The 144,179-nt window shown below is 39.3% G+C and overlaps 1 protein-coding gene, 1 non-coding gene and 2 pseudogenes across 2 annotated transcripts; 3 read left to right on the top strand and 1 right to left on the bottom strand.

Annotated features, from left to right (window-relative positions):
* The first annotated feature begins 37,590 nt into the window (after positions 1-37,590).
* Positions 37,591-72,159, top strand: LOC144375680 (dolichyl pyrophosphate Glc1Man9GlcNAc2 alpha-1,3-glucosyltransferase pseudogene; annotated as a pseudogene).
* Positions 72,160-85,716: 13,557 nt separating this feature from the next.
* Positions 85,717-86,352, top strand: LOC144375843 (guided entry of tail-anchored proteins factor 1 pseudogene; annotated as a pseudogene).
* Positions 86,353-92,766: 6,414 nt separating this feature from the next.
* LOC144375679 (obscurin-like) lies at positions 92,767-106,071 on the bottom strand. The gene is given in 18 exon segments (XM_078041124.1): positions 92,767-92,906; positions 93,710-93,775; positions 94,219-94,330; positions 95,103-95,232; positions 95,483-95,585; positions 95,848-96,015; positions 100,597-100,710; positions 101,171-101,348; positions 101,535-101,693; positions 101,829-101,993; positions 102,084-102,200; positions 102,594-102,750; positions 103,564-103,737; positions 104,124-104,203; positions 104,354-104,554; positions 105,094-105,233; positions 105,402-105,524; positions 106,026-106,071. Coding segments are annotated over 18 exon segments (2,373 nt in total).
* Positions 106,072-116,099: 10,028 nt separating this feature from the next.
* Positions 116,100-116,206, top strand: LOC144376553 (U6 spliceosomal RNA). The gene has a single exon (XR_013437138.1). It is a non-coding gene; the product is annotated as a U6 spliceosomal RNA (small nuclear RNA).
* The last annotated feature ends 27,973 nt before the right edge of the window (positions 116,207-144,179 follow it).

Below are 144,179 nucleotides of genomic sequence, written 5' to 3'. Positions count from 1 at the left end.
AGACTAGGTAAAGAAAGAATCCAGACCAGTATTAAAGAAATATGACCAAACCTAAACCTAACCCTAACCCTAAAGCTAAACCTAACCCTAACCCTAACCCAAAACCTAACCTGTTTGTGTTAGCAAACCGTTGAACCTAGAAGACCCAAACTTATTGAGCCTAGTGGGGCTAGGTAAAGGATGCATGTTTCTCAGTATCAAAGAAATCTAACAAAATCTAATTCAAATCTTAACACTAATGCTAACCCGAACCCTAACCCTAATGCTAAACCTAACCTAAGCCCAACCTTTTTTTGTTAGCAAAATGTTGATCATAGAAGACCCAAACTTGGGGGGCCTAGAGGGGCTAGGTAAAAAATGAATTTTGTGCAGTTAAGAAAATACGACTAAAAGATTTTTGGAGCTATTTCAGTACATGGGTATTCTCCTGCTTGCTCCTAAAGCATTAAAAGTTGCACCTGTTTTTTTCCACTTCAGTTTAGGGGTACTTCAACAAAAAGCAATCCAGAGAGTGCACATTGAGAATTGATAGAATGTGTGAATTTTCAAGAAGCTAGTAGAAACAATGTTTGATTTCCACCTCCATATTCATTCATTTCTATAGGGCAAAATGAAGTGAAACATGAAAATGAAAACTGTTACTGACAGTGAGTCTTTGAACCTAGAAGATCCAAAATTGGGTATCCTAGTAAGAATATGTAAAGGATGCATTCTGCCCAGTATCAAAAAAATCTGATCCCCAAATTTTTGGAGATCTTTTAGTACATGGATATTTTCCTGCATGCCTCTAATGTGCTCTCAGGTAAAGCTGTTTCTGCCTGCTTCTGCTTAGAGGTACTTCAAATAGGAACAAACAAGAGAGTGCACACTGAGAACTGATTGATGTGTGAAGTTTCAAGCAGCTAGCACAAACTGTGTTTTATTTCCAGGGGCATTTACTTTTATGCCTATTGGGCAAAATGAAGTAAAACCTGAAAATTCAAACAGTTTCTATCTGCAAACCATTGAATCTCAAAGATCCAAACTTGGGGAGCCTAGTGGGGTAGGTAAAGGATGAATCCTTTCTCATGTCAAATAAATCTGACCAAAAACTTTTTGGAGCTATTTCAGTACATGGTATTCTCATGCTTGCTCCTAAAGCACTCACAGATAAAGCTGTTTCTTTCTACTTCAGCTTAGGGCTACTTCAACAAGGAACAAAACAGAGTGTGCACTAAGAACTAATTGAATGATTGAACTTCCATATGGAAAAATAAAAAACCCAGAATAGCAAAAGTAACTCTAAGCAGGAAGTGTGAATCAGGCGGCATAGCGATACCAGATTTCAAACCATACTACAGAGCAATAGTAACAAAAACAGCATGGCACTGTTACCAAAACAGGTGGGTGGACCAATGGTACAGAATAGAGGACCCAGAAACTAATCCACAAAGTTACAACTATCTTATATTTGATAAAGGGGCTAAAAGCATGCAATGGAGGAAGGATAGCATCTTCAACAAATGGTGCTGGGAAAACTAGAAATCCATATGCAACAAAATGAAACTGAATCCCCTCCTCTCACCATGCACTAAAGTTAACTCAAAATGGGTCAAGGAGCTTGATATCAAATCAGAGACTCTGCGTCTGATTTGATAGAAGAAAAAGTTGGCTCTGATCTACATATTGTGGGGTCGGGCTGCAAATTCCTTAATAGGACACCCATAGCACAAGAGTTAATAGCAAGAATCAACAAATGGGACTTACTTAAACTAAAAAGTTTTTTCACAGCAAGAGAAACAATAAGAGAGGTAAATAGGGAGCCTACATCATGGGAACAAATTTTTACTCCTCACACTTCAGATAGAGCCCTAATATCCAGAGTATACAAAGAACTCAAAAAATTAGACAATAAGATAACAAATAACCCAATCAACAAATGGGCCAAGGACCTGAGCAGACACTTCTCAGAGGAGGACATACAAGCAATCAATAAGTACATGAAAAAATTCTCATCATCTCTAGCAGCCAGAGAAATGCAAATCAAAACCACCCTAAGATACCATCTCACTCCAGTAAGATTGGCAGCCATTATGAAGTCAAACAACAACAAGTGCTGGAGAGGATGTGGGGAAAAGGGTACACTTGCACATTGCTGGTGGGACTGCAAATTGGTGCAGCCAATTTGGAAAGCAGTATGGAGATTCCTGGGAAAGCTGGGAATGGAACCACCATTTGACCCAGCTATTGCCCTTCTTGGACTAGTCCCTGAAGACCTCAAAAGAGCATACTATAGGGATACTGCTACATCGATGTTCATAGCAGCACAAATCACAAAATCTAGACTGTGGAACCAACCTAGATGCCCTTCAATAGATGAATGGATAAAAAAATGTGGCATTTATACACAATAGAGTATTACTCTGCACTAAAAAATGACAAAATCATGGTATTTGCAGGGAAATGGATGGCATTAGAGCAGATTATGCTAAGTGAAGCTAGCCAATCCCTAAAAAACAAATGCCAAATGTCATCTTTGATATAAGGAGAGCAATTAAGAACAGAATAAGGAGGAAGAGCATGAGAAGAAGATTACCATTAAACAGGGTTGAGAGGGGAAGGGAAAGAAAGAGAGAAGGAAAATTGCATGGTAAAGGAAGGAGACCCTCATTGTTATACAAAATTACATATAAGAGGAAGTGAGGGGAAAGGGGAAAAAATCAAGAGAGAGAAGTGAATTATAGTAGATGGGGTAGAGAGAGAAGATGGGAGGAGAGGGGAGGGGAAGGGAGGGGGGATAGTAGAGGATAGTAAGGGCAGCAAAATACAAGACACTAGTATGGCAGTATGTTAAAAAAGTGGATGTGGAATCAATGTGAATCTGTGATATGTATATGGGGTAAAAATGGGAGTTCATAATCTGCTTGAATCAAATGTATAAAATATGATATGTCAAGAGCTTTGTAATGTTTTGAACAACTAATAATAAAAAAGAATCAAAAAATCAATACTTAATCATGTCTACAAGAGATGTGCTTAAAATCTAAAGATACAGATAGATTGAAAATTAAAAAGTCAGGAAAATAATAATGCAAAAATAAAGAATGAAAAGTTGGAGCTGCTGTATTAATATCTGATAAAATAAACCGCAAAAGTATTACCATCAATAGAAATCCTGAAGAAAGATACACAATAATTAATGCTCCTGCATCCAGTAAATATATAAAGCATAAATCAACAGAATGAAAGGGAGAAACAGTTACAAACCATCGTGGGAGATTTTGATACCTGTCTCTAAATTAAATACATCAAATGGGCAAAAATATTAATAAAGACATAGAAGGTTGGAGCAACAGTATCAACTACCTCAGCCTAACTGACTTTAGAATACAACACTTTATAGAATACAACTACAGAACTCCCATTCCTTTTAAGGGCACTTCATACTTTCATTGAAACAGATCATATCTGGACCATAAAACAATATTTCTTACCAATGCATGGGATGGATTCAAACTCAGAAGCTTCCTCTCATCAAAGGGAATGATCAATAATGTGGAGAGCCCCCAGTGTGGCAGAACATTTTTACTACATGCACATCAGATTGAGCACTAACTTCCAGAATATATAAAGATCTCATAAATCTTAACACCAAAACCAAATAACCCAATCAATAAATGGACTAAGGAACTGAGCAGACAATTCTCAGAAGATATATGTTCATCAACAAATACGTGAAAAGTGTTCAACATCTCTAGCAATTAGAGAAATACAAATCAAAACTACTGTCAGATTTCATCTCACTTCATTCAGAAAGGCAATTATCAAGAAGACAAGCAAAAATGAATGTTGGTGAGGATGTTGGGGAAGACACTCATAGATTGCTGGTGGGACTGCAAATTGATGTAACCATCATGGAAAGCAGTATGGAGATTCCTAAGAAAACTTGGGATGAAACCTACATTTGTCCCAGTTATCCCACTTCTCAGTATATTTCCAATGGACTTAAAATCATCATACTACAGTGCAGCCACATCCATGCTATAAAGTAGCTCAACTCACAATAGTTTTACTATAGAACCAACCTAGGTGTCCTTCAACAGATGAATGGATAAAGAAAATGTGGTCAATATTCACAATGGAATATTTCTCAGTTTTAAAGATCAACAAAGTGATGCATCTGCCAGTAAATTTGTGGAAGTGTAGGATATCATACTAAGCAAAATAGGCCAATTCCAAAAACCCAAGTCTAAATATTTTCTCTGATATATTGACATTAATTCACAATAAGGAGAATGGCTAAGGAAGAATAAAGTTACTTTGGATTAGCAGAGGGGAGGGAAAGGAAGGGAGCCAAGTATGAGGTAAGAAGAAAAGACACTATTACCCTAGGTGCATGTATGACCACATGATGGATGTGATTCTACATCATGTACAACCAGAAAAATGAGAAGCTATACTCCATTTGTGTATGATGTGTCAAAGTGCCTTCTACTGCCATGTATAACTAATTAGAACAAATAAAAGAAAAAAAAAAGAATGGTAGCAGCCAAGGGGTGGAGGAGGAGAAATGGGAGTTATTACTTACATGGTGGCAGAGCTTCTGTTTGGAGTGACAAAACCATTCTGGAAATAGAAAGTTGTACAATATTGTGAGTGTAATTAATGCCTCTGAGTTGTCCACTTAACATAGTTAAAATGGCAAATTTTATGGTACAAGTCTTTTAAAACAATGAACACTTTATTAAACTTTAACATTTTTCTTTTCAGAAAATTAAAAGAGTAGGATGCCATTTCAGTGGTTTTTCTGGAGAACCTCCCTGACAGCCAAGATGTGTGGTGTTAAAGTTGTGAGTGGTTTCACCATATTCAGGAATGGGTGCTGCCAAAGAGAGGAAATAAAAAGTGCATAATTTAGAAGCAAAACATTCTTTCAACTAAGGCCTGAAGACTACTTATGAATTCAATTGACTTAAACAACCCAAATTTTAATACCTGCACAAAACTCTCATAATCACAACCATAACTTTCATAAGCTGTTTTGAAAAAAGTTGTTTTTAATTTTTCTAAATTCTAAAAATCGACAGTTAAACAGCCCATTAATACACTCACACCAGCATCAAATGGACACAATATTTGATAATATACACAACAAACTATCACAAAATTAAACTTTTACTCCTGGCAGATAAAACCCTAAAATGTAGCAGCTGCCTTATTGGTAGTGATCAATGAATAGTGAAATGAAAACTTTCTGTTGGTTATTCAAAAAGAGTCAATATTTCCCCCAAATCGCATCATTTCCAAATTTACCTCTAGTAACTCCCCGGCTGAACCTCTCATGTCCACTTCCATTTCAAGGCATTTATTCAAGAAGTCCAGGAATGCCGGGGAAATTTTTCTGAGTTTGCAAGACCTGGTGGTCCATTGGTGGCGATGAGGTGTAAGGCCTAAAAATAGAACAACATCTGTGACATTCCTTTTTTTTTTTTTTTGGTGTGTGGGGGGGTGGTATACTGAGGGTTGAATCCAGGGTGGCTTTACCAGTGAGCTACATCCCTAACCCTTCTTTTTAATTTTTGAGTTAGGGTCTCACCAAATTCTTGAGGCTGATCTTAAACTTGTGATTCTCCCTCTTTAGCCTCCCCAGTCATTGGGATTATAGGTGTGCAACCATTGGGTATAGCATTTATGACATTTTAAAGGTAGCATAACAATTATAATGTAATTTATCAAGTTTATGGAACTATTTTGTGTGTGGGGGGGTGTTGGAATCAAACCCAGGGCCTTGCGTATGCTAGGAAAGCACTCTACCACTGAACAACATCTCCAGCCCCTCTGAATTCTGCAAAGACAATCACTATAAATACTACAGTGAGTAAAATGAGGTTATCATTATCTTTTCCTGCATGAATTTTGTATCCTCCCTCCTTCCCTTCCTTTATTGTTTCTTCTTCTCCTCCTCCTTCTTCAACTTCCCTTCTTCCCTCCCTTACTCCTTTCTTTGCCCCCTCCCTTTCTTTGTAGGGAGTGGTGCAGGAATTGAACCCAGGAATATGCTAGGCAAATAAATGCTCTACTGCTGAACTATACACCAGCCCTCTTTTCATTTATTTTGAGACAGGGTATCTCTAAGTTGCCCAGGCAGGCTCCGATTTGAGATCCTCCTGCCTGAGAGCCTCTCCAGAAGCTGAGTTACAGGTGTGTGCCCCCAGGCCTGGCAGCTTCATCTTTTCTGGGTTGAAGTGTAAATGCAATACATTTGCTTACAGAAAACAAATCAACAACAACAAAAACCCCACCTGGGGTGCATAAAAGTATAACAAAAGATGGTGAAAATCCTAGGACCCATGTGGACTATCTTGTTAAACCTTCACAAGTTTTCTAAAAGTCACATTTCAAAATAATTTGGATCTCCTGAAACTCTTTTTCTTCAAAAGCTATATGACAGTTTCATCATTCCTAAGAACTGACCATAAAATTATTCTAATGGTTAAACTGAATAGTGCCTTTATATGGGTGTTTTTATAATTTAACTAATACCCTTTAGAAAATCTTTGTATTCTTTAATTTTTGATTATTATCTTTAAGTTTCTAGAAATGAAATTATTTCTAATAATGAATTTTTTAAATAACAATAGAGACTCCCACTGAGGTCTGTGAGATAGGAGGAACACTTTAAGGGATCGCGATGACCTTCTTCAAAACAGATAAAACAAATTGCAAATGCATTTTCCAAATGCATATGGATCTTAAAATTTGGATCCTGAAATGTTCCCATGTTGGCCCCTCACTTTCTTGTTATTAATATCTTGCATTACAGTGCAGTATACTTACTACAATGATATCTATGTATACATATCTATATATAAACACATTTTTTCTTGTTTTTGGCGGTGCTGGGCCTTGAACTCTGGGGACTCGTGCATGCTGGGCAAGCACTCTACCACAAATGAAAAAATACAGATATACTTCTATTAATCTGAAGCTGACACTTTACATTAGAGTTACTCTTTGTATTGGATTATATAATTCTATAGGTTTTGAAAAATTAATAATGTCATGTATCTACAATTATAACATCATATTGAATACATTCCACTGTGCCTGGCCAACAATTCCAATTTTCCCACATTCTCACCAGCACTGATTATTGTCTGACATTAGTTGTAAAGGGGTGTCCTGTGGTTCTGACTTGTATTTCCTTAATTACTAATGGTGTTGGGCCACATATGGTCGTTGAAAAGGAGATGGGAGGATGGTTGAAATTCACCTCAATTGCAAGAATATTTACTTATTCAAAGTCTACTCTGTTTGAAAATGGGCTTGAACACTATCAGTGATACAGCTCTCTCAGAGGAGTAATCTTGCTTTCCTATTTTCTGGACCTTGGGGATCAGAGGCTGAAAGTTCAAAATTGATAACTTGATTTCTATATCCAGGGTACTTAAATGTGAAAAGAAAAGTACCTTCACTGTGTAGAGAGAGGCACATACCTAGGAGACTTCAACTATGTAGAAAGGTGAGACATGCTTCCTTATACCCCAAACAGGAAACCATGCAGCTGACTAACAAACACCTACACTCTGTAGCTAACACTTTCAGCTCTGTAACTCAGAATCAGTGTGACTTGTAGATACATAGTAAGGGCAGAGGTTAGGTTTTATCAAGTTTTGATCCTAAATTCTTGGCCAATGAACAACACAAGGAAGTTCCAACTACACTTTAAGAGAAAGTATTTTTCTTGCAGTGAAGCTGGTGTTACACTGGTCTTACCTTGGCGGGAGCTTCCTTCATGTATGGAGGCTCTCCTTCCATCATCTCAATAGCCATGATCCCTAGAGACCATGTGTTGATTTTAGGGCTATAAGCTTTCCCCATCACCATTTCTGGTGCCATCCAGTAGGGTGTTCCAAGCATGGCAGGGCATATATTCTGCTCAGGGGTGATATGAGCACAAAAACCAAAGTTGGCTACGAAACAAAAACAAAACATCTAGAGTTAACAGCTTCTAGATATGGTTTTGTCAAAGAGTTCACCTCAGATGACATAATTGCATTTGGACATTTTATTTAAAGAATTTAATAATAAAGTAGCCCAGACTTGGATTGGAATATTTTGATGATGTTATATACTGCCACCTTTTGCTTCTTTTTCCTACCAGAGTGCAAATTATTAGGTAGGCTTTTATTCTCAATAATACATTTTATCCTAAAAATCTTAGTAAAACTGAAAGAGGTTTATTTAAGAAATCCTTCCATATTAGTACATTTATCTGCCTCATTTTAAAAACTATAATATATTATGGTGTATTAACATACCAAATTACCATCTCTTTTCTGTTTGATATTGAAGACAGTTTTAGTTTTTCTTTATCATGTTGCATAGAATATCCTTTTACTAATTCTGGTACATATATTTAGTAATTCTATAGAAGTGAATATTGAAAAGAGCAGTTGTTAGGTAAAATAATGTTTACAATAAAAAAGAGTAGTTTATAAAAGCCAGGTACCATTCAAGTACCTTGTAAAAATATCTAATCCTCATGATAACCCTGATATAGATAAGTTTAAAAGATAAGTTTAAAATTTTTGTTCTGGATAATTTTCTTTTTTTTTCTTTTTTGCTGGTGCTTACCTACTGAGCCACATCCCCAGGCTTTTAAAATATTTTATCTTGAGAGAGGGTCTCACTAAATTGCTTTAGGACCTTGCTAAATTGCTGAGGTTGGTTTAAACTTGTGATCCTCCTGCCTCAGCCTCCCAAACCCCTGTAGTACAGATGTGCTCCACTAAACCCACCCCAAGGTATGCTTACTATTTAAATTATTCTAATATACAAATAGGGGAACTAAGGCATATATGTTTTTAGTTAATTCACCCTAAGATCATTCATCTAGTAAGTGGCAGAGTCACCACAAAACATGATCCAAAAAAGTCTAATTACATTTTCATATGTCTCCACCAACAATGTATGCAATTATCTATACCCAACTTGCCCACTAAAATAACTTAAAGATAGAATCTTATATTTTGATGACCTGATTTAGTAACTTTTACAGATGTACTTTAATAGCTCTCTTGAGTCCTCCAGAGGGCAAGGCAGAAACTCAGAGACTATGGACACAGAGGAAAGAAGTTCACTATGTTTTGCATGAATCTGCTGTGTCTCATACAGAAGAACATTAGAAAAGTGGGATGTTTTTCTTGTCATCCCTGAGATCAGGGTCATACAGCTCTCTCCTAATAAGGCTATTGTGAGTAAAACTCAGAGAATGCTGAAGAGTACCATGAGAAAAATTAACAGATGGTGGAAACAAATGCAAATTGATCTCTAAGACAGCATCAACACTAGCTCAGGCCCAGGCACTGCTTCTTAGTCCTTTACATGTTTAACCTCCAAAAAATCCTGATATTGGTACTATTATATTCCTGGGTGAATAAATGAGAAAAGACACACAAAGAGATTAACTTGCCAAAAATTACTGCGCTAGTAGTAGCACCTCTGCTATTTAAACCCAGGTCAGTTCCCAGCTCATAGTCTTTACCACTAGATTCTTTCCCCTTCCATATTTTAATTTTCAAAAATATTAACAGACAAGGGTATATTATAATTAAAAATGGAAGAAAGCATAATAAAAAATAAAGAATGAATGATTTCCCTTCACTTGTTACTCACTAAGTTTGACCGATCCTTCCATCCCCAAAAGTACATTGTCGCTTTTTATGTCACGGTGAGTCACATAATTGGCATGTAAAAACTACAATGCCTGTAAACACTGAACACAAGAAAACACATATCAATGTAACAGTCCTGGAAAGTTCCACTTACTAGCTCACACAGAGTCATTATACCAGTAGATGTGGCCTGAGCACTGTCTGTAGTCTTCAGCCAAAGACCCTGCAATACTTAACATTTATAAAGAAAAACACCCTCTCATATGCAAAGTTCTGAAAACATAATACCTTAATTAGTAAGAAGATACCTTCCCACACTCTGATATCATCTAGAGGCATTATTAAATAATGTCTTACTAAGCCCTTTTTTTCCCAATGATCTTTTTTTTTTTAAGACAAGGCCTTTCTATGTTGCCCAGGCTGACCTCAAACAATCCTCTTGCCTCAGCTGCCTGAGCAGCTAAGACTGCAGACACCTGTCTTGTGCCCAACTCATCTACCACTGATTATTTTCCTTTTCTTTCTTTCTTTTTTTTCTTTTTCAGTGCTATGAATCAAACCCAGTGCACTGTGTATGCTAGGCAAACATGGTACCACTGAGCTACATCCCCAGTCTCTACCATGGATTTTTAAAACTTTGTCTTCGATGGTATCTTATAAAATGAAGGATAAGTCCATATAACTTCTAGGCCTTTTCAGGTTTAAATGCCTAGTAGTACTCAGCACTTGGTAAACAAGCATAAATTCTTTAGAAATTATTTCCTCAGTAGAGAATAAACTTGTGGTTATCTTCACTTGAAAGCTGAGGTACTCAGAAGTCTCATCAATGTGAGCCACTGAGAGAAGCAGGCAAGATGGAGGGTGGTCTGATTCCATTGAGGGGAGTCATCAATATAATTTTCTGTCCTAGTCATTTCTTCTCTGGTAGATTTTAGGTCAAGTTATCTCCACAGCCTGACACCAACTATGAATATGGCTAGAGATAGAGTTCAGTGGTAGAGCCCAGCATGTTTGAAGTCCTAGGTCTGATCCCCAGAGCTGAAACAAAGAAACAAAATAACCACCATAATTAAAAACAAATGAATAAAATAAAGTTATTGTGTCCATTTACAATTAAAAAAATTTAAAATGAGGATAAATTACCCCCTTCCTTAAATACAAGAATAAAATGAGATTAAAAAAATTTCTTTGCCCATGGCTTTTGAATACAAACTGATAAGGTAAATTATTCACTTAGTTGTGTTTATATTCTCATTCCCATCAGAGTAGAACAACAAAGTCTGTACATTATTTGTAACTAGTAAAAATACCATTCAAAATATTGTACTATTATATAAATAAAAAACACATAAATGGTATTTTCATGTTATATTTACAGACATTTAAACAGATTCTTGAAAAGAATAAAGCCATAGGAAAATACTTATACAAAAAGTAGAAATGAACTAATCGCAAATTAAAATTTTGGACACAAAAGAAACCCCAAGTGAATGCAATTAGAACAACTCCTAAAATAGATTTTATATCAACTATGAAAAATTGAGAAAAACAAAGTATAAATAGATAAATTCTTAAGTTTTTATTAGTTTTTTAGTGACCAAATATACTCTGTTAAGGGATATTATATTCACTAAGTTTTACTCCATAGTCCCTCATAAACTTTTATAATTTTGTCATTTATGACAATGATCTTGTGACATCAGAACAAAGTAGTATCAGTTTCAGTGACAATATCACAAGATTCGTCTATAAAACAAGTTATGGAGAGAGAGATGAAACTTATTTTGGGCTTAGACTTAGGCAAGTTGGAAAATTTTACCAGGTTATTCAAAAAGAAATTCATTAAAAAAACATAAAGAAACCACCAGTTTCTTCTCCTTCAGTGAGCTCAATAAAGCCAGAGACTGACTTACTGATATTAAAGGTAAATGTGTGTTGGAATAACTTTCAGTTTGCAGCTAACAGATAGCAGCTATGAGCAGCTCAGAGTGCTTGAAGAATCTACACTTGTTCAGGCCTTATAGGAATGCCTGTTCCTGATAGGAACAGGATGGGATGCTCTGTTCTAGTGAGCCATTAGCAAAACCACATCCTTAACCCTTGTGGTTAGCATTGCCAAGCTTCCAGGCCAGAAAACTGATAGCCAGGAGCTTCAACATGGAACTTCCTGGCTATCAGTTTTCTGGCCTGGAAGCTTGGCAATGCTAACCACAAGGGTTAAGGATGTGGTTTCGCTAATGGCTCACTAGAACTAATTGACTAGAACCACAGCAATTTGGCACCTCAACGTGTCTGCTGGCACCATTGCACCTTGGGACTGGCCATCTCATTGATTTCAGGTAGGATTTTGGGTAGTAGACCCCATTTGGGTTCTGTGTGCTGTCAGCTCCTTGAAGGTGAGCAAGGAACCCCCTCCTTTACCCCTTTTCTTGTCCTTGTCATACCATTGGTACCCCAAATTGAGGCACACACCATCATAGGTTTGGCATCACCTCATGACCCCTCCTTTCCCCTGGTTCACCTGGCGAATTCACATGAGGGACTGGTCTTCCCAGAATTTTGAATCTTGGTTTTCTCTGTTAAAGGGAACTCTGATCTGGAGACATCGTGTGGGCATATGGCCTTGATCTAACAAGTCAAGGAAGTCCCCCACTAAACACCAGACATTGGACCCTAAACACACTCTTATTTGTCCTACTTAGGGAATTCCATATCTGATCCATTGCCCCTGAATGTGCGCTGGGCCCCTGCTTTGGGCATCTTCCTACTTATTAGTGCTTGGCTTATTGTGATTTTGTTTATCCTTGAGAAACTTCAGGAAGCCTCTGATGGGTCCACCAATCAATCATGGGCACTTCCCCCCATTCAATGTGTCCCACAATTAGCTGCACTGAAAGCACTGCTTTCTCAGCATGGACTCAAAGTGAAACCTAAAGACATTGATCAATTCTGGCAGGAAGCTGTCCTTTTAGTGTCCTGGATTGGCCCTGAAAACATATGGGATCCAAAATTTGGATGAGAGTCTTATACTCTGCAAGAAAAAAGGAGGTCCATGAGGGACACATTCCCCATGCCTCTTTCATCCCTATCCTTCTTGCCATTATTGCCAGCCTTCATGCCTCTTCCACAGAAGAGGTCATCAAAAAGCATAATGAATCTTTGGAGGACAAAGCAATGACTCTTCAGGCCTCTGCCTCAAGTGTCACTGATTCAGATGAGGACAATAATTTGAATGAGGATGAGCCTGATGCTTTACAGCATCCTGCAGCTTCCTCTGCTCCCTTGTCTGACTCCCCTCCTCCTAAATATCCATGGGCAGACTTATACCCTTATGCTGAGGAGGCACACCCTGTAAGACCCTCGGCTCCTTATCACCCCTCTACTGAGGAGGCACCACCTGTAAGGCCCTTTCCTCCTTGTCAACCCCCATGTTCTCCTCATAACCCTTTCCTCGCCTTTCCAGTGAATTTTGCTTCTGATGCAGAAAGTAGACCCTGGGTGCCTACTCCCTTACTAGATCTGGCATTATTGATGAAGGCTTCTCAGGGGTCTGAACTTGGCTTTTCTTACTTTGAAGAGATATTAAGACAATGGTCAGGCCAATTACAAACCTCCTATGATTGGAAGGACCTTCTCAAGGAATGCTTAACTCGTCCACAATTTTTCCAATGGAAAGCTCCCTTTGAGGAGGAAGCAGAGCAAATGGCAAGGAAAAATCTCTCCTATGGCATTGACACCACTTTATATATTTTACTGGGTCATGGTGCCTATGTGGGCCTGCAGGAACAATCAAAAATTGGCAATATCATTTACTTTGTCCAAGTTAGAGACATTGCCATGAAATATCTTAAAAATTTAACACCTCCAAAATATTATGAACTCTTCAGAAACCTAATCCAAAGTCCCAAGGAATGGTTCCCTGACTTTTTGTCTTGAGTTACTGAGGCATTTGGGAAGTGTTTCCAGCCTGGCCCCATCTAAGACTCGATGGTGAAACAATTGGCATGAGAGGGTGCCAATGCTGAAACTAGGGCTGCAATTGCCCCAGGATGCAGCAAATCCCTCTCTAAATGGATCATTGCTACAAAGGAGCTAGCTCCCTCTTCAGGACCCATCTAGGCATTGACAGCTGCCATTCACACACTAGCAGCTAACAAAAATAATGGGCCTTCATGGAAAAGATCTCATCTCATTTGCTTTGGCTGCAATCAATCAGGTCACACAAGAAGATTCTGTCCCAGGAATGATAGCCCCCCACATCCCAAGACTCTTTGTCCTAGATGTAAGAAGGGTTATCACTGGGCAAGAGATTGCAGAGCCAAGCCTTTAAACTCCCATTGGGGCAACACTCAGCCCACCAGTAAGAGGGAAGAAACGTCCTCAAATCCATAGGATACTGCCCATTTTTGACACCAAGCCCAGAATGACTCTTATGCTTGATGATGTCCCTGTTAAGGGCATAGTGGACACAGGGGCTGATGCTTCTATAATAGATTCCAACTCAGCATCCAAGATGACAAAGTGGAAGTACTGGGTCCCTAAATTCAGGGTGTTGGTGGCTTAGAAACCACAAGAAGTGTTGTCTCCCCTATTATCTGGCAGCACACCAATGGAGAGAAATGTTCCTTTTATCCTTTAATTGCAGAAGTCCCTAACACCTTATGGGGAAGGGACATTTTGGAGGAGATGGATGCTGTCATAACTACTGATGATAAAGTTCTTTATGATGAAATTATGATATATGAAAAAAATAGGACTGTCGGGGAGGCCAGTGCCCCCCCAAATTCTAAGGGCCACTGTTCTGCTGACTACTAAGCCAGAGCCCATCCCCCTGTAATGGGACACCACAGATCACATCTGGGTGGAACAGTGGCCTATCTTAGGACCCAAATTAACAATTCTTAAATATCTAGTTCAGGAGCATATGGGCGTATTGAACCCTCCACCAGCCCTCACAATATGCCTATTTTCATAATCCCCAAGAAAAATGAGAAAAATAGGTTACTTCAAGATTTATGGCCAATAAATTAACATATGAAAAATATAGGTTCATTTTAATCGGGCATTCTTCATCCAGTCAGCATCCCAAACAATTATTTTATTGTTGCCATAGACCTCAAGGACTGCTTCTCTTCCTTCGCTATAGCACATCAGGACAGACCCCTTTTTGCATTTACAGTATGGGAACCTAACACCAGGATACCTGCTCAGAGATATCATTGGACAGTCCTCCCACAGGGATAAAAAATAGCTCACCAATATGTCAGCTCTTTGTTTCTCATGTGACCAGTCCCCTCACACAGCATTGCCCGGTCATACATTATATGGATGACATTTTACTTGATCATGCAGATTCTGATAAATTGCAAGTCTGCCTTAAGAAATTGATGTCTAACTTTGACACTTTGGGCCTTTACATAGCCACTGATAAAGTGCAACATTCTATCCCATATGGGATACAGAATTGCAGCAGAATACAACCTCTTAGACCTACTCTGATATTAGACCTCAATACTCACTTAATGAGTTGCAACAGTTATGTGGCTCAAGTTAATTAGCTCAAGCCTTTTCTTTGCCTCCAGATGCACTAATGCCTCTGTTGGGCTGGCTTTAAAAAGGGAAGGATCCTTCCTCCATGATAAAGCTCACTCCTCGAGCAGAGACAACTGTTCAAATGATCAATGACAGTTTCTCAAGGTTAGAGACCCATAGATATGACAAAGTCAAAAACTCTGTTAGGAATAATACTAATGACTTCTGAAGCACTGCTCAGCATTATATGACAAGCCCAGGGACATCTATGTTGGGTGCATCTGGCCTGGAGTGAATGTCATAAAATCACAGGTAGGCTATAAAGCATAATTCTTGTAGGGCTCAAAGTGAGATATTACTATAACAAGATTTTTCACACAGAGCCAGACCATTAACACACAGAGAGATCTCAATACTCCTAAAGAATAATACTCTTTACTGTCTGACTTCCCTGGACAGATTGACATTCACCACCCCCCTGATAAGTTGCTCCAAACTCTGAAAACACTAGAGATTACAACTCCTAAGCATGCATTCCCTGCATCCCAGCCCATACCTTTAGCACCATGTGTATTACCAACACAAACAAACACACTTTTGGTGTTATCCTGAAAATTCCCAATAAACAGGACATCTCCCACATGGAGTGCCACCTAGGCTCAGTACAACTGGGAGAACTTAGGGCAACAATACAGGCACTCCTTATGAGTGCAGACACTGCCATTGATATTTTTTCAGACAGTAAGTATTCTGTCCAGGTGGCAAAACAACTCCCTGTGCAATTTTTAGACCCACAAGTAAGCCTATTGATCAAGCTCTCCAGACTCTTATGGATCTTACAGAAAACAGGAAACATCCATGATTCATCTCACATGTGAGATCCCATACTGGGTTGCCTGGATTCATTGCTACAGGCAACTCTCAGGTGGACAAACTCATTTATGATGGGTCTAATGACACTGTTTCTCCTGCTGTCCTGTGTCATTGGACTTGCTTGAGTAATCCCACATCCTCCACACTAAGTTTCATATGTCTGCGAATAATTTGAAAGCCTTGTTTCCTGATCTTACTATGACACAATGCAAGCATCTAGTCCAGGCTTGCAAAAATTGCACCCCTCTGGTGCCGCTTGGACCACTACAACCACAGGGAGTAAACCCTTGAGGCCTCTCCCCTAATAAACTTTGGCAAATGGATGTCACTCACATCCATTCCTTTGGTAATCTCAAGTATGTCCACAGACACTTACTCCAAATGTACACATGCTATGGCACAGTCAGGAGAGAAAGCTTCAAATGCCATAAAGGCAATGAAAGGAGCAATGTTAATGCTTGGAGTGCCTGGGTCTCTAAAAACAGACAATGGACCAGCCTATACTCCACAGGAGTTCCAAAATTTCCTGGTGTCCTGGAAGATTACGCACACAACAGGCATTCCTCATAACCCACAATGGCAAGGTATAGTAGAAAGGACTAACCAGACACTTAAGGAAACACAACAGAAACAAAAGAATGCTCGTACATTCCTAGATCCTCACCTTGCATTGATGTATGCTCTCTTTGCCCTCAATTTTCTTACCTTTGACTCAAATGGGATAAGTCCTGCATACAAGCACTGGGGCTCCTTTCCCTCCCTGACTCCAGTCCCCCGGTATGGTGGAAAGATCCACTCACCGATGCATGGAAAGTGCCACACCCTTTGATTACCCAGGGTAGAGGCTTCACCTGTGTTTTTCCAGAGGATGCCTCTCACCCCATTTGGGTACCAGCAAAAAATGTCAGACCAGCCACTGACAGCCAGGCCTTGGAAACCAAGCCAAAAGGAGAAGAAGAGCTCATCAAGACCTCCCCACCAGAGGGCTCACAAGATAACCTGGGGTGATATCAAAGCCCTATCAGATTAATCTCAGATCATATCACCTCCCAGAGACCAGAGCCCTGGTACTCTCCTCTTGCTTATGTGTGAATTATAACCTACAACTCACAGGTAAGTGCACAACAAGTAAGCATGGAGGAAGAAAGGCCTCTGCCTAATGGCCTGATAACTCAAGGCCCTATGCTGGCCTGTCCAAGCAAAATGGACACACTTCAAAATATGTCCCATGAGGGAAAAAATTGCTTTGCAGATAGCTATCACTCATGAATGGCTGTCTGCTGTGCAGTTCTCCTCTAGTGGAGAGCCTCTATCACCATCTAGTGGCAAAAACCCTTCGGTGAGCAAAATACTCATGCCACTGCAAGTGAAAAACCATGAGAGCAACCCACACTCAATTAATCATAATAAGGATGTTGTACAAACTTCTCTCTCGAATCTTGCCGCAGTCTGGCTGGGCACAATTCAGGAGCCACTTGTCAAAAGAAACTAACTTTATTTTTAGAACTACAAATGCCAAACAAAACAGCTCCTCAGGAAAAAAACTCTCAGAGCCCAACTGCCACCACTGGCTTCCACAAGCCTCTCACCCCCACACCAGCCTCTCAACCTCCCACAATCCTCCTGCTCTTGAGGCCAATTGGCTGGGTTGCGTGGGCAGAGCCAAAGAAGTCCCCCAATGAGCAGCTCCGTGGAGGAGCCAATCAGCTAGATGTTGCTGGGGCCGCTGTGAGCCAATCATCAGCTGGCAGTCTGAAGGGCAGGGAAACAGCCCAATGAACATCACCACAGAGGAGCCAATCAGCTAGATGTTGCTGGGGCCACTGTGAGCCAATCATCAGCTGGCAGTCTGAAGGGCAGGGAAACAGCCCAATGAACATCACCGCAGAGGAGCCAATCAGCTAGATGTTGCTGGGGCCGCTGTGAGCCAATCATCAGCCAGCAGCTGGAAGTTTGCTGGCAGCTGAAAGTTTGCTGGGGCCCCTTTGGCTGTGGCTCTTAACAGAATCTTGCAGAATGCATCCCAAGGACAAAACTCAGGAGGACAACGGGAGCCCCCCAGATAAACATCATCATAAGGCTTGCAGTCCTCACAGCTACAACTGCAACTGTTGCTCTCATCACTCTCTTGCACCCGATCAGAAGGACCACATCCAACTGATTGGAAACAACTTATGCTGTTACTTGGACTTTAATCGGACTTTCCCCTTCTTTTGCATCAATGCAGAAAAGGACTCCCTTTATGCTACTGCACATCGCTCTGTCATTCAGCCTGAAAGTACATGCCTGGTGGGTAGGGGCTCTACCTCCCAGGATTCTTTTACCTATTTGTTTTGATGATACTGTATTACCTTTCTTGTTTGCTACTGATGTTTTCTCATGATGCCCTGTTACATCTGACCAATAGCAAGGCTTGGAATATGTCACTTGGAATATGTCACTCTCACTTGATCATTCATAGGCCTTTACTATATTAAGGAATGTGTCTAGGGCACAGAGGTTATGTCAGTCTACAATTTACTTTCATAATGATATTCTTTGGGAGCCAGGAATAGGAGGCATTATAGATTTTTGGCTACTCTCCTTAGAAGGAGAAGCAAAACTCTCTGTCAGTGGTCTGCCTGATGGCATGACCCCTCGTGCTAAAGACTTATGTTATTGACCTCAACCCTTTCTCCAGAGATGTCCATGGAGAAAATTTAAAGATATCAATGAAGGTATACCTCTAAGAGCTATATCTTGGAGAAACTGCCTCTCCCTTTCCATACCCTATTTCATTTCTGATGAGCTTATTAGTTGGTCAGACCTTATACAAAAGGTTGACAGAGAATGGAATTTTCAACAGAAACAAATACATTAATATTTAAATATCATACAGATTGGATAAAAAATGCTGAGAATAAAAAAGAACAACAGCCGGGAGATTTTCTTCAATTAGGCAGACAATTGTTATGTGATGCCTACAAATGTATAGATATCAGTCTTATTGTCACCATGGATGCCATTTGGTTTAATGGCTCTTTTGAAAAACCCCCAGCTAAATGTGCTGCTAAAGTCCATGTATGTGTTAAGCCACCCTTCTTCTTTGTAACTTCCACTCAAAATCACAAAATGGTCATCTTAATTGTGATGATTCCCAATGTTAGTTAACCAATAGCTGGAATTCCTCTGTTAAGACAGCAGTGCTAATTAAAACCCCTTGTTATGGTTTCCAACAGAGGATGACTCCTCCATTCAAGAGATTCACTTTACAAAAAATATTTCCCTTCCCAGAGTTAGGCAATATTTTGGGATTACTGCTGCCATTTTAGCTGCCTCCCTCACTGTGGTTGCAGCAGCTACTGCCACTGGTGTAGATTTGATCCAATTCACAGCAAAGCTGCAACCATTATTTAGGCAGTGCAGCACTCCACTAAAGCCCTGACAATCCAGAAGTGACTAAACCTGCAATTGCAAGGAGATATCTTAATGTTACAACAACAGATTAAACTTATTGATGAAAAAATGATATGCTTCAATTGAATGTTAGAGTACCGTGCAGTCCTCAATTTCTGTATGTTTGTCAAACCCCTGTCTCAGTAAAAAAAATGTAACAGAAGCTCAGCTTGAACTGGCAAATAGACTTAAGGGACCTTGGGATATGACTTTTAGAAATTTCACTATGATGCTGCATGCTCAGATTCTCAGCCTAAATGACACCAGAGCAGAACTAATTTTTAACCCTTCAATCTTACAGCATCTGTGGGATAAATTGTCAGCTGTAATTGACCCTGCTAATTGGATCCTCACTGGTATTGGCATAGTTTTTCTTGTTTTAGTATATGTTCTTTTAAGATGCTTCCAAAAAAGGATCAACAAAGTAGAAACAAAATAAGCTATTTAGTTTATGCATGTAAGAAAGTCAAAAGGAAAATAATGATTCCCCCACATCTGTATGGATGGTGGCTATGGACAGGATCTAAGTAGTACCATCTAAGGTCCAGTTTTCTATGAGGGATCATGCCCTGAGTCTTAGCACTGCTCTCTTCTTAATATATCTGGGTCTCTCAGCTCTGTCACAATATTACTGTTTGTCTGTCTATGGCCTTTCTACTTCCTCCCTGAATGCAGCCTCACTAGCCCAGTGCTGTGAGCTGGCCCTCCACGGAGAAGATACCTGAGTTTCTCGATCCTAAGGTAAATGCTTGCATGGAGGCCATGGGGGCATTATCTATCAAGGAGACAGAGAGCCCACTCAGGGGCAATGTCTTGCACATTCCACATCACCCTGTTTGGTCCAGGAGGATGCCTGGTTAGTCAAAGACAGGTAAGATTCCTCAAGGGAATAACAACCTAAGACAGGCACAGTCACAGAGGGGCCATCAGGAGAAAACTTGGGGGCCAACAGAGGTGAGGCACAGAACCTCACTGCCCCACCAGTGCAAATGCCTAATTCTTTATACCTTCTGAGAGAGGTCTCCTACCCCCATGGATGCTCCCCATGTCTAGCTCAGATTGGGACCCAGATGACCTAATCAACAGTGACTGCCTGATCAGCACAACAGGAAACAACTGCAGCTACAGGAAAGGGTCATGTCTGGATGTTTCTCCTTTTCTCTTTCTTGGTTCTTACCTTTTTCTATGCTTTTCCTTTTTTCCTTTCTTCTCTCATCATGGGTCTCCTTTGGCAACAAATTTAATAAAAAGGGAGGAAATGTTGGGATAACTTTCAGTCACAGCTAGCAGCTATTAGTAGCTCAGAAGTGCTTGAAATATCCACATTTATTCAGGCCTGACAGGAGGGTCTGCAGGATGGGTGAAACCACATACTCAGCACTTTTGGTTAGCATTGGAAAACTACCAGGCCAGAAAAAAAGAGTCAGGGACTTCAGAGCATGAAATCCCTGAATCAGTAAGGGCCAAAGACCCTTCCAGATTGCTTTCCACCATAACAGCATTATTTAGCGTTTCCTCACAGTGCAATTACATTAAGCATAAATGATTGGCTTATGGATGTTGTCTTGCTTATGTATGATTGACAGGCATGCCCCACTCAAACCCTATAACAGTTGTGTGCATTCCAAAAATAAACTGAGCTACTGGACAATGACCTGAGATGGGTCTACAGCCAGTTTTCTCACCAACTCCTGGAGTCTGTGTGTTTATTCCACATCTCTACCCTCACAACAAGGTAGCCGAGTGACCATCAACCACGAAGGGAAGTAAGAACACATACATTACAGTTAGCTTTAGTGTCATTTCTAGGCTTATATTTGGTCGGATTTTGTTGATACTGTCAAGATTCATCCTTTCTTAGCCCCACTAGGCTTCCCATGTTTGGGTTTTCTAGGTTCAACAGTTTGCAAACAGAAACCTGTTAGGTTTTGGGTTATGGTTAGGATTTTGGTTAGTTGTAGAGTTAGGGTTAGTGTTAGGTTTTGTTGGATTCCTTTAATACCCGTCTGGAATCTTCCTTTATCTAGTTCCTTGACTCCCCATGTTTGTGTTTTCTAAGTTTAATGGTTGGCTGTTGGGAACAGTTTGAATTTTCATGTTTCATTTTATTTTACCCTACTGGGATGAATGGAAATGAAGGTGGAAATCAAACAGTGTTTGTGCTGACTGCTTGAAACTTCAATCATTCAATCAAAATTTAGTGTCCACTCTCTGGTTTGTTCCTTGTTGAAGTAGCCCTAAGCTAAAGTAGAAAGAAACAGTTTTATCTGAGAGTGTTTTTAGGATCAAGAAAAAGAATACACATGTATTAAAATATCTCTAAATGTTTTTATCATTTTTCTTTGATACTGAAAAAAATTTATATTTTACCTAGCCCCACTATGCTCCCCAATTTTGGGTCTTCTAGGTTCAATGGTTTGTGAGCAGGAACATTTTGAATTTTCAGGTTTCACTTCATTTTGCCCAATAGGGATAAACGGAAAGGCAGCTGGAAATCAAGCACAGTTTGTGCTACCTTCTTGAAACTTCACACGATCAATCAGTTCTCAGTGTGCACTATGTGGTTTCCTCCAAGTTGAAATAGCCCTAAGCAGAAGCAGGCAGGAACAGCTTTACCTGCGAGCAGGTTCAAAGCAAGCAGGAGAATACACATATACTGAAAGAGCTTCAAACGATTGGGGGTTGGATTTCTTTGATACTGGGCAGAATTCATTCTTATCCCAGCTTTAGTAGGCTCCACAATTTGGTTCACTGTCAGGAACCTTTTGAATTTTCATGTTTCACTTCATTTTGCCTTATAGAAATTAATGAAAATGCAGGTGGAAATCAAACAGTTTTTGTGTTAGCTGCTTGAAACGTCACTCACTCAATCAGTTTTCAGTGCACACGATCTGGATTATTCCTTGTTGAAGTAGCCCTAAGCTGAAGTGGAAACAACACCCTTCATCTGGCAGCGATTTAGGAGCAAGCGATTTAGGAGAACACACAAGTACTGAAATAGCTCCAAAAATTGTTTAGTCAGATTTTCTAATACTGGATAGGATTCAACCTTTAACTAGTTCCAGTAGGATCCCCAGTTTGGGTCTTCTAGGTTCAATGGTTCACTAGCAGGAACAGGTTAGGTTTTGGTTAGGGTTAGGGTTAGGTTTTTGGTTAGAGTTCTGGGTAAATTTAGGATTAGGGTTATAGTTGCATTTGGTCAAATTTTTTTGATACTGGGAAACCTTCATCCTTTACCTAACCTTACTAAGCTCCATAAGTTTGAGTCTTCTAGGTTTAACGGTTGGCTAACAGAAACAGGTTTAGTTTAGGTTTATGGTTAGGGTTTGTTGGAGCTTTAGGGTTAGGGTTAGGGTTATGTTCTGTCAGATGTCTTTAATACTGGTTAAGATTTTTTCTTTACCTGGCCTAACTTAGCTCACCATGTTTTGGTTTTGTAGGTTTCAAGGTTTGCTGTTAGGAACAGTTTGAATTTTCATGCTTCACTTTATTTTGCCTTTCTGAGATGAATGGAAATGGAGATGGAAATCAAACAGCGTTTTTGCTGGCTACTTCAAACTTCACTCATTCAATTGTTTATTTACACTTTCTGGTTTGTTCCTTGTTGAAGTAGCCTGGAGCTGAAGTAGAAAAAATAGCAGCTTTATCTGTGATTGCTTTAGGAGCAAGCATGAGAATACAGAGGTACTGAAATACTCCATAATTTTTGGTTGAATTTCTTTGATACTGGAGAGGATTCATCTTTTTCATAGCTCCATTAGGCTCCTTAAGTTTGGTTCTTCTAGGTTTAATGGTTTGCAGGTAGTAGTAGTTTGAATTTTCAGGTTTCACTTCTTTTTTCCCTGAGGGATGAATGGAAAGGCAGCTGACAATCAAACACAGTTAGTGCCAGCAGCTTGAAAGTTCACACACTCAATCAGTTTTCAGTGTTCACTCTGTGGTTTGTTTTTACTTGAAGTAGCCCTAACCAGAAACAGGCAGGAACAGCTTTACCTGTGAGCAGGTTAGAAGCATGCAGGAGAATACACGTGTACTGAAAGAGGTCCAAAACTTTGGGGGTCAGAATTCTTTGATACTAGACAGGATTCATCCTTTACCTATATTTAGTAGGCTCCACAATTTGGGGACTAATTTCAAGAGTTTGCTGTCAGGAGCATTTTGCATTTTCATGTTTCACTTCATTTTGCCCTATGGAAATGAATGAAAATAGAGATGGAAATCAAACAGTGTTTCTGCTAGCTCCTTGAACCTTCACTCACTCAATCCATCCTCAGTGTGCAATCTCTGGATTGTTTCTTTTTTTTTTTTTTTATTTTATTTTTTTTATTGATTGTTCAAAACATTACAGAGCTCAAGACATATCATCTTTCATACATTCGACTCAATTGAGATTTGAACTCCCCAAATACATAATACAGACTCACTTCTGTTACATACTCACGTTTTTACATAATGGCATATTAGTGACTGTTGTATTCTGCTACCTCTGGATTGTTTCTTGTTGAAGTGGCCCTAAGATGAAGTGGAAAGAAACAGCTTCATCTGTCAGTAGTTTAGGAGCAAGCATGAGAATACATATGTACTGAAATACCCGCAAATATTCTTTAGTTGAATTTTCTTAATACTGGATAGTCCACCCTTTAACTGGTCCAAGTTGGATTTTCAGTTTCTCTATTCTAGGTTCTATGATTCGCTAGCAGAAACAGGTTAGGTTAAAGTTAGGGCTGTGTTTAGGGTTAAGGTTAACATTAGTGTTATGTTTAAATTTATATTTGGTCAAATTTCATTGATACTGGGAAAGATTCATCATTTTCCTACTCCCACTAGACTCACCATGTTTGGATCTTCTAGGTTCAACAGTTAGAAAACAGAAACCAGTTAGGTTTAGGGTTAGGATTAGGGTTAGGATTAAGATTAGCTGTAGGGTTAGGGCTAGTGTTAGGTTTTGTTGGATTTCTTTAATAGTCATCTGGAATCTTCCTTTACCTAGTGTTCATGAGCTCCCTGTATTTGTGTTTCTATGTTTAATGGATTAATATCAGGAACAGTTTTAATTTCCATGTTTCTCTTTATTTTGAACTACTGGGATGAATGGAAATGGAGGTGAAAATCAAACAGTGTTTGTGCTGACTGCTTGAAACTTCAATCATTCAATCAGATTTTAATGCCCACTCTCTGGTTTGTTCCTTGTTGAAGTAGACCTTAGCTGAAGAACAAAGAAACACCTTCATGTGTGAGCACTTTAAGATCAAGCACAAGAATACCCAGGTACTGAAATAGCTTAAAAATGTTTTTGTACAGACTTCTTTGATACTGAACAGAATTTATCCTTTCTCTAGTCCCACTTTGCTCCCCAAGTTTGGGTATTCTAGGTTCAATGTTTTGCGGGCAGGAACATTTTGAATTTTCAGGTTTCACTTCATTTTGCCCAATAGGGGTGAATGGAAAAGCTGCTTGAAACTTCACACACTCAATTAATTTTCAATGTCATCTATGTGGTCTCCTCCAAGTTTAAGTAGCCCTAAGCAGAAGCAGGCAAAACAACTTTACCAGCAAGCAGATTAAAAGCATGCAGGAGAATACACATGTACTGAAAGAGCTCCAAAAATTTTGGGGTCAGATTCCTTTGATACTGGGCAGGATTCAATCTTTACCTAGATTTAGTAGGCTCCACAACTTGGGGAATTCTAAGTTCAATGGATCACTGTCAGGAACATTTTGAATTTTCGTTTCACTTCATTTTTCCCTATAGAAAGGAATGAAAATGGAGGTGAAAATCAAATAGTGTTTGTGCTAGCTGCTTGAAACTTCATTCACTCAATCAGTTCTCAGTGCACACTCTCTGGATTGTTCCTTGTTGAAGCACCCTTTGCTGAAATGGAAGGAAGCAGCTTCGTCTCTGAATACTTTAGGAGCAAGTAGAAGAATACCCATGTACTGAAATAGCTTCAAAAAAGTTTTAGATGGGTTTTCTTGTTTTTTTGTTTGTTTATTTATTTATTTATTTATTTATTTATTTTATTATTAGTTGTTCAAAACATTACAAAGCTCTTGACATATCATATTTCATACATTTGATTCAAGCAGATTATGAATTCCCATTTTTACCCCATATACATATCACAGATTCACATTGATTCCACATCCACTTTTTTACATACTGCCATACTAGTGTCTGTTGTATTCTGCTGCCCTTACTATCCTCTATTATCCCCCCTCTCCTCCCCTCCCCTCTTCTCCAATCTTCTCTCTCTACCCCATCTACTGTAATTCATTCCTCTCTCTTGATTTTTCCCCTTTCCCCTCACTTCCTCTTATATGTAATTTTGTATAACAATGAGAGTCTCCTTCCTTTACCGTGCAATTTTCCTTCTCTCTCTCTTTCCCTCCCCCTCTCAACCCTGTTTAATGGTAATCTTCTTCTCATGCTCTTCCTCCCTATTCTGTTCTTAGTTGCTCTCCTTATATCAAAGATGACATTTGACATTTGTTTTTTTAGGGATTGGCTAGCTTCACTTAGCATAATCTGCTCTAGTGCCATCCATTTCCCTGCAAATTCCATGATTTTGTCATTTTTTAGTGAAGAGTAATACTCCATTGTGTATAAATGCCACATTTTAAAAAATCCATTCATCTATTGAAGGACATCTAGGTTGGTTCCACAGTCTAGATATTGTGATTTGTGCTGCTATGAACATTGATGTAGCAGTATCCCTATAGTATGCTCTTTTAAGGTCTTCAGGGAATAGTCTGAGAAGGGCAATAGCTGGGTCAAATGGTGGTTTCATTCCCAGCTTTCCCAGGAATCTCCATACTGCTTTCCAAATTGGCGGCACCAACTTGCAGTCCCACCAGCAATGTGCAAGTGTACCCTTTTCCCCACATCCTCTCCAGCACTTGTTGTTGTTTGACTTCATAATGGCTGCCAATCTTACTGGAGTGAGATGGTATCTTAGGGCAGTTTTGATTTGCATTTCTCTGATTGCTAGAGATGGTGAGCATTTTTTCAAGTACTTGTTGATTGATTGTATGTCCTCCTCTGAGAAGTGTCTATTCAGGTCCTTGGCCCATTTATTGATTGGGTTATTTGTTTTCTTAGTGTTTAATTTTTTGAGTTCTTTGTATACTCTGGATAGGGATCTATATGAAGTGTGAGGAGTAAAAAAAACAAATGCCAAATGTCTTCTTTGATATAAGGAGGGTAACTAAGAACAGAGCAGGGAGGAAGAGCAAGAGGAAAAGATTAACATTAAACAAGGATGAGAGGTGGGAGGGAAAGGGAGAGAGAAGGGAAATTGCATGGAAATGGAAGGAGACCCTCACTGTTATACAAAATTACATATAAGAGAATGTGAGGGGAGAGGGAAAAAAACAAGGGAAATAATTGAATTGCAACAGATGGGGTAGAGAGAGAAGATGGGAGGAGAGGGGACAGGGGATAGTGGAGGATAGGAAAGGTAGCAGAGTGCAGCAGTCACTAGTATGGCATTATGTGAAAGTGTGGATATGTAACGGATGTGAATCTGTAGTCTGTATACGGGGTAAAAATAGGAGTTCATAACCAACTTGAATAAAATGTATGAAATATGATATGTCAAGAGCTTTGTAGACTTTCAGATCTCATTAGCTGGGGAGTTGGGGGGCATACACTATTGCTCCCCTGGGCATCCTACCTCAGTGCCAACATGCAGAGTAGACTCAACACTAAGACACTGTTAATGCCAAAACGCAGAGAGTAACCTCAGCTTAGCCACCACTGAGTGTGCAGGAGATATCAGCTGGGTCAAAAGACAGCAGTGACCAGATAGCTGTCAGGTCAATGGGGAGCTGGGATTCTTTTTCATAGTTTTAACTAATTTGTGCTTAGCCATACATTTTAATGCAATTAATAGAAAAATCCCAAAGACAATTATTCAGAGAACTAGAAAAAACAACCATGAAATTTATGTGGAAAAATAAGAGACCCAGAATAGCCAAAGCAATCCTTAGCAAGAAGAGTGAACTAAAACACATCATAATAGTATATCTTAAACTATACTCCAGAGCTACAGTAGCAAAAATGGCATTATATCAGCACCAAAACAGACATGGAGAACAATGAATGGTACAGAATAGAAGACACACAGACAAACTCACAAAAGCACAGTTATCTCATACTAGACAAAGGTGCCAAAAACATACATGAAAGAAAAAAAAGCCTATTCAACATATGGTACAGGGAAAATTGTAAAGCCACATGAACCAAAAAGAAAGTAAACCCCTCTCTCTCACTCTGCACAAAATACAACTCAAAATGGATCAAAAATTAGGCACTAGAACAGAGACCCTGCACCTAATAGAAGAAAATGTAGGCCCAAATCTTCACTATGCCAGCCTAAGATCTGACTTCCTTAATAAGGAAGTACATTCCAAGAAGTAAGATCCAGAATCAATAAACAAACTAAAAAGCATCTTCTCAGCAAAGGAAACAATCAATCATGTGAAGAGAGCCAACAGATTTGAAGAATATATTCACCACATGCACCTCAGATAGAGCATTAATCTCCAGGATATATACAGAACTCAAAAAACTTAACACCAAAAAATCAGATAACCAAATCAATAAATGGGCTAAGGAACTCAACATACAATTCGCGGAAGAAGCAATACAGATTATCAACAAATACATGAAAAAATTTTCAATTTTTAGCCATTAGAGGAAAACAAATCAAAACTACTCCCAGATTTCATCTCACCCCAGTTACAAACAGATTATTGAGAATACAATTATCAAGTAACAATTAATGTTCCTGAGGATGTGGGGAGAAAAGTGCATGCACACATTGCTTGTGGGGATGAAAATTGGTGCAACCATTATGAAAAGCAGTCTGGAGATTCCTCAGAAAATGTGGAATGGAACCAACATTGGACACAGCTATCCCTCTCCTCAGTTTATACTCAAAGGACTTAAAATCAGCATATTACAATGACACAGCCACATTATGTTTACAACACTCAACTCATAACAGCTAAACTATGGAGCTAACCTAAGTTCCTTTCAACAGATAAATGAATAAAGAAAATATGGTGTGTACACAGATATATATGATGGAATACAACTCAGTCTTAAAGAAGAATGAAATTATGACATTTTATGGCAAATGGATGGAGCTGGATAACATCATGATAAGTGACAAGCCAATCTAAAGAAACAAAAGGTTGAAAGTTTTTCCTGATATGCTTATGCTAATCACAGTAAGGGTGGTGGGGAGTATAGGAAAGAATAGAGTTACTTTAGATTGCATAGAGTATTGAAGAGAGGGGGAAGGGGTATAGTGGGTAGAATGGATAGTAGAATGAATCAGACATTATCATATAATATACATATATAAGTACATGACTGGTGTGCTCCTACATCATGTACAACCAGAAGCAAGGGAAATTATAGAACATTTATGTATAGTATGTCAAAGTGCATTCTATTGTCATGTAGAATTAGAACAAAATTTTTAAACATAGATTAAAAAAATATACCAACTTGTGGAAAAAATATGACTATGATATCTGCCAATAAATGTATCAACCTAGAGACAATCACGCTAACTGAAGCAAAGCCAGTTTCAAAAAACAAAGGTCAAATGTTTTCTGTGATATGTAGAAACTAACCCACAACAGGAACTAACCCACAACAGTAATGGGATCAGAAGTGCAGTAGATTAGACAATGGAGAATGGAGGGAAAGGAGGGGGGGATAAGCAAAGGAAAGATTCTGGTGCAGCTTTCCCATGTATATAAGTGAAAACAACATAGTGAATCCCACCACCATGTACATCCTAAGAATGCAACTCTAAACAGATAAGTTATAATTATACAAACATGAACTATCAGAATGAATTATATGGGGCAAGGTTGTGGCTCAGTGGTAGACCACTTGCCTAGCATGTATGAGGCACTGGGTTCAATTCTCAGCACCACATGTAAATAAAATAAATGAACGGTCCATTAACAACTACAAAATAACATTAAAAACAGATTTTATAACTAAAAATAACCAATAAATGAAAATTAATAAAATGAAACATCTCCTAGTTTCCTTTAAACATTTTGATAGCACTGAAATCAACTTAAAATGAATGGAAAGAAAAAGGGCTTTTAAGAGTGGGCTTACTCTCTTACACTTTTCTTCCAAATGATGACACAACTATTGGGGCAGAGTTTTCCCACTTCTGGCCTTCAGGACTATGGGAAATAATTTTCTGTATCAATTCTATATCAATCCCAGAATTTTCACTAATAGAAATTAAAATTAACCAATTGAATTAGTCAGATGCTAATTATCTGACATACCTTTGAAATTGGAGTTCAAAGATGAAAATCCACAGCTTCTGCTGGCAGGTAGGGTCTGCGCAGCGAGGCCAGGCCTCTGCAGCAGAGAGGAGTCCTAGCTTCTCATGACAGGCCATTCTGTCCAGCATTGCAGCAGACTGCAGCAGATCATGAACCATGGACCATTTTTTCTTCTTTCCATAGTCTCTTTGAAGTCTGGAACTCTGGTGCAAATCAGCACAGGAATCCTGATGGTGAAGGCAGCTTCTGCCCCTAAGAACAGGCTCTAAGGGGTATTTATAGCACATGGTCCACTGCTATTGGTCCAAACTTATGCTAATTAGGATTTGAAAGAAGGACCAATGCTATTGGTCCAAAGTTGTGCTAATTGGGTTTGAAAAATGTGAAGGCCATTGGTCAGTCTTTTTTAAAATTTTTAAAAATTTTTTAGTAGATTCATTCATAAAAGTAGCCCCAAATTCCCACACTGAGAATGAATGAATGGACTGGGAAGCAGCTCAATGGCAATGTGGCAAAGCTCTTCCCTTGCATTCCCAAAGCTGTGGGTTTGATCCACGTTCCAAAAAGAAAAAGGAAAAGAAAAAATAATTGACAGATAAATGAATGCCAGCAAAAAAGAAAATATCAAACTTTATCACTATATAAATCCTTATTCAAAAGCATACTTCTCTGTGTTCTGCAGGATCTCTGTCAGGTGACCCCTTAACCTTCACCTCTTCAAAACAATTTTTCCCAAAAGTTGAGAGTTATGGACCATGTCTTAATCATCTCTCTTCCGCAGATGTGCCAGAGGTGACGTGGATTGTGGGAGATAATCTGGCTGAGGATCAAGGTCTAATCTGGGGCCATCTTGGGAAGCATTGCTGGTAATATCACATATTTTGTTAAAATTCAAATACATGAATGAACAAATGATGTAGAACCAAAAGCTTTTATGATTAAAGATCAAGAAGTAAATAAGGTTGGTGTTGTGACTCAGTGATAAAGTGCTTGCCTCGCACGTGTGAGGTGCTGGCTTTGATTCTCAGTACCTCATGCAAATAAATGAATAAAATAAAGGTCCAGAGACACTTGCTTGAGCTCAGGCTGGTCACAGATTCGCCCCATAGACACGCCTGGACACTGAACCCAGAGTAGCCTGGTTTCATCCTGCCACCAGCAGAATGCTCATGCCCAGCCCAAGACCACTTCCACTCACTGGCAGATACTCGCCAGAGCTCATGTATAGTCCAATCTGCCCCGCTGACCTGCATGGGAGGCCAGACATAGAATAGGACCACATCTATCCCTCAACCTGGAGACCTACATGGGGCTTAGGTCTGGCCCAGGACCACCTCTGCACATCAGCAGACACCCGCTGGAGCTCAGGCTCTGACCAGATCAGCGTCACCAACCTGCATGGGAGCCCAGGAAACAGTAGGTCCTGGTCCATCCCTCCACTGGCTGACCCTCTCCAGAGCTGAGACTCAGGCCAGGACCAGCAGACCACTGCAGGAGCTGAGATCCAGTCCAGAGCCAACCCGAGGACCTGTGCAGGAGCGGGGGCCCAGGGTAGCCGGAGTCCATCCAGTAAACGTGAGACTGGACCCCAAGCTCAGGTTCTGCCTGGAACAGTCTCTGCCCTCTAGCAGCTCTCTCCGCAGCTCAGATTTGGACCAGGACATACTGCTCCCCTACAGATACTCCCTGGTGGCCAATCCCGGCTCAGATCAGCCTTGACGATCTGAGTGGGAGCTGGAGCCCAAGGTAGGCCCAGGTCCTTCCCTTCACCCGCAGACCCCTGGCCAAATCTCAGGATCTGACCAGATAAGCCTTGCAGATGTGCACAGGAGCCCGGGCACATGGTAGCCCTGGGAACATATGGCCACCACCAAACCTCCACCGGAGTTCAGGCGCACCCCAGGACCAACTCAGCCACAGGCAAGACACCCTCCAGAGCTCAGTCCGTGGCCTAGGTCCACCTTGATGATCTGCATGGGAGCCCCAACAAGTATAGGCCTGTTCCATTCCTCCACCAGCCCACCCATGCTGGAGCTCAGGCTTGGCCCAGGACCACCTTCGCCCATGGGCAGACCCCTGCCTGAGCTCATACACAGCCCAGATCAGCCTCCCTGACATGCGCTGTCTCCTGGGCAAGGGAAGGCCAGGTTCCATCCTGCCACCTGCAGAACCCGGCCAGAGCTCTGCCCAGATCCAACTCCACAACCTGGTAGGAGACAGAGCCCAAGCCCAGGGTAGCACAAGTCCATCCAGTCACCTTGAAACTGGCACCCCAGCTCAGGCTCTGACCTGAACTGATTCCTCCTGCCCTCTCTCAGACAATGGTCCATGATCAGCCCCAGCCCAGATCAGTCTAGATAACAGCCTGGCCCATGGTAGTTAGCCCTGGGACCAACTGCCACAAGCAGGCCTGGAGCAGAACTCAGGCCAGATACAGAATTGCCTTGGCCCACAGATAGGCCCCTGCTGGAGCTCATAGGCAATCCAGATGTGCCTTGCTGACCTGCCTGGGAGCCCAGGCAAGGGGAGGCCCGGTTCCATCCTGCCACCCAAAGAACCCCGCCAGAGCTCCAGCTCTGCCCAGATGCAACTCCACAACCTGGCAGGAAACAAAGCCCAAGCCCAGGGTAGCCCAAGGCTATCCAGTTACCTTGAGACTGGCACCAGAGCTCAGGCTCCACCCAGGACTAACTCTGCCCACTGTCAGACAGTCCCTGAAGTTCAGCTCCAGCCCAGATCAGCTTTGCAGACTGGTGCAGGAGCCGGGCCCATAGTAGGCCTGGGACCAATGCCACAAGCAGGCCCAGAGCAGAGCTCAGGCCAGATACAGGACCTCCTCTGCCCATAGGCAGAACCCTGCCGGAGTTCATATATGGCCCAGAGCCACCTCGCTGACTTGTGGGGGAGCCCTGGCAATGGGAGGCCCTTTTCTATCCCGCCACCTCAGAACCCCACCAGAGTTTTAGCTCTGTCCAGATCCAACTCGACGACCTGCACTGTCCGATCACCACTGGAGCTTAGACTTGGCTCAATACCACCTCACCTATAGGCAAATCCCTGACAGACCTCAGGCCCAGACCAGGACTGCCTTGCTCACTCACAGACATCTGCTAGAGCTCAGGCTCAGATCAGATCATCCTACTACATCTGCAGGAATCCAGATCCTAGGTAGAACCAAGTTCATCCCACCACCTCCAGATTGCTGTGGGATCTTAAGCTTGGTTCAGGACCACCTGTCTAACTTGCATGGGAACCCTGTCAAGGGTAGGATTGGTTCCATCCCGCCACCTAACTCCTCCACTGGAGCTCAAGCTCTCTGCCCAGAAGCCAGGCCCCAGGGAAAGCTCTGATGTTCCTGCCACCACCTGATGTCCTTAGGTCCGTAAGCTCTGCCCAGGACTGCCTCCACTCATAGGCAGACATCCTTGGGAACTCAGGATTGCCCCAGATCTGAGATGATGTCCTGCAGTGGAAGCCTGGGCACAGGATAGCCACAGATCCATTCTGCCACCGACAGACACCTGCTGGAACTCAGGGTTGGCCCATATCCAGCTTGCAAACCTGCAATACAGCCCACGCTCAGCATAGACCTGGGTCCATCCCTCTAGCTGCTGAACACCAACCCGAGCCCAGGAGCCTGGCACCAGGGAAGGCCTAGGATCTATCCACCACCACAACCTGACACACCATAAATCCTGTGGCTTGGCCAAGGACTGCCTCTGCTCATAAGTATATATCCTTGGGAGCTCAGGATCATCCCAGATATCCCAGGAAAACATGAGGGGGCAGCCCAGGCAGAGGGTAGTCAAAGATCCATCCGGCCACAGGCAGACCCCATATAGGAGCTCCAACTCAGCCCAGGACTTGCCAACCTTCAATAGTGCTGGGGCCCAGTAGAGGCCAGGCTTCCTCCTGCAACCTCGCAACCCAACCTGAGTTCAGGTTCCACCCAGGACCACTTCTGTCCAGGGACAGACACACGTTGGAGCCTTGGAAAACTTTGGACTTGGATTGCAAGTTGAGATGAAGAACCAAAATTCTCAAGCTGGCTAAGGGCTCTCTGAAAGAGGCAAAACTATTGCCAGTTGCTGGAAAACAGTATTTGGGGGATGTTCCTGTGCCTGTCTGCACAGCTCACCAGAGCTTAATCACATACCCAGCTCCTACAAGTCAATTAGGAGAAACAAATAGCCAATAAAAATGGGAAAACACAATATCGGCTGTTTATAAAAGAAGACATACCAAAATTTGAGATGCCTTTCTACTTCACAGTATAGTAACCCAAAGGAAACAGAAAGCACATGTGTGTTTTTGTCTATAAATTACAAAGAATGAAAAGATTAAGTAAAATCTAATGTTGACAGTGATGGAAAATGGAATTGTCAAGCTCTGATAAATGCAATACAAAATTGTCATAACTCTCCTGCACAGAAGTTTCAGAAAATAGGCCAAAATTTAGTGCATGCCTAGCTTAAGCCCCAAAATTTCAATTGAAATAAGTTATTTATTGTTATTGTGGCAATTTTTAAAATTTTACCCTGAAGGTGTCCATTGGAATCATTTCACATATATTTTCACAAATTTTTGTTGTTATTGTTGTTGTTTAAGAAGGGAGGGTATAGTTGGACACAATGCCTTTATTTTATTTATTTATTTTTATGTGGTGCTGAGGATCAAACCCAGGGCCTCTCCCATACTACTGGAGCACTCTACCACTGAGCTACAACCCTAGCCCCTCTAGTGTTTTATTTCTTAAAAAACACTTTTACATATCTGTATACATATTCCTAATAATTATATCTCAGAGACGTTTTTTGAAAAGTTACCACAGGGGCTGGGACTGTAGCTCAGCCACAGTACACTTGCCTGGCAAGTCCAAGGCTCTTTATTCCATTCTCAGCACCATTTATAAATAAATAAAAAGAGCTATCAATAACTAAGAAAAATATTAAAAAAGAATGTAGATGGTGCTTTCAAAAATAAAAGATAAAACAGCTGCAGTTGTACATGTTTATGACATGAGACAATTAACAAATAAATTTTTTAAAAGAAGTATGGTTCTATGGCACCAAAGAGAATCACATTATTATGCAGCCCTCATCATCATTTTCCATCCCCATGACTTTTCTACTCATCCATTAAACCTGTCCTCATTAAATACTATCTTGCCACTTTTTCCTGTTGCTAATCCCAGTAACTACTCTACTACTACCTGTCTGTAAGAAATTGATAATTTCATAGATTTATTTGAACACCAGAAAAGTACAAGAGCAATATGTGTTGCTGTACACATGTAAACATGCACACATACTCCTCCATATAAATAGAAAACATGCATTAGTAACTAAGTTTACTTTCTTGCTTCCCACATTCATGTTTAGAAATCCTCCTATATTGTGTAAACCTTCATTTGTTTTGGTCCTGGCCTTTGATGATTTACACATTTAATGCATCAGAGCCTCTGGAGTTGATTTTGATGTCAGTAATGAGATAGGTATTGGATTTCAAGTTCTTCCCTACATTATTAGGTATCTTCAAAATGGTCCCAGTACTTTGACTGAATAATTGGTCTTTCTCCAAATAATGGAAATGTGACCTTTGTGACCTTATAGAGTGTTTCATCTTTACAAATTTTTCCTGATCTCTGTTTGAAGTTCTGTACTCTGTTCCCAGTTCCCACACTTCCCATAGTACAATTCTCTATGTGAAGATACTGCTGCTGCTAAATCCAGGACTTATTTTTTTTCCAAAATGATCCTTTTGTGTTGGGCATGATGGCCTATGCCTGTAATTCCAGTGGCTTGGGGGATTGAGGCAGGAGGATTGCAAGTTGCAAGGCAGCCTCAGGAACTGTGAGGCACTAAGAAACTCATTGAGACCCTGTCCTCAAATAAAATACAAAACAGGGCAGGGGATATAGCTCAGTGGTTGAGTGCCTCTGACTTTCAATCTCTGGTACCAAATAAAATATTTAAATACACACACAAATGCACACACGTGTGTGCGCACATACACACACACACACATCTAACACGTATACTTCTGGGACTTAATACTTCAAAATGACTTTAGACCTTTGTTTCTCTCATGATACTTCTGAAAGTAAGATTTTATATAGATTGAAAAGAGGAAAATAAATAGCTGGTCAACACTGGCCACTCTCTGAAGTAATAGACTTTATTTATTAATGTGATTCTTTATTTTCTTAGTTCTATTTATGTGGAACCCAAAGACATAGGAGAACAACATATGAGTGCTGCATATAGCTATTTAATTGGATTTCAATGGGATCTTCCTATCTGGGTTCAACCACATTATTTCTTTTTATTTTATTTGGGACTGAACCCTGGGGAGGTGAACCATTGAGCCCCATCTCCAGCCCATTTTTTGTGTTTTATTTAGAGTCAGGGCCTCACTGAATTCCTTGTGGCCTTGCTAAGTCGCTGATGCCAGCTTTGAATTCCTAATGCTTCTGTATCAGCCTCCATGTGATAGGACACCAAACTCAACCATTTTCTTCTTAACCCACAAGACACATTAATTTGTGCATCCACACGCTCCTGTCATCTTTGTCTTCTTTCCAGACTCAACTGGTGGAGCGAGCTTTTCCTAAATGTCCTGCCTTTTCTTAAACTCTTAAGGTCCCTAAACTGTCCTCCTGTTCATAAGGCTGTTTTCCTGGAGGACTGAGCCTGAGCCAACCTGGGGGCTTCTGTATACAATTACAGCTAGTCATGATATAGTTTTCTGAGTATGGTCATGATCTTCTGATTCTCTGTCATAACCCCAAGCTGAAATCTCGAGTTGGGTTGTGCTGGTTGCACAAACCTTGCCATTTTTTCTGTGCTAAGGAATCCTCCAGGATATAAAAGAGGAAAACTGGTGAGGGGCCAAGCAATTTGCCAATTGCACCACAGTGCAGATGACTTCCAGCGCCATGATGAGAACTGTGTGACTGCCACAATTCTGGGCTCTGGGGACGCTGAGCATTATGATCCCTACCCTCATGGAATCTAGATGACACCCTTGGAGAGGAAATGGAAGGGACTAGAGCCCTAATGCCGCAAGGGGGCTGACATAGCCCTGCAGGCTCCCAAGGCAAGTTGTGGAATAAGTCGTTTCCAGTGGCCCCTGTGATCCCTCCTTGGTTTTTGGGTTTTCTATGGAGCAAGAAGGAAAATCCCTGGAAAATTTCACATTACAGGTTGAGATGGTCTGTCTTCTTTTTTTCCATTGTATTGAACATTAGTTTGTTCTGGCCACATGTTGACCAAAGTCCTAATTGCTGATCTACTTTTGAAACTTTTTCATTTGCTTTAATTAGTTATACAGGACAGTAGAATGCTTTGATGCACTTTGAGAGCTCCTATATGAATTGGGTTTGTATTTAAAAGGCCCCTTGGGCTGTTGGTTAAGGAGCAGACTGAGGAGGCCTAGTGAGGCCTGGAGAGGGACAGGAGGATGTTCCCACATGATGCTGGAGGTGGGATGGAGCCAAGCCTATATTGGACTCAAGCTCTGCCCAGGAGCCTGGCCCCAGGGAAGGTCCAGTTTCTAGCAGCTAACTCCTAACAAACTCGGATCCTTCTGTTCACCTAAAGACTGGCTCTGCTCACCAGCAAACATTCGTGGGAGCTCAGGAATGGCCCAGATTTCCCACTACAACATGAGGCCACAGCCCAGAAAAGGGTAGTCCCAGGTCCATTCAGGATCGCTTCTGCCCACAGGCGAACACCTTGTAAAGCTCAGGCTCATGCCTGATTCGCCGATGCCAGTTGCACAGGAGCTTGGGCAAGGAGAAACACACTTCATTCGCACCTCCAGACGACCCCTGAGGAGGTCAGGTCCAGGCTTGATCCTCCCCAATGAACTGCACCGCCAGCCTTGGCAGAGGGTAGTCACAGGTCCATCCTGCCTCAGGCTAATGCCTGCAGGAGCTCAGACTCAAGCCAGGAATGACTATGCCCACTGTCAGATGCCCTCCAGGGCTCAGGCTCCACTCAGCACTGACTCAGCCTACTGGAAGACACCTGCCAGAGTTCAGCCCAAGCCCAGTTCAGCCTCACTGACAGGTGTGGGAGCGAGTCCCAAGGTAGGCCTGGCTCCTTCCCGCTACAAGTTGACCCCCACCAGAGCTTCCATTCTTTTGTTTCCACTTGAAAGACTGCCTGTAGCAATTCCAAAAAGAAAGTCTAGTGGTAATTAACTCACTCAGCTTTTATTCTTTTGCCAAAAAGTTGTTATTTTTTCTTAATTTTTAAAGGAAATTATTGCTGGTGCTCTCTTCTCAGTTGTTAAATTGTTTTTAGTTTGTGTGTGTACATCCTTTTTCTTTGGAAAATTAATACATCATATCTGACCTAAAGTTTTCTTCCAAAAAATCTGCTGATGTTTTTCTGAAAGCTCCATCTTAGGAGATAAATCACTCTTCACTTCTTGTATTCAAAATTTTTAATTTTCATTTTATGTACTTATTTATTTATTTTCTAGTTGCTGATAGACTTTATTTATTTATTTATATATGGTGCTGAGAATTGAACAGACTTTTATTTATTTATTCATATGAGGTGATGGGAATCAAACCCAGTGCCTCACACTTGCCAGGCAAGTGTGCTTCTGCTGAGCCACAGCCCCAACCCATCAAAAATCTTTATTTTTAAATTTTGATTGTTACAAATTTCCTCACTTTGGGTCCTTTTTGGATTCATCTTAATTATTTTTCTTTGAGTTTCTTGAATTTGGGTATCCATTTTCTTTCTCAGAATTGAAAAAAAATGTCTTTTATTTTTTCAAATGAGTTATACTCACTCTTTCTCTTCTTTAGAGATACTTGCAAAACACATATTTGTCCTTGTGATGTTGTCTCATGAGTCCCTTACAGTTTCTTTACATTTAAAATTTTATATTTTTAATTTTCTTTTTGTTTCAATCAATAATTTAAAAAAATATTTTATTTCAATTGTTATTTTATTTGAATACTGTCATGTTGGCATTTTTACACTTTACATGCATTTTCCTGATTTTGTGTCTTTTTTTAATATTTATTTTTTAGTTGTAGTTGGACACAGTATCTTTATTTTATTTTTTTAATGTGATGCTGAGGATTGAACCCAGGACTTTGTGTGTGCTAGGTGAGTGCTCTACCAATGAGCCAGAATCCCAGCCCTTTTGTGTAGTTTTCTGCTGTTTCCTCATAACACATGTAGGTATTTTTACAAGGACTATTTTTCATTTCATGAAATTATTCATAGACCTTCAAAGTCTTAGGATTGGTCTTTGTAGAGTTATCTCATTTATTTGATTTATTTGTGTTTCTGTGTTTCTTCATGTGTCTTGTTATTTCTGTTATAATTTTTTGTTTTGTTTTTGCGTTGAAGAAACAGCTACTTCTTCCAGACTTTGTGAATCAGTTTTGTATGGGGGACAAGTTTCACAAATTAGCCAGAAATTTTGGAAGCCCCTTGGATCTTTTATGGGAGTGGTTCTTTTCTGGACTTGAAAAATGTTTTCTAAATTAGGTTTGCTGGTTTCTTTAAGAAAGTCTTGTACTCTCTTCCTCCCCCTGGTGTCTCATTGCTGTATGGTAGAGTCTGATGCTTAGACAATCCTTTTGAGCTCTCTCTGGTTCTCAGCCCAACTCAGGTATTGAAAGTAAGAAATTTCCTCATATGAGCCTTGAGACAAGTGAGACAAATCATTTCCTCAGACATCTGTGTCTCCCTAAACAACACCTACAATATTGGAAGCATATCCACCCTTCCTCCTAAGAACGTAGTCAAGAATTATGTTTCTCTTGCTGGGTTGGGCATGGGGTTGATAGCAAGTGAATGGAAATGGCCTTTTTTTGCCTCTTTAAATAAAACTGTGTATTCCTGGAATACTCCAATTTCATAACTGGCTTATGCAATGTTCTTATGGGATCATTGGACCATAATCTTTGTGTGTCAATATTTGTGAGGAAGTGAGGTCTGGGGCTTTATATTCTGAAAAATTTCAGACATCACTCAAGGAAAACATTTTTATTTAATAAAAAGTTGATACTAGGCTATTCATATTATAATGTGACTTTCATTCAAGTATACTTTCTTAAATGTGAGCTACATTGTAGCATAACATTCATTTTACAGGAAAGCTTCAATATACTTTGGCCACTTTTATCTTATGACCATTGAGTAACTACAAATAATAACATTTATGATATTTGTGGTTTTGTTTACATATCCTAAACCTTTTGGGTTTTCAAGTTGCAATATTCTTGTAAAATATGTATTATTTAAATTATTTTTCAATGCTGAATTGCTGAATGTATCCAAATAAAGTCATATGCATTCTCCAAATTTATAATTCAATTTTCTCAAAAAAGTTTAGTCAAATAGTATTTTTTGTGAGCCCTGAAATAAGGGAATCTGATGAGCACACTTAAGATTTTTATATTTTAAGGTGTTAGATTATAAACCAAATCTGAAATCAAAAAGAGTTTTCCATTTAATTTTTAATATTTGATATTTTTCTCTCATTGTTTTATTGAAAATATTTTGCATTCCTTTAATTTGTTCCTCAGAGCCCCTATACATCCTAGATTTTACCTTTTAATTCTATCCCATATTTCATGAAATTCAGCTCCTATTCTCATCTTTTCTCCATGATCAAGTTTCTTTGCCAAGATTATGTATATTACCTTTATTATGTCAATATCTATTTTTCAAATGATGTAGTCTGTTGGTAATGCTTTCCATTAAATTTTTAATTTGGTTTATTGATTCTTCAATTTCAAGAGTTTCCAAATTGTCCTTCTTCAAAATCTATATCTCCTTCTTGACATGATCTTTCACTTCTAATATTTTCTCTCTGATTCCAATCTTTACCTCATTTTTTACCTCTTATGTCTTCTTATCTTTGAACTTTCTAAATTTATTCCTTGACATTTCCTATACTGCAGTATCAGTAGAGTCTATTGTTGAATCATTCTGTTTTGGATGTTTTCTTCTCTTGTTTTTTTTATATTGTTTATGTATCAACCCATCTATTCAAATGGATCTGAAACAGTGGGGTTTCTACTCTACCAGCTTTTAGTTATCCTGTAATTTTCCAGTGCCTCAGAGATTAAGGGAAGTCAAATAACTGCAAAAACCTATGTATATAACATATAGGATTAAATTAAGTACTTAGTTCCTAACCAGTGGTAAGAGAAGTTAAAAATAGAGATAATTAAGAGTAAAGAAGAGTATATTAGGGAGACAAAGATTTGCAATTTCGGGGGAAGAACATGGCTGCCAGCGAAGAGGCAGCACATACAATGCCTCCGTGGTAAGGGGATCAGAGAGACTCATTAATACACCCACATGCGTCCTGCTGGGAAACTTCAAGCAAATTTCTTCTGAAAGGAGACCTTCCTGGAACTAGTAAGTTTAATAGGAGGTGTCAGATTGTCACAAAATACTGAATCTCGGCAACCCAGAGCAGGGGCACAGTCCCGCCGGGGCCACCGAAAGGTCGCTGCCTACACATTGCAGTGAGCATAGGAGCGGACACTAACCGCCTGGACCCCCGCGGGCGGGCTCTGTGAACCCAAGCCGACCGCTGCCCACACGCTGCAGCGTTCGTGGGTACGGTCGCTGCCTGCCTGGGTCCCCGCGAGCTGGCTCTGTAAATCGCAGCTGGCCGCAGGCCACACGCTGCATTGTTCTTGGGAATGATTGCTGCCTGCCTGGACCCCCGCGGGCGGGCCCTGTGAACCCAAGCCGACCGCCGCCCACACGCTGCAGCGAGTTTAGGAGCAGGAGCGGCCTGCCTGGGTCCCCCTGCAAGCTGGCTCTGTGAATCGCAGCTGGCCGCAGGCCACATGCTGTAGTGAGTTTAGGAGCAGGAGCTGCCTGCCTGGGCCCCCGCAGCCCGGCTTTGTGAACCGCCCACACGTAGCAGCGAACTTGGGAGCCGTTGCTGGCTGTCTGCCTGCCCCCCCCCCCCCCGGCTGGCTTGGTGAACCTCAGCCGGCCGCTGCTCACACGGTGCAGTGAACTTGGGAGCCAGCGCTGCCTGCTTGGCTGCTTGGGCCCCCGCAGACCAGCTCTGTGAACCGCCGCTGGCTACCGCCAAGCGGCCGCTGCCTACGCCCTTGCAGTGAGTGGGGGAGCAGGCGCTGCCTGCCCGGCCCTGAGGGCCCGACTCTGTGAACCTCCTCTGGCGGTTTGAAGCTGCAGACGACCACCCTCCACCTGCCAACCCAGTGCTGCAAACGACCCCTGACCAGCTCTGCAAAAGGCCCCGCCCACACAGCGAACAGCAGGAATGGAGACCCGCCCAATCCGGGAGGAAGTACCGCTGCACAGTGATTGACTCCCGCCTACTGAGAGGAGAAACTTGGCCCGGTGGGCATAGCTCCACCCACTGGAAGAGCAGTTAATCGAATTCTAGGACTGCATTTATAAAATTTTTTTTTGCTGTCTTTTTAAATGTTTTTTAATCCATCTTATTTTATTTTATTCTATTTTTTAAATCTCATTTTCCATTTCTACTATTATTATTTTTCTTTAAATCCCTTTTAATCTTCTATTTTTTTCTATCCTTCTTTTCTCCTGTCTTTACATTTCTTTTCAATTTTCTTATTCCCCCTTCATTGAATTCAACCTGCTTACTCTTATTCTCTTTAGGGACTTCTACCCATCCCTTCTAATGCCTTTCCTCCCAAGCTTCAAATATATTTATAGGAGTAAACAGTAACTCAGCAGTCAAACAGAACAAGAAACAATATGAACAGCATGAAAAAGCAAGGAAGAAAAGGAGTGCAAACAATGCAGGGCAGCCTAAATATTCAGGAGGATATAGAATCACCAGAAAAATGGTCATATAAAGAACTCATGGAACACCTGAGACAGATGGAACGGAACCTTAAAGAGGATACAAGACAGCAAATTCAAGCAGCGAAAGAACACATTGAGAATGTATTACACAAACAGATAAAGGAAGAAGTTAAGCATCTTTATCAGGAGATAGAGACTATAAAAAAGAATCAAACCATAATCTTAGAAATGAAGGAAACTATAAACCAAATTAAAAACTCAAATGAGAGTATCATTAATAGAGTGGAGCAAGTAGAAGCTAGAACGTCAGATAATGAAGACAAAATATATCATCTGGAAAAGAGTCTAGCCATCTCAGATAGGCTGGTTAAAAATCATGAGAGAAGCATACAAGAGATATGTGATAATATAAAAAAACCAAATTTAAGAGTCATTGGGATAGAGGAAGGGATAGAGATTCAAACAAGGGGAATGAGTAATCTACTAGATGAAATAATTACAGAAAACTTTCCAGAAATAAAAAAGGAAACAGATATACAAATTGTAGATGCATACAGGACACCGAACATACAAAATCACAGTAGACCAACGCCAAGACACATTGTTATGAAGATATCCAATATACAGAACAAAGAGAAAATATTAAAAGCTACAAGAGAAAAGAGAAAGATTACATTCAGGGGTAAACCAATAAGGTTAACAACAGACTTCTCAACTCAGACGCTGAAAGCGAGAAGATCCTGGAACAACGTATTTCAAACACTGAAACACAATGGATGCCAACCAAGAATTCTGTACCCAGCAAAATTAAGCTTCAGATACGACAACGAAATAAAAATCTTTCATGATAAACAAAAACTAAAAGAATTTGCAGCCAGAAAACCAGTGTTGCAAAGCATCTTGAGCAAAACACTTCACGAGGAAGAAACGGAAAACAATAACCAAAGCCAACAGTGGGAAGTACCTCAGTAAAGACAGACGGAGGGGGAAAAACTAATCATGGTGAAACAAACGCAATTAAAAAAAAAACGAGATAAATAATCAAATATGGCTTGAAGTACAAACCATATATCAATAGTAACTCTAAACATTAATGGTTTAAACACTCCAATAAAGCGACATAGGCTGGTAACATGGATCAAAAAAACAAATCCAACAATATGCTGCCTCCAGGAGACTCACCTGACTGGAAAAGACATACACAGGCTGAAGGTGAAAGGTTGGGAAAAAATATACCACGCACACGCTCCTCGCAAGCAAGCAGGGGTGGCCATCCTCATATCGAATAAAATCGACTTCAAGACTAAGTTAATCCAAAGGGATAAGGAAGAACATTATATATTGTTAAAAGGAACCATTAAACAACAAGACATAAAAATTATCAATATTTATGCACCAAATAATGGCGCTTCGAAGTTTATAAAACAAATTCTCCTCAAGTTCAAGAATCAAATAGACCACAACACAATAATTATGGGTGACTTCAACACACCTCTCTCACCATTGGACAGATCCTCCAAGCAAAAGTTGAATAAAGAAACTATAGACCTCAATACCACAATCAATAACCTAGACTTAACTGACATATATAGAATATACCAACCATCATCGAATGGATATACTTTTTTCTCAGCAGCACATGGATCCTTCTCAAAAATAGACCATGTATTATGCCATAGGGCAACCCTCAATAAATATAAAGGGGTGGAGATTATACCATGCATTTTATCTGATCATAAAGGATTGAAACTGGAAATTAATGATAAAAGAAGGAAGGGAAAATCCAATATCACATGGAAAATGAACAATATGTTACTGAATGATCAAAGGGTTACAGAAGACATAAAGGAGAAAATCAAAAAACTCTTAGAGATAAATGAAAATGCAGACACAACCTATCGGAATCTATGGGACACAATGAAAGCAGTTTTAAGAGGGAAATTCATCACCTGGAGGTCATTCCTCAAAAAAAGGAAAAACCAACAAATAAATGAGCTCACACTTCATCTCAAAGCCCTAGAAAAGGAAGAGCAAAACAATAGCAAATGCAGCAGAAAGCAAGAAATAATTAAAATCAGAGCGGGAATCAATGAAATTGAAACAAAAGAAACTATTGAAAAAATTAACAAAACTAAAAGTTGGTTCTTTGAAAAAATAAACAAGATTGACAAACCTTTAGCCATGCTAACGAAGAGAAGAAGAGAGAGAACCCAAATTACTAACATAAGGGATGAAAAAGGCAATATCACAATAGACGCCACAGAAATACAGAAGACAATTAGAAACTATTTTGAAAACCTATATTCCAATAAGATAGAAGATAGTGAAGACATCAATAAATTTCTTAAGACATATGATTTGCCCAGACTGAGTCAGGAGGACACACACGATTTGAACAGACCAATATCAATGGATGAAATTGAAGAAGTAATCAAAAGACTACCAACCAAGAAAAGCCCAGGACCGGATGGGTATACAGCGGAGTTTTACAAAACCTTTAAAGAAGAATTAATACCAATACTTTTCAAGTTATTCCAGGAAATAGAAAAAGAGGGAGTCCTTCCAAATTCATTCTATGAGGCCAACATCACATTGATTCCAAAACCAGACAAAGACACATCAAAGAAAGAAAACTACAGACCAATATCTCTGATGAACCTAGATGCAAAAATCCTCAATAAAATTCTGGCGAATCGGATACAAAGACACATCAAAAAAATTGTGCACCATGATCAAGTAGGATTCATCCCTGGGATGCAGGGATGGTTTAATATACGGAAATCAATAAATGTTATTCACCATATCAATAGACTTAAAGATAAGAACCATATGATCATCTCAATAGACGCAGAAAAAGCATTCGACAAAGTACAGCATCCCTTTATGTTCAAAACATTAGAAAAACTAGGGATAACAGGAACTTACCTTGATATTGTAAAAGCTATTTACGCTAATCCCCAGGCTAGCATTATTCTGAATGGAGAAAAATTGAAGGCATTCCCCTTCAAATCAGGAACAAGACAGGGATGCCCTCTATCACCACTTCTATTCAATATAGTTCTCGAAACACTGGCCAGAGCAATTAGACAAACGAAAGAAATTAAAGGCATAAAAATTGGAAAGGAAGAACGTAAATTATCACTATTTGCAGATGACATGATTCTATACCTAGAAGACCCAAAAGGGTCTACAAAAAACCGACTAGAACTAATAAATGAATTCAGCAAAGTGGCAGGATATAAAATCAACACGCAGAAATCAAAGTCATTTCTGTATATCAGCAACAAAACCTCTGAAATGGAAATAAGGAAAACCACTCCATTCACAATATCCTCAAAAAAATAAAATACTTGGGAATCAACCTAACAAAAGAGGTGAAAGATTTATACAATGAAAACTACAGATCCCTAAAAAGAGAAGTAGAAGAAGATCTTAGAAGATGGAAAGATATACCCTGTTCATGGATAGGCAGAACTAACATCATCAAAATAACGATATTACCAAAAGTCCTCTATAGGTTTAATGCAATGCCAATCAAAATTCCAATGGCATTGCTTGTAGAAATAGATAAAGCAATCATGAAATTCATATGGAAAAATAAAAGACCCAGAATAGCAAAAGCAATTCTAAGCAGGAAGTGTGAATCAGGTGGTATAGCAATACCAGATTTCAAACTATACTACAGAGCAATAGTAACAAAAACAGCATGGTACTGGTACCAAAACAGGCGGGTGGACCAATGGTACAGAATAGAGGATACAGAGACTAATCCACAAAGTTACAACTATCTTATATTCGATAAAGGGGCTAAAAGCATGCAATGGAGGAAGGATAGCATTTTCAACAAATGGTGTTGGGAAAACTGGAAATCCATATGCAACAAAATGAAACTGAATCCCCTCCTCTCACCATGCACAAAAATTAGCTCAAAATGGATCAAGGACCTTGATATCAAATCAGAGACTCTGCGTATGATAGAAGAAAAAGTTGGCTACGATCTACATATTGTGGGATCAGGCTCCAAATTCCTTAACAGGACACCCATAGCACAAAAGTTAATAGCAAGAATCAACAAATGGGACTTACTTAAACTAAAAAGTTTTTTCACAGCAAGAGAAACAATAAGAGAAGTAAATCGGGAGCCTACATCATGGGAACAAATTTTTACCCCTCACACTTCAGATAGAGCCTTAATATCCAGAGTTTACAAAGAACTCAAAAAATTAGACAATAAGACAACAAATAACCCAATCAACAAATGGGCCAAGGACCTGAACAGACACTTCTCAGAGGAGGACATACAATCAATCAACAAATACATGAAAAAATGCTCACCATCTCTAGCAGTCAGAGAAATGCAAATCAAAACTACCCTAAGATACCACCTCACTCCAGTAAGATTGGCAGCCATTATGAAGTCAAATAATAACAAGTGCTGGAGAGGGTGTGGGGAAAAGGGTACTCTTATACATTGCTGGTGGGACTGCAAATTGGTTTGGCCAATTTGGAAAGCAGTATGGAGATTCCTGGGAAAGCTAGGAATGGAACCACCATTTGACCCAGTTATTGCCCTTCTTGGTCTATTCCCTGAAGACCTTAAAAGAGCGTACTACAGGGATACTGCCACATCGATGTTCACAGCAGCACAATTCACAATAGCTAGACTGTGGAACCAACCCAGATGCCCTTCAATGGATGAATGGATTAAAAAAATGTGGCATTTATACACTATGGAGTATTACGCAGCACTAAAAAATGACAAAATCATGGAATTTGCAGGGAAATGGATGGCATTAGAGCAGATTATGCTCAGTGAAGCTAGCCAATCCCTAAAAAACAAACACCAAATGTCTTCTTTGATATAATGAGAGCAACTAAGAATAGAGTAGGGAGGAAGAGCAGGAAGAAAAGATTGACATTAAACAGAGGCACGAGATGGGAGGGAAAGAGAGAGAAAAGGGGAATTGCATGGAAATGGAAAGAGACCCTCATTGTTATAAAAAACTACATAAAAGAGGTTGTGAGGGGAATTGGAAGAAAAATAAGGAGAGAAATGAATTACAGTAGATGGGATAGAAAGAGAAGATGGGGGGAGGGGGATAGTAGAGGATAGGAAAGGTAGCAAAATACATCAGTCACTAGTATGGCATTATGTAAAAATGTGAATGTGTAACCTATGTGATTCTGCAATCTGTATTTGGGGTAAAAATGGGAGTTCATAACTCACTTGAAACTATTGTTCGAAGTATGATATGTCAAGAGCTTTGTAATGTTGTGAACAACCAATAAAAAAAAATAAATAAATTCTCGGGACCAGAAAAAAAAAAAATAAAAAACAGACAAAAGAAGAAGAAGAAGATTAACTCCTGAAGCTTACAAAGCCTTATAAGAGGTTAATAATCAGCTTGCTGATTTGCATCTTAGCCAATGGGATCCTGACAAGGACATTATTACTATAGTTTATACACCTCACCTATTCCAACTGGTCTTCTTTTTCCAGGAATAAAATAGCCATTTAGAATCAGTGCATCTTTCTGCTGCTTTTTCTTTCAAAATTACCCCCAAATTAGTATGTTTTGTCTAATAGTATTCCAACTACACACTAGGACTCTTCAATTATTTGGTCTAAAACCTGATACATTTGTCTTGCCATTAATTAAACAGGAAGTAAACCTCCATTTGAAAAATAATATCCTGTTTCAACATTCAATTATGACTTTTTCATTGGTTAATCAATTTGATAATTAAGATTTATTTGATAAAACAGTTTATTTTTTAAAGATCATTTGTGATAAACAAATTCCTGGAGCTGACCTTATCAGTACTGATGCCAGTTATTCTGGTGGCCTATTAATTCTTATTTATAATCTTACCAGGGATGAATACAAAACCTGAACTTACAAGGAGATACCTGCCTCACCCCAGTTATTAGAGTTACAGGCAACCACTTGGGTCATTGAAGCTAAGTCACTATATATACATCTTTACTGATAGTGTTTATTGTGCCTAACTTATAGCCAGGTTTCCTTGTTTCTATATTAAAGGGAAAGTAAAATCAGCTTTGGATATACTTTCTTTCTTCTCAAAGAGTGCTCCAAAAATATACTAACTCACTGTTCATCACTCATATCAGAGCTCTTATGTTAAACCCAGAATGCAAAGCATAGCCCACTGATGCTAATTCTAAACCAAATTAAAACAAGCTTATATTGAATTCATAAGAGAGCTGATCAGTGAATTGCCTCACCCAAGAGTAGAGCCAGAGGACAGTGCCTGGTCTAAGCACAGGGAAGTTTTTCTAGCATAAAAAGTTACAAAGATAGATGTCTAGGCAGCTTACAGCTGACAGGATCCTGGGAAGCATAATGCAAAGGCAGATAGCAGGTTAACAATCCACATATCTTAACATCTCAAGGTAGGGAGTAAACTCAGAATCCACCATCAGAATTAATGAGGAGCAGCTGAGATTTTTAGGAAGGGTTGTTGTCTGGTGAGGGAGAGCCAGGCATAAGTAAGTTCAAAGCTTGGGCAGGAGTTCCAAGCAAGTTTAAAACACCAAAGTGTGATCAGGCCAAATAGAAATATTAGTATTTTACATTAAAACAGAAATGAACTTTTCATGACCTTGTGACAGATGGCTCCCAGTCTTAAGATAGATTTAGGCTGGATTCATCACATACTGTTTTACCTGGATTTATCTCAAAGTTTAATAATTTAACAGAACAAGCCATGGGAAGTGAATATGGCACTGATTGGGAATCTGCAAGAGTTACATGCTCAATTCCATCATTCAGTCCACTCCCTTAAACAGTTTTTTTCTACACTCAGTATCGTAGAAACTAAACAGATAGTGAAAACTTGTAAAAATTATGCTTCTTTTTTTTTTGGGGGGGTGTCTTACAACCTCAAGGAGTCATTTCATGGGGTTTAAAGGCATTGTCTTTATGGAAGATTGTTGTCATACACATACCCTTGCTTGGTAAATTAAACTACTTATATGTCATAATTGACACATCTTCTGGACTACTTACAGCTACTCCTGTGGTTGGGTAAAAAACTAATCATGTCATTCAACATATGCTCAAATGCATTGTGACAAAATGTTTTCCACATAATGTAACAGCACACAATGGTTCAGCTTATACTTTCAAAATGTTTGCTGTATTCTGTGCTCAATAGAACATTAAATATTTTCCAAGAATTCCATTTAACCCCCAAGCACAAGTCATTTTTGAGACAGCCCATCAAAATTTTATGGCTCAAAACACAAAAATTAGAGCTAGAATCCCTTGCTAACTGATGCAATTCCTCATATGTTAACCAATATGGCTTTATTTACCTTATGTTCTTTGAAATTTGAGGATGTTAACCATAACCCAATACAGAGATACTAGGAGCCATTAACAAGTCCCTCAAGTTACCATAAGTGGTCTGGAAATATCCTCAAAAACAATGACAACCACCAGCCCCTTTATTAACCCTAGTGAAAGCTTTTGCTTGTGTTTTTCCAGAATATGTAGACCAATATGGATCCCAGCAAGACTTGTGCAACACTTGATGGCTGATTCCCCAGATGCAGAAACTGATTCTTAAGATGAGAAAGCATCATCAATGACAATAAACCACAATATCCAAAAACCTGTGGTGATGTCAAAGTGTTGGTCAAACAATCTGAACAGATGGGATAAATTCACATCAAAATGTCTCCCAGCCTTCTATATTCTTAATTTATTCTTTAACTACTTTAATCATCAATAGTACACAGACTATTTCTTTGTGGACCTTCATGGCTCATGCTCCTTTCCTTACAGGTGTAGAAAGGGATGGACCATTTCCTAAAATTTATAGCAATAATTCTCAACTGTTTGCAGATATTGATTATCCAATGTTTCTCCAAAGTGCCCTAGAACTTTTCCATTCCCTTGCCAGACAGAGCTCTTTTTCTTGTTGTTTTGTTTGTTTAAATTGATTTAAAATAAAAGATGACAGCAGAATGCATAAAAATTTTTATTACACATATATACCACAATTTTTTCATAACTCTGTTCTTATATAAAGTATGATGAAAACCAATTTGTGTCTCCATACATGTATTTTGGATAATGATGTCTATCACATTCCATCCTCCTTGCTAATTCCCTGTCTCCTCCCCTTCCCTCCCACCCCTCTGTCATATTTAGAATTCATTTGTTCCTCCCATGCTCCCCCTCCCTACCCCATTATGAGTCAGCCTCCTTATATCAGAGACAACATTAACCATTTGGTTTTATGGGGGATTGGCTAACTTCACTTAGCATTATCTTCTTCAATGCCATCCATATGCCTGCCAATGCCATGATTTTATTGACTTTTATTGCTAAGTAAAATTCCATTGTGTATATATACCATGTTTTTTTATCCATTCATCCACTGAAGGGTGTCTAGGTTGGCTCCACACTTTAGCTATTGTGAATTGTGCTGCTATAAACATCGATGTGGCCGTGTCTCTGAAGTATGCTCTTTTTGAGTCCTTTGGGTATAGACCGAGGATAGGGAGAGGTGGATTACATGGTGGTTTCATTCCCAACTTCTCAAGAAATCTCCATACTATTTGCCATATGGGCTGCACCAATTTGTAGTCCTACCAGGAAAGGATGAGTACCTTTCCCCTCCACATCCTCATCAACACTTATTGTTGTTTGTCTTCATAATACTTGCCATGTGACTAAAGTGAGATAATATCTTAGAGTACATTTGATTTGCATTGCTCAAATTGCTAGAGATGATGAGCATTTTTTAAATATATTTGTTGATTGATTGTGTATCCTCTTCTTATATGTACCTGTTCCAGTTTTTAGTCCATGTGTTGATTGGGTTATTTTTTTTTTTTTGGTGCTTAGCATTTTTATTTCTTTATATGCCCAAGAGATTAGTGCTCTATCTGATGTGTGAGGGGTAAAAATGTGTAGGCTTTCTGTTCACTTCACAGATCATTTCTTTTGCTGAGAAGAAAGTTTTTAGTTTGATTCCATCCCATTTATTGATTCTTGGTTTAACTTCTTGGGGTATAAGAAAGTTGTGTCCTAATCCCACATGAAGAAGATCAGAACCAACTTTTTCTCTTATTAGACACAGAGTATCTGGTTTAATTCTTGGGTCCTTGTTCAATTTTGAGTTAAGTTTGGTGCATGGTTAGAGATAGCACTTTATTTTTATTTACTTTTTGCTCATAACAACATAATAAAGCAAATAAGCACTGCTTTTGAGATTCAAAAAAAAAATCAAAAAAAAGCTACATGCTGCCATCTTGGTTCTCCTGAAACAAAATAAACTACAAGAAGAACAAATCAACACTGGCCTGGTGGTCCCAGGCTCACAGCAATCCCATTCCACCCTACCCTGGTGGGGCAGACACCCACCAGAGCCTAGCCTCAGGTGCAGGACAACCCCTTCTGACCAGCAGAGTACTGTGGGAGCCAAATTTCAGCCCAGACCACCACAGTCACCTGACTGCCAAGAGAAGTCAAGCCCAGTGGCCCAGATTCACCTGTCATGTTTCTCATGATAAAAACACCAAGGGTAACTCCAGGTCAACCAGGCTGCATGAAATAACCACAAAAGAGACAGAAATACCTTTTTTTGGGGGGGGGGTCCTGTGATGCCTCCTCTGACCTTAAGTGTCTGCAGAGAGAAAGAGTACGTGCATACTGAACCTTTTTGTTGAGGAGAAGCCATTCAAATGAGGCAAGGGATCTGGTTTCAGGGATTGAGTCTATTTTTCTGAAACCTGCTGTCAGCAGGTTGGCTGACATATAAGAAGGCCATACTCAAAACCAGAGCAAGAGAAACGGAAACACAAAAGGCATTTCCATGGAACATTCTATCCCAAACAGAGCAAAGGGGTAATATCACAAAAGAACAAGTGAGCATAGCTCAATCCATGGGGTGGCATGCCTACTTCTGAAGATGCATCCTCAACCTCCAGGACTGGGGCAATGTCCAGGTCACTTCATAATGTAGTGATGGTGAGAGCCTCTCTGCTCCAGGGAGGAGAATGTGAAACATTCAGACTGGCTGCCCACATTTACCCATGCCAACTTATGCAGGACCCAGATTCAGTATGCAGAAGCATTCATTGAGGGACACCAGTAGAGTCTGGAACCTCAACATCGAGTCAAGGTACAGATAATCTGCACAGGTTCAACAAGAATATAGGTAAAAATGTAATATCTCAGATCTACACTGCAATAAAGGAAGACACAAACACAACTTGAAAAACTGATGGAGGAAAGTGCCCAAAACAAGCAAGGACACTATAATAACAGAACCCATGGAAAATGAAGTTGATGAAATGTCAGAGAGGAAGTTCAAAATGTTATAATTAAAATGATCTGTGAATTTGTAAATTACCTAAAGGAGCAAATACAGGCAGAAATTGATCACTTCAACAATAAGAGAGAAAATACAGGTTGCACAAAATTACTTTAAGAGAGAGATAGAGACCCTAGAAAAAAACAGAAATCCTTGAAATGAAGGATACAATAAATCAAATAAAAATTTCAACAGAAAGCATAACCAATAGACTATATCACTTAGAAGAAAGAATGTCAGATAATGAAGACAAAGTATACAATCTAGAGAATAAATTTGATCACACAGTGAGGATAGTTAGACATCATGAACAGAACATCCAAGAATAATGGGACAGCATCAAAAGACCAAATTTAAGAGTTATTGGTATAGAGGAAGCACAGAGTTTCAAATCAAAGAAATGAACAATCTTTTCAATGAGATAATATCAGATAATTTTTCAAGCATGAAGAATGAATTGGAAAACCAAATATGAGAGGATTCCAGGATACCAAATATACAAAATTACAACCTATCTACACCAAGGCACATTATAATAAAAATGCCCAGCATACCAAATAAAAATATAATTTTTAAAGTCACAAAAGAGAGAAATCAGATCACATATAGGGAGAGACCAATTCATATCTCAGCAGATTTTTCAACCCAAGCCCTCAAAACCAGGAGACTGTGAATCAACGTATACCAAGCTCTGAAAGAAAATGAATGCCAATGAAGAATCCTGTATCCAGCAAAACTAAGCTTTACATTTGATGATGAGATAAAAACCTTCCATGATAAACAAAAGTTAAAAGAATTTACAGTTAGAAAGCCTGAACTATGGAACATCCTCAGCAAAATGTTCCAAGATAAGGAAATAAAAACAATGATGAAAATCAGAGGATAAACCAAGCCACATTAAATATCATAAATTAAAAAAAATGACTGGGAACACAAATCATGTCTCAATAATAATCCTGAATGCTAATGGCCTAAACTCACGAATCAAAAGACATAGACTAGCAGATTGGATTAAGAAAAAGAAGACTAACAATCTGCTGCCTCCAAGAGACTCATCTCATAGAAAAATATATCCACAGACTGAAGGTGAAGAGTGGGCAGAAATTGTACCACTCACATGGACTGTGGAAGTAAGCAGAAGTTTCCATCTTTATATCAAATAAAGTAGACTTCAAACTAAGTCAATCAAAAAGGATAAAGAAGGGCACTACCTTATACTCAAGGGAACCATACACCAACAAGACTTAACAATTTTAAATATATATATCCCTCAAACAATGAAGCCTCTACATTCATCAAACAAACTCTTCTCAAGTTCAAGAGTCAAATAAACCACAACACAATAATTTTGGGTGATTTTGACACACCTCTTTCTTCACTATACAGACTTTCCAAACAGAATCTGAGCAAAGAAATGATAGAACTTAATAATATAATAAATAATTTGACTTAATTGATACATATAGAATAATTTATCCTTCAATGAAAGAATATTCTTTCTTCTAAGCAGCACATGGATCCTTCTCTAAAATAGACCATATACTATGCCACAAAAAACCCTTAGCAAATATAAAAAGTAGAGATACTACCCTGCATTATATCAAATCATAATGGAATGGAATTAGAAATCAATGATAAAATAAAAAATACATTCCAACACCTGGAGACAAAATAATATTCTAATGAATAGACAATGGGTTGCCAAAGACATCAAAGAGAAAATTTAAAAAAATTTAGAGGTAAATGAGAACACAGACAAAATATATCTAAATTTCTGGGGCACTATGAAAGCAATTCTAAGAGGAAAGCTCATTGCATGGAGTTTATTCCTTAAAAGAAAAAAAAGTCAACAATTAAATGAGTTAACATTACATCTCAAAGCCCTAGAAAACAAGAGCAAATCAACACCAGAAGCAGCAGAAGGCAGAAAATAATTAAAATCAAAGCAGAAATCAATGAAATTGAAAAAAAGAAATAACTGAAAAAATTAACAAAACTAAAAGTTGGTTCTTCAAAAAAATAAATAAGATCAACAGACCTTTAGCCATGCTAATGAAGAGAAGAAGAGAGAGAACTCAAATTACTAACATACGGGATGAAAAAGGCAATATCACAACAGATGCTACAGAAATACAGAAGACATTTAGAAATTATTTTGAAACCTATATTCCAATAAAATAGAACATAGTGAAGACATCGACAAATTTCTTAAGTCATATGATTTGCCCAGACTGAGTCAGGAGGATACACACAATTTGAACAAACCAATATCAATGGATGAAATTGAAGAAGCAATCAAAAGACTACCAACCAAGAAAAGCCCAGGACCGGATGGGTATACAGTGGAGTTTTACAAAACCTTTAAAGAAGAATTAATACCAATACTTTTCAAGTTATGTCAGGAAATAGAAAAAGAGGGAGCTCTTCCAAATTCATTCTATGAGGCCAACATCACATTGATTCTGAAACCAGACAAAGACACCTCAAAGAAAGAAAACTACAGACCAATATCTCTAATGATCTAGGTAGATGCAAAAATCCTCAATAAAATTCTGGTGAATCGAATACAGAAACACATCAAAAAAATTGTGCACCATGATCAAGTAGGATTCATCCCTGGGATGCAAGGATGGTTCAATATATGGAAATCAATAAATGTTATTCACCACATCAATAGACTTAAAGGTAAGAACCATATGATCATCTCGATAGATGCAGAAAAAGCATTCGACAAAGTACAGCATCCCTTTATGTTGAAATCATTAAAAAAACTAGGGATAACAGGAACTTACCTTGACATTGTAAAAGCTATCTATGTTAAGCCTCAGGCTAGCATCATTCTCAATGGAGAAAAGTTGAAGGCATTCCTTCTAAAATCTGGAACAAGACAGGGATGCCCTCTATCACCACTTCTATTCAATATAGTTCTCAAAACACTGGCCAGAGCAATTAGACAGATGAAAGAAATTAAGGCATAAAAATAGGAAAAGAAGAACTTAAATTATCACTATTTGCGGAAAGCATGATTCTATACCTAGAAGACCCTAAAGGGTCTACAAAGAAACTATTAGAACTAATAAATGAATTCAGCAAAGTGGCAGGATATAAAATCAACACGCATAAATCAAAGACATTTCTGTATATCAGTGACAAAACTTCTGAAACGGAAATGAGGAAAAACACTCCATTCACAATATCCTCAAAAAAAAAACTTGGGAATCAACCTAACAAAAGAGGTGAAAGATTTATACAATGAAAACTACAGAACCCTAAAGAGAGAAGTAGAAGAAGATCTTAGAAGATGGAAAAATATACCCTGTTCATGGATAGGCAGAACTAACATTATCAAAATGGCGATATTACCAAAAGTTCTCTATAGGTTTAATGCAATGCCAATCAAAATCCCAACAGAATTTCTTGAAGAAATAGATGAAGCAATCATGAAATTCATATGGAAAAATAAAAGACCCAGAATAGTAAAAGCAATTCTAAGCAGGAAGTGTGAATCAGGCGGTATAGTGGTACCAGACTTCAAACTATATTACAGAGCAATAGTGACAAAAACAGCATGGTACTGGTACCAAAACAGGCAGGTGGACCAATGGTACAGAATAGAGGACACAGAGACTAACCCACAAGGTTACAACTATCTTATATTTGATAAAGGGGCTAAAAGCATGCAATGGAAGAAGGATAGCATCTTCAACAAATTGTGTTTGGAAAACTGGAAATCCATATGCAACAAAATGAAACTGAATCCCCTCCTCTCGCCATGCACAAAAGTTAATTCAAAATGGATCAAGAAGCTTGATATCAAATCAGAGACTCTGCACCTGAGAGAAGAAAAAGTTGGCTCCGATCTACATATTTTGGGCTCGGGCTCCAAATTCCTTAATAGGACACCCATAGCACAAGAGTTAATAACAAGAATCAACAAATGGGACTTAATTAAACTAAAAAGTTTTTTCTCAGAAAGAGAAACAATAAGAGAGGTAAATCGGGAGCCTACATCATGGGAACAAATTTTTACTCCTCACACTTAAGATAGAGCCCTAATATCCAGAGCATACAGAGAACTCAAAAAATTAGACAATAAGATAACAAATAACCCAATCAACAAATGGGCCAAGGACCTGAACAGACACTTCTCAGAGGAGGATATACAATCAATCAACAAGTACATGAAAAAATGCTCACCATCTCTAGCAATCAGAGAAATGCAAATCAAAACCACCCTAAGATACCATCTCACTCCAGTAAGATTGGCAGCCATTATGAAGTCAAACAATAACAAGTGCTGGCGAGGATGTGGGGAAAAGGGTACACTTGTACATTGCTGGTGGAACTGCAAATTGGTGCGGCCAATTTGGAAAACAGTATGGAGATTCCTGGGAAAGCTGGGAATGGAACCACCATTTGACCCAGCTATTGCCCTTCTCGGACTATTCCCTGAAGACCTTCAAAGAGCATACTACAGGGATACTGCCACATCGATGTTCATAGCGGCACAATTCACAATAGCTAGACTGTGCAACCAACACAGATGCCCTTCAATAGATGAATGGTTAAAAAAATGTGGCATTTATACACAATGGAGTATTATGCAGCACTAAAAAATGACAAAATCATGGAATTTGCAGGGAATTGGATGGCACTAGAGCAGATTATGCTTAGTGAAGCTAGCCAATCCCTAAAAAACAAATACCAAATGTCTTCTTTGATATAATGAGAGCAACTATGAACAGAGCAGGGAGGAAGAGCAGGAAGAAAAGATTAACATTAAACAGAGTCATGAGATAGGAGGGAAAGGGAGAGAAAAGGGAAATTGCATGGAAATGAAGGGAGACCCTCATTGCTATACAAAATTACATATAGGAGGTTGTGAGGGGAATGGGAAAATAAACAAGGAGAGAAATGAATTACAGTAGGTGGGGTTGAGAGAAGATGTGAGGGAAGGGGAGGGGGGATAGTAGGGGATAGGAAAGGTAGCAGAATACAACAGTTACTAATAGGGCATTATGTAAAATTGTGTATGTGTAATGACGTCATTCTGCAATGTGCATTTGGGGTAAAAATTGGGAGTTCATAACCCCCTTCAATCTAATGTATGAAATATGATATGTCAAGAGCTTTGTAATGTTGTGAACAACCAATAAAAAAATAAATAAAAATAAATAAATAAATAAAGCATAAAAAAATGAAGAAAAGGAGACACACCCTGGATGACAAAAATCCTGCTAAGAGAAACCTTCCCTCTCAGTACCTCACAGTCCCATCTTTCTGTCCTTATAAAAACCCTTTGTGTCCCTGAGATCCCCAAGAGGGCACTATGAAGATGACAGCCCCACAATCCCCCAGTGTGCTGGACCTTCAGTAAACCTGATTTCTTTCCCACTAATTCACATCTTTTGACTACTGGTTTTCCAGTGATGAGGTGCCTGGACTTGGGTCTGGTAACACCTGAAGTCTGCAAGTCTTCTCTATCACTGATGATGTCTCCAAATTTTTTTTTAAACTGCCTGTTACATCATGTCTAAAGGCTCTTGTTTCAACAAAGTATTCTATTTTCAGAGTAACCCTTTTTATACAGATAGTGGTTTGTGAAGAAACACTGATAATGGAGGGCTTACACCTGTAGCAACTCTGCAGGGTGCTAGTAATCAAAAGGTACAGTAGGGCATGGTATTTACTTCCATAAGTTTTCAACAAGCTTACAAAGTGCTCACACGTTTTGTAAAGAGTGTAAAGAATCATGAGCCCACATAACTCTTGATGCACCACCTCCAGGGTGCAGAAGCAGACCATCTTTATCTTCTTGAAATAACAGATCATTATATCAACTAATCTGGAACCTCACACTTCAAAATGAACTCCCAACATTCTTTCAACTCTTAGGAGGAAACTATCTGCCAGCTGTTGTACAAAGGTCAGGTGCCTCCAGGACACAAGCTTTGTTTTCACCATGTGATCTAAATGAATGATCTTGGCCAATTCACATAGTAGTACTTTAACTATCTCCTAAGCTCTTATGTTTTTTATCTAGAAGGCACTGCATGTGCCTAAACTATTATTGAAGTACCCCCTGATTGAGCTCTATTAAATTTAGTGATCATTTAGAAAGTTAATCAGTGGAGAAATTCACAGAAGGGCCCTGTCTAGTTATAAATCTGTTACTCTGAAGTACAATAAAATTATTCCTAGGTATAAGGTACAGGAGAGAAGACCCTTTTTACTTACTTTTCCATATGCCTGTTGTCTAAGGATTTTGCTTCTCTTATCTGTTCCTGTGTACTTTTATGCATTTTCTCCTTTAATCTTTTCTTCTGAAGTAAAAAAATACAAGGGGAAATAAATCAGGCAAAACAAATGGCAGTTTGTATTAATACATTTACATATATGTATCAATTGAAATGAGAATACAGGTTTACTTCTCACTGAGTATTTTGAGCTTCTTTCACTGATTGTTCAAACACCCTTCAGCAACATCTGTCAATTTTTGAATGAATCAATTTGTTGTTTTATATGATCATTAGCAGAGCTTCTCCCCCTACTTTATCCACCCACATTTCTGTGTTTAGAAAATCTGTGATAAATGCTAAACAATATTTTAAATCATCAACATCTAACACTGGCAAAGAGGACATAATGTTAAACCATCATATTATCTTGACTGATGGGTTTTAATAAGAATGTCTTATTATATCTATTCAAACAAACTGAATTTATTAGATTGTTGGGCCTGTTACTGCAGATTGCCTCAGGGAAAACACAAATAACAGAGGAGAACTAGGTTTCTATCTGTACTCTATGACTTACTGACACTGGGATTTGGTTAAAGGGCCTACATTTTGTGAACCTACATTCATGATTTTAAATAGGATTATCACTGCCTTTATCTCTTGAATGTATTATGGCTCTTTAAATGAGCATGACACACATGTAAGTTATATTTTGGTTTCCATATTTCACTTATCATTGAATTGCTTCAAGAGTTAAATGAGTTTCCCATCTAGAAATCTTCTTCACAGAAAAGAAAACAATCAAGCATGTGAAGAGAACTTACAATGGGAGAAAAATTGTTGCACCTGCACATCAGGTTTAGCGTTCATCTCCAGGATATATAAAGAAATCATAAAACTTTACACAGTACAAACAAGTATTCCAATCACCAAATGGGCAAAGGAAATGAACAGGCACATCATAAAAGAAATGCAAATGGCCAACAAATATATGAAATAAATGTTCAACATCACTAAAAATTAGAGAAATGCAAATTAAACTGCACAGTCATTCCATCTCACTCCAGTTGGAATGGCAATTATCAAGAGTACAAGTAATAGAACATGTTGACAAGGATGTGAGAAAAGTTGATTGAATTAGACAAAGGGGAATAAAAGGAAGGTGGAGAAATGGGAATAGAAAAGACAGAATGAATCAAACATAACTTTCCTATGTTCATCTATGAATATACACACAGTGAAACCGCATATCATATACAGCCATAAGAATAGGATCTTTATTAGAATAAGTTATATGCTATATTCTATGTATATATAGTATTTTAGAATTCACTCTTCTGTCATTTACATATCTAAAAATAGTGAAGAAAATTAATTTAAAAATTTCATACTCTAAACCTGTATAGGATGTTCAATGAAATTCTAGTAATCTAAATTTAGAAGAGTAATATTGTAACTTTATAGATACATGATGAGTAAATTTGAGCAATTTGATTTTATGCATCAATTCCTGCTCTAAGATTCTCAAAGAGGCATCTACTAAAAAGATTTGGAGTCTTTTGTAGTACTCTAGGACCATTTCTTGGAAGCAGTATCATGTCTACTAACCACATGGTATATTAACTAGCAGTTGCAGAATTTTATGATATTTAACAGTTTTGTGAATTATTTTCAGACAGTTTCAGCATTTGCCTGTGAACATGAGAATGACAATTGGGGAATTTAAAGCAAAGCAAAAGTTTCAGCCACCCAGATCATCACAGCATGTGCAAAGCCCACTAAGCTCACAGGTAGTAACAGGACTATTCAGAGGATACCATCACTTGGTTCAGTTTAACTTTGTTTACGAGTTGATGCATCACTGCCCAGGATCCATTACAAACATAGTTCCCAGGTCAGTCAGCTTGTTCAATTCTAGGACTTCCAGCATGCCCTGTGAAGAGCTCTGTGGATCTACCCCCAACCCCCAGCAAAATCACAGGAAATTGCTAAACAGAGCAACAGCAGTAACAGCCAGTCATGTTCATTCATTGGGAATGGTTCCAGGATGTATGAAGATGTAAAAGGCAGTGTAACACTCAGTTTCTTCTTTTTACTATTAACTGAGCTAGAAAGCAGTAGAATGAAATTACAAATAAAACATACTCTTCTTCCTATACTATATGGAAATGTAACATATTTGCTAATTAGAATGCAAAGAAGTTGGGTGGCAGTGAAGCTGTAGTGGGTTAATGTGACTCCAGGTGATAAATCAGGAAAAAAAGAAAGAAAAATTCAAATCAAGAGAACAATGGATAATAAATAAGGTTAAGATGACTAAATTCATAAATACCTTTTACCTCTCAGTTTTTTCAAAAGGCAAAACACCAGGGAAAAATAGAAGACTCGGGTAAATTCAGATATTACACAGGAGATGTTACTATCTCCCTTAGAAAAACAAAATTATATTTAGAGAAAAGTAATATGAACAGTGATTTTGTCATTGTATTAGGTAATTCACATGAAATGGGCCAGTATCTGGAAACACAGACTAGACACAAGATAGAAAATAATGTGAAGAGACCTATCACAAGTGCAGAGGGTTTCATCAGCAATAATTATCGGCTGCACACCAAGAAGTCTCATGTCCCTGTTATAGTACACTGGAGAATGCTACCAAACACTGGGGGATGTAATATTAGTTCTTCCCCAGTGCTCTAAAACATGAATAGTAGATGCAGTTCTCATCTCATTTTGAGTCAATAGTGCAGTGATACCAAAATTGTACAAAATTATTCACAAAAAGTAATAACAAGGGACTGGGGCTGTGGCTCAGTGGTAGAGTGCTCACTTAGCACGTGCGAGGCCCTGGGTTCGATTCTCAGCACCACATAAAAATAAATAAATAAAATAAAGGTTAAAAAATAATAACAAAACTACTTATTCTGGGCTGGGGATGTAACTTAGTGGTCTAGTGGTTTTGCCTATAGCCTATGAGTTTATGTGTTTCATCCCCAGAATGCAAACAAACAAACAAACAATAAATAAAAGCCATAAGAATTATTTTTTAAACAAAAATATTTATTTTTTTTAATTTTAGTTCACTTGGCTTTGTTGTTTCTGGGCCTTTGGTGAACCAGTGTCATGGTGGGAGTACATGCTTGAGCTGAGCTTCTCACATCAGGGTGACTGGGAAGCAGAGAGAAAGCACAGAGACAGAAGATACTCTTCATGGTTATACCCTCAGTGACGTGCCTCCCCAACTACCCCACCTGTTAAGGTTTTACTACTTCCAGCAGCCCATGTGTCATTGCTAGAAACACCGAGGTGCCGCAAGAATTCAGGCATGTAGATGGGCATGGCAGACTCTACTTCTGCCAGAAGGGTGTGCCACCAAACCTGGCTGGCAAGTGCTGGGCGGGCAGTCCACCTGCTTTTATCCTTGACACAGTGTCTGAAAGGCCAAGGTCCATCGTCGGTTATTAAAATGCACACACACAGATAGCAGTGACAAAGATGAAGCACTTTACTGCAAGCTGGTTCTAGCTTATATAAAAAGTGAGAGTCAGTTATCTTAAACCAGGAAGCTCCCGGGGCCAATCATAGTAAAGGTCAGATCATCACCTACGGTGCATGCACATCTATCCTGCATAAGATTCATGGGGGGCACGAGCTGTCCACGATCACAGAAGATGGGAGGACCAATTAGAAAATTTTCAAAACAACTTGTTATCCGCCCACTGGCAACTTGCCTGCCGCCATGTTGCATTAGGGGCTCTATCTTATATAAAAGGCCCAGGGAGTTCTAGCCGCCCACTGGTAATTTGCCCATCACCATGTTTGAAAGGCCTGGGGAGTTCTCAGGGAGACTCCCAACAGTGTCCCCCCATTGCCCTGATAGGAGGAGGTCTGGGTTATACTCTGTCAGTTGGCTAATTTTAAAATTGGGGTGGGCAAAGGGAAAGGCTAAAGTTAAAATGGGTACAATTGGATCTTACCAATTAAGGCTTAGTACTAAGTTCTGAAAGTGGACCACCAAACTTTCTGTTTCTCACATTATGAATCTACATATGGATTTTTTGATGAGGCAGAACCCTCACGATCCTATCACCTCCCAAAGACCTCACCTCTGAATGCCCTCAACATATGAATTTTGGGGGGACATTTCACATCGAGCCATAGCTTAGCATGTATAACTTCCATTTATACACCATTGGCCAACCAAGGCAAATCGAAGATTATAAATGATCTTTGAGTTTCACTGTGAGGGGATCTGTAATTCTTTGTCATAGAAAATCACCACAGTTAATACTGTGTTAAGAATCGCGCCCCACCCCCACGAGCCCCCCTCTCTCTGGAAGCTTATTCTAAGCCCAAATATGATTGTATTTGGAGATTGTGAGAAACACACTCACCTGTCCAAACCCAAAGAATGGATTGAGAGACAAAGGTGTGGAGAAAGCAAGACTTTAATGATGATCTTGCAGTATCTGGTGTCTGAGGGAGCAGGCACACCCAGAGAAGTTGCAATCAGCATTTTATCCCTTAGTACACAAGCCCCTGCATCCCTACTGTGGGGTATGCCATCACCTAGGTTTTACTGTCTCCTATTGGGTTTTTTAAAGAAATGCATCTTTAATTGTCCCCCACCTCCCTTTGTTCTCTTGTAGCTGGAAAGCCTTCTTGAGGTGAGTGCATCTTGCAGTTTACCTCTCTGTTGGTTCAGCAGGCCCTTTCCCCTCACCTCCTATCTGTAAAGGGACTGTGAATTTTCCACACTCTAATGTTATCTGCCTGTAACTTTCCATTCTGTTCTCTCCTGCTGCTTTTCTTACCTCCTGTATTTATATTCAAGGCTAAATACTGTATTTTGAAAATGGAACACCAGACTTTCCATTTCTCACGGAGATGTCATTTGGGAGATAGTTATGGTAAAAGTCCTCAAAGTGGGCTATAGGATTGATGGTGTTGAAAGGAGATGGGATTCTCTCTCTTCTTCCAGAAAAGGATATGTGTAAACCAGGAGGAGACCACACCAGGAACTGAATCAGCTGGCTGCTGGACCTGGGTTCCCAGCCTGTAGAACTGCCAGAACCAAGTTCCACTGGAGCGTCTCAGTCTGTGGTATTTGTCTTGGTATCCCCAGCCGCTGGAGCAGGGAGGGACACAAAGATTGCCTATCATACATTGTCTGTGTTTGCTTACTTTCTCATAGCAACTTTGAATCAACTTGTTTGCATCTACAAGTGTGTAGTTTGTATGAGATAATCACAGTGACTGGCTTAGGGAACACTGATATCCCTATGCACAATTTTACTGTTTATGAATGTCTTTTTATTTGCTTTTTTTTCATCTTCCATTTTTATTCTCCTCTCATCCACTTGCCTACCTTTTGTTGTCTTGCTGGAAGATTTTTCTTTTTGATGTTTTCATTATTTTATGGATGTTTGTACATATGTAAAGATTTTAATATGTGGTATTTATAGTCTTCTACTTTATTGAATATTCCTATTTTGAGTTACTTTTCAGAAGGAGATTCTTTTACAATCTTCACTTTTGTTTTTCCCTTTTTGTTTGTATTAATGCCTGTCAAGTAGCACTCAGTGCTGTGATGATGGAGAATGCTTCTCCTCCCTGAACCACTTGAACTGTCATGCTGCCTTGGGTCTAAGACACATGTGTTCACATTCAGATCATGCCATCATATTGAAGGTGCTCATTACAAGTGGGATATTATTTTAAAATACACTTCCTCAGAGTCTATAATGGGTGACATTTGGTTTTCCACAGTGCTATGTGTATGATGAAATACATTCATTTATTTCTTAATATTGAACTTGGCTTTCATGAAGAAATACATTTTAAATGTTCTTCTGCACTTCTCATATCTTTATCTTCCCATCAAATTCTTCTTTCAACTTCTAGGTTTTCTTCAAGCCATTTCATCCACTTAGATGGCTTCAGCAGTCCCTGTGGTCTTGCTGCTTCCTGAATCTTTAATTTACCTTTGACCTCTCTTCTGAGTTGTGAACCATGCATCCACTTACCAGGTGGGCATCCCTACACATCTGATCACAGGGACTTCGAACACAGCATGTCTGAGGTCGGACTGCCCATCATGGCCATTGTTGTATTTTCCAGCCTACATCTACACTGCTGCTTATGCAGATAGCTTGGAAGTAAATGCCTGTTTTTGCAGTAGGCATTTACTTTCAAGCTAAAATTAGTACTGTGTTCTATTTCTTCTTTTTCCTTTCTTTTTTTCTTTTTCTAGGATGAGTTCTCTATGCTGCATTCTTAATGCTCTGTTCCCTGGTGTAGGTGGTCATGTGTCACCAGTTTCTTCTCTGACTCTCCTATTAAGTTTTTCCATTCTCTTTAGGGGAAGACTTCCAAAATGCAGATCTGTTTAATCTAGAATGGAAATACAAGACTGCCTGTGAGAGTATTTTAATTAAAAAATTTTAGATGTTGATGGACCTTTATTTTATTCATTTGTTTATCTGCGGTGCTGAGAATCGAACCCAGTGACTCACACATGCTAAGCAAGCATTCTACCATTGAGCCACAACCCCAACCCTCCATCCCCCACTGTGAGAGTACTTTATAATCTATCAATAGTTTCTAAGAAGAGTGGGCACATGATTTTTTAACTGTTGGAATTAGGCAAAGCATTTATATTCACATCACTAGGTTGTTAGTCCCCGACACACTTGCTGCCTTTACCACATGTACAGCCTAGGCAGCCTCACCTAGACTGACACCACTGTAGTTCCATTAGCCTGGCGTGGGTTCTTTGTAATTTCACAGTCTGATTCCAGGGCCAGGACACATTCATCTAAGTGAAATACATGCTGGGAACATGGATCAATCTGTTTTCCCCCTTCTTCCCCACCCTATCTTACTACAAATATGTGGCTTAGTTTATTTAACATAGTATTTCAAGTATGTGTTCATATTGAAGTCTTCACACTAGATTTATCTCTTTTTAGGAACAGAACTTTTTCACCCTGTTTCTGCTGTGAACAAGGACACTTCTAAATCTATAAAGTAAATTCTATAATAGTGATGTAGGGTTACCAAATTAGTACAAAGACAAGATATTTTTATTGGTATTTTCCTCTCCCATAATACAAATCAAGCTGTATCTTATAAAAGACATATGTAAGACACACATTCATACAAGAGTGAACTCTGTATTTCTGTTCTGATCCAGGGTGGAGGGCTTGGGTTGAGGAGACATGTTCCATTACAGGGGATGCTGTCCTTCAAGTATGTGTCTGTGGAGTTCACTTGGGAGGAGTGGCAGGACCTGGATGAGGCTCAGAGGACCTTCTACAGGGATGTGATACTGGAGACCTACAGCAGCCTGGTGTCCTTGGGTGAGTGAAAAGCCCCAGTGATCTTATTAGAAGCTATTTCATTGTCAGTATTTAGAGGAATCATTTTTAAATTTTAATACTACTATTATTTTTATTTATCTATCTATTTATTTATTTATTTTGAGTACCAGGAATTGAACTCAGGGGTACTTGACCACTGAGCCACATCCCCAGTGCCCCCCACCGTTTCAGCCCCCCAAACTTCCTTTTTATTAAATTTTATTCAAAGACAGGGTCTTTGCACATATTTATGGGGCAGAGTGTGGCATTTCAGTACATGTATATAGTGAATTACACAAATTATCAGTAATAGGCAGGTTTGTATTGGGAACATTTAAAAGCTAATAGATATTTTGAAATATTTAAAAAGCTGCTCTGCTCTTTTAATTATGCTTCTCTGCTGCAAAATATTAAAACAATTCTCCTATGCAGGTGCACCACCACATACATTACCATCTCTTCTCCACTCTCCCTCCCACACAGCCTTTCCATGCTCCACTAACCACCATTCTCTGTATCTTTGAGATAAACTTTAGCTTCCACTAATAAATGAGAATATGCAGTATTTGTTTTTCTGTGCCTGACTTATTTTACTTTACATAAATGTCCTCCAGTTCCATTCATGTTGCTGCAAATGCATATTTTAAAAACTAAATAACAGTCCCGTGTGCATACATACCACATTTTCTTTGCCCATTCATCTAAGATGGACATCAGAGTTGATAACCTATCATGGATTTTTGTAAGCAGTGCCACAGTAAATGTGCAAGTGCAGGTTCCTCTTCAAAACAAGGAATGAGTTTTCCCTGAATACATATACACCATACTGCTATAAATATGGTCATTCTGTTTCTAGGTTTTAGGGACATGCAGACTGTTTCCCATAGTGGCTGCACCAGTTTTCACTTTTAGAACCAGTGTGGAAGTTTTCCTCTCAGTGCCTCCTGGCCAGCTTTTTTGTTCTGTGTCTTAATAATGAGCACCTAAAAGTGGTGTCATGATGGCTTGTTTAGATTCTGATCTTTTACCTGATAATTATGGTGTTGAACATTTATTCCTGTGCTCATGGTTATTTGTGTGTCCTCTTGAGAATGCCTGTTCAGGTTACTTGTCTGGTTTTTAACTATATAATTTTTTTTTTGCCATTGAATTGAATTCCTTATTTTTTCCAGAAGTTAATCCCTTTTCAGATAGTTTGCAAATATTTTCTCCGATTCTGTAGGTTAAATTTTTACTCTAGATAGTACAACTTCCACTCTGGATAGTTCTTAATATTAAATGTATTCCTGCATTAAATACACATGAGAACTTTCACTGTAGATACTACTGAACTTGGCTTTTGTGCATGAATACATTTTAAAAGTTCTTCTGCAGTTCTCTTGAGAAATGTCTGAGATTCTTATATTTTCCAGAAGGCAATCCCTTGTCATTTTGCAAATATTTTCTTTACAGTTTTTAGTTTGTAAACTCCATTTGTTAATTTTTGCTTTTGTTGTTTTTTTGCAAGATCAATGTCTGTGTTTCACTGGTATTTTCCTCTAGTAGTTTAATCATTTCAGGTCTTAGGTATTAAGTGTTTGATCCACTTTGTTGATTTCTCTGTCTGGTGAGAACGGGGTCTAACATTGCATATGGATGATCAGTTTCCCACAATTATTGATGAGCTTACTTTCTAAACATATATTCTTGCTACTTTGCTGAAAATCAGTTGGAGATTATATATATATATAATATCTTATATCTTAATAATGGTTTAATATTGGTTTCTGTTATGTTCCGTTGGTCTGGAGTCTGTTTATGCCAGTACCATGCTGTGGTTTAATATTTTTAGTTGTAGATGGACACAATATCTTTATTTTCTTTCTTTATTTTTTTGTGGTGAAGAGTGAACCCAGTGCTTCACACCTGCTATAAATACTCTTATCTATCACTGAGCTACAACCCCAACCTACCATGCTGTTTTGATTATTATCCCTTTGTAGTTTGTTTTGAAGACAGATATTAGAATGATTCCAGCTTTGTTGTTTTTGCTTAAGTGTGTTTTGACTATTTGAGGTCTTTTGTGCTTCCATATGATGTTTAAGACTATTTTTCTAGCTATGTGAAGAAAAGTTATATGAGGATTACATTGAATATGTCAATTGCTTTGGGTATTAAGGGTTTTTAGCAATATTAATTCTTCCAATACATGAAAATAGGATGTATTTCTTTTGTGTGTCCTCCTTAATTTATTTTCATCAGTGTTTTGAAGTTTTTGCTGTAGAGATCATTCACTTCTTTCATTAAATTTGTTCCAAGGTAGTTTTTTAAAATTAACTATCGTCATTGAGATTTCTTTCATGTTTTCTTTCTCAACAATTCTGTTTTTGATGTATAATAAGGCTACTGATATTTGTTTGTTGATTTTGTACTTTCCAACTGAGGATACGACTGCATTAATTTATCAGTTCCTGCATTCATTTATCAGTTCTAATAGTTTTTTTTTATTTTGGAGGAATTTTTGTATACAAATCTCTGTTTTTTTCTGTATACAAATTCATGGTGTTTGCTAATAATTATTTAACCTCCTCCTTTCCTACTTTCTTTATTTCTTTCTTTCTTTTCTGCCCTTTCTTTCTCTCTTCTGTTTGAGTCAATGTGTTCAGTCCCGTTTGAAGAGCAATGGAAGCCAACACCTTGCCTTATTCCAGATCCTGCCAGAAATAATCTGAGACTTTCCCTGTTCAGTATAATGTGGGTTAGAATTTAATATGCAGCTTGTGTGTTCAGGAACATTACTTTTAACTCTAGCTTTTCAAGGGTTTTTATAATAGAACTGTATTGAATTTTATCAAATAACTTTTCTGGGTCTGTTGAAATACATGAGTTTTTTTGATGCTGAGGACTGAACCCAGGGGCACATAACCACACTGCTGCACTCCCAGCCCCCTTTTTAGGGTCTTGCTGAGTTGTTTAGGGCCTCACTAAATTGCTGAGGATGGCTTTGAACTCAAGACCCTCCTGCCTCTGCCTTACAAGTTGCTGAGATTATAGGCGTGTGCCACCATGCCCAGCAAGATATGATTTTTAATCATTCTGTTTATGCAATGAAATTACATGTATCAACTTTCATATATTGAACCATGTTCCATTCCTGTGGTTCACATGGGGTCATGATTTTTAAACCTTGAGCTGTGCTGATGGATTGGATTTGCTAGTGTTTTACTGAGAATTTTAAATCTATGGACATCAGGCTATTAGTGTTCTTGTGCAGGTTTTGATATTAGGGCAAAGCTGGTCTCATAGGATACATTTGGAAGATTTTTCCTTTATTTCAATATTTCCAAATAATTTGAGAAGAATTGGCAGTTGTTCTGTAAACTTTTGATAAAATTTAGGAGTGAAGCCATTCGGCCCTGGGCTTTAGTTTGTTGGAAGTTTATTCCTGATGTGCTCTCCTTGGATACTTCTGTTCTGTTAAGGTTTCTAGATCCTTATGGTTCAATTTTGGTTGTTATGTGTGTCTAGAAATTCATTCATTTCTGGATTTTCCAATTATGAGTGTGTGGTTTTTCAAGATATTCCCTAGGGATCTGCAGATTAGTTGAAACATCTGTTTTTTTTTTCATTATTGCTTTGATTTATTTGGATCTTTTTTCCTGGTTAGTATAATTATCAGGTACTTTGGAATGATTTGATCTCACTTTTCCCAAACAATCTACACAGAAAAGATTTTCCTTAATGCACATGAGGCTTGAGTTCTCCTCATAATACCCTAGAGGCCTGGCAGGGGCACTGAGAATGGGTCCTTATGGTCATTTAGTTTGATTTTGCTTAAAGAATCTCCTACAATTCCACAAGCTTCAGACCCCACCAAACCTGGATCTCTCCTCACTTGACACTATGGGCTTAGCAGTCATATGAACTTTTATTAAAGAAAATGCTATTGTTTTCTGTAAGTATGCAAACACATCGTAGTCTTCATATTTATGGGAAATGTGTTAACATACTATGAATACAGATCTGTTTACTAGTTTGTCAAAAGTTGTTTTTAAAAAACTCCAAGTTCAAATGCCCATAAAGACACTGATCACTGTTTCCAAGGCTATTTCCCCATGCCTACATCAATGCATGGTTTCCTATTCACAGGGAGCCTTCCTATACACACTAGGTTGATACAGATCAGACTCTCTATAGGCAAACAACAAGCATGTTACTGAGGAAAGAAGAGGCTGACTCAGTTAAAATATCAGCAAAAGTTTAGTCCCTGTTATTCAAGCCTTTATAGACTATATTGACCCTCTTAGCACTCATAGCGTTACTTGAGATTCAACATGTTCCTTTAGCAATAAAGAGTGTGGACAGCATTTATCAAATAAGGACAAACAATCCATGTCCACTAAATGACTTGACTATTGAGAGAAAACTCTTGGAGAGTTTGACAAAGACACTATTAAATAAATTTATTAATAAATGCTCAAGACGTTATATTCCTAGAAATGGGAAACTGTTAAGAGCCTCCATTCTGCATGTCTGTGATTTATACAAAGTACTTAGGTTTGATTGTGTTCTCAGGTAAGAATAACTTATACATGGAAAGTGCGCGGTGGTGCAGCAATGGTGGCGATCGGAACCCTAACAGGTAGTGGCAATTGATTTTCTGCTTTGGTGATCCGGGTGACTCTCCTCAAATGCCTTGTTATTTCCACCTACCATTCTACAGATTTTGAAGTACACCACAACTGGCTTGCTATCACTCACAGTTTGCCAATATCACATTGGTATTATGAGGCAACTTCAGAGTGGACCTTGGCTGATCCCGCTTTTTTGTGTGGTTTGAATATGTCCCGTCACTTTTTGCCAAATATTTTGATCAAGTGATGCATAGTGTTCATAATATGAACTACTGCAGTTTAAGAAAGAACCTTATTTTTCCAGAGATTTTCTGTCATCTTTACAGATGCACTCTTTGTGTATGCTGTCTATGAGATAGAATTATATCACTACATCCAGCTATCTTGATTAATTAAGTTGCCTAGCCTGACCTCAGAGTTGCAGTTCTCCTGCCTCAGCCACTGGTATTACAGATATTCATTTCCAGTACAATGGATTCCTATTTTGATTAATGTTGCTCTCCATTGCACGGTTATTTCAGAAAAGGCATGTGGAAGGAGCATTTTTCTTTGCCGTTCTCCTACATTTGAAGCACATCTACTTCTATGTAGCACCAGTTTACAGTATATACCTGCTACGCTCTTACTGTTTTGCTGCAAATAAACCAGATGGGGCTGTCTGATGGAACAGTTTTAGCTTTGTCTGTGTTATTTTGCTGGGCCTCATTGTTTTCCTAGTTTCTGCTCTTTCACTCGGTCCTTTCCTAGCCTTAAACCAGCTGCCTCAAGTCTTTTTCCAACTCTTTCCTTTCTAGAGGGGCCTCTGCCATGCATACTGGGCTTCAAACTTCTGGGACTTATACAATGCTTTGGACAAAGTTCTGTCTGTCATTGGTTTGGAATTGAAACTTCTTGATCCCAACAAGATCCCTAAGGCCTCAATGGCAAGTAGCCATACTCCTCGAAATTCTCCCAATGATCCTTTTGTCTGTTGAAAAAGCAGGAGATGCTTCAATTTTTCTGATTCTGACCACAACAGGACATTATTCCCTCTTCCTTCTGCTCTTCACTGCCCCAGAACTTCCCATTAAAATCTTACTCATGTTACTATTCTCCATCTATAGTATTTCTTCACTGAAGATTCTATTCAGAAAAGAAAAACCTCTTTTTAATTGGATGGAAATTTTCTACCTCCTTGGCTTGGGGATTCTGGAAGTCTGCTGTGAATTTGTATTCCCTTTTACCTCCTGGAAGCTGAAGTGCTCCTTTTTTCCCTTTGTTATTGACTTCAGCGTATTGTGCAGTGGGCGTCACACATGCTTGATTCATACTGTATGTTTCAGTGTTGACTGGTCCTCCAATCTGCAAGACAAAGTAGCAATGAATAGAGGAACTGCTTGAAAGTAGGCAAAGCAATTATTTCATGGGAAATTAATCAGAACTTGAAGAAAGTTGCTTGTGGCATGAGCCATTCATTTTAGAAGATCTGTTTAGAGAATCATTCTTCCATCATTGGCCTTGTCCAGCCTAGCAACCTGATTGTTACCATGGTAAGAAGCTACTGCTCTCCATAAACAGTGAAATTCATCTGAAAAAAAAAATCTCATCTTCCTCTGTTAAAATTGTCTGAGATCATTCAGACTGCTATGTTTTTCTGAAAGCTAACAGAGTCTGATTAACCGCATAATTATTTGTAGACTATGTCAACCATTGTCAGGATATAAAGGATAATTAGACTCCTCTACTGAAGGAAACATAAATAAAATGGCATTTTTTATTTCTGCAAAAAAAAAGAATATCTTATACACTACAGTTGTCTTGCCCTTAGGTGACATTGTGCATATTTATACTTGAAACTGGTAATACTGTGCAGGAACTTGTAGGATTAATACACTATAACAAAGATAATAAAAAGTAATGCTTTCCACAAGGCTTCAATGAAGAAAGTATACAAAACTTCAAATCAAGGTATCAATATGGAGATTCCTCAGGTCAAGCATATTACTTGAACATCATGGGTTTGCTTCTCATGTAGGCCAACAAAATAGATTGGTCTGCACCCCCAGTCATGGTCAGGGACATTTCCATGAGTGATTTTTTGAACTTAATGGAGAGGAGGGAAGACATCAATGGAAGTGGATGAAAACAAACATTATCTCTCTTAGAAGAGTGATTCAAAGTGTACGTCCTACCTATACTGATCCAGAATTTCTTTTCTTGGAATATGAAGGGAATTTTTGACTGGGGAAGAAAGCGAAAGGAAGCTTCTGGAGAAAAATTATAAGTGTGGAGATTCCAAGTCAGCCCTACCTACTGAATTGACTCCATGGATCTGTAAGTGTGGCCACTCCTCAGATATCACCATCAAGGAATAAAATGTACTTCAATATGTACTTCAATCCTCCTTAGAGTAGTAGGGGCCAAAGAAGCTGTCAGGTAGAGTGTGTGCTTTACCTAATGGAGAAAATGATGCAGGTGTTAAATTCTAACTGTGTAGTTGCTACATGGGAGAAGAGTGAACCCCATATATCAGAGTGACAATCCATGAGACAGATTTAAAGAACTGGACAAACAATCAAAACATGGACATTTTATTATTCTCCCTCTTCTTCCTCCAAATACCCAGAAATTAATAAATGGCAGATTCACAGGGAAAATGATGAAACATTTTTTCTTCCTCCAGTTGTATCTCCCAGTAGGAAGTGAAGGAAATGACAACTGCTTATACAGAAAACAGAACTCTAACTCAGAATCTGTGTTCAAAATTCCCCTAGAGTTCCCTTCAAGAGAACAGTTCCACATAAAACACTCTCATTTGACTAAAAGAGTTTTAGAAGGCAGCCCACGCAGTTGCTCATATTTTTTAAACAATAGATCCTGTGTCATAGACTATAGTTGCAGTCCACACAATTTGGTTTATCCTCAGGGACAGAGAGAATACATAGAGAAAGAAAAGATAAAGAAAGGGAAAGGAGTGAAGGGGAAGGGAGGAGGAAAAAGTAAACACAAGCCAATGGTACAGGCTATCTAGAAACATTTTACCCTCTCTGCAAAATTCATCTGACTCAAAAATCTCCTGCTGATTAAAAAGATCATGTAAAAATGTGCATGATCTCTGAGAGTGCAACTTCCAACAAGTCCTGTTCTGGAAGAGCTGCTCTCATGACCAAACCTCATGCAAGCTGACACATAGAGAAGAATGGTTTCCTCCTGAGAACCAGCTATAAATGGAAGAAAAATGGCATTCAGTCTGTGTGGGAAGAAGACCTATGCATTTTTTTAGATATGTATGTGCATCTCATTACATTCATGTTGGTTCGCAAGAACATTTCAGTTTAGTCATAAAGTCTACAGGAAACTACTATTTAAGTTTTAAAAGCACTTCTTATGAAAATAAAGGTTAACCAGCAAAAGCATTGAGCATCACTGAGGTCCATGGTTTTGTATTGGAACCTGATTTTCCACCCTGCTGGCAATATCCTCATTAAAATTTCTCAAACACAGGAGGCTGAGGCAGGAGAACTGCAAGTTTGAGGTCAACCTCAGCAAACTAGCAAGGCACTAATCAATTTAGGGAGACCCCATCTCAAAAAAACAAAAAAAAGGCGGGGGATGTAGCTCAATGGTAAAGTGCCCTGGGATTTAATCCTCAGTAAAGCAAAATTAATTAATTAATTAATTAATTAATTAAATTTCTCAGAGGATAGCACAGACATGAGAATAGCTCTTAATGACTTGGTAATAACAGATTTCAAATACAAGTTTTAAGTGTCTTACTTGTGTACACATACACACAAACACACACACACAATAATTCCCAAATCCTCAGAAAACAAAGAAATATTAGCTTATCTATCTTACCTAATAAGATTAATAACATTTATTCTTCATTATTTCTTTTTTTATAGTTGTAGATGGACAGAATGCCTTTATTTTATTTGTTTAGTATTATGTGGTTCTGAGGATCATACCCACTGCCTCATGCATGCTAGGCAAGCACTTTGCTGTTGAGCTAAAGCCCCAGTCCTATTCTCTATTATTTCTACTTCCACAATTTGTACCATCAGAATGGGAGCCCTAAGGAATTATCAAATGTATTTTTTCTAGTCTCTGTGAAACTTTGAAGCCACAAGCCATTTAAATATAATCCTGACATTTGAAGAACCATCAATAGCCATCTCTTCCCTATGGAGATTGACCTTATTATCTAAAATGTTCATGGCAATGTCAATTTATTTTTTAACATTAATTTGAGTACTAAATACAACAAATTAAAAAAGAGGTGATACATGAAAAAGCTAGCACTGAAATTTACAGTCATCTAGAAAGCCACAGAAAGCTGAGCGTAGAAACACATTCACTGCAGGCAAGTGTACTGCCCCTCCCCACAGAGCACCTGTGCATGTGACTCTTTAGCAAGAATGCTCAGTGTCAGAGGGGGCATCCCCTTGGGTTCCAGGGAATGCAATACCAATGGAAAACAAAGAATAAAACTGTTAACAACATCAATATTAAGCAATTAAAACTAAGGAAACGGGAAAGGCAGCCAAGCCGTCTGCTCCTCTCATGGCAAAGTTTTCTGAAGCCACATTTCCTCCAGGTAATAGTGACATCCAGTGACTTACTTTTTAATTGTACTTCAGTGACTGTGTGTGGAATTATCCAGTAATTCATTTCTACAAGCAAATTAATTAGTCTAGTTATTTTTAAATCTCTTAGCAAAATAACAATGTTTTCTTGCAGGACTTAATGATTAGGTGTTATGTAAATGTTATATTTTAATTAATTTGTGGAGGTGGTTACATAAAACTAAGTTAAAATTGTGTCTGAAATGCAGGTCAATATTTGCATGTTCATTTGTTTCAGGGACTCACACTATGGTCTTAAATGAGTGAGATGAAATCATTAAGCCATTTTGCACAGAGGGATGAATGATAGAAGAGTAACTTTGCAATGCCTTTCCCTTCAGGCTAAACTTTCCCATGATGACAAAACTTAATCTGAATACATGGCAGCAAAGTGACTTTCTTGAAAATCACATTAATTTGTCCTCCTGCCCACAATGTGCTTTCTTTCTTTTTTTTTTTTTTGAGGGGGGAATGGTACTAGGGATTGAACTTAGGGACACTCAACCATTGAGCCATATCCCCAGCCCTATTTTGTATTTTACTTAGAGACAGTGTCTCACTGAGTTGCTAAGTGCTTCACTGTTGCTAAGGCTGGCTTTGAATTCATGATCCTCCTGACAGCCTCCTGAGCCCCTAGGATTACAGGAGTGCACCACCACACCCAGCCACAACTAATTAAAAAAACTTAATGAGGAATGAAGAGAGTGAAAGACATGAGGAATGTTTTAAAAATTCCTCAAGAAAAGAAAAGGCCTGTGATCCAGATTTTTAAACCTTTTTTTTAAAATTGTCAGATTAAAATGCCTTGAGGTCTGCTGAAAGCATTTGGCTAGCATATCATAGAGTTAATGCAGAGCAGAGCAATCAACATGACTACCCTGAACCCACAAAAATCAGACACAGAACAAATCACAAAATATAAGCATTTGAACATTTAAAACAACCTGAATGACAAACCATTTTTCAACTAAGCAAAAGCCCTCTAGGGAGAGGAGCTGGTAGTCTCCCAGAAAATGCCAGAAAAATCCAGATTTATTCTTGTACCTGATGCTGTGCCTGCCAGTGCAGTGCCAGAGTTCTCTGGTCCACTCTACTCTGCAGAGTAGCAACTGCAAGGATCTCCACTATGCAGGACAGAGCCAGTTCAACCTCTATTACTTTTTCTTACATAGTTCCTATGAAACACATTTGTAATGAAATGGCATAAGTTGCAAGTTCCTGTTATGTGCACTCACCTCATCACACCTGTCAATATTCTAGCGCTAATCTGAGGTTTCACTAGAACTTGCACTTACTCAAGAATATACAAAACAGCAGCCTACATTTAGATTCACAAAAGTCAAAACATGCTTCTTATACTTTAGATGCAACAAGAGGAAAAAAAATTTTAGTGGTGGGATTTGGAGATACTTTTAAAGCTGCATTTTCAGAAACAGACCACTGATTACATTTGTCAATATTTATTAACAATAACAACACAATTTCTAAGTTTTCAATATAAGTTTAAAATATCTGCTGTACTTACAAGTACTCCCCACCACTACTGTGCTGCAGGTCTGCAATTTCAAAAGAGTGAGCATCCTGAGCAACGTTCCAGGAACAGGGTTCACGTCCACATTATCTGAGGTTCCTCCATCCCACATCCAATATCTCACTCGATGCAGAGGACTCTTGGCACACATTCTCCCCGCCTTTTCTCTCCTCTCTTATGTGGGGGCGAAGGTGGAACTTGCAGACACATCCACTCATCTGCCATTTTGCACTCCTTGCCCCACACAACTGCAGAGCCCCACATCCAGGCTGCTATGGTGGTAATACAGGGAAGTGCAGGCAGGGACAGTAAAACCTGGCTGGCTGCTAGCAATGCTAGGGAGGGAGAGGTACACACCCATTTTTCTGGCTAGTTTATCCTATGTTTCCCACTCTCAAGAGAATAACATTTCCATATATTTCAGTCTAAAGAAGCCAAGTATGATGAGTGATGCTTGCTCATTAACTGGAAATAACTGACATATATAGAATACTTCATCCAACAATAGCACAATTGACATTCTTCTCAAGCTCACATAGAACTCCAACCAAGATGGATCGAATGCTAGGATATAAAACACAACTGAACAAATTAAAAGAATAATGATTACACAAAACACATGCTTGGACAACAACAGAGTAAAGTAGAAAACTATATCAGAATAATATACCAAAATTCCCAAAATATTGAAGATCAAACCATAGACTTCAAAATAACACATAAGCCAAAGTCTCAAGAGAAATTAGAAAGCATTTTGAAAATTAAAACTTTTGGTCAAAATTTGAGGGATGTAGAGAAAACAGTACTTAGAAGTAAGAGTTTAGCACTGGAAAAATATAACACTAATAATTTAAGCATCCACCTTAAGAAAATAGAGAAAGAGCCTAAATAAAGCAGGGGAAAAAAAGAAACAAAAATTAGAACAAGAATCAATGAAAATTTTAAAAAGAAAGCAATATCAAAAGGTCAACAAAATTAAAAGTTCATTTTTTGAAAAGACCAATAAAATTGATAAAATCCAAGCCAAGGTAACTGAAAGAGAAGGGAAAACAGCAAACAGAGAAGAAAAAAAAGGTAGAGGAGAAGGAAAGATAAGAGGAGAGGAAACAGACATAAAATATTTTAAAACTACTAATGTCAGAAATAAAAGAAGTTCATCACCACTGATGTCATGGACATTTAAAAGTTATCAAAAATATTATGAAAATTATGTATGCTTATGAATTTTAAAATGCACTGATTCCTTGAAAGACAGAAAATACCAAAACGCAGTGTCTTCATATATTCATGAAGCTATGTGACAGAAAAACACAAACCGGGTGGATTGATGTTATTTTGAATTGACCAGAAACTTATTTCTCATCTTACTGGAGGATGAGTGGGTTCAAAATCAATGCAAGCCATCAGCAGTTTCAGTGTCTGATGAGGATCCACTTCCTGCAATATGGATGAATGTGTTCTCACATGGCAGAAGGGGTGAGGATCCCTGTGGCTTCTCTTATCAATGCATTAACCGCACTCATGAGGTTCCACCCTCAGAAATTAACTGCCTTTCAAAGTCCCTACCTCCTAATATCATCACATAAGAGACAATGTTTCAACTAATATATCTTAAAGGGATACTAACTCAGTCTACAGCATTCACAAAAGCAGAAATAGATAATGTTAAGTAGGTTTGGTTTATATCTAAAAAAAGAGTGAATAATCAACAGCCTTCCAATGAAAAAAACACCAGGTGCAGATAATTTCACTGTTAAATTATACCCAAAATTTAAGGAAGGAATGATGACAATGACTTATAATCTCTTCCAGAAAATGGAAGAACATAGAACATTTCCCAAATTATTCCATGGGGCTAAATACCAAAACAAGATAAAGGCAAAATTAGAAAAAATACATGCTGACCAATATCTTTCAGGAACATAAGATTTTTTTTAAATCCTCAAAAAAAGTATTGGCAAACAGATTCTAGGAATACATAATAACAATTCTACACCAAGACCAAGTGATATTGACTCCAGGTGTGCAAGACTAGCTTAACATTCAAAATATAGTTAAAGTAATTAACTCATCAATCAGACTAAAGAAGAAAAATCATTTGATCACATAAAAAGGTCCAGAAAATGCATCTGACAGACTTCAATGGTCATTCATGACTAAACTTTCAGGAAACTAGGAATACAATGGAAATTCCTCAATTTGATTTAAAAATCTATCAAAAAAAAATAAGAAAGCCAACAGCAATGTAACACATAATGTGAACAGCTGAATGATTGCTCCTAAGATCAGGAGGATGGCATGAATACTCAATTTTACTGTTCCTGGATTCTTAGCTAATGCAGTAAAACAACAAAAATAAAAAAATAAAATGTATACAAATTTGAAATAAAGAAATTAAATGCTTTTATTCACAGATGACTTGATTTTTTATGTAGAAAATCTCAAAGATTCAACCAGAAAAACTTCTATAATTAAGAAATGGTTATACTATGTTCCATGATATAAAGTTACTATACAAAGTCAACTACTTTCCTATATACCTTCAATGAACAATGGGAATTTGAAATTAAAAACACAATACTACTTGCATTAGTATCAAGAAAATAAATACTTTGATATAATCTGGTAAAATATGGTCAGAGTCTATATGAGTAAAATTTAAAAATTCAATTGAAAAAAATCAAAGAAGATTTAAACAAATGAAAAGATGTTTCATGATCATAGATGAGAAAAAGCAATGTTGTCAAGAGGTCATTTCTCTTCAAAATGATCTATACATTTAATACAATTCAGTGAAGACACCAAAAAATTTATTTTGTGGAAGTTAACAAACTTATTCTAAAGTTCTTATAGAAAGGCTTAAGACCCATATAGTCAACAATATTGGAGAAGAAGAAAAAACTTATATGACTTGCAAAATGATTCATGGAACAAAACAGAGAATCCAGAAATGAAAGCACATAAACACAGTTAACTGTTCTTTTACAAAAAAGCAAAGGCAATTCAATACAGGAAAGATAATTTCTCCACACCAAGTAAAATCTTTGTATATTTTATGTTGAATATAGAGGAAGAGGAAAAGGAGAGATGAAAAAGCAGCAGCAGTGGAAAAAAAAGAATAAGAAAAAATTAATCAAGATATGATCTGTGCTATTCAGTTTTTCATTGCTGATACTAAAGTACCTGACACAAATTGGAAGAGGAAAGATTAATTTTAGCTCACAGTTTCAGAGGTTGAAGTCCTTGGCTGGATGGTTCCATTTCTTGGGCCTGAGGTGATGCAGAATATTATGGTGGAAGCATTTAGTGGGAAAAAAAAGCTTTTCAGTTCAGGGCAGCCAGGGAGCAGAGAAAGAGAGGCAAAGAAACAGGCAACGGAGAAGATAATCTCCAGGTTAGTTCACAAGTGACCTACTAGCTCCAACTAGGTCCTGCTTCCCAGAAGTCTATTCAGCTATCAATAAATTAATCCTTTGATGAGGCTAGAGAACTTAGGATCCAATAATTTCCTTAAATCCCCATCTGTGCAACTTGATGCACTGGGGACCATGCTTTCAGCACATGAGCCCTTTGAGATCCAAAACCATAACACTAGATCCAAACCATAACACTAAAACAATCCTTACTCCTTTCAATAAATATTTATTCAACCTGCATCTTAGATGTAATTTTTATTAACATTATTAACATTATTTTAAATTGGGATCTCATAATTATAAATATTTATGGGGTAACATGATTTTTTATGTATGTATACAATATGGAATTATTAAGAGGTCAAGCTTATTAACATATCTATCTAGTCATTCAATGATCTGATATTTTTCTGGTAAAACATGTTAAACTTTTAGTTATTTTGAAATATATAATAAGGTTCTCATTAAATTTTTCTGCATATGTTATCAAGTTTTCCTCAAAACCACTTGTTAAAAGGCTGTCTTTTCTCCAATGTATGTTTCTGATATCTTGTCAAGGATCAGATGACTGTACATGTAGGGATTTATCTCTGTGTCTTCTATGGTATTCCACTGAGGACATGTCTGTTTTGATGCCAGTGTCTTGTAACAATCATTTTACTCTCTACTTCCATGAGTTAAACTTCAAAACCCAAATTTTAATATAAGACATTTATAAAATAACATCACAAAGTGTCTAGGTGACCTTGAATTTGACAGTGGATATTAAAATTCAATAGCAAAAATATAATCCATGAAAAAATACTAGTAAATTGTAAGTTTGATAAAATTAAAACCTTTAAGAACCTGGAAGGCTGAGGTGGTAGGAATATATGAGTCTAGTAGTTTAAGACAAGCCTGGGCAATATAGTGAGATACCATCACAAATAATGCATGAACCAATCAATCAATCAATCAATAACTAATACTCTGGAAAAAATGTTGAAAGAATAAAGAAACAAATCATAGACTGGGAAAATATATTTACACAACAAATATCTTCTTAAAACCTGCACCCAAAGTATAAAAGTAACTCCAAAAATACAATAATAATGAAAAAACACAATTAGTAAATAGATTTTAAAAAAACCTGAAAACCCATTTTACCAAAGGAAATCTACACATGGAACAAAAGCTTATTGAAAACTATATAATACTATGTGTCATTAGGGATTTTCCACATGACACTACTATGCCACAATTGAAATGGCTATTTTTTTTTGAAAAATGACAATATCAAATACAAGTGAGAATATGAAGTAAAAGGAACTTTCATGGGTGTTGGTCAGAATGAAAAGTGGTACATTCACTTTGGAAGACCACTCTGAAGTTTCTTGCAAAGACATAGTTTTACTTTACAATCCAGCAATTTCATGCCTAAGTATTTGTCTTAAAGAGTCAAAAATTTATGTTCAACAAAAGCCTGCACATGAATATTTATGGAAGATTTGTTGATAATCACAAAATGGGAAGCAACCCAGATGTCTTTGTCCTGGTTAATAGATGAACACACAGTACTTCATGCATTCAACAGAATATTACTCAGCAATAAAAATAAATGAGGTATGAATCCATAAAAAGACATGGAGGTATTATAAATGTATACTAGTAAATAAAAGATGGTAGTCTAAAAATGCTATATACTAGAAAGTTTAAACTATACAACATTTTGGAAAAGGTAAATTTATACAGAGAGTTAGAAAACTCAATAGTTACCAGGAATTTAGGAGGAAAGAGGGGAAGGATAAATAGGTGAATCGTAGGGGATTTTAGGGTGGTGAATGCATTCTATCATTATGCATTCTATTAGAAGCCGCAAAACTGTGTAACTCAGAGTGAAACAATGTAAGTTATGGAATAGAGCTAATAATGTAGTGCCAATTTGGGGTCATTAATTGCAGCAAACGTGTCCCACTAATGCAAGATGAAAATCAGAGGGGAAAGTATGTGATGTAATAGAGAGGTAGGTATGGTGTGGATACATGTTACTGCATGTATTATCTGACAATTAGTTTGTATTGATAAAATTTCCACCTTAACAGCAGAAAATAAAAACAAACAAGAAATTAATGAAGTCAGAGAAAAAAGAACCATCAGCACAGAAATCAATTAAGTAAAACACTTCTAAAATCTATAAAAACAAAAGCTGTCTCTAGAACAAATAAAATAACCTTGATAAATCTTTAGAAGAATGACAAGTAAATTTAATAATAGACACAAATTACCAATATTAGGAATATGAGACATTATATCACTAAATATTCTATGGATATTAAATGAAAAGTCAACTTGTCCTGTTGGCACATTCTTGTAATCCCCATGGCTCAGGAGTTTAAGACAGAAGTATTGCAAGTTTGAGGCCAGCCTCAACAACTTAATAAAACCCTAAGCAACTTAGTGAGACCCTGTTTCAAAATAAAAAAAAAATGAAAAGAGATAGGGATGTGGGTTCACTGGTTAAGCACTTCTGGGTTCAATACCAAGTGTAAAGGAACACCTGTGGAGGAATACCTGTAAGGAGGTGCACAAAGAACAGACACAGACACACAAGTACAAGCAAACAGGAGGAGTGGAGAGGAGCAAAAGAAGTGATGATGAAGAAGTACAGAAGTGAAATGACCATTCTTCCCTGCCTGGGAGTTTATAACTCAAAGAATATATACTTCCTGTTACTATGACTATATTCTAATTAGTATTTCTTTAACCCAAGTGCTAGCTAACTGAGATAAGATCCCCTTAATACAAACACAGAGTAATTTCTCTCCAAGGACATTGTTAAGGAGACCAGATAGTGACTGCTTAGTTGTCTAATTACCTCACAGGGAGGAGGCTGGGTATGCCAATTGTGGGAATCAGGGCACCAGTTAACACCCCTGGGAATTTGCTCACCAGGCGAAATGCTTCCATGTCTATTTCCATGGACAGAATATCTACAAACAAGCACTCAACCACATTCCCCTCAAAAAAAGAATCAGAAAATATTATGAATTACTTTATGCCAATAAATTTGACAACTATTATAAAATGAATAAATTCTTACAAAGTTCAAAATAAACCAAAATTTACTCAAGAACAAATAGATTTGGTCAATTGTCTTGTATCTATAAAAGAAATAGAAATTTTAGTTAAAAACCCTTGTACCAATAGCAATCCAATCTCAAGTGGCAATAATATTGAATTCCAATTACAAAAGGAAGAAGTAATAAAATTTTACACAAAACTATAAAGAAAGATGAAGTGCTTTTCAACTCACTTAATGGGTCCAGTATTATTTTCATGAAAAAAGAAATCAGGAATGAGCATTGCAAGAGAATATTATTTCAAACTAAGATCATTAATTCCCTAATGATTCCCCCCAACACTCCCACCCCAACCCCCCACACAGTGATCTTGGATGCAAAAATTCTAAACAAAACTTGGCAAAGAAAATTCAACAATATACAAAATAGGTTAATATATCATACCAAAGTTTTTCATAGAGATGCAAAGTTGATTTAACATTCCAAAATTGATCAATGCAATTCCATATCAATGATATAAAATGACACATATATGTCATATGCATATACATATACACATATATATTTGTAAAATCAATAAGTGTAGAAAAGTATTTCCTAGCAACCCAATATCAACTTCTGTTTAAAATTTTAGCAAACTAAGAATAGAAAGTAAGTGCCTCAATCTGACACAGGGAATCTATTAAAAACTTATCAGAAACACAATACTTAATGACAATAGACTGAATACTTAAACAAATCCTCAGAAACAAATGGGGTTTTGTACATATCATTTCTTTCCGTTTGCTACTAAAGAGTCTGTCGATGTACTCAGTTAAGGGGGGAAAAACACTATAAATCATACTAATGAAAAATTAAAAAAGAAATTAACTTTATTTGCAGAAAACATGAACATTTATAGTAAAAATCACTGAATCTTTTAAAAATGTCTGGAAGTAATAATAAAATTGCAGGATTCAAGATCAACATACAAATAAAAATCAATTGTATATATGGTAGAAGTGAATGCTCATAAATAGAGATTAAAAAAAAGATACCATTTTGTTGTGGGTCTATAGCTCAGAAAAAACTCTCAACTGAATTTTTTCCAAATTGGAGAGTCTTTATTTAGCTAGCTGGCGACTGCTCCCTGATGGACCCAAATTGTTTCTGCCAGGAACAGTACGGGGTGCAAGTTCTATGGGGTTTATGAGGGGAAAAACAACATCCTCAAAAATGTAGATGCAAGCAAGGAGGACACAGAAGCTAAAGTTAACCATCAGCCACCCAATGCATATAACCACATCCTTGTTCCAAACACATGCAGTACAAAAATAAACAACTTTTACAAGAAATAAGTTATATAACTAGGGTTACATTTTGGAACTTCCAAATGAAGTCACTTAGGCAAGGTTTTGTTTTGTTTTTAAGTTGTCAATGGACTTTATTTATATGGGGTGCTGAGAATTGAACCCAGTGTCTTACAAATGCTAGGTAAGCGCTGTACCACTTAGCCACAACTCCAGCCAAAGGCTAAATTCTTTTAAGTACAGTCAGGATAACTTAACATTATTTATCCTATTATCTAATCTTGTCTTATCTATTAATATCTTCCATTTTATAGGATGCTTATTGGGCTGATCCATAATCTAAGTTGGGCTATAACAATTAAAGAAAGCATCAAAAATGTAATGTGTGTGGGAATAAATTTTACAAACCTCAATCAAGGAAGCAGGGCTAGTGGGACTCAGTGCGCAGTTGCGGGTGCGCCTAGTGATGAGGTCCCCTTGGAGCTTCTGTTAGAGGTGCCTGGGCTGCAGGGAGTATCTGGGAAGAATGGAAGAACTTAACCAAGTCCCACAGCTGGACGTGGCTGCTGGTCCTCTGCTTCCTGTTTGGATGCAATGTCCTACTGATCCTCCTTCTGACCTTGTCCTCCTTCATGTCCAGAGTGCTGCAGAATGATGCAGAGCCAGAGCCACCATGATGAGGGCAGAGATCCAGGATATGAAGCAATTGTTCTCCATGGTCAACAAGATGGATGAGTTTGCCAGATATGCCAGGCTGGAATGGAAGATCAACAAGATGGTGGACCAGCTCAAGACTTATATGAAAGCACAGACTGCTCAACTAGCCAAGATAAAATGATTTTTAAGTGTTGCTTTCTGTACATTGCAAGCTACCTTGATGATGTCACTCATTTGGAAATATTATTCTGCCCCTGTGACTGTTGTGCTGAGGAAATGGATAACACCACTAGACCTCCTGGTAGCCTTCCCTGCTAGAACAGCAGGTGGTGTTGGAATTATTAGTTGGATTTTAGTCTGTAACAAGTTGTGGTGACCCCTTGTACTTTACCCTTTCAGTCGAAAAGAAAGATGAATTCCACTGTGGGATTTTGTTGTTGTTGTTAAACTGGGGGTTGAACTCAAAGGTTCTTTACCACCTAACCCCAGCCACAGTCCTTTTTATTTTTAATTTTGAGACAGGTTCTTGGTAAGTTGCCCAGCCTGACCTCAAGCTTACCATCCTCATACCTCTTCCTCTTGAGTTTTTGAGTTACACTTGTGCCCCACCGCACCTATCCTTCTAAAATGATTCTCTTATTAGGTTAAAAGTCTGATTGCTGCTTAAAAATACAAAACAAAAAAACCCAAAGTACATAGGGTAGTTTTGTATTGAATATGTTCTTGGGCTTTATGTGAGATTCTTGTAAGAATCCCAGTATTCTACAGTATTCTACAGTAACACCAGATTTGAAACAGGATGGAGGCCTATATGCCTTACTCCTGATTTGCTCTATTGGCACATTGTGGTCCTGTTGCCAACTGGAAAGTCAAAATTTTCTAAAAACTTGAATACTTTAAAAAATATTTTAAGTTATATATTTTTTAGTTGTAGATGGTGCTGAGGATAGAACCCAGTGCCTCACTCATGCTAGGCAAGTGCTCTACCACTGAGATACAACTGCAGCCCAAACTTAAATACTTTTATATCTATTTTAGAAAGTTTTATTACAACTACTAGAACTTGAACATTTGGTTTATTGTCTCATGTAGTAAAATTGAAAGAATAACACTAATTGACATTGTATGTTCTTTGTGTCTAAAGTCATTAGTTGGATGAACATTTCTATAGTGTATATCATCTACTTATTTGCAACTGTTAGTTTTCATTACAGTGTTTTATAAATGTACTGAAGAGACCATAATGCATTGTTTTGTGATTGAATTGTTTTGTATTGAAAACATTTCAAATTAAGCATGTTTTATAAAAATTTAATATTCATAATATTTAAATATATAAATTTAAATATATAATATTTAAATAATAAAATATATAATATTTTTATAAATTTTATAAACCTTAATATTTCTGCTGTATAGATTGGAATGAATTTGAAAAACAAAATAGGGAATCTGATTAAGTTAATTTGAATTGATACTTATTTGACTTCTAACATGTAATCACATGACTCAACATTTTACTCTTCATTGTGTCAGAACACGTGTCTATGTTTTCATTCATATTTTCACTTTTACAATCTTATGAATACTTATATTTCCTGATATACATATTCAGTCTTTACCCCTAATCCTAACACAAACAAGGATTATATTAACCCTTATCTCACCTCTATATCTAAACCAAATTTTACTTAAATCCATATACCAAAATATGATTTTTTTTAAAACCAGAATTGAACTCACTCGTACTTGAGGACAGAGCCACATCTCCAGACCTAGTTTGTATTTTATTTAGAGACAGGATTGTTCAGCACCTTGCTGCTGCTGGGGCTGTCTTGAAACTCAAAATCCTCCCATTTCAGCCTTCAGAGTGGCTGGAATTATAGGTGTTCACCACTGTGATTGGCAAGAATATAAATTTTAAAGTGTATTCTGATTTCTATTTTCAATTATCAATGTTAAATTTGCATTTGTATTATGCTACATCTTTTATGGGATATCTATCCTTGCATTCCCATCATTACAAAATGTGTAATTACATGGCTCACTTTTTAATTCTTCCTTGTATTACTACATGTATGTTTTTGTACATAATTTCATAGGTGTATTGTTAGAAATATTCATATTTCCACAAACTCTTGCTAATTATAACCCTAACTCAAACCAAAATTTTATGTAAACACTTAACTTATCTCAATTACTAAACCAAATTTTATTAAAAGCATGTAAACTATGATAAAATTTTATGTGTATTTTAACTTATATGTTCAATTATCAATATTAAATTTGCATATACACTGGTATATATTGTTTATAGGATATATTCTTCATCCCCATGTTTACCAAATTTGTAATCACATGACATACATTTTACTCATGCCTGTGTCACAACATGTGTGTTTATATATGTTATGAAACATAATTTCATAGTATATTCTTATGAATATTGATATTTCCCAATTCAAATATTCATTCTTTCACTAAAACCTTAGCACAATCCAAAATTTTATATTGATCCTTATATTACTTCTATAAGAAAGAAAAATTTTACTTCAACCTTTACACACCAATAAGAATTTTATAAATTTACATACATATCACTATATCATTTATAGGGTATCTATTTCTAACTCCATATTTACAAAATGTCTCATCACATTATTTAAAAAACACTCTCCCTTGTGTCAGGACATGTATCTTTTATGCTTTTTTACATATTTTTACATGTCCGTCATGTGAATACAGATATTTTCCAGCATATGTGTCCATTCTATACCCTAATCATAACTCAAACCAAAATTTATATTGCCTTTACATTATCTCTATATCTAAGTCAAATTTGACTTGAATCAAAATACACCAATATAAATTTTAAATTGTATTTTGACTTCCATTTTTAATTATCAAATTTAAATCTGCATATATATTAATATATATCATTATAGTATATATACTCCAATCAACCTATATACAGGAAGTGTAGTCATATGACTGATATTTTACACTTCTCTGTGTCACAACATGTATATTTATATATGTTTTGTACATATTTTCATGTACATTCTTAGGACTATTTATATTTCCACATATACATGCTAATTTTTTAATCCTAACATTCATTCAAAACCAAAATTTCATACTAAACCTAATCTTACCTCTACATATTAACCAATTTTTATATAAATCCATGTACACCTATATCAATATTAAAGGGTATTTTTACTTGTAACTCAATTTTCAATATCTAATATACATATTTTATAACAATAAATCCTTTATAATATACATTTCATTTCCCATATTTATAAAATATGTAAACACATGACTCACATTTTATTATTCCCTTTGTCAGAACATGTATGTATCTGTTTTCATACAGAATTTCACATGTACTTTCTAATGAATATTCATATATCCTCATATATATGTTAATTCTTTAACCCTAACTTAAACAAACATTTTACATAAAAACTTACCTTACCTCAGTACTTAAACCAAATTTTATTTAAAATCTTGTATACCAATATGAAATTTTATGTGTATTTCACCTATGTAATCATAATATGTATCAATATTAAATTTGCATTTATATTACTACCCATATTTTATGAGATATATTCTTGCATCGCCATATTTACAGAACTTTTAGTCACTTGACTAACATTTGACTCTTTTCTGTGTCACAACCTGCATGCTTATATATGTTATCATACATATCACAACACATACATTTTTATGAATATTGATATTTCCTGATACACATTATCATACCCTAACCCAAAACAAATTTAAATATTAAGTCCTACCTTACCTCAATACCTAAATCATGTTTTATTTAAAAATATATAAATCAATATGAATTTTTATGGTCTCTTGATTTACATAAACATTACAATGTACCATTTATGGGTTATATGCTTTTGTCCCCATATGTAAATAATATTTAATCACCTGACTCAAATTATACTTTTTCCTGTCTTAAAACATGTATGTTTATACACGCTTTAATGCATATTTCCACACATATAAATGCTTAAAATATTGAGATTTTCCAATTATTGTTCTTTAACCCTAAGCCAAATCCAAAGAAAATTAAATATTGAGCTTACCTTTATATCTAAGGAGAATTTTACATGAATTCATGTACCCCAATTATGAATTTAAAGTTTATTTTTGAATTTATTTCAATTTTGAATGTAAGATATTAATATATATATATATATATTTTCACATCCCATATGTACAAAATATATGATCCCATGACTCAAAATGTACTCTCCTCTGTGTTAGAAGAGATGTAATATCTTCACATATATTATTTTGAATATTTATATTTCCCATGGTACATATGCATTCTTTAATGCAAGCAGAATCCTAAGTAGAATGAAATATTAATCCTTACCTTACCTTTATAACTAAACCAAATTTCTCTTAAATCCATGTACAATGATATAAATTTTAAAGCTTATTTTAGCTTGTATTTTCAATTATCAGTGTTAAATTTGCCTATACATTACATTAAACCATTTATAGAATATATGTTTGCATCCCCATATTTACAAAATATGTAATCCCATGACTCAAATTTTCCTGTTCCCTTTTTTGGAATATGTATATCTATACATATTTTCAGTCATACAGTCTTATGTATATTCATGTATCCCCATATATATTTTAAAAATTTTAATCATTACTCTAACTCAATTCAAAATTTTATATAAGCCCTTAACTATCCTCAATACCTTAACCAAATGTTACTTAAAATCATGTAATATATTATGAATTTTTATGTGTATCAGGACATATATTCAAATACATGAAATTTGTCTATATATGTATATATTTATATCATAAAATGTATATATATGGGCAACCACATATTTACAAAATTTGTAACCACCTGAATCATAATTTATGTTTTTCTATGTCAGAATATGTACAATGATGTGTTTATATATATATATTTTCACACATAAATTCTTATGATCATGCATATTTTCTGACGCACATATTCACTTTTAATCCTAACCCTAGCAGAAACTAAATTATAATATTATACTTTGTATTACCTCTATATCTAAACCAAATTTTACTTAACTGTATGTACACAAAACAGGCTTTAAAGTATATTTTGTCTTCTGTTTCAATGATCATTTTTAAATATGCATATATATTACTATGTATCATTCATAGTTTATGTCTTTTCAACCCCATATTTAAAAAATGTATAATATCACGACACACAATTTACTCTCCTCTGTGTCAGAACCTGTTTGATTATGAGTTTTTGTACACATTTCCGTACATACAATCTCATAAATATTGATATTTTCTTGTATACATATTCATTCTTATCCCCAACTGTAACCCTAAATAAAATATTATTTTAATCCTTACCTCTAAAACTAATCCAAATTTTACATATCTCTATGTAACCCAATATGAATTTTCACATGCATTTTGACTCCAATTTTCAATTATAAATGTTAAATTTGCATATATATTTCACTATATCCTTTACAGGATATACACTTGCCTCCCCATCTTTACAAAACATGTAATTACATGACTCACATTTTACTCTTCACTGTGTCAGAACACGTGTCTGTATGTTTTCATTCATATTTTAAAAGTCTTATGAATACTTATACTTCCTGATATACAGATTCAGTCTTTACCTCTAAACCTAACACAAACCAGAATCATATAAACCCTTAATTTACCTCATATCTAAGCCAAATTTTACTTAAATCCATGTACAAAAATATGATTTTTTTAAAAACCAGGATTTGAACTCATGGGCACTTGAACACAGAGCTACGTGAAGACACCTGCTTCTCCACCATCTTCCTGAAACATATGTGCATGCGTGCATATGTGCATGCATACGTGGGTGCGTATGTGCGCGCGTACGCACTACGCACGCATTCACAGATGCACTGCGAGCTACTTCTGTGCAGTGGGTTTCCTGAGGCCTAGAAGTTTCAGGCAGATGGTGGAAAAGCATGTGTCTTCATGTAGCTAGCTGAGGACCCACCTTTCGAAGGCTGCCTGGCCTGCTCTGCTCCTGGCCAAGAAGCTTTGTCGCCCTCTGGGATGAAGTCCCTTCCGGCTTTCCACTTTGCGGTTCCTGGTGAGGATGTGAGGCTTCCCACAAAGGCAGCCTGGCGCTCACCACTGTGCTCCTGTTGGACATTGTGGATCCCAGTGGAGAGCCTCAGGTAGGGAGGGCACCAGTGTTTCCAGCAGTTTGAGGGGTGCGGCACTGGCTGGAGCAGCGTCATGGGACCAGAGCTGGGTAAGTAATGCATGGGGAAGAGGCAAAGTGTGTCTCTCTCCCTGTAAGGAGGTTCATGGATGCGCCGACCCTGCTGAGTCCTGTTTGGGATAGGAAGCTTGCTGGATAGTTCTTAGGGAACCAGGAGCAGGGTGGGGTAGAAGGTGGGAGGGATAGGAGGTGGATGAGGTAGGAGCTCCGTGGGGTAGGAGCTGGGTGGGATAGTGCAGGGGAGGGGATGCCCTGTGTTGTCCCTAAGAGGCAGTGACTGAAGGGGGTGACCATGCTGAGGCTTGTGGGGGAAGGGTCCTGGCTGGAGATCTTAAGGGACCTGAGCTGGGTGGGGTAGTGTCTGGGGAGGAGGCGCATTGTGCCTGTTGCCACTAGGCATTACTTGGTAACATTCCTGGGCAAAGCCCCACCCTCAACACACAGGCAAGTACATGAAGCACACAAGCTTGGGCAGGCATATTGCAAACTGTTTCTGTGCTCTGAGTTTCCAGGTATCCAGAAGTGGCTAGTAGACATGGAGAAGCATGTTCCTCAAGTACCTGAGATCCTTCCTGCTGAACCTGGGAGCAGAGCCTAGGTAGGGAGACCTCCAGTGTCCTCTGCAATGTGTGGCATATGGCCCTTGCTGGAGAGGTGTTGGGGGACCAGACTGGATGGGGTAGGTGCTAGGTGTGGTGGTAGTGTGTGAGGAAGGGGCAGGCTGTTTCTGTAAAGTGGTGCCTGGAGAGGAAGCTCATGCTGAGGCCTTTGGGGGCACCGCCCTGGCTGAAGAGGCTTCAGGGGAACGGAGCTGGGTGAGGTAGTTGGTGGGGAGGGGGCACACTGTGTTTGTACCTGTGAGGAGATGCCTGGAGGGGGCGCTCTTGCTGAGGCCTGTGAGAACAAGGCCCTCACTGGAGAGGTGTTAGGGTACCAGGAACTGGATGGGGTAGTACATGGGGAGGGTACTTGCTGTGCCTGTCGCTGCAATGCAATGCCTACAGTGGGTGCTTGTGCTGAGGCCTGTAGCGGTGCAGTACTGGCTGGAGAGTTATTGGGAGACCAGAGCTGAATGGGGTGGAGCTTGGTGGGGTAGGAACTTTTGTGGGGAGAGGTGCACTGTGCCTGTTCTTGCTAGGGGGTAGCTGGAGGGGACAGTCTTCCTGAGGCTTGTAGGGGCACAACCCTGGCTGGAGAGGTCTTAGGGGACCAGAGCTGGGTGAGGTAGTACCTTGGGAGGGCTGAACTGTTTCTATAACTGTGAGGTAGGCCCTGGGAACATCCCTGCACATAGCCCCGCCCTCGACACACATGTGCATGCAGTTTGCACACATTCACTGATTCATGTAGGGACTTATCCCAAACTGCATCTGCACAGTGGATTTCTGGGCAGCCTAAAAGTGTACTGCAGATTGTGGAAAATCTGGGGCCTTCAAATCACAGAGATCCTTTCTACTGATGGCTGCCTGGGCTGCTCCAGTCTTGCCCCTAGACTATGTGCTAAGCACTAGTGCTAAGGCCTGTTGAGGTGGGGAAGTGGGGCATAGGAGTTAGTGTGCTGTTCCTGGGTGCTCTTGGCAGGAGCTGAGTGGGTGTGGCAGAGGTTGCAGGGCAGTGGGGCAGAGGCACTTGGGTGCTGTTCCTGGGTGCTCCTGAAGGCAGCTGAGTTTGTGTGGTGGAGGTTTTAGGGCCGGTACCTGGCTTCAGTATTGGGACCTTGTTGGGGGAGTAAGTGTGAAGAGAAACTTTGGTTGGGGGCTGGCCTGAATGGGAGAATGTTAAAGGGAGAAAGCGGAACACCTGGTTTAAATGGGAGTACACATGTACTGTGTGACCACTGCCAGGCAGGCTGCCCTGGGTCAGAGGTGACTCCGTGGGTTTCCCTGCAGGCCAAGGGCAGGGCTCACACTTCCCCACCACAGAGCAGCCTCTCCAGCGCTCACTCCGGCTTCCTGGCCACCTCCACCTGTCCCACAGGTGCTGAGACCAGGTGGCCTGCAGCCTCTGGGCTCCACCCCACAGCCTTCTCTTCTAGCCAGGTCATCTGCCCAAGATGCCTGCCCAGCTACCCCCACAGGAAGTGCACCCGCTCTGAGACATGGTAGGTCTGCTGCCCCCAGTCCTGGCTGGCTGTGCAGCTGTGACACAAGGCTCAAGCCTGAGGACCCACCTAGGCAGCATGGGCAACAGGCTCGGTGGCACCTACCTTCTACGGCAGCCACAGTCTGCTCCCTGTGGCGCTGCTCCCGGGCCGGCAGCACAGGGCTCTGCATGTACAGCTCCCCACCACCACGAGTAGAGCCAAGCCGGTTCACCAGCTGCAGTATGGACAGAAACCACTCAGGACCCCTATCCTCAAGGGACCTAGCTTTCTCTCATCCACTCTGGTGGTCTTTAGTTTGAGGTCCCCACTGAGACTGTGTCCCCCAAAGGGGACAGGGCTCCCAGCCAGGGCCTCGCCCAGACATCTTATGCTGTACAGATGGCTGCTGGCCGTGTGTGGCTCTGAGCCCCTGAAGTGCAGAGCTGGCTGGGTCTCCCTGCCTCCTGGAACTTGCATGTGGGGCCCACATGCAGGAGGCTGGCCTCTAGACAAGAGCCAGAGACTGGAGCCTGGGGCTCTCGGGGGCCCTGCAGCGGGCACATACCTGCTCAATGTCACTGTGTGCCAGGACAGGCCCTGAAGACCAGAGGCTCAGACTGGCCTTGCCTTCAGGAGCCCCAGCTTTGGGCCTCTGGACAGTGAACACGGACAGGGCAGCTCTTCCCTCTGTAGGGTGCCACCTATGTGACACCAGGAAAAGGTGGAAACTAACACTACTTTTTACATAAATGGATGAAAGTTGAGGTCAGCACTGGGTTCCCTAGAAAGGCAAAAACCAAAGGGTTCTTTGAGAGGGTGGGAACAATGGCAGGTGGCAGGGCTCAGCCTCGTGTGGAAGAGGAGCAAGGCAAGACACAGTGTGGTGGGTTGGAGATGATGGGTGACAGTGGCCTGGTGTCCCCGGGACTGTGCCAAGGGCCTAGGCCCTTTCCTTGTCAAGCCCCAGTGGACAGCTCGCCATGAAGCTCCTTGCCCACCCATCTTACCTCCCATTCATAGTGTCCCAGGTCATCCTTGCCAGCTGCTCTGACCACAAGCACCAGCAGGCCGTGGAGGGGCTCACTCAGCATCTGGTACTTGTTGCCCGCGGTCAGCAGGGCCCCATCTTTGTACCACCTAGAACCTGTCCGAAGAGTCCATGAGGCAGGGTGTGACTTTCCCTGTGCTGCAGACCCGCTGCCCTGGCCCAGATGCTACAGTCCTTGGTGAACCCACCCTCTGGATGCCCACATCCAGCTTGGTCATGCTATCTTGTGGCAGAGGCCCCATGCCCAGTGGATCTCAGCCCCACAATGCCCACTCTTCAGTGATCAGACAGTCACTGTGCCCAGCCCCTTCCCTGGTGCCCCACCATGTGCTGGCCCACCTGATCTGAGGGTGTGGGGTGCCTTCGATGGTGCAGGTGAGCTGGGCATCCTCTCCCTCCACAAAGGGTGAGGCCTGGACCTTGTTCACATACCGTGGCGGGACTGCAGGGTGGAGAGAGACAAAGAGCCACTCTGATGGAGCTGGGGGTGTCCGAGCCCCCACATTCTTCCTGAGCCCTAAGTGAGCCCATGACCACATAGGGCTTCCACCCTCACATGCCTGCCTGCCTGCCCTTCCCTCCCACCCATACCCAGTCCCTCATCACAGCGAGCAGAGGGATGGAGGGCCCTTCCACCCATCCACCAGAGCCACATGGTAGGCTTGGTCAGGGTGTCTCCCTGCCCCACGCGCCTCCAGGCTCACCTTGAACCAGGATCTTTCCCAGGGTGTTGGCACTGCCAGCGGCGCTGGTCGCAAAGCACATGTACTGGCCAGAGTCGACCCCAGTCAGGTTGTCCAGGATGAGGGTGCAGGAACCATCTGGGTCTTTGATGAGGATGTGGTGAGGGTCCACTTCCACTGGCTTCCCATCTAGAAAGGAGTGAGGGCTGTTGTCAGGCAGGGACCTTGTAAGCCTGCCCCAGTGGATGAGAGGCTGGGGCTGGCCTGCACCTCTCTGGGTCTGTCTCTGTTTCTCTCTCTTTCTCTCTGGTGTGGCCCAGACCTCTGTCTCTGTGTCTCTATGTCCACCTTGGACATTAGCTAGAGGCAGGGCCAGGTGGAGAGGCCTGAACCTGACAGAAGACATCCACATGGACAGCTAAGTCCATGGTCGCCCCATCGCCCCAGTGTGACTCCCTGCGGACCTCCCATGTGCTGATCACGCCCAGCTCCGTGGCTATGGGCCCATCCTCACTCAATCCCACCAAGCCTACAGCTACATAATCCACTGCCAAACACCCCTTCCCTCCCACCCACACCTGGTCCCTCATCACAGCATGCAGAGGGATGGAGGGCCCTTCTACCCATCCAACCTGCAGGGGGCTTCGAGAAGGAACTCAGATTTCCATGGCTCTGCTAGACACAGGCACCAGGCCACCCAGTTGTGAACTGGGACCTCTGGGTGCCATGGCGATAATGTCTACATCTGAACTCTGGCCTGAAACTGCATGTGACTCTGAGTTCACACATGGTGGACTCTTAGCACCAGCCTTCTGCTCAGGGGGAGCCAGGCATCCTGCTGGTCTTCCTGAGGCCACTAGTGCAATGTGCCCTTGTTGACCCAGGGGCTGCTGCAAGTGGCATGGCCATTTGGTTTGACAGTTCACCAGCTAAGCTGGGACAGCTCCACGCAAAGACCTGGCAGTAGAGTGTGGATGCCACATGCCAACTTCCCAGCCTTTGCATGGCTGGCAGAGGAAGTGCCAGGCCTTGCTATAACACAGAGGCAGCCAAGGTAATGAGAAGATGAATCGCAACTTGATGTCCTTGTATGGCCAGCAGAAATGGCCAAAGGGAGCTGGCCGCTAGTGTGATCACCACCAGCTCTATCCACTTGCTGCCCCCGTGGCCCCAGGTGGCAGGCACATACATAGGTCGTGCAAGCCCAGCAGCTCCGGATGGGTGGCTCCGAATGGGGTGCCCTGGGAGCACTCCCCTCCTGAGAGGTGGGGCCCAGCAGAAGTGAATTCAGTCACTGAGGGCACTGACTGGAAGGGATAGGTGCTGGTCTCCAGAGGTCAGCAAGCTGCTATAAAACCAGCCTGTTCCTGAGCCCCTCTCTTTCTGTCACTGCAACTGCTCCTTCCCCCTGACAAGACTCCCAAGAAGTCATGAGGCCACCAAGGGAAACCCCACCAGATGGCACCATGCCCTTTGGACTTTCAATCTGAAAACAATCTCTTCATTTTATAAGTAACCCAGACTCAGGTGTCTTGTTGGCACATCAGTAAATGGACCAAGACATGTCGCACGTCCCTGAGACGGACCGTTTGGCGGCTAGAGCCCTTGATGAGTGAAGCATCCCCTGGGTCTGGGACTTATCCCCTGCCAGACATGGCTGTCAGATACCACTTTTGAAAATCAGCTCTCAGCATGCAGTGGGGCTTTGGAGGAAACCAGATGCCCAACCCAGTGAGGCCTTGTGATCTTCCACTCAGGGTTAGGCCAATTGGACTCCCTGAGGAACAAGAGATAAGGGCTGCCCAGCCGCATTCATCAAAAGGAAGAGAGCTTCCTGAATGAGTGGATGTCCCCCAAGGGCAGGGTGGGCTCTGCTCTCCACTCCACTCCCTGATGCAAGGCAGCTGACTCCATGAGAATCTGGATCCAAGGGTCTCCACTCATGGGCTTGGGTTCGCATGGTCTAGCTAAACTGAAGCCCACTGACACGGCAGCTCACTAGCCTCATCACCCAGGAAAGGGAAGCTGAACTCATTCATTGTTTTGGGGGCTGGCCAGAGCTCTGGGCACTCCTGGGCCCTCTCTGCCTGGCCGCCCTTCCTCGCTAGCTTCCTGGGGTCCCTCCCATCTCTCTGGCTTGCTGCCCCTTCACTTATGTTCCTCACCTCTCTGACTCTGTGAATCCCAGATCCCAAGCCTTGAAGCCTGAACCTCATCTCTTCATGCTCATTCCACATTCAAACTGACCACAGTCTCTCTCTCTCTCTCTCTCTCTGGCACCAGGGATTGAACCCAAGGGCCTTAATCACATCCCCAGCCCTTTCTACATTTTATTTAGAGACAGGGTCTTACTAAGTTGCTTAGGGCCTTGCTAGGTTTCTGAGGCTGCTTTGAACTTGCATCTTCCTGTCTCAGTCTCCTGAGCTGCTGGGATTGTTTTGAGGGCTGTGCACTAGACCTGACCCATAGTTTCAGACACACTGTATGCCAAGGACCTGCCTGCCATCTCTCACCTCCAGCCATCTCTCCTAAGCTCTAGATTTATTCTCAAGCTATCTCCTCCATAACCACCTGGAGCCCAATGGGCACCTGGATTCTTCAGAACCTCACAAATATGGGTTTCTTTCCTCCCTGCCCAGCTCAGAATGTAGCAGCCTGCCTCCCTGTGGGTCTGCCCCACCTCTGTGAATAGGACCAGTGGCCTCTGCTGTCCACAACCTCTGTGCTGCTCCCTGGATGCCATCTCTCTTCCACACACCCCATGCAACCCATCAGCAAATCTGGCTGGCTCCGCCTTCAAAATGCATCCAGGATGCAACTATGGCCACCACCAACATGATGCCATGTCCCTAAGCAGGCCCTTGGCACTACAGCCAAGGTGACAGATGACAGATCTGAACCATGCCCCCTGCTGCTCACAAGACCATGGGGTTTCCATGTAGTCAATGCTCCATGCTGCCCAAAGGAATCATGTTGATCCCTGGCACCAGCAAGGTGCCTCGGGACCCGAGAACAGTCTGCCAGGGAAGAGCCTCGGATTTTCTGGAACCTTGGGCCACAACAGATGGGCTAGCCTAGGGGTTTGTGGCTCAGAGCCAGACTGGACACTCTATTTTACAATAGCACTCATGGAGGAGGCTCTGGCCCATGCTAGCCTCTACACCAACTAGGAGATTCCTGGTGGGTGACCCGGGCCACGCTGGCATCTATGCCGATGAGGAGATTCTTAGTAGGTGACCTGGACCACACCAGCATCTATGCCAACAATGAGATTCCTGGGGGGATTCTCAGGCCATTCTGTGTCTATGCCATTGAGGAGATTTCTAGTAGGTGACCCAGGCCATGCCAGTGTCTATGCCAACGACGAGATTCCTAGTAGGTGACCCAGGCCATGCTGTGTCTATAACAATGAACAGATTCCTGGAGGATGCTCCAGGCCACGAAGGCTTCTATGCCAATAATGAGATTCCTGGTGGGTGACCCGGGCAATGCTGGCATCTCTACCAATAATGAGATTCCTGATGGATGCTCTAGGCCAAGCTAGCATCTACGCCAACAAGATTCCTAGTAGGTGACCCAGCCCATGCTGGCATCTATGCCAATGACAAAATTCCTGTGGGTGATCTGGGCCATGCTGGTGTCTACACCTTTGACGAGATTCCCAGTGGATGACTAGGGCCACGCTGGTGTCTATGGCAATAACGAGATTCCTGGGCCACACTGGCATCTACACCAATGAGGAGATTTCTGATGGATGACCCAGGCCACACTGGCGTCTACACTAACAATGAACTTCCTAGTGAAGCTCCATGCTGTATTCTATGCTAACATGAGATTCATAGTGGGCTTCAGGCCATTAATCTTGACTTCAGGAGGACTAGAGCCTGAGGTTAGCCACATGAGCGGTCAGCCATGCAGGTCTGACAGAGTTCCAGTGACAAATGCTGACGTCAAGTCTCATTAAGCCTCCTGGTTGGCATAGGTCTGTTTGTGTTCTCAGGTGTCACTGGGAGGAGAAAGTGCTCTTCCTCACTGCACTAGGAGCGGGAGGCTAGCAGCTCATAAGTGGTGACACTGGACCCTCCCAAAGTGTTCTTCTTTTTTCTCAGGGGCTGCAGTCTTGTCTTTATGCTGAAGTAAACCCTAACCCTGAGCATAATAGCTCTGAACTCCAAGACCTTCTGGTGAATCACTGAACCTGAAGGCAACCTTGGGGACCAGTGAACTGGATGTCAGAAGTGAGAATGGTCTCGGGACCCCAAGCCTATGGTGGTGCAAGAAGTGAGGATGGTCTCGGGACCCCAAGCCTGTGGCAATGTCAAGTGAGAGGGGCCTAGGAGACACCTGACCTCCCTTGACCTTGGCAGCTCCCATCCCTGAGCCACGTAAGGCCTGTGCTCCGTGACCCTGAAGGTACAGTGTGATCAGCACCCTTCCTGGCCCATTAAGCTCACAGGCCTCTTCTGCACCCAGGTGCCTGCCTGTGGCCCCCTCTGTGGTCCTGGTGCTCTCTCGGCTGCCCTCAGGCATGTCTGTCTCGGCCCTGTGCTGACTCCTCACCCTGCTCATTCCCCAGGGTGGCCATGGCACCACCTGACTTACCTGTTCACTGTCCATCCCCAGGAAGTTTGCCCTTGAACAGGCCTGGACTGTCTCTTGTTCCCCATGCCCAGCCCACTGACCAGACCCCATGCTGTCCTCAGCCCCCGTGCAGCCCACCCCTGGTGGGGGGTTCCTGTGAAGGGTCAGTCTGTAGGCCCTGGCAGGTACCTTTGTACCAGCTGACAGTAGGCTTGGGTGTGCCGGTCACGCGGCATGCCAGCTTTACAGTTTCCCCCAGCTCAGCCGTGCACTCAGCCAGTTCCTCTTCAAATTCCGGAGGACCTGAGGACACATGTGGGGGTCTGAGGACTCTGAGGGTGGGATGTCAGGCCTATGTCCCCTGGGTGCACCCTGGCAAATTGCCCCCAACAACAGCAGTGGCCCCACATCCAAGGGCCTGGTTATGACTAAGCTGGGTGTGGCTGCACAAGGCAAGGACAGACCAGGGAGCAAGACCATCACACCCAAACATGACCTGGTCAGATACCCCAAGTCTGGAGCTATGCTATGTCCCCACTACATCCCTTTGTGTCCCCCATTTGGGTCAGGGTCAGCTCAACACCTGCTCTGGGGCTTCCTGGGAGGCCAAAGCCACCGGTCCCTCAGCTAGATCTGACAAGGGGAGAACCAAGGCAGAGGTGCAGAAAGCAACCCATGCCAACGTGCCTGGCCTGGGTGCAGCCCGCTGAGCATCTAAGTGATGTTCAGGTCTCCACCCCAGCACAGCACCAGGGACACTCACGCCACACAGGCAGGGCCAGGTGCTGCTGGATGCTGCTGATCTCCTTCACCAAGGAGTGCTTGATGATGACTGTGCGCGCCTGCAGCAGGTACTTGCGCATAGAGTCCTCCCGCTAATGCCACAGCTCGAAGGCACGGTCGTCCCCTTCCACCTGGTCGTTCAGGTCGATGCTGCTTAGCTGTTGAGGGGTGCAACATTAGTGGGAGGACAGAGCTAAGCATCCCCAGACAGACAGGGTTCAGTAGAGCCATGCCCAGGTCACCCCAGAACAATGGCGAGTTCTGCTCCAGTGGCCACCCTGGAGCCCAGGAACAGGGAAACCTCCACTGGCCTGCATGACACCCCAGCCCCTGGCACCACAGACCTTCATCATATTCCGGAACACATAGCTGAAGGTATTGATGCACGAGTCTCGTCGGGGCTTGCAGATCACCAGGTGGTTCCGAAACAGGAAGACATGGCGATTGTGGCCCTTCCAAGGCATGCAGGCCCCTGGTGCGCCCTCCCACACAATGAAGTGGCCCTGGGGTGTGAGTAGATGTGGTTGGACTGTGGTTGCCTGGCCCCATCCCTGGGTGCAGACCCCAGGGTCATCTATGAGCCCAGCACCCACAAAAGCCACACCCCACCACATGGCAGCAGACGCAAGTCCCCCCACCTGGCGGATGGGCTCCCCCAGGGCCTCCAGGGTGCCAGGGTAGTTCTCCATGAGGGACCCGAGCAGCTTGTTCTCAGCACGCTGGGGCAGCGCTGACACGACTGCGTAGGCCTGCTCCAGAAGGGCGCAGTTCTGCCGGTTCCGGGCCTTGTTGCGGATCAGCTCCTGAGGCGGACCAAGGGTCAGGACCCAGACCGCTTCAGCCCCAAGGCCTGGCCTGGACATTCAGGGCTGGGGCAGGGCAGGGCTTCCCACCTTGAGCAGAGCCTGGTACTTCTGCACCCGCTCCACTGGCTGCTCCAGGTAGTGCTGCAGTGGGGGTGGGGGTGGCTGTGAGGGGTCCCCAGCGGACAGCATCTTCTCAGCGCATTTCTGTAGGCACCACAGGGCGGGTTTCGGGCAAGAAAGCACAGCCCCAGTTAGGGCATCCTGACAGTAGAGGACATCCCAGGGGCACTCTCATACCTGGCCCTGAACCTGGACAATGGCTGTGTTACCATCTAGCCAGAGGCAGATGGTAACACAGAACTTGGGCAGTGAGGTGGCCAGCCCAGGAGCAGAGAGCTACAAGGCTCAAGGGGCCCTGGGGACTGTGGGGGAAGAGATCAGGGAATATGAACTAAGGCCATGAGCACAGGACAAGGGCTAAGCCTCAGGGGACTTTCAGGTCAGTGAGTTTTCTGGTGGGAGTCAAGGCCAGCACTAGGCCTGGGAGCAGCCAGGGAGGGGCCTGGTGGCCAACGCCATGGAGCCAGGCACGGGCACCTTGTAGAACTCCTGGACAGGCGTGCTGACAACCACGGACTCTGCCTGCACACGGCCCACCAGGAACTCTAGGTACTTCTCAAAGGCTTCCTGGTTCTTGATGAAGCACATGGCCACATCGTCATCTGGGTCACAGCACTGTAGGTCCTGCAGGAAGCTGCCACAGAGAGGGACAGGGTCAGGGACAGGTTCAGGCACAGCTCACAGCCCAGTCCTGGGACCTCTCCTTGAGAGGCTATGGTTCTTGCCCAGGAGTGGGTTCTGGGCCTGTGAGATTGAGTATACTAAGCTGAGTGTGCAGACACGTGGGCACGTACAGAAGTGCATGAGTATGTACACTTGCTCACGAGTGTGCAGATGTGTAGTATGTGAGCATGTATATGTGGGTACATGCATGTACATGTGCACGTGTGTGCATGCATGTGACTGTGCATATGTGGCATGTGTGTATAATATGTGTGCATGTGTTTGCCTGAATGTGTCTGTGGATGTGCACATGGCACACAAATGCACTCAAATGCTTGTGTGAGTGTGCAAGAGTGCATGTGCATGGAGATCAGCATGCATGTGAGTGCACATATCTATGTGTATCCAGCATGTATGCACATTTTTGTACAGGATTCACATATGTATCTGTGCACACATGTACACTATGTGCACACGCATATCAAGCACATGTGCATGCACATTTGAGGCTGGGTGTGGGAGCATATGTGGTGTGCACATGGGACTTCCTGTGTGCCCGTGTACATTCATGTGCATGCACATGGGCCTGTGTGAGTGCTCATGGGTGGCAGGTAGTCTGCAGCCTTCAACCCATATGGCGAGCGTCTGTCACTGGGGCATCACACAAGTGGGATGTGCCCATAGGTAAATCGAGTTCCTACCATAGCTGCTGAGTGTCTCCCTCCACGAGGCCTGACCCACAGCTGTGCGTGCACCTCACATGCATGTGTGTGGCCTTGCCTACCTGCTGTGGAAGCGACTGATGTCCTGCACATTGCAAAAAATGACTGCCTTCTGGCTGGCCATGGCTGCTGGTGCTCGGGGAGCATGGTCCAGTTGCTGTATGTAGTGGCTTTGGAGGAACTGAAGCTCACCCACGAAGGTCTTCTCTGAGCTCAGCAGCTCCTGGATGACAGAGCTGGTGGAAGAGTGGCATCAGGAGGTGCCCAGCAGCTGCCCTGCTCCCACTGTCCCTAGTCTTCACATGGGGACTAGGGACACATGGAGAGCTTGCTCCCTTTCACTACAGTTAAACGGGGTTCCTGTGATCAGGAGCCTGTCACCCAGCTTCAGAAAGTGGGTAGGTGGTGGAGCAAGGGCACCACCTCTTCCCCAGGAATCCCTCCCGCATGAGGCTCTGGGAGGGCACAGCTGCAGAAACCAGGGGCAGGACCGTGAGCTAAGGAGGCTCACACAGCTTCAGCAAGCACAGGTCCCCCATGAAGAAGCAGGGCAGAACGCCAGCTGGCCCTTGAGGCCCAGCAGCCAGCTGTGGCTCCACCCTCAACCCTCCCCAACACATACCTCAGCCTGGTCTTGTACTCATCCTCGGACAAGGCCTCGGGGAATTCGGGAGCCTCACTGGGGCCCCACTCAGGAGACAGCTGTTGAGAAACAGGAGTTTGTCCCAGGGCACCAGTTTGTTCCACCTCCTCTGTGGCCACCGGGCTCCTGTCCCTTACTTCTAGGGTTCTCTGGCGAAGGGCCAGGATCCCAGGGCCTTGGCACCCTCCCCCAGCTCCGGACTACCATACCTTGAGCCTCTTGTTCAGGTAGGCTGGTGACACCCAGCCTTGCCTGGAGGGGCTGGACTTGGTGGGCTTGGTGCGCACAAGCCAGCACAGCGGGTGGGCTGAGTCCAAGACCTCCACATACTGGCCTTTCCGCAGTGTGATGGCATCCTGCTTGGCCCCCAGGGGTAGGTAGTCAGCCGTGGCCATGTAGATATCAAAGATCTAATAAAGAAAAATGGGCCTAAGTCCTGGGGCCAGGGGGGTGAGGCCTGCCAAGGCCCCCCATGGCCCCCCACCTCTGAGGAGGGAGAGGTTCTCCTAACCCCCTAAAACCCCCAAGAGCACAGAGGGGAGGGTGCTGAGTCCAGGGGCCGAGGAGGTACCCAGTCCAGGGCCATAGGGCAGGAGCCCCCAGGGTCACTCTGCACAGATGGCAGTGAGAGGGCTGGCTCCTGCCCACCTGGATGGGCGCCTAGACTGTAGTTGCTCACAGTGCCTTGCTGCCCACTGCCCCCTGCAACCCAAGGGGCTCTGGAGGCAAAGGTGCACTCTCCACAGATGGCAGTGAGAGTGACATCAGAGGTAGTGCTCTGCAGGAACCCACGTGCAGAGACCCTGCCCTCTGCTCCAACCTCTGGTGTCCCTTGGTGTCTCTGGGGGTGATGCCCCTCCCTTGGTAGCACCAGGCCCTTGCAGCCCCCCATTGTCTCTTCAGCAGGTCAGGCCCCAAGCCCTGTTCCCAAGGGTCCGAGCCCACCCACCTCTCCTTGGGAGTCCCCATCCTCTGACTCCGAGGATGACTCCTGGACGCTGGAGGAGGGCCGCGACCGGCCATGCCGGGGGGAGGCGGACGGAGTCTTGGACTCCTCATTACTGTCACCTCCAGGCACCTGCAGCTTGGCTGGGCAAACACAAGGATTGTGATGTCCCAGGAAGGCTGTCCCCCTACTGCCTACCACCCAGCCAGTCTCCAGGGCTCCCAGGCACAGAGTCCTAGCTAGGCCCTATGCGAGAACACAGGGTCCCAGCCTCCCCTGGGGACCCTGGATGCCCATCCTGGCCCCCTCACCCTGTGTGATCTTGGCCGACACCATCTCAGTGATCTGGGAGGTGAGTTTCTGCAGAAATTCCTCTGCGCCCACCTCAGCGAGGGACAGGTGGCCATGGGCCTCCTCAGCCACCAGGGCCTCCCCTGGGGGAACAAACACAACACTGTGGGGTCATGCTTCCCCCAAAAGTTCACTGCAATTCTCCTAGGGGCTGATGGTAAGCAGGAGACCAGGCCCTGGCAGGGAGACCATGAGGTGATGCCAGCAGGAAGAGACCAGTGAGGTCAGCAGGATGCAGAGCCTGTGACCAGGGATGAGTATGAAGGGAGCGGGTCTGGACAGAAGAGGCAGCAAGTGGCCAGAGAATGGCAAGCACAGCTAAGGGGCAGCAGGTGGCAGGCAGGGCTGCAGGCAGATGATGAGGGAGCTGAGGACAGGGCTGGACAGGGTCCAACCTGGCATCAGGCTTGAGGCGGGGTTGGGGCTGTGGGGGCCGGGGTGACTTTGTGGCTCTTCTTAACATAGCCACTGGGCATGGGCCCCATGACCACAGAGGTCAGAAACAGCTCTGACTCCAACCAGTGCTGGGAGCTGGCCATGAGAGGCCGCCCTTTGGACCTCCCCTGCACCCAACCCGGGCATACCTTTCCTCTGCCCATCAAGGCCGATGAGACCAGCAGACTCTGACATCTGTGCTGAGATGGCTTGGGTGGTCCAGAGGGGAGGAGAGGTGCCCTGCAAGCCTAGCTTGGACCCCCCACTCTGTTCCCCATAGAGGGGGGCCTAGGGGCCAGGACACCACAATCAGGGGCTCCACACCAGACGGGGCCCATAAAAACTTCATTTTATAGTGTGGAGAAGCTGCACGGGGAAGGGGGTGGCCACCCACAGGGCTACACCACCCTAGCCCACTGGTAAGTTGCACGGACACACGCACTCAAGGACGCACGCACGCAAGGACGCATGCACGCAAGGACGCACAGACGCACGCACGCACGCACGCACGGATGCACGCAGGCACGCACTGCGAACTACTTCTGTGCAGTGGGTTTCCTGAGGCCTAGAAGTTTCAGGCAGATGGTGGAGAAGCACGTGTCTTCACGGAGCTGAGGACTTACCTTCCGAAGGCTGCCTGGCCTGCTCTGCTCCTGGCCAAGAAGCTTTGTCGCCCTCTGGGATGAAGTCCCTTCCGGCTTTCAACTCTGCAGTTCCTGGTGAGGATGTGAGGCTTCCCACAAAGGCAGCCTTGTGCTCAACACTGTGCTCCTGTTGGACATTGTGGATCCCAGTGGAGAGCCTCAGGTAGGGAGGGCACCAGTGTTTCCAGCAGTTTGAGGGGTGCGGCACTGGCTGGAGCAGCGTCATGGGACCAGAGCTGGGTAAGTAATGCATGGGGAAGAGGCAAAGTGTGTCTCTCTCCCTGTAAGGAGGTTCATGGATGCGCCGACCCTGCTGAGTCCTGTTTGGGATAGGAAGCTTGCTGGATAGTTCTTAGGGAACCAGGAGCAGGGTGGGGTAGGAGGTGGGTGAGGTAGGAGGTGGGTGAGGTAGGAGGTGGGTGAGGTAGGAGCTCCTGGGGTAGGAGCTGGGTGGGATAGTTCAGGGGAGGGGATGCCCTGTGCTGTCCCTAAGAGGCAGTGACTGAAGGGGGTGACCATGCTGAGGCTTGTGGGGGAAGGGTCCTGGCTGGAGATCTTAAGGGACCTGAGCTGGGTGGGGTAGTGTCTGGGGAGGAGGCGCACTGTGCCTGTTGCCACTAGGCATTACTTGGTAACATTCCTGGGCAAAGCCCCATCCTCAACACACAGGTGAGTGCATGAAGCACACAAGCTTGGGCGGGCATATTGCAAACTGTTTCTGTGTTCTGAGTTTCCAGGCATCCAGAAGTGGCCAGTAGACAGTGGAGAAGCATGTTCCTCAAGTACCTGAGATCCTTCCTGCTGAACCTGGGAGCAGAGTCTAGGTAGGGTCCATACTTTCTTCTATAATAACTGAATTAACTACATTCCAACCATCACACTCTTCAAAAATGGTTTCTGTGTCTTGCCTACCACATTTATCCCAATATTTCCCTAATATTATGGCTTTCCAAGTATGAAAATATCTACCTAGCCAAACCGTTATCTCACTGTCCTAAATACTGTCATGTAAATAAAAAGTTTTTACAACTGTTTCTCAAACACACAATGACAGTTTCTGTCTGGAACTTTACTAGACTTTTATGCAACAATATCTTTGACTTTCTCAATAATTTACATAGTTTATTCCAGTATACTTAATTTTAAGTGTTTATTGTGTTATTATAAAATTGATTTGTCATTTTTACTTTACCATATTTGTTAATAGTACCTCAATTTTACCTTTGTATCCCAAGGGATTGAATCTAGGGCCTTGTGCATTTGAGGAAAGCACCCTAGCAACTGAGCTATATCCCCAGCCACAGACTATATTATAAAAATGGAGAATTTCATAGATACCATTGAATTTATGTATTGAGATGCAAGAATAAATAAAATGGCCACATGAGTCATGAATAAAGAATAATTTGAGATTATTCAAAAATAATATCAATAATGATGATATAAATTAAGATTTACTAATAATTAAAATGTCTATTTTTCTAGCACTTAAGACAAATAATCAACCTAGTCAGCAAGAAAATGAGCACATGCATTATTATCTAGGCAGTATATATATCCATGTAAGGTCTAAAAATATTTGGCTTTTATTTGATGCTAAAGTTAAGAAAAGTCACACATCACTATTGCTGCATTATTTAAATAAAATCTTTTTGTTAATCTTTTCTTTTTTGCTGGCATTGTAAGGATTTCTAGTAGACATAATGTATTAATTTATTGAGGTATTCTGCTTAACAGACTCCTCAAGATTTACATTTAATATGTAAAAATATTTTGACATGCATAATCTATTTTTATTTCATCAACACTTTTTCTTAAGTTATGTATTTATGAACCACATAAACAAAAATATTCTACAAAGGTGATAACAAAATGAAGAGAAGTAAAACAATTCCATTAAACATATAATAATAATCTATGTTCACCATTGAGCATCAAATTTTTAAATTATCATATCTTGGAATTTTTCCCTTTGTTTCCTAACACAAATTATATTATTCAATACATCTTATACAAAAACCCTTTATTTCGTATTAATAATGTTTTCCAGCTAAAGCAGAATTTTCTGAATATTTCTGTCTGTGTGTGTGTGTATGTTTGTGTGCATAAACGTGTATGACTGTGTGTGTGTGTGTGTGTGTGTGTGTGTGTGTGTGTGTGTATAGAGAGAGAGACAGGGGAGAGAGAAGGACAGAAAGACTTTATGTTACGTAAATATATTTGTATTTGTATGGAAACTCTGGTATAATTTTTCTATAAAATTTGAACTTAAGAATGAAGTATCTGATATAAATAGTTTATAAGCAGAAAAATGAAATATCTAATAACAAACAGAAAAATGAAAATTGAAAAAGTATTATCTGTTGGTACATTCTTTATTTTGTAATTGATCTTTTAATATTAGATATTGATCAGATAATATCAGTACACAGTGAGACTAATTATTTGGGAAGATCATCAATATTAAATGCATTTGAGAATTCCAAAATAGCAGCTATGTTTCCATTTTCTTTTTCTTTTATTAGTTTTATCTTAGTTTTTTTTCACTCTTTGCAGAGTATAAACTATCACCACCTCCTTTTCTCATATACTATAGCTACCTAAATAAATTGTTTAGAAAATTTATAATGTATTCTCCAGAATGTTACATGATCTTTAAAGTTTGAGACAAATGTTTTCAACTCTTTGTATGTTTTTTCCATTGTTGCAATTTTTAAAATTTTTATTAGAATACATGTAATGGGAGGTAATATCTCTATATTTCAATGTTGAAAATTTTAAAGGTCTTAATCACAGTACTTGTTGTAATACAGAGTTATATACATACCAGAGAATAACATTAATTTGAAAATATAGGACATAATGACAATTAAACAGGAGGATTGCAAGTTCAGGGGCAACCTCGGCAACTCTGTGAGATCCTTTCTCAAAAATGGTTTCATCTGCTTCACTGAAATAAAATGTTGGGGATCTTGCTCAGTGGTAGTGCATCCCTGGGTTCAATCTCCAGTGTTAGAAAATAAATGAATAAAAATAAATGAAAAAAAGAACCAATTAGTTGATAACAATTTCATGAAATGAATGTGTATTTTATAAGATAACACATTAAAGGTTGTTTTTTTATTTAGGTAGAACAAACAAAAAGATAAGGTTATTTCGTCCTAATCATCATATTTATGACTATGGGATTGATTTTGATAATTTTAAATTATTGAAAAATTGGTATATTACTTTAGTTATTTATATTTCTTTTTGTTAATAACTAGTTGCCAGCTAGTTATATCTAGTGTATAATGGGCATGATTTGGCCACCATTCTTTGATGATATAAAACATTTAATCATAAATATGGCTTAAGAATCCTAATCTGGAGGCTTACTGAAGCTGGGGTGTGAGTGGCAAATAATGAACTATGAAAATAATAACAAGGACTCTGGAAAATGTTTATTTTTCTCTCTCTTTCTCTGATTGATATGAGTCTACCTATATGTTTATCCATTTATTTACTAACATGTTTGGAGATTGAAAAGGCAATTTGATATTATTTCTTTTTATATGACAAGGGAGGAAAAAGTCACCTTGTCCTCTACAAAAGACTCTAAGATGGGTGTTCTGTCATGACAAGTCATCAAGATTTGAACCATTTGCTATTTGGGAACTGAGGCAATTTACTTTTTTTTCTGTTCCTATTTCTCTATCTAAAAGGTAGCAATAAATATAGCAGCTTGTTTATAATTTCCATTAGTTTTAAATAAATGACGTGGAGACAAGCTGCCATGTAGACAGTGCCCAACAAAAATAGCAGCGACTCTTGCCACTGTCCTCTATCTTGTGGTCCTTTGTCATCATATCACAACAGTGCTGAAGTATCAGAGAGATTTAATCCCTGACAGTATCATTAATTCTCTGTGATCTAAATAGTGACAGCTAATCTTTCTGGGTTTGGTTTGTCATAAATCAGTTGGTGACGAATGGTTCCTTTTCCACACAGATGTTTGAAAAATTTTATGCATTGTTCATACACTGTTGGGTGACATTCTCAGAACACATTCAACTGCAGCTATTTGAAATGTTATTACTAAGAGCCCCTCCCCCAATTGTCTTCATGACACCCCTCTTCTATAGCTTTTCCTATTATTTTCACTTACATCAGAAATTTCTTTCTAAAAATATTCACTCTTGTCACATTACTTCAGATGTACCTTTAGGATAAAAATACAAACAAAAGAAACTAACATAAATATAATGATAATGAATTCTTTTTGTTAGTTGATAAGCTAAACATAGAAGTTCTCTAATTTAGTCCTTCCAGTGATTCTTCAATATGGGTGATTATTTTCCCAATTTTAACTGCTGAAGAGACTGGCAGAAGTAAGATGAATCATGTTTTAGTGGCATCATCTTCTCTTTGTTATTGAGACTTAATGAAGAATCTGTCAGTTTATTTTCTCCTTCTTGCAACTTAGAACTTAACATGCTTTTATGCACTGAAAATAAATACTAAAAATAAAAGAAATTCATGTTGCATATCTTTGTTAAGGGAATAGTATACTAAAAATCCTCAGTATCAGCAGTCAGATATAAGGTAAAAATAAAATTTTTAAAAATATCTGTATCAGTATTTCTGAGAATAATTTGAAAAAGTGATCTAAGGTATTTGAAAAAATGTTACAACACTTCACTGAAATAAATAGCACTGTTATTGTTTTTGAGAAAAAAATAAACACTCAGGATATTTTTAATTAAAAAATAAGTTATAAATTTAAGCTATAAAGGATAATACTTAAATAATTTAAATTTAACAAAAACATTTGTATAGGATGCATAAGTGTGCATCAAATATAACTATTCATAATAGAGATACCTGGAAAATAAAAAGGAGTAGTTCTACAAAATATTTAACTGTATCATTATACTATAGTAAAGCATTATAGTGTGGACACAAGGTAGCAGGTCTATTATATGAGAATAAAAAAGGATAACTAGAAAATTTCTAATTTTTTGAAAGTAAATCTAATAAATTAATTGTAGAACTTGAAATTTTTATACTATTAACTTCATTTCTAAAAATCTTGCCAGAAGTTACAGAAAAAAACGTATGACATCTTATGGATGAGTACATGCATTGTAAGTTAAACAGTAAAACACATTGGTGTTCAAGTTCTTACAGGCATGACATTAAGCAGCTTGCAGCAGAAGAACAAGCTGTAGGTAAATTCTTCTCCATGACATTATCACCTGTTTCTTTAGTAGAACTGCATAAGCATCTCAATAAAGTTCAAGATGAATGCACATTTAATTAAAGATGACAGTAATTTTTATGTAGTTTTTTATCTGCCATCATTAGAAATGTGATTAATATATAATTTTCCTACAATAAATATAACATTAGAATTTCAACTATTTTGCAGAAATATTATTCCAGTCTCATCACAGTGAAAACTTTAGTAAACTTTGTATAATCCTTAAAACATTTTTATAAATATTATGCTAATTCAATATTAATAAGAGATCAGTCTAGTTTATATTTTTCCCTAAAAATGGCATTTTAAAACAAAAGTGCATATTTATACCTACTTCCATCTTATTTTCAGATGTGCATCTATAAGAAAAAGTGGATTTTTGTGAAAAGTAATAAAAAATACTTTTTTGTTAGCTTACAATGTATAATATGCAATTTTCAAAGAACACTGTGAATTATGTACACATTAAATACATATAATACATATATGTATTTATTTTAGTGTATATCTATACATACATATATATGTATATATATGTACAATATAAAGCAGTGTTTTGATGTTCTAGAACAGATGTATCTAGGGAGTTCTTTCAGATTTCCTTACACTAAATTCTAAATCGGCAAGCTAAAATGGATGTATTTCTCTCAATACAGCATAAACTAATAGAAATAAAGAAAACTATAATTTCTAAATTAATTTAAAAACTACCTGTTGTGTTACAAAATGGCAAGGTTGGGGCTGGGATTGTGGCTCAGTGGTAGAGCGCTCGCCTAGCAGGACCTGGGTTCGATCCTCAGCACCACATAAAAATAAAGGCATTTTGTTGTGTTCATCTACACCTAATAAAATAAATATTTTAAAAAATAGCAAGGTACTAAAATTAGAATTTAAATTCATATCTGTATATATTTTCAAATATTTGAGCTCTTTTCATTTTTGCACATGAGTCCAAAATAACAATGAAAATACCTAAATCCACACCATACTAGCTAAAATTTTCACAATATCTAATTACATACTTATTCTATCCAGATTCCATGGTAACTCTTGGCAATAACTAAAAATGTTTCTAGTAGTAGTAGTAATAGTAGGTAAATGTTATTTTTTTAAAATCCAAAATTATTTTTTCAATTTGTAATTTCTTTATGGTTTATTTATTATTTCTGCCCATGTGTGGTTAAGAGTTATGTGACAGAGCAGCCCTGAATGGGGCTATGTAAGTTTCCTGGAAGTTACATAACAAAATACTACAAATTGTGTAGCTAACAACAGACATTTATTCTCTCAAAATTCTAGCTGTCAGAATCTGAATTCGAGGTGTGAGCAAGGCTGTGCTCCTTCTGAGACTCTGGATAAAATCCATTTGTTCCTCTTCCTAGCTTTGGTGATAACCATTAATCCTCTTCAATTTTTGTCAGCTTGAAGCTGCCTCACTCCAATCTGCTTCTGTTCTCACAGGTCCCTCTGTGCCCATTATCTTATATATAAGTCCTTCAAGCATATTGTTTAAGGGGCAACATTAATTCCCTCATGTTTACTGCAAGTGATAAAAACATAATGGATTTTACCATCTTAGCCATTATTATAGACTGACAGATTAATTTTGTTCAAATTATAATTTAAAATAAACAACTTATAAGAGTGACAGGCTTATTGCGTATTTTATTTTACAGTCCCAAGCTCTATTAAGTATCCCATTTTGTAATGCCATTTGAACATTCTTAAGTTACATATGTAAATAGTTGTTTTGTATTAAAATAAGCTGGTATTTTAAATCTATAATTTTCAGTTAGGAATAAATTTTCTTAAATGATACTTAAAAAATCAAATAGTAATTCCTTTAAAATAACATCTTAGCCATTTTAAGTGTGTAATAGAGTAATATTAACAATTCACATTGTTGGAACAACCTAGGTATTCTTCAACAGATGAATCGATTAAGAAAGTATGGTATATATACACAATGGAATATTACTCAGTCTCAAGGAGAATGAACATAAGGCATTTGCTTGTTAATTGATGGGAATGAAGCTGTCATGCTAAGTGATATAAACCAGTTTCAAAAAAACCAAAGGCCAAATGTTCTCTCTGAGATGTGGATGCTAACCCATAACAAGGGAGGGGAAGTATAGGAGTTCACTGAATTGTACAAAAGGGAATGAAGGGAGGGGTGGGAAGAAGAAAAAGAGTCGAATGAATTGCACATGATTTTTGAATGTGCATATGAACACATGAGCAGTATACCTGCACAAGAATGGGATAAAAATTGGAATGGTTTGCACTCCATATATGCATAATATGTTAAAATACATCCTAGGGTCATGTGTATATAAAAAGAAACAAATTTAAAAAAGGAGAAATAATTTTATATAGGTTTTGTATTCAAATTAACATTTTATGCTGTCAGTGATGAGAAATACAATAATGTTTTCTGATAAATAAAAAGAATCAGTATTTGCATATTTTCCTTTCCTAGAATGTTTATATGATCATTTGCTTTTTTTTGTTATACCATTCTTTTGTTTCCACTTGAAAGACTGCCTGTAGCAATTCCAAAAAGAAAGTCTAGTGGTAATTAACTCACTCAGCTTTTATTTTTTTGCCAAAAAGTTGTTATTTTTTCTTAATTTTTAAAGGAAATTATTGCTGGTGCTCTCTTCTCAGTTGTTAAATTGTTTTTAGTTTGTGTGTGTATATCCTTTTTCTTTGGAAAATTAATACATCATATCTGACCTAAAGTTTTCTTCCAAAAAATCTGCTGATGTTTTTCTGAAAGCTCCATCTTAGGAGATAAATCACTCTTCACTTCTTGTATTCAAAATTTTTTATTTTCATTTTATGTACTTATTTATTTATTTATTTTCTAGTTGCTGATAGACTTTATTTATTTATATATGGTGCTGAGAATTGAACAGACTTTTATTTATTTATTCATATGAGGTGATGGGAATCAAACCCAGTGCCTCACACTTGCCAGGCAAGTGTGCTTTTGCTGAGCCACAGCCCCAACCCATCAAAAATCTTTATTTTTAAATTTTGATTGTTACAATTTTCCTCACTTTGGGTCCTTTTTGGATTCATCTTAATTATTTTTCTTTGAGTTTCTTGAATTTGGGTATCCATTTTGTTTCTCAGAATTGAAAAAAAAGTCTTTTATTTTTTCAAATGAGTTCTACTCACCCTTCTCTTTCTCTTCTTTAGAGATACTTGCAAAACACATAGTTGTCCTTGTGATGTTGTCTCATAAGTCCCTTAGAGTTTCTTTACATTTAAAATTTTATATTTTTAATTTTCTTTTTGTTTCAATCAATAATTTAAAAAATATTTTATTTCAATTGTTTTATTTAAATACTATCATGTTGGCATTTTTACACTTTACATGCATTTTCCTGATTTTGTGTCTTTTTTTAATATTTATTTTTTAGTTGTAGTTGGACACAGTATCTTTATTTTATTTTTTTAATGTGATGCTGAGGATTGAACCCAGGACTTTGTGTGTGCTAGGTGAGTGCTCTACCAATGAGCCAGAATCCCAGCCCTTTTGTGTAGTTTTCTGCTGTTTCCTCATAACACATGTAGGTATTTTTACAAGGACTATTTTTCATTTCATGAAATTATTCATAGACCTTCAAAGTCTTAGGATTGGTCTTTGTAGAGTTATCTCATTTATTTGATTTATTTGTGTTTCTGTGTTTCTTCATGTGTCTTGTTATTTCTGTTATAATTTTTTGTTTTGTTTTTGCATTGAAGAAACAGCTACCTCTTCCAGACTTTGTGAATCAGTTTTGTATGGGGGACAAGTTTCACAAATTAGCCAGAAATTTTGGAAGCCCCTTGGATCTTTTATGGGAGTGGTTCTTTTCTGGACTTGAAAAATGTTTTCTGAATTAGGTTTGCTGGTTTCGTTAAGAAAGTCTTGTACTCTCTTCCTCCCCCTGGTGTCTCATTGCTGTATGGTAGAGTCTGATGCTTAGACAATCCTTTTGAGCTCTCTCTGGTTCTCAGCCCAACTCAGGTATTGAAAGTAGGAAATTTCCTCATATGAGCCTTGAGACAAGTGAGACAAATCATTTCCTCAGACATCTGTCTCTCCCTAAACAACACCTATAATATTGGAAGCATATCCACCCTTCCTCCTAAGAAAGTAGTCATGAATTATGTTTGTCTTGCTGGGTTGGGCATGGGGTTGATAGCAAGTGAATGGAAATGGCCTTTTTTTTTTTGCCTCTTTAAATAAAACTTTGTATTCCTGGAATACCCCAATTTCATAACTGGCTTATGCAATGTTCTTATGGGATCATTGTACCATAATCTTTGTGTGTCAATATTTGTGAGGGCTCGCTTCGGCAGCACATATACTAAAATTGGAACGATACAGAGAAGATTAGCATGGCCCCTGTGCAAGGATGATACGCAAATTCGTGAAGCGTTCCATATTTTTCTTCAAACTGGCCTTTATTACATGGTCACAAACAAAGTTGCAGTTAGAAAGGATGGACAGGGAAAAAAACAGTTTTGAGTGTCTTTGCATAGAAATATGAGAGTAAGATTTGTTTTTGTTTTTGTTTTTTTCTCATTAAAATATCTTATTAATGCTTTATGGAAAAAAAAAATATTTGTGAGGAAGTGAGGTCTGGGGCTTTATATTCTGAAAAATTTCAGACATCACGCAAGGAAAACATTTTTATTCAATATAAAAGTTGATACTAGGCTATTCATATTATAATGTGACTTTCATTCAAGTATAATTTCTTAAATGTGAGCTACATTGTAGCATAACATTCATTTTACAGGAAAGCTTCAATATACTTTGGCCACTTTTATCTTATGACCATTGAGTAACTACAAATAATAACATTTATGATATTTGTAGTTTTGTTTAAATATCCTAAACCTTTTGGGTTTTCAAGTTGCAATATTCTTGTAAAATATGTATTATTTAAATTATTTTTCAATGCTGAATTGCTGAATGTATCCAAATAAAGTCATATGCATTCTCCAAATTTATAATTCAATTTTCTCAAAAAAGTTTAGTCAAATAGTATTTTTTGTGAGCCCTGAAATAAGGGAATCTGATGAGCACACTTAAGATTTTTATATTTTAAGGTGTTAGATTATAAACCAAATCTGAAATCAAAAAGAGTTTTCCATTTAATTTTTAATATTTGATATTTTCCTCTCATTGTTTTATTGAAAATATTTTGCATTCCTTTAATTTGTTCCTCAGAGCCCCTATACATCCTAGATTTTACCTTTTAATTCTATCCCATATTTCATGAAATTCAGCTCCTATTCTCTTAACATCTTTTCTTCATGATCAAGTTTCTTTGCCAAGATTATGTATATTACCTTTATTATGTCAATATCTATTTTTCAAATGATGTAGTCTGTTGGTAATGCTTTCCATTAAATTTTTAATTCGGTTTATTGATTCTTCAATTTCAAGAGTTTCCAAATTATCCTTCTTCAAAATCTGTATCTCCTTCTTGACATGATCTTTCACTTCTAATATTTTCTCTCTGATTCCAATCTTTACCTCATTTTTTACCTCTTACGTCTTCTTATCTTTGAAATTTCTAAATTTATTCCTTGACATTTCCTATACTGCAGTATCAGTAGAGTCTGTTGTTGAATCATTCTGTTTTGGATGTTTTCTTCTCTTGTTTTTTTATATTGTTTATTTATCAACCCATCTATTCAAATGGATCTGAAACAGTGGGATTTCTACTCTACCAGCTTTTAGTTATCCTGTAATTTTCCAGTGCTTCAGAGATTAAGGGAAGTCAAATAACTGCAAAAACCTATGCATATAACATCTAGGATTAAATTAAGTAGTTAGTTCCTATTATGACATGCACAATGTTGATTGACACAATAAACAGAAATTGTAGGGTCAGCAATTTCTATCATTAAAGATAGTAGTTAATCATGAATTATGTCCATCAAAAACTCAAACAATTGGTATTACCTATGACTTCCAGTGTTTTAACTGCTTCTATTGCATTGTGGTGGGGTCTGACATTATACAAACTAACCAGTGGTAAGAGAAGTTAAAAATAGAGATAATTAAGAGTAAAGAAGAATATATTAGGGAGACAAAGATTTGCAATTTCAAAATAGGGCTGATCCATAGACAACATATTGTTCATTACTTATAAGGGGGAGGAGAAGAAATAAAAGTAAAAGAAAAATTAGAGGAAGAGTGAAAGAGAGAACAATGAGTCTGGCTTCTATTGGTTTAACATCTATTTATTTATAGATTTTTAAATTACTGCATTATAGACATACAGAACATTGAAATTCACCATGCTTTATTCATAGATGTACAAAGAGAGTTTAGTTTGTTTCATTCTACTGTTCATCCGTCTGTTTGTCCTCCATGCCTTCCATGTAACCCCTTCCACAGATATCTCTGTTGAATGCCCTCTTTTCCATTATGTGGTCGAGTATTCACATATGAGGGGAAATATTTGACCTTTGGCTTCCTGAGTATGGCTTATTTCACTTAGAATTGTGTTCTCATTTCATCAATTTTCCACCTAGTGCCATAATTTATTTCTTCTTAATGACCAAGTAAAACTTCATTGTGTATATACACCATGTATTCTTTATCAATTACTCTGTTGATGGGTTTGATGGCTGGTTTTGTAATTAGATTATTATGAAATGTGTTGCTATAAACACTGATGTGCCTGTGTTTCTATAGTATGCTGATTTCAGATATTTGGGTATATACCAAGGAATGAGACAACTGGGTCAGATGGTAGTTCTATTCCAAGTTTTGAAAGGGCTATTCATCCAGTTTTCAAGAATGGCTGTACTAATTTGAAGTCCTACCAACACTGCATTTCCCCATGAATAATTCTTTTTTCTTTTTAAAAATTATTTTCAGGTGTATGTACAGTAAAGTGTATTTTGACATATTATACATACATGGACTATAACTTTCCATTCTTGTGCTATATATACTGTAGAGTTACACAGGTTGTGTAATACATATAAGTACACAGGAAAGTTATGTCTGTTTCATTCTACTATTTTTCCTATTCCCATCCTCTCCTTTCTCTTCATCCTTCTATATCTAAACCAATAAACTTTATTCTTCCTTTCCCCCCAAATGTTTTGTCTGATATGTGGATCTCTGCACAATATTCTTGATAATTGATATTTTGAGTGGCGTGAGATAAAATCTCTATGCAGTTCTTTTTGATTCTAATAGTTTTATTGAAGTATAGGGAAAGAGCAAGGACATTATAACAGACTTTCTCTTCCTTGTAGTTTTGATTGTCATTTCCCTGATTCCTAAATATGTTTTATGTATATTTATACACACACACACACACACACACACACACACACACACACCACTTGTATTTTTTCTTTTAAGCAATGTCTGTTTTAGATTTTGTGCCTGTTTCGTTTAGTAATTGGGGTTTAATATTTTTTAGGTTTTTTATTATTCTGTATATTAATTTCCTGAGGAACAGATGAAAAATAGTTTATCACATTGGTAAGCTCTTTGTTTACATTCTTGTTTCCTTTGTTGTGCAGAAGTTTTGAAATTTGATTTCATCTCATTTATTGACTGTTAGTTTTATTTCTTGTGCTTTAGAGGTCTCGTTAAGTTGATGATTTTGTGAATATGTTGGAGTGTTGGGCCACATTTTCTTTAAGCAACTGTAGAGTTTCTGGTTTAATTCCTAGGTCTTTGATACACTTGGAGTTGGCTTTTATGCAAGGTGATAGGGATCAAGTTTTATGTTTTTCACATATGAATATCCAATATTCATAGCACCACTTGTTAAAGTGTTTCTGTTTTCTTCAACATATATTTTTGGCCCCTTTGTCGCATATGAGGTCACTTTATCTATGTGGGTTTGTCTGTGTTTTCTTTTCCATTCATCTTCAGGTTTGTTTTGGTGCAATATAATGCTGGGTTTTTTTTAACTAAAGCTCTGTGACATAATTGGATATCTGGTACTGTGAAGATCTCAGCATCACTCTTCTGGTTCAGGATACATTTGGATGTTCTATATCACTTCTGTGTCAAAATGAATTTGAGAAATGTATTTTGTTTGCGTGTTATGAAGAATGTGTCTGTTGTGAAGGATGTTATTGATATTTTGACTGGGATTGAACTGAGTCTGTTCACTGGTTAAGGTAGTATGACCATTGGGATAATATTAATTTTGCTTTTTTCAAGATTATTGAAAGTATTTCCACTTCTTAAGATTGTCTTTGATTTGTTTTATTTCACCATTTTATAATTTTCATTGTTGAGGTATTTCATCTCCTAAGTTAGATATTTTCCAAAGTATTTTCTTTAGGGGTTTTGAATGAGACATTTTTCTCAATTGTTTTGAAGAGGGTTTGCTATTGCTTATAGGACTGCAATTGATTTATGTATTATTTTCTTGTATCATCTCTTTTAGTAGATTTGTTATCAGCACTATAAATTTTCTGATGGAGCATTTTAAATCATCTAAGTAAAATGTTCATGTCATCAATAAACAAAGGCAACAGGACTTCTTTTTCCTATGTGTATGAAATTAGTTTCTTCTCTTGCCTGTTTTCTCTTGCTGGGGATTCAAGGAGTGGTGAAAGTTTACTTCCTTGTTTTGCTTTTGTTTTGAGAAAAAATGTTTTAATTTTTTTTATTTCAGTTTGATGTTGGCATTTGGTTTCTCCTTCTATCACTAGTCCCTCTGGTGTTTTAACCTGAATGGGTGCTGAGTGTTGTGAACAGGCTTTTCTGAATCTACTGATTATATCATGGTATTTTTATACTTAAATTTGTTTATACAGTAAATTTTGTATGTGTGTGTGTGCACGCATGCGCTCATGCATGCATGTGAGCATATGTATATATGTACACATATATGTACTTAAATTTTTTTTCAGAATTGGGAATTGAACCAAGGCATGATTTTCTAATTAGGTTCATGTGCCATTATTCACTTTTTAATTTTTTTCATATTTTTGTAAATGCATTATAGTATTACAGAACAATGAATTTATTGTTACATATTCACATGTAAATCTAATATAAAAATAAGCAATATTATACCCCAGTGTTTCCCTTTTTTTCCTTCCCTCCCCCAGGTCCTTTTACTCCTTTTTTATTTCTTCTTTTTAGATATATGTGACAGTAGAGTACATTTGGAGATATTATATATGGATGAGATATGCCTTATTCCAATTAGGATCCCATTCATGTGGTTGTACATGGTGTGGAATTTCACTGGTCATGAATTCATATATAAACATAGGAAAGTTATGTTCGATTCATTCTCATGTCTTTCCTATTATCATGCTGCTCTCTTACCTTCATTCCTCTTTGTCTACTCCAATGAACTTCGATTATTTCCTCCCTGTCCCTTATTGTGTATTAGCATCCACATATAAAACAAAATATTTGGCCTTTGGTTTTTGGGACTGACGTATTTCACTTAGCTTGATAGTTCCTAGTTCCATGAATGTATTGCCAAATGCCTTAATTTGATTTTTCTTTAAGGCAGAGTAATCTTCTATTGTGTATATATAACCATATATTCTTTTGGATATTTGATTTTAAGAGAGACTAGGATGAAGGGTCAGAAGCTTGGAAGAGAAAAGCTATTGGTATGATTCTGTAATTCCCAGGTGTCCTTATGGAGAATAAAATTGTCACTTTCACCCCAGGCCATATGTTCAAGACTACAACAGTACATCTCAAGTAGGGTACATGACAGTCACTTGGAGAGCTCACTCAAACTCAGACTTCTGGGCCTCAACTCAGAGTGTCTGACTCAGGGCCCTGGGTGGCTCTTCTTTATTCCTTACAAGCACTCAGGGTTTGCTAAAGTTCCTGGTCTAAACACTTCCAACTGATGGCCCTGGTCTAGAAATTTCAGGGGCAGTGAAGGTGACATAAGGTCCTCCTTGGGTCCAGTCTTCACCTTCTTTTCCTACCTCTTTTCCCAGTGCCCTACAGAGAAACCTACTGTAGCTCCTACTTAGATCACACCTGCATATGTCCATGATAAATTGGAGCATGTGGGATCTTCCAGTCTCATGGGCCTTCCACAGTTTCAGATTTTTTTCCCTGAAGACTGCAAGCCCTATCTCTGTACTTCAACCACTGTCTTCATATCAGTTTTTAGAATCTCATCTTTTGGATTGTTGATTTCCATGTGAATTTTAGAACATCATTTACTCTTAGAATTTCACACTGCATTTTCATGGTATTTTATCCAGGACTTTGTGGACACAGGATGTTGGCTGATGACAATAGGATTCCTCTTTTTCCCTTTTATGAAAGGAAGCTACCAGTCTGGGACTAACTCCTCTTCTGAGTGTCAAGGAGGAGCCAAACATGGGCCCTTTTGGGTTCTTAGGACAACTCTGAAAAATAATACTTACTGGGTGTCCTAAAAATCAATTTATTGTACCACAGTTGTGGAGTCTAGGAGTCCAAACTGAATTATTATAAGGTATCTGCTCTGGAAGGTCTAGGGGAGGATTTTTTCTTGTCTCCTCTAGCTTTCAGTAGTTGTAGGAAATTCTTGGCATACCTTGACGTGTAGATTCATCTCTCCTTTTTCTGTCATGATTATCACATGTTGTTCTCTCTGCACAGGTATACTTGCCCAAATTTCCTCTTCTAAGGTCATGAACCATTAGATTATAGCCCACTCTAATTGACTATGGACTCATACAACATTTTTGTGTGCAAAAACCTCATTTCCAGATGAGGTAATAAGCTGATATGCTGGGAAAGACATGACTATTCAACCCAGAGCATGTATTGAGCACTTAATGTGCCCTATTCCCTGTATTTCTCATGGCAGCACTGTGAGGTACACACAGGCATCACTCACACGGAATAAACTAGGATATGAAGCTCAGTAAAGTTGTGCTCCAGCCAGAAGCACATGGAACACACAAGGTTGTAGTCACAGTGTAGCTGTAGCATGGGTCCACCTGTCCATTGAAAGAACCAAAGACCAAATAATCTTTATGATATGTGGATACTAACAAATAATCAGGAGGGAGAAGGAAGAATGAGACATGTGTAGACATGAGACTGCTTCCCAGAAATAGTTCCAGAGTACTACAAAGGACTTCAAATCTTTTAGTAGCTGCCTCTTTGAGAATCTTAGAGCAGGAATTGATGCATAAAATAACAATGCTCAAATTTACTCATCAATTATCCCAAAAGTTGCAATATTACTCTTCTAGATTTAGATTGCTAGAATTTCATTGAACATCCTATGTGGGTTTATAGTATGGAATTAAAAAATATTTTTCTTCACTATTTAGATATATAAATGACAGTAGAGTGAATTCTGAAATATTATATATACATAGAGTATAGCATATAACTTATTCTAATTAGGATCCCATTCTTATGGTTGTAACATGATAATGGGCTTCACTGTGTGTGTGTATTCATAGATGAACATAGGAAAGTTATGTCTGATTCATTCTGTCTTTTCTATTCCCATTTCCCCTGCCTCCTTTTATTCCCATCTGTCTAATCCAATCAATATGTATCCTTCCTTCTCCCCCCTGATTATTTGTTAGTATTCACATTTCATTAAGATTATTTGGCCTTTGGTTGATAGGGTCTATTATGCTGATTTTATGTCCTTTAGGTTTATACTGAGAAGTGGGATAACTTGGTCAATTGGTGGCTCCATTACAAGTTTTCTGAGGAATCTCCATACTGCTTTAAAGTATTGGTTGCACCAATTTGCAGTCCAACCAGCAACGTATGAATGAACTTTTTTCCTACATCCTCTCCAACATTTATTATTACTTGTATTCTTGATAATTGTCATTCCAATTGGAGTGAGACAGAATGCCCATGTAGTTTTAATTTGCACTTTTGTAATTTGTAGTGATGTTGAAATTTTATTTCATATATTTGTTGGCCATTTGCATTTCTCCTGTGATGTGCCTGTTCAGTTCCTTTGCCCATTTGGTGATTGGAATGCTTGTTTTTACAGTGTTAAGTTTTCTGATTTCTTTATATATTCTCGAGATGAATGCTGAACCTGATGTGCAGGTGGCAACAAGTTTTCTCCCATTGTAGGTTCTCTTCACATGCCTGATTATTTTCTTTGCTGTAAAGAAGATTTGTAAATGGGCAACTCATGTCCCTCTTGAAGCAGTTCAATAATAAATGATACATGGAAAGCAAAATATAAATTACTTGTGTGTCACGCTCATTTAAAGAGTCATAATACCTTCAAGAGATAAAGGCAATGATAATCCTATTTAAAATCATGAAAGTAGGTTCATAACATGTAGGCCCTTTAGCCAAATCCCAGTTTCAGTAAGTCATAGAGTACAGATAGAAACCTAGTCCTGCACTGTTATTTGTGTTTTCCCTGAGCCAAGCTGTAGTAACAGGCCCAAAAATCTAATGAATTCAGTTTGTTTGAATAGAGATAATAAGACATTCTTATTAAACCCCACTGGCCCAGATAGTATGATGGTTTAGTATTATGTCCTCTTTGCCAGTATTAGATGTTGACAATTTAAAATATTGTATAGGATTCATCATTGATTTTCTAAATACAAATGTTTTGTGTGGGTGAGGTACGGAGAGAGGCTCTGCTTCTAATATAAAAAAAATTGCCTCATTCAAAAGTTGACAGATATAGCTGAAGGATGTTAGAACAGTCAGTGAAAGAACTCAAAGAACTCAGAAGTAAGCCTGTATTCTCGTTTCAATTGATGATATATAACAAACTGTCATTTGTTTTGCTTGTTTTATTCCCCTTTTTTCCATTTTGACATCAGAAGAAAAAAATAAAGAAGAAAATACATAAAAAAGACACAGGAATAGATAAGAGAAGCAAAATCGTAAGACCACAAGCATATGGAAGAGTAAGTAAAAAGGGTCTTCTCTCCTGTACCTTATATCTGGGAATGATTTTATTGTGCTTCAGAGTAACAGGTTTATAACTAGACAGGGCCCCTCTCTCTGTGAATTTCTCCACTGATTAACTTTTGAAATGATCACTAAATTTAATAGAGATCAATCAGTGGGTAGTTGAAAAAAAGTTTGTGGCGCATGTCGTGCCTTTTATATAAAAAGATAAGAAGTTAGGAGATGGTTAATACACCAGTATCTGAATTGTTCAACATCCTTCATTCAGAGCACATGATGAAAACAAAACTAGTATCCTGGGAGGCACCTGACCTTCGTCCAACAGCTGGCAAATAGTACCCTCCTAGGAGTAATAAGAATGGTGGAAATTCATTTTGAAGTATGAGGTTCCAGATTAGTTGGTAAAATGATCCGTTGCTTAAGGGAGAAGATAAAGATGGTCTCCTTCACCCTAGAGGTGGTGCATCAAGAGGTATGTGGGCTCATGATTCTTTACACTCTGTAAATGGTGTGTGAGAATTTTGTGAGCTTGTTGAGCACTTATGGAAGTATATACAATGCCTTGCTGTACCTTTTGATCACTAGCAATCTGAAGAGTTGCTACAGGGTGTAAGCACTCCATAATCAGTGTTTCCTCACAAACCATTATCTGTATAAAAGGGCTACTTTGAAAATAGAAAAGAATCATTTGTTGAAACATGAACCTATAGACATGATGTAAAAGGGAGTTCTTAAAAAGGAATTTGGAGTCATCATCAGTGATAGAGAAGACTGGCAGACTCCAGGTGTTACCAGATCCAGATCCAGGCTTCTCATTACTGGAAAACCAGTAGTCAGGAGATGTGAATTAGTGGGAAAGAAATCAGGTTTACTGAAGATCCAGCACACTGGTAGAGGGAGGGTGCTGTCATCCTCATAGTGTCCTCTTGGGAATCTGAGGGACACAAAGGATTTTTATAGGGAGAGAAAGATGGGATTGTGAGGCAGTGGAAGAGGTTTCTTTAAGCAGAACTTTTGTCATTGAGGGTGTGTTTCCTTTTCTTTCTTTCTGAATGGACCATCACAATGGAGCTTGACTTTCTGGGGCTAGTACCTATACTTTTTTTTGAATCAACATATTTCTTTCTGCATGGTAAATGTCACAGAAATTTGCTTGTTTGTGTTGGTATACAGCTAAAGACTAAGAAGAGGCATGAAACATTCTGATTTTATCTGAGAATCACCAGATATTCTGGCTTTTGTAAATCTAAAGGAACATTATACAGCAGTTCACATCTTAATCAGTTAGCCACAGCTTCTCTCCAAAATTTAGAAACCTGGGTGGAAGAGAGGGTGTAACTCTGTTGGGTTGCACAGGAGGAAAGCTGAAGTAACTACCTAGGACAGCTCCCAGTGGTGATAATCCTCCCCACCTTTTTCTTTATTTTTTAAAGAGAGAGAGTGGAGAGAGAGAGAGAGAGAGAGAGAGAGAGAGAGAGAGAGAGAGAGAGAGAGAGAATTTTTAAATATTTATTTCTTAGTGGTGGATACAACATCTTTGATTGTATGTGTTGCTGAGGATTGAACCCGGGCTGCAGACATTCCAGGCGAGCGTGCTACTGCTTGAGCCACATCCCCAGCCCCTCCCCACCTTTTTCATTGATATTTTTAAATAAATCCAGAGGCACTTTACCATACAACTGAACTTATATATTTTTAATTTTAAAAACATTTTTGTTCCAATCTCTCATTAAGTTGTTGAAACTTGCCTCAAAGTTGAGATATTCTGTCTCGGCCTACTGAATAGATGAGGTGACAAGTATACACCAGTGCACCTGGATAAGGGTGGCAACTGTTACACAGAAGCAGTCCTTATTTTTATTTTTTAATATATTGTTATTAAAATGTTTAAACACTCACAAAAATATAAGTACATGGAATACCATTCCACCCTTTTCTGTTATCATACTGTTTAAAAACTTAGCTCTAAAGTACTAAATATGGAAGGATAATTCTTGACCAGGCCAGCATATGATGAAATATACAGTATAGATTAAAAAAACTTTTAATTTAAAGAAATGTACAAGCTTTTGAATTTTTCTGAAAATGAACCTTTTTCATATGTACTTTATTATGGATAGAAGAGGAACGATGTAGATGACAAGAAGAGCTCATGGAAAAACAGGAGGTAAACTTTTAGCAGATTCTGGATGGGGAGCCAAGGTAAATACAAATGACATTTAATCTCAGTTCAGTAAGAATTAAAAACTTTCTGCTTCATGTAAGCAGGGTTACATTCCCTAGAGGCTGCCCTATGGTACCTGGAGTCTTCTGTACCATCCTGGATGACATCACTTGCCAGCCCAACCCCATCCTGGAAGGGCATCCAGCAGCAGGTAGGGAAGGCTCTAGGGTGACCAGGGGGAGTGGGAGGTGTTTCATTCTTTGTCAAAGGAAGTTCCAGGGGACCAGCACAGTGTTGCTGAGGAAGGTTGGGGTGAGAAGGAGATGGGGGAGGGGAGACCATTGAAGCCTGTTCAGGGGTTCTGTGCAGAGCAGAGGAAGTGGAGGCTGGGTGTTTGTTGGGGGCAGCAGCTTTTCAGAGGTGATAGCATGCCAAGCTTGGGAACTGGGAGGGCTTCAGGGTGTGGGAAGCACACTTGGACTGGAATAAAGGAGAGATTTCTTACATAAATAAGTGTCCTGAAGCGGTGTCATTTGAAGTCAAGGTTCAGAACGTGAGCTGACAGTAGTTGTGTTTCCTCTGAAGAAGAACTTGCAGGTTTTTAGTGTAGGTCTATACTTCACCTGATTATTCTCAGGAGTGGTTATTTTCTTCTTCACTGATCATTCATCTCAGTTCAACTGAATGGCAGCGGTCCACTCTTTTGTATGCTAAAGATTTCCACATCCATGTACAACTTAATGTTGTCAGAAACATTTTGTGTACTTCTTTGTTGACTTTTAATTGGTCTTTCCCAATAAGAAGAGTAGCTGTCCAATGTTGTTTATTAACATGGTCCCCAATGTCTATACAGACATTTAGACCACTGTAGATTCTTTTTTGAAGTGCATGATGAGATGACTTTTAGTCCAAATAGAATTCACACATGTGCAATTAAGTACTCAAAAGTATTTTGAACCTGAGGGGGACCATGACATTCTCAAGTAGGAAAGAAAAAGGATACTGCAGTATGATCCTTCAAGATATCTCTGAACAGAAAAGCATTATATGTTGTGAAAAAAATTATCTATATATTGAGATTTGTGTGTATCTTTTCTAGGTAGAAGAATCTAGAATTGTTTTAGTTTAGCCTTGATCTGTTAGTACTGTAATAATGGTGAGGACATTGCCTTTCCTTTCCTTATCTTTCTTGCTTCCAGTTTCCTTCTGTATGTAAACCTAAAAAAAAAAGTCGAGTGTGAGTGAAGTTCTTATTTTCTCTCTCCTTCTTTTGTAAATGATGTTTATATTTTGACCAGTAGAAACTTAGATGTACCAGAGTTGTACATATTCGTGGTAGTTAAATATATTAACATGGTTATTTTAGCTCATTCTGTTTGTGCTCAGTTTTGATAAATGTATCCCTGTTGTCTGAATGCTTAGTAACACACTGTGTTTGGTATTAGAAGTGTATGGAAATAGCAGCACCGTTGCCTCTGATCCTTGGCCTGGTGGTTTTCAGGGCTTGCTTGCTGAGTAGAAGTTTTACAAGCCTCAAGTCAGTGAACTGGTTTCTTGTGAAGAGTATTTCCTGATAGGGTTGCACTCTAAATTCCATTTCTGTGTATGACAGGTTGTGTTGATGGGATGGGACACCAATTATAATGGGAAAAATGGTGCTCCAATGCTAAGGGAATGACTCCTAGAAACATCAGTTCTCACACTCAAACCAAGTGTGATCTTACAGGTGCTGGAGAGAGAATCTGAGGCTGACCATGAATCAGTGGATTGGAGACACTTGGAGACCCTGCTGCAAGCTAGGAGGCACTGGTTTGCAGTTGAGCAGAAAGGCAGTGTGGGCTCTGATTCAACATCCACTTGGCAGACACCACCACCAGTGCTTAAGGATGGAAGAGAGCCCCCTGATCTGGATTCTGCTTGACTCCAGGGGAATGACGCAAATTGGAGGTTAGTTGTGGCCTACATGATGGGGAAGTGTGCTCCTGAATATTGCTACTGAGAGGACCACCTGCCTTTTACATGCTCCACAGTGCTTTGGATGCCTGGAAGCCCTGGGATGTGAGTCTAGGTATTAGTGAGCAGCAGGAAAGTGGGAGGCAGTGGGAGCTTCCAGAAAGGGTAATTGATAGAATGCAGGACCCTGTCAGGACAGGGTTCTTGTGGGGATTAGGCTGGGAGTCCTGGGAGGGGAAGCAGTGGGAGGCAGTGCAGTGGCAACTGGCTGAGGAGTAGCAGTTTGGGTCTGGACATTGGCTGATTGATCTTTGAAGAGGTTAGAGAATGCCAAGCCTGGGGACACACACCAGTAATGATGTGTGTCCTCAAGGATTTAGAGCCTGTACCTGGGGGTGAGGTAGGGTTATTACATGGAGGAGGAAGTATTTTATGGTGACTGATTGTGGGCATTGGTTATAGAGAAACTTCCTTTTGTTATTAAGCATATTGAAATAGCAAATATGAAATCCAGTTTCTGAAAAACATTTAGCACTTTTTTTTCCTCAATGAGGAGTCTCCTGCAAACTTGTGACTTTTTCACCATAGTCAATAGGTCATAGCTGGTTGGTAGGGTTTCACTGTTTTGTATACCAGTGACTCCTGTCATTTAAAACAAGCTTACCTTGCCCAAAGCTCTTTTTACATCTCTTTTGGTACTTTGAATTTTATTTTACCTTTGCCAATAAACAGGGTCTTTCAACTGACATTTGTCATCAAGTTGTGTAAGCTGAGTAAGTACTCAGTAACTTTGCTGTCTGTCCCATTCAATGTTTTAAGCTCACCCATCTTAAAAACTACCTTGCCACTGAATATCCAGGTGTCCTGGTGTAAATGCCAGTGTGTTGCACTTTGTACCCTCAACCCCCAACAACCACAGCATGCCAAGATGTAGGATCCTATCTTTTTGAGACCTACAGCTCCAGGAGCAAAGCCTCTTCCATTTTTGTTCTTGAAGGGAAGAAGGAACCCTCAATGCTGGCAGCTGGCTTGGATCAGGGAGGCCCAGCAATTGAGAAGCAAGATATCACAGTGCTAGAATAGTGTCTGGATCTTCTAAGAGATCCTGCAGTGTAGGCCCCTCCCTCAGATTTCACAGGTTGCTTCTCTGGGAGCTCAGGTGTATGCCTGAAGCAAGTGAGGTTGATCAGCACCGTGAAGTGGACCTTCTCAAAATCATAAGTAGAAAGAGAAAAAGGAAAGACCAATATCTAAGATCAGTGCTGTTAAGAAACAGATGCATAGGGGTTGGGGTTGTGGCTCAGTGGTAGAGCACTCACCTTGCACATGTGAGACCCTGGGTTCAATCCTCAGCACCACATAAAAATAAATGAGTGAAATAAAGGTATTGTGTGCGACTACTAGTAAAAAATAATTTTTTTTTAAAAAAAGAAAGAAACAGATGCTTAGTGCTAGTCTGACTTACTCATACATTGAGGTTTGGGGTTGAGAGAACAGGAAGTTGTTCTGACCAAGGAAGTAGAAGCTGTGAATGGATGGGGTCTTCGTATTTTTGAAAAAGTAGAATTGTCTGGTGATTGGTCTTTGGCTGACACCATGCACCCCATTTTCCGGGAACATCAACTCTGCTGCTGGTGACATCAGCATTTATCTCATGGGCTATTATGAATGTGTACCTCTTTGGTAGCTCTGTTTGGATATGTGAAAGTTCCTGCAGTACTGTTTGCTAGTCAAGACATGATGTTGTTGGTCCTGGTGCATCAGTAGCTGATCAGAGCAGACTGTGTACTTGCATCTGTATTGGAGAACTAGCCTTTGAACATGGACTTGAGGATATTTGAGGAAGGAAGCTGTGACATACAGCAGAATTTGAGCAAAAACAAAGATGGCAATATGGTTATTGATATTGTACTTGGGATAGACATTTCAAAATCCAACAATCTACCAATAGATGTGAAAACCATGACTGAAGTGAAGAAAGTGAGGAGTTCTGGCATCTTTTGAGAGAGTGCCAGTAGCCCTCCACTCACTCACTGCACTCTGTACTGCCTTCTGGCGACTTATGAATGAATTCTCTCCATAGCCTCAGTTGATACATGTGCAATGTTTCTTTCCTCTGGCAATTAAATCATATGATGTTTTTTAGGGGATAATATTGTTTTTAATTTATTCCTCATTGAGAGAATTCTCAGAAACTTCAGGGCATTTTTATATATTCCAAAGTACCTTTCATCCTGTAGCTACTGCTTTACCCTCTTACGTCTTTGTAACCAGTCAGGTGGCTCATCACTGTGTGATCTTCTTTCTATTTTTATGTGATCCCTGTTTGTTCTTAATTTTTCTCTCTAGCTTTTTCATAGGGTATAAAACCCTCAACCCTTTGCATTCTGTGTCTGATTATGTCACTGACCATGTCATTCCTTGTTCCGTTCATAACTTTGCTGGACATAGCAGTCTTGGTTGGTAAGTATATACTTTCAAAGCTTGGAATACTTTATTCCAAACCCCCTTGATTTTAGAGTCTGAGGTGAGAAGTTTGAAGTGAAGCTTATAAACATAAATATAATGAAATTTATACAAACAAATATAATTTTATATAAATGTGACCCCAATGTTTTTCATGTGTATCTTTTACTATTTTTCTTTATTTCCATTGTTAGTCCTTTGATTATAATATGTCTTGCAGAGCTGCTTTTTATCCTAATATTTTTTCTTTGGGATTCTGTATGTATAGTGTATGTATATGTCTATCTTATTTTTAATGTTTGAAATTTTTTTTAGTGTTATTTTATCAAAAAGGTTGACACCATTAGCCTGAATCTCTATGTTCTTCTCCAACTTTGGCCAAGATTTTCTATTTGACCTTGAGCCCAAAGCAGTGGTGTTTGCCAACCATGTACTGAAGGTTTTGAAAATGTAAGCAAAATAAACTTTCCTTCTTAAAATTGTTGTTTGGTATATTAGTCATATTAATAGATAATTATTAACAGGGAAGGAGATACTTTTTAATCAAAATTTTGAGCTTTTTTTTTCAGTTTATTCTTTTCCAGGTTTTAAGGCTATTTTGAAGTGGAACTTAATGTATCTCAATTTTATATATGAAGATTTACATTTTCATTTATACTGGTTTTGCTTCAATGTTGAGTTTCTCTTCATAGTCAAATTGGAAAAAATTGATTGAGACTATAAATTTGATCCATTAGATCCCCCAGGATATATTCTTATTTAATATACATAAGCTTATCTCAAATGATTTGGAGAGTTCTTCAGGCTGGGCTACTTGATTTGAAAAGAAGGAAAATTTAAATTAAAAGCCTCAAGTTATAAATGCATTTTGGAACCAACTTATATCCTTCTCAGCTATATTGGTGTTTATATATTGTGACTTGTTAACCACCTGTGGGAAATTTCACTGAGCTGTTCCAATTATTATCTTGCAACTCTTGTTTTAATATTAAGTGATATTTTGCTCAAGACAAATCGTAAGTATGTTTTCCACTGATATTTTGAGAGCCATATTCACTACACAGTTTTTAAATAACAGATACTTTTACCTCTAAATCTATTTTCTGACAGGGTACAGTAAGCAAATGTTTTGTGGATTTGTATGGAAAATTAAATAACTCTACCCAATGGAAAACATAAACATTTGACCATGTATCTGAATCAAAAACATCAAGGTATGTTTCTATTGTAGATGTAATAAAGTAAGATTTTGAATCACTCCTTCTTCATACTTAAACCATTCTTTTAAAAATGATTGTAGTAGAGTGACATGAATTTAATGAAATTCTTAAAGCTATATGAGCATCTCAATTACAGTTGAATGGCATTCCCTTGTCTCTCATTAATACTTGACCATATGACACAGAATGAGAATTCAGTAATGAACTTTCCTATGGTTGGAAGAATGATTGATATTAGTGTAGAAACAAGATCTGTGCTTGAACTATAAATGCTCTTCAGCAGGGAGTAAATTCTCATATAATTAAATACCTATAACTATAAGCTACCATAACTTCTATATTATGATATGTAAGTAAGTCATTTTATGTTGCCTTTATAAGGTATATGGGTAAGTTTTATAGTTTTCTATTTTTTGATTCTTATTCTTTGTTATTCAGAAAGTTTTTCCTTGGAACCTATTTTCGTATTTAGCACTATTTTGGATGCTGGAAAATATATAATAGCATTTTTATTTGGTATTTAATATATTTACTTTTAATATTGGACAGGTTGTCTATCCCATTCTGTTTTAGAACATGAATATATCTGTAGGGATATCAAATTGGGGTTAAAATAAATAAAGGACCCAAACAAAAAGCACTTAAGTTAGAAAACCACAAGCCATTATATAAAGAGCATAAATCATGCTGTCTTTTGTTAAGTGGGTCCACATTTAGAAGGTCAGGGGCTCACCCTGATTATGAATAGGTTGAGTTCTTTTGTAAATCTTGAGTGTCATAATCAATCAATCAATCAATCAATCAATCTATCTATCTATGTTTAGTACAGTAATATAAATATGCAGAAAAACTTACACATACCTGTGTACGTATGTAATAGGGCTTCCAAGAGACAGAGCATCATTAAATGATTATAGATATTTGTAGATTTTGAAGCTGAAACAATCAGTTCAAACTGGCTATTATTTTTTTTCAACATTTTTAAAATTTGTGCATTATAATTGTACATAAGAAGGATTTGTGTTATATATTTATACATGCACAAAATTTAACAATATAATTTGGCCAATATTGCTTCCCAGCACTTCTTCCCTCCCTGCCTACCTCTCAACCCTTGGTCTTCTTCTTTAATTATCTCCCTTTCATCTTCCTGAGATCGTCCCTCACACCTTTCTATTTCTTTTTCTATTCTAGCTTGCACATATGAGAGAAAGTATATGATCTTTGATCTTCTAAGTTTGACTTATTTTGTTTAGTATTATGGTCTCCACCCATTTTCCTGCAGATTACATAATTTCATTTATTTTATGGCTGAGTAAAGGTTCATATTATCTCACTTCTTTTTGAATTCCTAGCATTAGGCACACAGGGAAGCTAGTGTTAGTCCATCATATTGATGATAGTAATAGCACAGCCCTCCTTTCTCATTTGCCTCCAATTTTGGTGTTCCTCATGTGTGCCTGCCATGATCCTTTGGGTGATCTTTCATCCTTGTGGTGGAATAGTATAACTTGCAGTAAGGGTGAAGGATACTAAGCCAGAGAAGGAAACAGATGGCTGTGGAGGGAACTCCATTAGTTTGACTCCATGTCCATTATCTTTTTTCCTTGAAAAGCGTGGGTGCCAATTTTAAGCCAGAAAATGATGGCAGCATGAGGATTGCCTTCATCTTATAAAATTTTATTCTTCTTGTATGTCACAGTATTTTCACATGTGAACTATAATTCTGTATGTAGTATAATTTTGATAATTATTTGACTTTCTCATTTTTTTCTGGTTGGGGATATGTTAGTATTGTAATAAGGTTTTCCATTAATGAAATAGGTGGATTAGATCAGGTGATTTCTAATTCTGATTTCATCTTTGATACACCTTTTAATCTTTTACAGTTATTTGACATGTGTTTCTTTTTCCTGAGCACCTAAAAACATTTTTTATTCATTCTATTTAGTTGTACATGGCAGTGGAATGCTCTTTGACACATCATACATAAATGGAGCATAACTTCTCATTCTTCTGGTTGTACATGACGTGGACTCACTGATCATGTAGTCATATATGCACATAGGGTAATTATGTCAGATCCATTCTGCTATTCTTTCTACCTCCATTCCTTTCCCCCTTCCTTCACTCCCCTCTCCCTTATCCACAGTACCTCTGTTTGTCCCTAGGAACCCCAACCCTTATTGTCAATTAGCATCTGAAGTTCAGTGAAAACATTCAGCCTTTGGTTCTTTGGGATTAGTTAATTTTGTTAAGCATGATATTCTCCAGCTCTATTCATTTACCACCAAATTCCATAATTTCATTCTTATTTAAGGCTGAGTAATATCTGGTTGTGTATGTATACCACATTTTCTTTATTCATTCATCTGTTGAAAGGCACTTAGACAGGTTTTATAGTTTAGCTATAACATTGATGTGGCTGCATCACTGTAGTATTCTGACTTTAAATCCTTTGGGTATGAACTGAGAAGTGGGATAACTGGGTCAATTCCAAGTTTTCTGAGGAATCTCCATGCTGCTTTGCATAATGATAAATTGAAAATTTGCCTTCCCACCAGCAAGGTATGAATGAACCTTTTTTCCTACATCCCCCCAACATTTATTGTTGCTTGAATTCCTGATAATTGCCATTCTGACTGAAGTGAGATGAAATCTCAGTGTAGATTTGACTTTCATTTTTATAATTACCAAAGATGAACATTTTTTCATATATTTGTTGATGGTATTTTTTTCTGCTGTGCAGTGTCTGTTCAGATCCTTAGTCCATTTATTGATTGGGTGGTTGTTATTGTGTTGTTATTATTAATATTATTATTAGTAGTAATGCAAAGTTTTTGAGTTCTTCATATCTCCTGGAGGTTAATGCTGAAACTGAGGTGCAGGTGGTAAAGATTTTCTCCTGTTCAGTAGGCTTTCTCTTCATATTATTGTTTCTTGAGCTGAGAAGAATTTTAAAGGCTGCTTCTTTGATTCCATCCCATTTATTGATTCTTGATTTTACTTCTTGTGCTGTACTGGTGTTGTTAAGAAAGTAAGTTCCTTAGCTTACATTCCTACTTTTTCTTCAGTTAGTTGCAGGTTCTCTATGTTCTATTGCCTAAGTCCTTGATCCACTTTGAGTTGTGTGCGGGGTGAGAAGTAGGGGTCTAATTTCATTTTGCTACATGTGTATTTCAAGTTTTCCCAGCACCGTTTGTTGAAAATGCTATCTTTTCTTCAGTGTTTGTTTTTGGTGCTGTTTTATAATATTAGATAACTGTACTTATGTGGGTTTTTCTCTGTGTCTTCTCTTCTTTACCATGGTTCTGGTACTGATTGTAATGCCTCCTGCATCACTTTTCTTGCTAATGACTGCTTTGCCTATTCTGATTCTCTAATATTTCCAAATGAGTTTTATGGGTGATTTTTCTATTTCTACAAAGGAACTCATTGGTATTTTTATAGGAATTGCATTGAATCTACAAAACACTCTGGGTAGTATGGTTAATTTGACAATATTAATTCTGCCTAAGATAGGCAGAATTAGGGCCTGGGAGATCTGTTCATCTTCAAAGGTCTTTAATTTCTTTCTTCAGTATTCTGTAGTTTTCATTGTAGAACTATTTCATACCTTTTCTTATATGTATTCCAAAGTATTATATTTTTTTCTGAGATTATTTTGAATGGGATAATTTTCTAATTTCTCTTTCAGTTCATTTGCCATTGATATATAGGTACATAAATTATTTATGGGTGTTAGTAACCCAATGAATTTTGACGTATTGTATCCCTGTTCCCATTTATTTCTGAAATTTTTTCTCCCCTGATTGTATCTGTTATCCAATCCTAATCCAGATTTGTATATTTTAACCTCCAGGCATTAGAAGGTTTGTTTCTTGTTGTTAACTTCTTATTTCTTTCATTTATGATCTTATAGGGTGCAAGAAGTTATCTCTATTTCTTGTATTTACCTTGTACTCAAAAATATGATTTTTTTTTTGGTTCAAGGGATTGAACTCAGAGGCACTTGACAATTGAGCCACATCCCCAGCCTTATTTAGATACAGGATCTCACTGAATTGCTTAGCATCTTTTGTTTGCTGAGGCTGGCTTTGAACTTGCAATCCTTCTGTCTTAGATTCCTGAGCTGCTGGGATTACAGGTGTGCTCCACCACGCCTGACAGTATGAACTATTTCAAAGAATGGTCATTGTTTCATGGAGAAGCAAATGAATTTATTGTTGCTGGATTAAATAGTCCATAGATGTCTGTTCAGTCTATCTGATTAATGTTTTCCATTTAGTTCTGAAGAATCTAGGCTGGCAAGTTTTTCTTTTTGGGTGGGCATGGTACATAAAGGTTTCCCCAAACCTCAGCAGTGCAAAGACTATGCAGTGTGGTCCTCACAAGGCCTTTCATCTGCCACAAAAACTCTGTGTTCCATATATGGCTCCCTCCAATTGTCACCTCAACCATCCCCCCAACACTAGACCATTTTATAGGAATCTTATTTTGTTTAAAAGCATTGACCCAGGTGTTGGGTATATGGCTTAGTGGTAGAGTGCTTTAGCATGTATGAGAACCTGAGTATGGTGCTTATCTCTTTAAGAAAATGACTTGCCAAAATTATTTTTGCCAATGAAAAAGCTTATCAAGGGAGATTGAGGGATACTGGCTGATGTGGGCCATATGTGGAGGTCCTGACCTGAAAGCCTAGAGAAGCAGAGAGTCCATGAGTGTCTCCATGCATCTATTCACTCATTTTGCAAATTTGACTGAGTCCTGGAAGATAAAGTGCAAGTCAGTTATGTAGGTTAGAACAGTGTCCAAGATAGTATGTCTGGTCTCCTTCATTTCAGTTAATATTTAGGGGTAAAATAAATTAAGTACAATAAATACAATAAAGAAGGCTCTGTAAAGGACACAAACTAGGCATTCAGTGTTCACGGTTCCAAGACTGGATTGCTTCTGAGTGAGGGCTTCATTATCCTGTGATGGCAGGAAAAGTGGGAGCAAGGTGCTACCAGAGGCATTGGATTAAGTGCAGGGATATGAAATAATGCCACAGGCCCTGAGGGGAGGGAGCAAGATCAAGGGAAGGTACAAAAGGATTACGGAGATCATTGCCTGGTCATGGGGACTGTGGACCATGGTGAGTATTTTGAACTTTATTCTAAGAGGAATAGGAAGTCATCTGTGCCTGAATCAGGGTGGGTGTCATGGGTTGGCTCCTGGTATAAACTTTGTTCATTGAACTGATTTTGTTTTAACCCAACTGTTATGTTGTTCTCCCATTTTCATTATATCAAGGTCTCTAATTTTGTTGGACCATTCATTTAATGAAGACTTTTTGTGTTCCTGTTGTTACCATGTTTCTCTGATTCTTCTTGACCCTAGTAGCTTGAAAAGGTGCATGCACATTTGAAGAAACCATTACTTCTCCCAGACTTAAGGACTTATTTGAGGATTGGAAAGCTTTTTCCTGCAGAGCAGTATGGGAGAACATGCTGACCTAGTATAGCACTGGGTTGTTATCTGAGGTTGAAGGATGCATTGCTTCTCTTTTAGCAGGCACAACTGTTGGTAACATGAGAAGCTTCATGGTCATTGGTGGCTAGAGCTATGGGAAATCTAGAGTTGCTATGAGTACTAGCTGGGTCATAGATAGTGCCTCTAGATCCATGCAGAGAAGACTAGAAAAGGTGAAAGACATATGGGCCAGGCAGTGTGCACACTTTGGTGCAGTGTCAGCTGCAGGCATGTGCAATGTAGACAGGCTGCCTGTGGGCAGAGAAGTAGTAAGGAAAAGCTAGGACCAAGGACAGAAACCAGGGCTGGCAAAGAGTGCCTATGAGGTGGGACCTAGTTTGTTAAAGCACAGGACTGTAAGATCAGATCTGATTGTAGACACCTAGGGCTTCAGGGAAGGACCAGAAGTAGAGCTTTGCCTGGCTGCTGTGTATCTACAGATCTGGGGCCTAATCATGGATGCATAAATCTAGAAACCTCACCTGTGAATTGAAGTATGGTGGCAGGGACATGGAGGTGTTGAGGATGGCTGTAAACATGCACTATTTTTTTGTGAGTGGAACTGAGGAGAAACGTGTGCAGTGGCACAGAACAACTCTCTTCAGGCAAAGCTACATGGTGGTGGGGATGGTTAATGGAACTCTGGGTGCTTACATATGTTAATAACACCATGAACCAGAGCTGGTGACACATGTGTATGTAACATCAGAGGCTGCTAAATATGGCGAGCAGTGGCTCATGACAGGTGTTGGAAGTGGTATTGTGCATATGCAACTTCCAGTCCAACATCTGGCAGTGTGCATGGATATGGCTGCAGGTGTACACCCATCACATGGGATTGTGCCTCCAGTATAGGCTGCAGCCTTCATGTTCTCTTGCACAGGAAAAGGCTGTTTGGTGACCTTGAGTCTGGATTTGTGGCAATCTAGCTGAGGTTACCTTGAGTAGGCAGAATCTAGAGGTAGTGGTACAGGTGCTTGGAGACTGTGAATGCAAATACCTTTGAGGCTTTTTGTAGTAGGGAAAGATGCAGGGTTCTCTGTGGCTATTGGTTTCCTCAGTGGCAAAAACTACTGCAGTCTGTTTGGAGCAAGCACCTGAAGTATGTAATGGCAAACCCTGAGGGAATGCCTGAAATGAAGGCTAGAGTTGTTTACAGAAGGAGATAGTGCAGAGTTTGTGGGGGTTCTGGGCACAGTAGCTACTGGGGACCATGATTTCTTCGGCTGCAAGTTGACCCATGTGTTGCACCACTTCTTTGTTTCAGGTCATCTCCAAATAGCTCATCTCTTCTTCTTTTTTTTTTTTTTGTATTGATGTCTACTCATGCATTTTAATTGTATACTTCATATGGTTTTACCTCAATTCCAAGTATTAAGAAAATAAGAAAGTCAATTTTCACAAATTATTTCAATACCTGTAGTTGATATATACAATTAAAAGAATTTGTTCTCAAAATATGATATTGTAATTTAATCACCAGTATGATTAGTTCAGGACTCATATGCTTGTACTTTTACCCTTTTGAAATTTAGGATCTTCCACTATAAGCTATTCAGAAAACTATGTTGTCATACCTCAGATTCTTCATGGGAACCCCAGCATCTTCTATAATGTGGCTTAGGGAAATATTTATGATAAAGCATGTGTTATGATATGGTTTGCTCTCATTGCTCTTGCCTTTACTTACACAATTGTTTTTTCTTACACAATTACCTTTGCCTTGATATTAACCGATCCCTCCCAACTTCACTCTTAACAGTATTCATCCTTTATGAACAAATTTCAGCATTTATCACTTTCTATGATTTCTGCATATGTACCAAATGAAGAATTTATCACTTTAGAGCCAGGCTTCCTGACGCAGGCCTAATTCCTGCAGCTGGGGAGGCTGAGGCAGGAGGATTGTGAGTTCAAAGCTAGCCATGCAATTTAGTGAGGCCCTAAGCAATTTAACAAGACCCTGTCTCTAAACAAAATATAATAAAAGGGCTGGGGATGTGGCTCAGTATTAAGCATTCCTGAGTTCAATATCCAGCACCAAAAATAAGAAAGAAAAAAAAAGTAAAGAATGTGTCACCTTCTTAGTTTGGTATGGGAAAAATTTTCAGTGTCCAATGCTATCCTCAGAACATTCGAATACTCTAGCCAACTTTCACCTGCTAACATCTGTAGCCTAACATACCTCAGAATTTGCCTCCTCCTATCAGTATTATGTCAGTATTTGCCTACTTACTGGTGATGAAGAAAGGCCAAAACATTGCCACTTCACCCCAAGCATCTGCAGCCATGCACTCTCATGATTTAGTGTATGAATTTTCCATTTCCATCACTAGTCAGGATAAATAATTCTTATGTACAAGTTTATACCTTTTCTTATATACCCTTTGATACCAAATTCTAGTTATTTTAGTAATAACTGATTTAAAGGTAATCCCGTAATTGGATGCTGCTCCTTTTCCTTTTATTGCATATCTCCCTTATCTCTCCTTTAGCGCTACCTGAATTTCTGAAAAAGATTATATATATCTGAATCTTATGTCTCTATTTTTTTTTATTGTTGGTCGTTCAAAGCCTTACACAGTTCTTAATACATCATATTTCACAGTTTGATTCAAGCGGGTTATGAACTCCCAACTTTACCCCGTATACAGATTGCTGTATCACATCAGTTACCCTTCCATTGATTGACATATTGCCTTTCTAGTGTCTGATGTATTCTTCTGTCAGTCCTATTCTCTACTATCCCCCCTCCCCTCCCCTCCCCTCCCCTTTTCTCTCTACCCCTTCTACTGTAAATCATTTCTTCCATTTGTATTATCTTGTCTTACCCCTCCATTACATAGTTCTTGATATATCATATTTCACATTTTGATTCAAGTGGCTTATGCACTCCCATATTGCCCCTTATACAGCTTGCAGAATCACATCAGTTTCACTTCCATTGCTTTACATATTGCCATCCTAGTGTCTGTTGTATTCTGCTGCCTTTCCTATCCTCTACTATCCCCCCTCCCCTCCCCCCCCTCCCCTCTTCTCTCTCTACCCCCACTACTGCAATTCATTCCTCCCCCTTGTATTATTTTTCCCTTTCCCCTCACTTCCTCTTGTATGTAATTTTGTATAAACCTAAGGGTCTCGTTCCATTTCCATGCTATTTCCTTTCTCTCTCCCTTTCCCTCCCACCTCTCAACCCTGTTTAATGATGGTCTTCTTCTTGTGCTCTTCTTCCCTAGTCTGTTCTTAATTACTCTCCTTATATCAAGGAAGACATTTGGCATTTGTTTTTTAGGGCTTGGCTAGCTTCGCTTAGCATAATCTGCTCTAATGCCATCCATTTCCCTCCAAATTCTATGATTTTGTCATTTCTTAATGCAGAGTTGAGCAGAGCTGTGTTAGGGAGTGGATGATGCAGCAGAGTGACACTAAAATTGCTTTTGGCGCAGTTATTCTGTTGTTTTCTTCTAATCTGTTGCTTTAAATTAAATGCATTCCTGAATTTTTCCAGATTTTTTTAATGGACATCTTAAGTCAGGGATCTCCTTTTCTGCCATTTACTGAATAAAGTAATAAGAAGAGTGCAGTATTTGTTTCCTGCTGAGGACATAGGCAGCTGTGCAATGGCAGAGAGGATGAGTCCTGCCCACCCAGGTCTGGGTGTGGGGTGTTCTCACCTGCCCACCATTGAGGGCCACCTGATTCTGGTGGAGCATTTCACTCACTGTATGGGTCTTGGGGGGTCTCAGAGCAGTCCCACCTGGTTCTTGGTGGGGTCTGTACAGAATAGCCAGGCTCTGATCACAGTACAGGGGGCGGACCTTCCAGGAGCCAATCACCTAGGGCCATGTAGATTGTGGAATGTGCATTTGTGTTTATCAGTGTCACCTGGCAACGACTATTTTGTTAGTTGGTTGGTAGATAAGTAATGGCAGACCTGCTTTGGTAGGCTACTCGACAGAGGTTGTTACCTAATTGTCTTTAATATGGATAGAGCCTGGAGAAAGTTTGTTTATATAAGCCTGGGAGTCAAGTTTTTCGGATATAACCCTCTTGGGAAGATCCACCAGGCTGCCAAAAATTGTGAACTGGGAAGAATTAAGCGTTATCTGGGACGTGGATGTAATGTTGATGGCACCGATCATAAAAATAGGTAATAGTGTCTGGGAGGCCAGGGACTGAGGGGTAAGGGACCAATGGGCTGATGGAATTGAAGCCTGCACCATCCAGGCTGTGCCAGTGGGAGCAGAGCAGAAAGGATACCAGTTATCCTTTCACCAGAATATTTGACTTTAATATTCTGTGGAGTCCTCAATATCCAGGACCTGCACACCTTGGAAGTTCAGTACCCAGGACTTCTAATGGTCAGCTAAACAAAACCAAATTTTTAACTGGTTTCCCAGACACTTAAAATTTCCCTATAACATCACTGATTTTTTTTTAAAAATAAATACACACAACAGCTTTTAATGTACACATTTTCAAAAGCATTGAAAAATTTTCAGATGTAATCTATTACCTGTTGTGTCCCAGGAGCCTCATAAGAACTCTGAATTGGGAAGATGGCTCCATGTTCTTTCTTTTTTTAATATTTTTAAAATTCCTTAATACTAGTATATTTAGAGGTGTGTCTTCCACCTCTAAAAATAAGATTTTACTTATTTTTCACATGCTTCACTCACTAATTTATGAAATTCTTAGGATAACTTGGTGTCATCTTGATCATCCAACCATTTTCATAACAACAGTGTTGACAAGCCCTGAATTTTCTGCAAATACTTCATTAACTTCAGTTAGTGAAGTTAACTACCTTTAACTACCTTTCCACAGAGGAAACTAGAGTTCACTGGCAGCTTTCACACTTTCCAAAACACCAAACACAGCATGCTTTTTCAATTTTGTTATCACTTTAGACTAAAGTAAAAAAGCATCTGCCAAAAGCTTCTCGCACAAAATTCCAAAATTGCTGATTCCACTGTTCCAGTACCCTTTCCTGTAGTTATCCATTACTGTGTATCTGTACAAGCATGAAGAGTAGAGCATTGGTTGAGAGCATCCAGGCATTGCAAGCTCTCAGTTACCAGGGCCAAGGGAGTAGCCACAAAGGGTGCCTAGTCTGTACAGTGCTGCCTGCTGCTGCCCTACTGTAGCTTGCCCTACTCTGTTCTGAAGGAACTAAGAGTATCAAAGGTAGGCCCTGCTTGTGGTTTGTGCATTAGAATACTCACTGACCCCAAATGTGCGCTCTCTCTGTGGTTATCAATTTCACAAAAAACAAATAAAAGTATCTGTACATTTTTTAGTTCCACACGCAGCCATTTAGGGTCATGATGACACTAAGAAAATGTTTGTAATAACAAAGACTTGCCATTCTGTGTATCAAAATACATTATTAACTTTCACAAATTACTTGTTTGCCAATGGCCAAAAGATCAGTGACTGGAACAGGATAAAAAGAATACTCAAATATCTGGAAGGGAGAGTAAAATGGAATTGGTAGGTAGTGGCATTCACAATTTTAAATGTGGCACAGCAGTTATCATTAAATCATCTATTTGAGGAGCAATAAACAGCTCAAGCCATAATCAACAGCCCAATACCACTACTCTTCTTCTTCAAAATATTGTAGCTGCGAAATTTATTTCCTTTGTTAGACTTAAATTCCTTCTATTGCCAATGACATAAATATTTTTTCTATGTTCATATGTCACTTTTACTTGAGCATCTGTAAAATTAGAGTATTTTATCTGATTAAATTAGAATTCCAAGGTTGGAAATGTAGCTCAATGTTAGAGCACTTCTTGCATGTCAAAGCAAAGGGTATGGGTGTAATCCCCAGCAAAACAACAACAATAATATTGTTATCATCAACATAATAAATTTTAAAAAGAGAGGTAGGAAAAAAAAGAAGTCTTCTTTCAAATTCATTATTTCTTAGAATGCCTTTGCCAACATGAAGAAAGCTTTTATGTTTTTTTCTAGTACATTTCTATATAGATGTCCTATAGTGCATTTCATCTATTGTAGATATTACTATACATACATTTCTTATATATGTATATTTTATTTTACATATGCAATTATAGGTTAATAATTTTGTTTTGGTGAGAATAGAAGAGAGCAAGTATAAAAGATTATTACTCCTGAAAAATATTGCTTTACTTTATAAAAGTTTCCCATAAAAATACTAAACTTCTCAATTTTAGTATTTTAATTGAAA

The sequence above is a fragment of the Ictidomys tridecemlineatus genome, chromosome 3 (genome assembly GCF_052094955.1).
Source record: "Ictidomys tridecemlineatus isolate mIctTri1 chromosome 3, mIctTri1.hap1, whole genome shotgun sequence".
NCBI classification, from domain to species: Eukaryota; Metazoa; Chordata; class Mammalia; order Rodentia; family Sciuridae; genus Ictidomys; species Ictidomys tridecemlineatus.
The sequence above is the reverse complement of the archived record's forward strand: the minus strand, read 5'-3'. Positions and strand labels throughout refer to the sequence as shown.